At 45.6% G+C, this 144,179-nt stretch overlaps 3 protein-coding genes across 15 annotated transcripts in view; 2 read left to right on the top strand and 1 right to left on the bottom strand.

Annotated features, from left to right (window-relative positions):
• The window catches only part of PLCG2 (phospholipase C gamma 2), a 143,009-nt gene extending 130,060 nt beyond the window's left edge, over positions 1-12,949 (top strand). Inside the window, exons 32-33 of the mRNA XM_045988172.1 lie at positions 11,703-11,887; positions 12,617-12,949. Of these exons, the coding sequence (XP_045844128.1) occupies positions 11,703-11,887; positions 12,617-12,659 (228 nt within the window). The 3' untranslated portion in view covers positions 12,660-12,949. The remainder of the gene's footprint in view (positions 1-11,702; positions 11,888-12,616) is intronic.
• A 28,504-nt stretch (positions 12,950-41,453) lies between these two features.
• On the bottom strand, positions 41,454-68,597 carry SDR42E1 (short chain dehydrogenase/reductase family 42E, member 1). 13 transcript variants are annotated; one of them, XR_006816243.1, is made up of 6 exons: positions 68,261-68,398; positions 64,874-64,990; positions 63,664-63,780; positions 60,288-60,419; positions 56,036-56,238; positions 54,257-55,257 (listed from the first exon to the last, which is right to left on the bottom strand). XR_006816243.1 is itself a non-coding variant. In XM_045988173.1 (5 exons), exons 4-5 carry the CDS (start codon positions 44,786-44,788, stop codon positions 43,019-43,021), a joined length of 1,182 nt encoding a protein of 393 aa, XP_045844129.1. In that variant the 5' UTR covers positions 44,789-44,814; positions 63,664-63,780; positions 64,874-64,990; positions 68,261-68,526; the 3' UTR covers positions 41,454-43,018. The 13 variants fall into 13 exon arrangements, 7 of the variants coding, with proteins under 7 accessions (XP_045844129.1, XP_045844130.1, XP_045844135.1 ...); XM_045988173.1 differs by lacking the exons at positions 54,257-55,257; positions 56,036-56,238; positions 60,288-60,419 and adding exons at positions 41,454-44,132; positions 44,721-44,814 and having other exon boundaries at positions 68,261-68,526; XR_006816244.1 differs by lacking the exons at positions 56,036-56,238; positions 60,288-60,419 and adding an exon at positions 61,507-61,566 and having other exon boundaries at positions 54,269-55,257; positions 68,261-68,597.
• A 200-nt stretch (positions 68,598-68,797) lies between these two features.
• Positions 68,798-142,408, top strand: HSD17B2 (hydroxysteroid 17-beta dehydrogenase 2). The gene is made up of 5 exons (XM_045988181.1): positions 68,798-69,227; positions 112,181-112,393; positions 118,938-119,123; positions 139,387-139,524; positions 141,971-142,408. The coding sequence occupies exons 1-5, from the start codon at positions 68,957-68,959 to the stop codon at positions 142,312-142,314; spliced, it is 1,152 nt and encodes a 383-aa protein (XP_045844137.1). The 5' UTR covers positions 68,798-68,956; the 3' UTR covers positions 142,315-142,408.
• Positions 142,409-144,179: the final 1,771 nt, after the last annotated feature.

Below are 144,179 nucleotides of genomic sequence, written 5' to 3'. Positions count from 1 at the left end.
AAAAAAAAAAGAAATTCCCCATTTTGATGAGCAGGGATCATGAGAGCTGGGGGATGGAGAACAAGGAGAAGGCTGGGGTTTTTTTTGTTTTTTGGGGGGGGGGTTTGGCTAATAATCCTTACAGTACTTCTTCACTTTCAACTTTGTGTATATATAATTAATACAAAACGAAATTAAAATTTTAAAAACCAAAGTAGGAGTAGCTGATGTATTGCTGGGGAGCAAAGGACATATCCAAGGACATTTGCTGTGATGGCGACAAGAGACATGATGGTTCAGTAGCTGGAGGGGGCTGGGGGCTGCAGGAGCGCTTTGGAAGATGCATTTGCTGCTGACGGGAGTCATTCATTAGAGAAGGGAAGGCTGGTGCCGGGAAGAGGGGACCCTGGGGCCAGCCGGAAAGAACGGACACGGCACACAGACCCGAGACGGGCAGATCTCCCATGTACCTTCTCCTCTGCTCCACGTGAAACAAGGAGCAAGGCCATTAGCTGAAACCAGGGGGGTCTGAGCAAGACGTGTGGAACAGTCATCTTAGAGCAGCAAAGAGAATTTCTGAGCTAAATACGGTAGGATGATTGTTTGCCGCGCTTCTGCGACGGAGGCGTTAGTATTTTATTTAGGACTTTTGTACTGACGGTCTGTAGTTTTCCATCCGGTTTTGTTTGACTGACTTCATAACAATTACTGGGAGGCCTTCTTTCTCAGAACCGTGCACATTTTAAATAGAACTGGAATAATTACTAACTACACCTAACAGATGTTAAAGACCTCATTTGTCAAACTTTCTGGACCAGTTGTAAGAGCCTTCTCATTTTCTTCTAGGATAAAATGAGTCTCTTCCAAGTTTTTTTTTTTCTTATGGGATAATTTTCTGTAATAGGAAATATATATGTCTCTAGAACAAAAATTGGAGATACAAGAGCCTTACAACAAGTACAAATACATACTTTTCATGACCATCATGGTTTTTATTTCACAAATTCCTACCATTTCTAGGATTACCCTTACTGACTCAGTCTGCTTCTTTTAGACCTGTTCTTTTTACAGCTCCTTGTGTTTGGCTATTTTTTTTTAAATTTTATTTATTTATTTGACAGAGTTCACAAGTAGGCAGAGAGGCAGGCAGAGAGAGAGGAAGGGAAGCAGGCTCCCTACTGAGCAGAGAGCCCGATGCGGGGCTCAATTCCAGGACTCTGGGATCATGACCTGAGCCCAAGGCAGAGGCTTTAACCCACTGAGCCACCCAGGTGCCCCTTGTGTTTGGATATTTAATTCATTTATTTCCTATCCTTTTTGGATGCTAATGCAATGGGGGCTGAAGGCCATCTACAATTAGATGATTCAGGGCTAGGTAAGCCTTCCTCTCCTGTAGCACACTTCAGAAAACAGGAAAAGGCACAGGGCAGCCATCAGCTGTCCGTGGGAGGCATTGGGGATGCAAGTGGACACAGCCCTGTAGCCAGGACACCTACTATTCCTGGGAACCTAGAGCTCTGATCAATCACCTTAGCCCTTTATTGGCCCTGGGAGTCCCCCACTTAGAACATTCAGAAAGAGACGGGGCCCTCTGGCTGGCTCAAGTCTTGATCTCAGAGTCCTGAGTTTGAGCCCCACGTTGGGTGTAGAGATTACTTAAATAATTTTTAAAAAACCAACAACGAAACTTCAGAAAACCAGATACCAATGTAGAGAGTCAGGGAGGAAAGAAACCCCATTCAAGATGACCTTGCACATGAAAATTTTAAGAAGCTCGAGGAAAACAGAGCTAACAAATATAAAAGCAAGAGGACTCCCCCAGTGAATCTGAAAATGAAGTAATTTAAAAAGAAAAAGAATTTGCTGAGTATCTGCATTTCAAAAAGAACCAGCTTTTTTTTTTTTTTTTTTTTTATTACTAATATGGAGGAATGAGAGGGCCAGTTAGAAATCCTAGGAATATAGTTTGGAAAATCTTCTTTTTTTTTTTTTTTTTTTTAAGCTTCATAAGTGGGAAATTCATTTACAGAATGGATATGGTTAAGGATGTGGATATGGTTAAGGAAAGAATCTGTAAATGTGAAGATTATGTTCGGGAATTTGCTTTCAAACTGCAAGACAAGATACAAATATAAGAAGGGTAAAAAAAAAAAAAAGTATAAAATGCAAAGCTCCAGCACAAAGTGCTGGAAATGTTCACGGCTGGCAGTCTTGTGGCACGGAAGATGCCGCGCTCTCCCCGTCACCAGCGGCGGTGTAAGTACGCGCGCACATAGGACACATCCCAGTGAACGTGCGGAATACCAGAGTAAAGAGAAAGTTATAAAAACGAAAAGGCAGCTTACCTATAAAGGATTCTATGAAGGACTGGCAGACCACAAGCCCTCCCCTCTAGAGACTAAGGGAAGGACTGTCTTCACAACACTTAAGACAGAAAGCCGTACGTCTAGACATTCTGGATCCCAATCATGACCGTTCAACAGGGAGGGCAAAATGCAGGTAGTTTTCAGACCTACAGGGATAGGTAATTTGGTACTAATAAACCTTTGCTAAAAAGAGCTACCGAAGTCCTTACGTAGGCAAGAAGGACTACAATGCAGGAAGCAATGGTGACGAATGAAGTTAGTAAACTCTGTTAGAAAACAAGTAACTGTAGGAGGTGCTGGGGGGGCTCCGTCTGGTTAAGTGTCTGCCTTCAGCTCAGTCATGATCCCAGGGTCCTGGGATCGAGCCCTGTGCTGGGCTCCCTGCTCGGCGGGAGGTTTGCTTCTCCTTCCTCTGCCCCCTCCACCCTGCTCATGTGCGCACTCGCGCGCTCTCTCTCTCAAATAAAATCTTTATTAAAACAAAGAAAAATAACTGGAGGCTTGGAAAAGGCTAAATTTTATGTGAAAACTCAGACTCACAAGAAAACCAGGAAATGACGATCCCAAAGTTCTAAGAGGGAACGAGGGAGTCTCGATCAGGAAGGGTGCGCAGGGCAGACAACCTTCGGTGTCCTCCTCTGGCATCTCCACAGGTGTTTACAGTTATTCATTAAACCGTGTCTGTGTTGCTACATCCCTCTCTGTTTGCTACGGAATACTGAGTGCTGACTTTTACAACGTGCTGTAAATGCTTTGGGGTTCAGAAAAATGAGATCAAGGTCTGGAAGTGCAGGTGTGTTCATAGAGCACACGGATTTTGAGCTTATCCTGAACAGAAGTCATTATGAATGAAACCAACAGAAGTTGTTTTATTCTAGGTAGAGAGAAGGTTAAGAGAGATCTTTTTTTTTTTTTATATTTTATTTATTTGACAGAGAGAAATCACAAGTAGGCAGAGAAGCAGGCAGAGAGAGAGGAGGAAGCAGGCTCCCTGCGGAGCAGAGAGCCCGATGCGGGGCTCGATCCCAGGACCCTGGGATCATGACCTGAGCCGAAGGCAGAGGCTTTAACCCACTGAGCCACCCAGGCGCCCCAAGAGAGATCATTTGTTTGTAGTACAGGATTAAGACTTGAAAAAAAAAAAAAAAAGCAGAAACTGCATTTAAGATTTCATTTGAGAGAGAAAGAGCACAAGCGGGAGGGGCAGAAGGAAAGGGAGAGAGAATCTTTAACAGACTGTGTGCTGAGCACGGAGTCTGACACGGGGCTCAGAATCACCACCCTGAGATCACGACCTGAGCTGAAACCGAGCTGGATGCTTAACAGACTGAGCCACCCAGGAGTCCCTCTGCTTTATTCCTAGGAGGAAGGAAAGCTGGTTTCCTTGAGAAAAGACAAGCAAGTATAGTCACAAGGACTGTCCATCTTCCCTCCTCTCCCCGTGCAAAGACGGTCTTCTCTTTCTCCTCTGCACCTTTGCAAGGGGCCCGAGTAACCTTTGCCATTGCCCTTGTCACACTTCTGTTATCCTGGGGGATGGCCATAACGTTTTGTTAGGTTGTTAAGGTGGGGGGAAAAAAATGCAGGGCAAGGTATGGTCAGAGTCTGCTTTCTTGTAAAAATAAATGAAAGAGAAACCCATTCATGAATAGTGAGGGCCCATTTCTATAGCGCTGGCGTCTCCCTTGAACTCCTCCATCAGTGACAGTGACCAACAGACTGACCTCCGCAGCAGCCATGTTTTCCGTCACAGTCAGGAGAGGGTGGGCTAGGAGGATCCTGAGCTCATCTCCTCCCTCGCACACACTGAGACAACATCTACAGATAATGACACACACTCCGAAAATGACCCTGAAGTCTGGCACAACCCAACTGTCCTCAGCTAAAGACCTAAGAAAAAGCCACAGCAAGAAGGGTCAGAGGGGCAGAGAGAAGGTTGGGCTCCTGCCCCCCAGGGCAAGGACCCACAAGTGGGAGGAACATCACAGGCGCAGAGATGCTCCCTGCAGAGCAAGGGAATCCAGTCCCACATCAGGATCGCCCAGCCCTGGGGACCTGCCCTGGGAAGACGAGCCCCCAGTCTGGCTTTGAAAATCAAAGTGCAGCTGAACTCCATGAGAGCCAGTGGGCCAGAGGAAACCGAGACTCCACGCTCACAGGGCCGTGTATCACTCCGTCCAAGGCCCAGCACAGAGGCAGCAGTCTAAAAGCATCTGGGTGCCACATGAAGGAGTTACCACTTTCGGGCCATGTGCTGGAGGGTCAGGGGGCTGTAGGAGTTTTCTCTAGGAATGGAAGTGCGGACAGGTGCCATTTGTCTTGCCCTCCTTCTGCCTAGCTGGCAGGACGCGGGTGGCAGCCAGTTCTGACACTCTCCATCTACTTTGCTAGCACCATTCACCCTGCGAGGCATTCTCCTGCAGACCCCCCCCCCCCCCAGTAGGTCAAGACCAGAGCCCCTCCAAACTGACTCCTGAGGAGGGAGAGGTAGGCCCAATCACCATAGAGGGCCATACACAACCCACATGAGAGACCCGCCTGGAATTCCTGGTTCTTGTGACCAGGGGCCATTGCACTACTGGGCCCCACAGGACATCCACATAAAGCCACTGCTTTGAAGACCAGGAGCTGCAGCCGACCTACCTAATCCACAGACACAGACAGTCAAACAAAACGAGACAGAGGACTATGTTACAAAGGAAAGAACAGGATAAAACCTTAGAAAAAGAACTAAATGAGATGAAGATTTATAATCTACCTAGTTAAGAGTTTAAAGTAATGGTCATAAAGATGCTCACCAGACTTGGGTGAACTCGGAATTTTAACAGAGACAGAAAATACAAAGAAAAACCAGTCAGCATTGAGTGCAGTAACTTAAAAGGCCACTAGAGGGACTCAAAAGCAGGGTGAAGGCTAGGCTGCAGGGCAGATCAGTCATCTGGAAGACGCAGTGGAAAGTATCCGAGTGGGATAGTGGGATAGTGGGCAGTACCCAAGCTAAACAGCAAAAAGAATAAAAAATAATGACGACAGGTGAAGGGACCTTTGGGAAACATCAAGTATTCTGTACTTTCACATTATAGAGGTCCCAGAAAGAAGAGAGAGGGGCTGAAAACTTCCCTAAGGAAGAGAAGGAAACACGTCCACATCCAGGAAACAGAGTCCCAAATAAGATGAACCCAAGTTCACATCAAGACACATAATAATTAAAATGTCAAAGAGTAAAGATAAAAATAAAATTTTTAAATCAAGAGAAAAGCAAATAGTTACATACGGGGGAAACCCCCATAAAGGCCATCAGCTGATTGTTTTCAGCAGAAATTTTGCAGACCAAAGGGAGTGGTAGGATATATTCGAAGTGCTGAACGGAAAATACAAAACAAAACACAACAAAAACCTTACAACCAATAATACTTCACATGGCAAGATATTTAGAATTGAAGGAGAGTTTCCCAGACAGAAGTTAAAGGAATTTATCTCTGCTAAGCCATCCTCACAAGGAACATTAAAGGCACTTAATTCAGTCAAAAAGAAAGGCCCATAACTAGTAGTAAATTATGCAAGGAAAAAAATTTCACTGGTAAAAGCAAACATAAAGGTAGGAGATCAGTCACTTATTAAGCTAGTACAAAGGTTAAAAGACAAAAGTAGTAAAATCAGTTACATGGACAGAAATTAGTTAAGGGGCACAAAATAAGACATAAAATGTGATGCCCTATACAGAAAATGTGAAGTAAGAGAGTAAAAATGTACTTTTAGGCTGCTCAGACTTTGGTTTGAACTAAAGAGATCATCAGCTTACTACAGGCTGCTGTATACACAGGATATCACATGTGACCCTTGTGGTAATCACAAACCAAGAACCTATAATAGATACACAAACGACTCCAAGCATAACGCTAAGGAAAGTCATCAAATCCTGAAAGAGTAAGAGAAGAAAGGAACACGAACTACAAAAACATTTAGGAAACAATGAACAAAATGGCCATAAGTATATGCCGCCTATCAGTAATTACATTAAATGTCAATGGACTAAATGTTCTATCTCTGATGTTGCCATCTATATGTTGCCTCCAAGAAACTCACTTTGGACCTATAAACGTTGAAAGTAGGGGGATGGAAAAATATTCCATGCAAATGGAAGTGAAAGAAAAAGTTGCAGCAGCAATACTTATATCTTAAAAAAAAAAAGATAAAAAAAAAAGGTGTAACAAGAGACGAAGATGTTATATAACGATAAAGGGCTCAATCCAGCCAGAGGATACAGCTGTTGTAAAATCTATGAACCCAATGTAGAGGCACCTGAATACATAAAGGGAGAGAAATGGACTATAAAATAATAGGAGGGGACTTCAACATGTCACTTAAGTCAATGGAGAGATTATCCAGACATAAAATCAGAAAGGAAACAGTGGTTTTGAGTGACACATCAGACCAGATGTATACAGAACATTCCATCCCAAACCAGCAGAATATACATTCTTTTCAGGGGCACGTGGAACAACCTCCAGGACAGGTCACACTGTAGGCCACAAAACAAGTGTCATTAAATTTAAGAAGACTGAAATCATATTCAACATCTTTCCCAACCACAATGGTCGAAAACTAGAAATCAATTATTTTAAAAAACTGGAGAAAAACAAGGAAACTAATTAACATGATACTAAATAACAGTGGGTCAAGGAGGAAATCAGAAAACACATGAGACAAATGAAAATGGAAATGGAACATTTCAAAATCTTTGGGATGCAGCAAAAGCAGTTTTCAGAGCAAAGTTTATGGAAATACAGACCCACCTCAAGAAACAAACAAAAAACCCTCAAACAATCTCTACTTCTACTTAAAGGAACTAGAGGAAGAACAAAAAACCAAGCACAGAGTTTGTAGAAACAAGGAAGTAATAAAGATCAGGATGGAAATAAATGAATAGAGTCTACAAAAAAAAAAAAAAAAAAAGGTCAGTGGAACTAAGGGCTGTTTCTTTGAAAAGATAAAATTGATAAAACTTTAGCCAGACTCATTGGACCTGAAATCAAAAGGGACTTCAAACAGATGCAGGAAAAGTTACAACTGATACCGCAGAAATATAAAGAATTATAAAAGACTACTACAAAAATTATACAACAGCAAGCTGGGCAACCTAGAAGAAATGGATTAATTCCTAGAAACATACAATATTCCAAGACTGAATAAGAAAAAAATAGACTAATAAGGAAATCAAATCAATGTTCAAAAAACTCACAACAAGCAATAGCTCAGGACCAGATGGCTTCACAGGTGAATTCTACCAGGTATTTATTTTTATTTTTTTGAAGATTTTATTTATTCGAGAGAGAGAGAAAATTAGACGTGGGACTTGATTCCAGGACCCTGGGATCATGAACTGAGCCAAAGGCAGATGCGTCACCAACTGAGCTGCCCAGGCGTCCCTCTACCAAACACTGAAAGAAGAGTTAGTAGCCTATCTTTCTCAAACTATTCCAAAAAACAGAAGAGGAAATAATGATTCAAAATTCATTCTATGAGGCCAGCATTATCCTGATACCAAAACCAGACACACACACCCACAAAGAAAATTATACACCAGTATCCCTGATAAACATAGATGGAAAAATCCTCAGCATAGTAGCAAAGTGAATTCAACAACACAAGCACCATTCACCATCATCAAGGGGGACTTATTTCAGGGCAGCAAGAATGTTCATTTTCCACAAATTGAAGTATATATCACATTAATAAGACAAAGGATAAAAACCATCTCAATAGATGCAGGAAAAACATTTGTCAAAATTCAACATCTGTTTATCATAAAAACTCTCAAAGTGGGTATGGAGGGAACATAACTCAAAGTAATAAAGGCTGTATTTGACAGACCCAGAGCTAACATCATCCTCAATAGTGAAAAACTAAAAGCTTTTCTTCTTTTTTATTTTTATTTTTTTAAAAGATTTTGTTTATTTGCTAGGGAGAGAGAGATCACAAGTAGGCAGAGAGGCGGGCAGAGATGGGGAGGTAGGCTCCCCGTTGAGCAAAAAGCCTGATGCGGGGCTGGATCCCAGGACCCTGAGATCATGACCTGAGCCGAAGGCAGAGGCTTTAACCCACTGAGCCACCCAGGCACCCCTAAAAGCTTTTCTTCTAAGATCAAGAACAAGGTAAGGGTGTCCACTCTTATTCAACGTACTATTGGAAATCCTAGCCACAGCAGTGAGACAGGACAATAAAAAGAAGCCAGGTTGGTAAGGAAGAAGTAAAACTTTGCAGATGACATAATACTATATACAGAAAAATCCTAAGAACTCCACACACAAAAAAGCGCCATTGTAACTAACAAATGAATTAAGTTGCAGGATACAAAGTTAACATACAGAAGTCTGTCCTGTTTCTGTACACCAATAATGAGTTAGTAGAAAGAGAAATAAAGAAAACATCCTGTCCACAATTGCATCATAAAGAATCAAGTACCTAGAAATAAATTTCACCAAGGAGGTGAAAGACCTGTACTCTGAAAACTGTAAGACACTGATGAAAGAAACTGAAGATGACATAACTAGAAGTTATACCATGTGCATGGATTGGCAGGATATCGTTAAAATATCCATATTACCCAAGGCAATCTACAGATTCCCTGCAATCCTTATCAGCATACCAGCAGCATTTTTCACAAAAGTTGAATAATCCTCAAACTTGGATGAAATCACAGAAGAACAGCCAAAGTGGTGTTGAGAGAGAACAAGGCTGGAGGTACCACAGTTCCACATTTAAGGATGCGCTACAGACTACGGTAATCGAAACAGTGCGGTACTGGCACAAAAACACATAGATCGATGGAACAGAATGGAGAATGCAGAAATAACCCCCCACTTATACGGTCAATGAGTCTATGAGAAAGGAGGCAGTGATATATAACGGGGAAAAGGCAGTCTTTTCAATAAATGCTGTTGGGAAAACTGGACGGCTACCTGGAAAAGAATGAAACTGAACTATTTCCTTACACCACACACACACACACAAACCCAAAATGAATTAAAGACCTAAATGTAAGACCTGAAACAACAGAACTTCGAGAAGAAAATACAGGTGGTAAACTCTTTGGACGCTGGCCTTAACAATGCTTCTCTGGATCCGTCTCCTCAGGCAAGGAAAACAAAAGCAAAAATAAACAAATGGGCATACTACATCATACTAAAATGCTTTTCTCACAGCAAAGGAGATCATCAACAACATGAAAAGGCAACCTACTGAATTCATACAACCCAACACCAAAAACAAACAAACCAATCTGATTAAAAAATGGGCAGAGGACCGAACAGACATTTTTCCAAAGAAGACATAGAGATGGCCAACAGACACATGAGAAGACGCCCAAATCACTCATCAGGGAACTACAAATCAAAACCACAATGAGATATCTACCTCACACCTGTCAGAACGACTAGTATGGAAAAGCAGAAATAGCACATGTTGGCGAGGGTGTGGAGAAAAAAGAAACCTCATTCACTGTTGGGAGGAATGTCAATTTGTGAAGCCACTGTGGAAAGAGTTTGGAGGTTTCTAGAAATTTCTTAAACTAGAAATACCATACAATCCAGTAATTCTACTTCTGAGTATTTACCGAAAGAAAATGAAAACACTAATTCAAAAAGATACGTGTACCCCTGTGTTTACTGTAGCACTGTATACAACAGCCAAGATAGGGAAGCAACCTTAGTGTCTAGTGATAGATGAGTGGAAAAAGAAAATGTGCTGCACATACAATGGAATATTACTCAGCCTTTAAAAAGAATGAAAATCTTGCCATTTGCAGCAACATGGATGGACCTAGAGGGTATCATGTTATATGACATGAGTTAGAGAAGGACAAATACTACCGGATTTCACTTAGATGTAGAATCTAAAAACCAAAACAGATTAACAAAACAGAAATAGACTCAAATACAGAAAACTAGTGGTTGCCAAAGAGGGTGAGGGGCGGTGGGAGGATTTGCAAAACAGCTGAAGGGGGTTCAGTTATAAGTCACGGGAATGAAAAGTACAGCAGAGGGAATGCAGTCAATATTGAAATAACTTTGTATGGTGACAGATGGTAACTACACTTACTATGGTAAGCATTTCATGATGTCTGCAATTGCCAAATCCCTATGTTGTACAACTGAAACTAATATTGTAGGTCAGCTATCCTTCAAGTAAGAATTTAAATTTAAAAAAGATCAATAGAGTAAAACATCCTCTTTCTCCCATGCTGAAATACCAATTTTTTTCTTACCATCTTGGAGGGAATATTTTGTGTAAGACAACTGCAGAGTTTATGGGTTGGTCTTGCTTCAGTTTTGGCTGGATCCAGGTGCTCACCCAGTGGCTCTATTTCCCTCTCTTTTAACTTCATTCCCAACTTTCTCTACATGATAGCAAAGGGACCACTAGCAACTAGAAACATTTACTGCTCTTTCAGCTGAACCCCAAGAAAAGAAACTTTTTAAAAATTTGTTTTGCCTAAAAAGAGCACCAACCAAACTCCCATGGAATTGGCCTGGCTTGGGTCACAGGCTCACAGATGATGGGGAGGGGGAGTAACACATCATTACTGGCTAGAACTGAGTTGCATGACACCTGGGGGGGGGGCGTAACCTATGCTAGCTTGGTTTGGAGGGGATGGAGTATCAGCCTTGAGACATAATTCATTCACCACTTAAGACGTGCTGTTCCATGGTTTTTGGTATATTTGGAGTTGTACAACCATCACCGTGACCACTTTAGAACATTTTCATTACCCAAAAAAGAAACTCTTGCTTATTAGCTATGGCCAGCCCCAGCCCGGGCAGCCGCTACTTCTCTGTCTGCATGAATTCACCTGTCATGGACATTTCATAGAGAAGGAATCAACGTGTGTGGTCTTTTGGAACTGGCTTCTTTAACTCAAATAATGTTTTCAGGGTTCACCTGTGTTGCAGTGTGTGAGCTTGCCTTTTAAGGTCCTGCTGGCTCCTGCTTCCCTTTCTGTCCCATTAAGCTGCCCCCCCCTTCCCTGCTGTGTTCTACTTTAAGCACATAACTTCTTAGGCCCTTTACGTTTGGGTGAGGAGCAGAAGGGGACGGAGAATGAAAATGCAGACCTAGTGGGCAATGTGGTTATCTCAGTGTCTCACATTAAAGCTACCCTTCACTGGGGACAAGGGCTTTTTAAACTGCTTGCTTCCAAAGAAATAAATAATTGTGCATTTCATTTTTGGTTAAAATGGGCCCAGCCTTTTTGGGGATAATCCCAGTTGCAAAGCTTCTACCCCCTGCTCCCCTCCCTCCTGCTGTGAAGACGCAGAGCCCCACAGGGTCCCTATGTGGCTGTTGTCCCCCCTCCAGGAAAGTGAAGAGGAACTCTACTCCTCCTGCCGCCAGCTGCGAAGGCGGCAGGAAGAGCTGAACAATCAGCTCTTTCTGTACGACACACACCAGAACTTGCGCAATGCCAACCGGGACGCCCTCGTTAAAGAGTTCAATGTCAACGAGAACCAGCTCCAGCTGTACCAGGAGAAGTGCAACCGGAGGTAGGCTGGTCCCCGCCCCACCCGCAAATGCCACAGGTCTAGCTCCCGCAAGCAGAGGTGTTGGACACTGGGGGCCAGGTTTTGGGGAAGTCCCCGTGTCTAGACATCCCTTGACTGATCCCTCGATGCTGGTCTCTTTGCTCTATAAATAAACCTCCAGCCTATTTATTTCTCAAGTATCTGCACCTTCCCCAAGCCGAACTGTCACCACTAAGAGGACACTTCGATATAATAGTGAAAATAAACCATGACCTCTACCTTCTAAAGAGCCTTGTCCCGTTCCCACCATCCAGTGGTTCTGGATTGGGGCACAACCCACTCCCTGGCCCCCAAGGGAGGCTTCTGGTTGTGCTATGGAAGGAATGGGGTTGGGGCAGGGGATGGGGGCAGCCAGGTCTGCCCAGGGCCCCGCAGTGTGCCAGACAGCCCAGCTCTACAGAACGAGTCTGACCTGTGAGAACAGACTCCAGTGGGGAACAGTGTAGACCCCTTCCCTGCATGCTCATTTTGTCCACACCGTGGCCTGCAGAGTAGCAGGGAGCCCAGTGCAATGGCCCAGTGAGTACATGGAGATTCAGAGACGTTCCCGTCTTGGTGGGGGGGGGGCACCTCTGTGACCGTCAGCCCTCTACCAGCCAGCCCCGGGTCCCAGTGGCTCCAGTTTACACTGTTCGGCACACGGCCCGTGTCTGAGCCTAATGCACGACGGTGAAATGTGTCTGATCGCAGGTTGAGAGAGAAGAGAGTCAGCAACAGCAGGTTTTACTCCTAGGAGCCGGGGTCCTCGAGCAATGGTGTCCCGCGTGCGTGCGCACACGTGGAGGAGAACGTCCCCTCTTCTGGCCCCGGGAACACGCTCACCTCTGACGTCATCCTCCCCTCAAGCCTGGTGCCAAGAGGACATTTCTCAAGGTCCCACTGGCAGGAGTTGGGGTGATTTCCTGCTGGTTTTTCATCTTGGACAGTTTAACTTATATTTTCTATAGAGGACCGTGGAAACGTGCCCCTCGTTTTTGGCCTCTCCTGTTCCAAACCTCCTTGAATAAAAGCAGTGAAAGTCTCGCTCTGTTACCCTCCCGTGCACAACACACCCCCCCCCCCCCCCCCCCCCCCCGGAACAGCAGCCTTTTTCTGCTAAAGACCTGGGGAGTTGACTTCCACGGGGGAGCAGCCTGGTCTGTAAGGACCGGACTCAGGAGCTTCTGAAAAGGATTTTAAGTAAAAGGCAAAGGATTCCACAGTTAAGGTCATCGGCCTCCCCAGGGCCCAAGGGGAGCCTGCCCCTGGCTGCCGTCCCTGCGGGCTGCCCGGCCGGGGTCAGCGGGCCCTGCCCGCAAGGTGCGCGGGGGATGCGGTGGATCGGGAGGAAACCTGCCAGTCCAGGCGGAGACTCGCTCTGTGACTGCCTTTGGCCGGGGGGCTTTTATTTAGAAAGTCCGTCTGAAAGGCCAGAGCGCCCCCCAAAGTCCCCGCCAGCCTCCCACCCCTGGCTCTGCCCACTCAGGAGCTGGCCGCGTGCCCGTGGAGAGGCCCTGCGTGGGCAGCTCTCCGCAGACGAGAGGTCCTCTACTGATTTCAAAAGGTCATCACCGTTCAGCTCCCCAGGTCATCCCATTTTCGGGAGCAGCGAGCTAAGCCTTAAGCCTCAGCAAACTACCAAAAAAAAAAAAAAAAAAAAAAATCCCATCCGCAGCCATGCCCAAAGGGGCAGACCCACCTAGGACAAGAGGACATTCCTCTACAGCTGGACACCGACACAGCTGTGTGACCCGGGCAGCGTGAGGCGTCCTGAAGGCGAGGAGAGCGTGGGGGTGGAGGGTCGGACTCAGCGGAGTCCCGACTTGGTCCGAGGGAACGGACAAGGGACTTGGTTGGGGGCGGGGGCTGGAAACCAGGACTGCGTCAGGATGACAAAGAGCAGGAAGCCCCGTGGATTGACTGCTTGGAACCGGACCCTAGAAACCCCTTCCGCCCTCCCCTGGTTACCCTGCCTTAGCAGCTCTGCATTACTGCTGGGAAGTCAGTTAAAACCAGCCCGGCTGTGTGTGATTAAAAGGCCTTAGGCCCGCATTCTACAGGTTTTAAACACCTCCATACACGAAACACTGAGCCCAAGGGTAGGGGTACCATGTAAAGAAAAAAATTTTCGGGGGTGGGGGGAAGCCTCAGTTACTGCCTCTTGGAACTTATCCACGTGCCCCTGAAAGAAGTGCTTTTGACCTTCCCTGAAGCCAGTACAGGTGACAGCAGGCCCACTGGGTGAGCTGTTTCCTGGTGACGTTACTGCATCTTCCCACCGCGGCTGCTGTTTTGTTTGGCAGTCAGCGACTGAGTGGAGGTTCCCGATGGGGGCAAATGTTCAAAGCAACTTTGCATAGAGGTGAGAAGCAAAGACACCGAGCTGAGTGCTACAGAGAAGGCGTTTGCAGACTCGGCCGCCAGTGGCCCGTTCCCTGCTGGCTGGGCGGCCCCTGGAGCCTAACCATTGCGCCCCAGCCCTACCGCCAGACTTCTTTTCACCTCCCTCATTTCCTCTACACGTAGAGCTCAGGTGCTGCTCTCATTCCTCCCGTTTCCAGCTCAGGGGCGAGTAAAAGACCTAAACCTTTCCCCTTCCCCCACTGGCTCCCCTTTCTGCTTAAAATGGATTTTCTGCTAGTGTAGCAAAGAAATTAAGATGGGGCGACACTGAAGACAAAAACCAAGCATTTTTTTCAGCAGCTACTGAGTCAAATCCACACCCAGCCACACCTACGCAGAGAAAAAGCAGGCACTGGGGGTTACACCATAAATGCGGCTGGGAAGAACTCTCCCTGTCCCGGTCTCCTTCTAGGTGCTACAGGGATTTAAATCCACCATTAGGGAGTATTTGCTTTGGCTCCTCACAGGACTCTAACAGAGAAGGTGGTTACTAGCATTCTCTCAGGAAAGAGGGAAAGGGAAGGACACAGGGGATAGCCCTACTTTTCCCATAGTCTGCCCGGATGCCCCATAACCTAAGCATAAATATTCAGCTGAGATGGTGGGTTAATAATCATGGAATAAGCGCAATGTGGGCCAAGCAAAACCATGACAGGAGCCTCTTGAGAGAGCAGCAGCATAGCAGATCCGAACCATGACTGGGCCCGCGGTACACTGTCTTTGTTAACCCTTTCCCTATAGGTTTTTATCACATGGAAAAATAAAGGCATGGGCCTGCTTAGGTCACCAGAGCTTGGGAAATTTGGGTTGTACAAAGTTAAGCAACTTCTCTGTTGTGAAACGTGGCTATCCTCATGTGCACAGTTCAGAGGGGTCGACCATCCCATTTCCCAAAGTAGATCCCTGAATCCTCTCGCCAAGGGGTGTCTAGCTCATGGGACTGGGGTGCGGTGGAGCCTAAGTGAGGGCGGGAAGAGCCAGCAAGTCTTGATCTCAGGGTCTTGAGTTGGAGGCTCCGTGTTGGGTGAAGAGATGACTGAAAAATTAAAAAGGCGGCCGGGCAGCAGAATCTAATAATTGATATACTTTGGGACTTAGTTAAATAAAATCTGACCTTAAGCCACCAAGGCCAGTGGTCTTCAAATCGGGTCAGCCTTACCCCCCAACCCTCTACCACAGCTTTATAAGGAATACACAGGGCTCCAGTATTTTGAGGGGATCAATTTTAAGATCCTTTTCTTCCTACTTACTCTTTCTTAAGACTCATCAGCCTCAGGAAACGCCTTTTTCACCCCTTACGAAAGAAGATGCTCTTTCCCCCAGAGTCAGTTTGAACTATAGAGCATGACCCAAGGTATAAAATGCAAAATACAAGCACCTGAAATGTGAATGCCTCTTACCAATCAGGTACAAATCCTTCTGCTGTTCCAGTGGCTTCAATTCTTTTGATTTCAATAAAGTTAAAGGAACACCCAAGATTTCTCGGTATTTTAGCATGTAATTCTGAAGACTTGGAAGAATTCAGCTATCACACTGTCACAGAAATGCCTTCTGTTCCTGTCTCCCTGTCTCCTTGAACAAAGACCAGCCACACTTCCATACATAAAATTGCCAAGGGAGAAAAGAAAGGATACTGTGACCACGCTAACCAAGGAAACATTCATTGGCAGAGAGCTGAAATAACCCGGGGCAGAAGTTTTCTTCAGCACATTAAGTGATATATTGTCAATGAAATTTTGCTATGTTTGGTTATTAAAATTTGTACTGTATTAGTTTTATTGATCGAAGAAAGTTTCAAACACCTAGAGCCTTACAACTGATAGGCTGTCCTAGAACTGTGTTACAGATCTGCAAAGAAACGATAGAAAAGCCAAAAATCAACAGGCTAAAATTTTGAAGGGAAGTAGAATAAAAATACACATTCAAGGAGTAAAAGGGAAAAAGGTGGTATTTTCTACCATCAAAAATTGCCTTATTCATGGACTCTGTTAGGAGGGCGATTCTCTCGGCTATCGTACTGAGAACCTCTAGGCTAAACGTAAAGAGAAATGTAACCGTTTTATTTAAAGATGCAGTATCTACAACATATTGGCAACCTGGATCCTTTGCAACGATTTATGATGAAAAATCTTAGAAATCAATTTAGAAATGTTCAGGGGAATACTCAGATGTTCAAAATGCACTGAAGAGGTCTCTGAGCGTTAAATTTTAAGGTGGTTGGTCTGGGTCCACTAAGGGGTGAGCTGCACTTGAAACCAAGAAGGACGGCTAAATCCTTTTAACAAATTTAAAATGGATAAAGTTAATTTTCAGGGCATCAGCCTCAGTCAGTTAAGCGTCCAACTCATGATCTCAGTTCAGGTCTTGAGCTCAGGGTTGTGAATTCAAGCCCAACGTTGGGCATGAAGCGGACTTAAAAAAAAAAGAAAGAAAGAAAGAAATTAACTTTCAACTTGGGTGACTCCTCACTTTTTTGGAGACAACCCTAAAAGGCCATACGCTAGTCAATGGAAAGTTAATAAATAAGTTAAGAAATATGCAGAATGACAAAATTGGCATTTGAAAAACACTCGGTGATTTCTCTCAGGCTCTGTCCTCTCTGAAATATTTTTTCTTGAAGAACCAGGTTCCACAATGACCGTCTTTCAGAAATTTCCTAATTTCTTAACTTCTCAATAGGCCTTAAAAAGCTGCATTTGTAAACTTGTGTTTGTTAAAGCTTAATTTATTTTTTGTATAAACTGTGTGATTGTGTTACATAGAAAATCATGTGAACGAGTCACACAAACATTGGCTACTGTTCATGTGAAAATTAAATGGCTGTATCGCATTTTTTAAAAATAAAGATTTGGTCTAAATCAACACAGCAATCTGCCTAGAATTGTTTGTGTGTGTGTGTGTTTAAATATGAATCACTTTTTTGCTCCCATATAAAACAAGGGGCGCCTGGGTGGCTCAGTGTGTTAAGCCTCTGCCTTTGGCTGGGGTCATGGTCGTAGGATCCTGGGATCAAGTGAGCCCCGTGTCGGGTTCTCTGCTCAGCAGGGAGCCTGCTTCCCCCTCTCTCTCTGCCTCTCTCTGTCAAATAAATAAATCTTTAAAACAAACAGACAGACAAAAAAACCACTGGGGCACCTGGGTGGCTCAGTGTGTTAAAGTCTCGGACTTCGGCTCAGGTCATGATCCCAGGGTCCTGGGATCGAGCCCTGAATCGGGCTCTCTGTTCTATGGAGAGCCTGCCTCTCTGCCTCCTTGTGATCTGTCTGTCAAATAAGTAAATAAAATCTCCAGCCTTGAGATAGATACAGTTACAATTCTTTTCTTAAAATGTGTTTTGGGGGGCACTTGGGTGACTCATTGGTTAAGCGTCTGCCTTCGGCTTGGGTCATGATCCCGGGGTCCTGGGATCGAGCCCCCATTGGTCTCCCTGCTCAGTGGGAGGACTGCTTCCCCCCTCTCGCTGTCTGTCTCTTTCTCTGTCAAATAAATAAATAAAATCTTTTAAAAAACTACATGTAATAAAATGTGGGTTTTTGGGGGGCGCCTGGGTGGCTCAGTCAGGTAAGTGAGCAACTCTTGATTTTTGACCCAGGTCATGATCTCAGGTCATGAGATCAAACACCGTGTCTGGCTCTGTGCTGGGTGTGGAGTCTGCTTAAGATTCTCTCTCTCCCTCTGCTCTGCAACCCCCACTCCACGCCCCAGGCGGGCATACTCTCTAAGAAGATAATAAAATAAAATGTGTTTTTCTATCATATTACCCTTTTCTTCTACGTTACTGACCTATCTTCTGTTTAGGAAAAAGCCACTCAATGTAAAAACCCAAGTTTATAGATACTATTAATATATGACCACTCAGGAGTCTGTGGATCTTTGGAAGAGTATCTCTTGCTAGAGGGCCAATGAGGTAGGTTTTTATAAGCACTTGTATGTCTCAACGAGGTGATAGGGCATGCTAGAATGACCAGTCATTGTATTTTCTTGCCCAGAGTGCCTGTGCACGAGAAACCATGTAGTGTATCCTAGGACTGTCCCACCCCGACCCTCAGCCCCCGACTGGATCAGTCACCACCATCCGAAAACTTCAGAACAGCCTATGACAAACCCCTTGTGTTTAGAAGATGAACAAAGAGCAGCAAAAAGTTAAGGCAAAGAAAGAATTAGAACTGCTAACCTCTCTCTTTTTTTTAAAAAAAAGATTTTATTTATTTATTTCACAGAGAGAGAGAGGTCACAAGTAGGCAGAGAGGCAGGCAGAGAGAGAGGGGGAAGCAGGTTCCCTGCTGAGCAGAGAGCCCGATGTTGGGCTCGATCCCAGGACCCTGAGATCATGACCTGAGCTGAAGGCAGGGGCCTAACCCACTGAGCCACCCAAGCTCTCTTTTTTAATGCATACAGTTAGAACTCTCCTAAAGATATAGAATGAAGACAGGTCCAAAAAATTTACATTAACAAGGGAACAAAGAAAATGTTACAACTGGTTCAAAGAATCATTCAAAGAACAATACATAACACAGGCTATCAGATATCGTCGGATTCTACACTTATTGTAGTCAGGTGACTCTTGTCCATAGACATGCAAATTACGTCCCGTGGAGAGTCGCATGTTCACCGTCTGTGGCTGTCCACCAGTTCCGCCAAGTTTCGTATCTGCTTATTTCAGCCACCCAAGTGCACCGTCTGACCCCCATCTTACACCACACACAAACACCAAGTCCAGTCAAGAGTGCAGATCGAAATGTAAAGATAAAACAGTAACATTAACAGTAACATTACCAACTGTTGGTAAGACGGCAGAACGACTGGCACACTGCCAGTTTTGTAAATTGTTACAAAATTGCATTATAAAGATATTTGACATTCTCTACTGAGTTAAACCATATGGATACCCTACAATTCAGCAAGTCTTCTCCAAAATATATGCATACCAGAAATGCATGCATAAACACCCCAAAGGCATGGACCAGAGTGTCCACAGTACTGTTACTCACAAGAGTCAAAAACAGGAAAGTCCATCTACTGCAGAACTGGCCAACTGAATGTGATTCCACAACGCAGCACAGACAATGATGACAGGTGACTGAGCTATGACAACATGTGACAACATGAATGGATCTCACAACTACAAGCTGAGGGAAAGAAGCTAGAAACTCAAACGTAGCAAAAGAAAGAAATGGAATAATCTAAATCAGTAGAAGGACATACAGGAAAATGCAGGGTGTCCATAAGACGGGACACTACAAGGCGGAGAAACAGAACGTGGCCCAGCACCTGTGGGTAACACAGACACCTTTACACACTCTCGTTTGAGGAACGCAAAATGCAGAGCAGTGCACACCCAGTGATAACACACGCATTTAAAAAACCGCACCCAAACCACGTTCTATGCTGCTTGTAGCGGACCTATGGATGGACAGGTAAGAGTGTAACGATGGACTGAAAGGAGCTTCTAGAAGTCCAAGACGGAGTCAGTGGGGAAGACACAGGGGAGGTGACAGGGTAAGTCAAATCCCGCCATAGATTTTACTTGTCATGGAAACACCAGAAGGGTTCTTCTGTTTGGTACGAACGTACAACTCGGCTTGCTCTACCAGGACCAGGTGCGGGCATAGCCCAGCTGTCGGGTCCGTGGGTGAACACTTACACAGGAGAATAGTAATAGTGAAAAATCAGGGAGGGAGAGAGCCCAGGGAGGGGCATCAGAAGCAGGGAGGGATAGAGACCACGGATGAAGGCTAAAAGAAACAGTACAAAGTTTTAGCAGCTAATATTTCTGGGTAGTGAGAAAACGCCAGTATAGGAGAAAGGAAATTTTCAATTGTTAACGTTTGTGGGCCCTGCTCCTGGGCTCAGGGAAGCTGTATTTTAACATTTACCTGGGTCCAAAGGACTCAGCAAGACCTCAAAGCATGGACTGTATTTCTGCCCCGAACACATGTCGTACGTTGGCTTTGTTAAAAAATAACCAAAAAGGAACATTCCAGATACAAAGAGAACACACGCACACACCCCTCCCTGTTTCCCGACAACATAAGATCGAGTCTCTAACTTTCTGGAGTGTCCTTCCTCATGATGATTCCTCACTCTTTTTTAAAAGATTTCCTTTCTTTATTTGATATATACAGAGAGAGCACAAGTAGGGAGCAGCAGGCAGGGGGAGAGAGAAGCAGGCTCCCCGCTGAGCAGGAGCCTGAGATGGGACTTGATCCTGGGACCCTGGGATCATGACCTCAGCTAAAGGCAGATGCTTAACCGACTGAGACTCCCAGGTGCCCTGTAATTGTTTATGTAAAACAAAACAAGACGCATCTGGGTGGCTCAGTCCTTAAGCATCTGCCTTCAGCTGGGGTCATGATCCCAGGGTCCTGGGATTGAGTCCCATATTGGGCGGGGGGGGAGGTCCCTGCTTAGCAGGGAGTCTGCTTCTCCCTCTGTTGCTCCCCCTGCTTAGGCTCTCAAGCAAACACTCTCTCTCTCTGTGTGTGTATGAAATAAATAAATAAAATATCCAAAAAACAGAACAAAATACATATAATCCTTCACCAAAAGAAAGTTCCTTCCTTGGAGGACTCTCTTCTTTGGGAAGATTCTGTATCCTGGGCAGCTGTCCTAATTTGGTTTCAAATAAAACTCTTCCCTAATGTCTAAACATTTTTTTAAAATATTTTATTTATTTATTTATTTGACAGAGAGAGATCACAAGTAGGCAGAGAGGCAGGCAGAGAGAGAGGGAGAAACAGGCTCCCCACTGAGCAGAGAGCCCAATGTGGGGCTCGATCCCAGGACCCTGAGATCATGACCTGAGCCAAAGGCAGAGGCTTAAACCACTGAGCCACCCAGGCGCCCCCTTAATGTCTAAACATTTTAAAGGAGCACCCGGATGGCTCAGTCAGCTGAGTTTCCCACTCTTGGTCTTGGCTCAGGTTGTGATCTCAGGGTCGGGGGAATCAAGCGCAGAGCCTGCTTGAGATTTTTGCTCTCTCCCTCTCCTCGTCCCCCATCCTACATATGCGCTCTCTCTAAAATAAACAAGTAAATATTAAAAAAATTTTAAAGATTTGCTCCTTTTGCATCAATATATATAATTTTTTTTTCAATTTTACTTCCAAAAAAAAGGGGGGGGGGAATAAAGTTATACAAAAAAAAATGGACCAGGCAAACTCTAATAATAAAAACACAGCCCCAGGCATCACGTTACCCGATTTCAAGCTTTACTACAAAGCTGTGATCACCAAGACAGCGTGGTACTGGCATAAAAACAGACACATAGACCAGTGGAACAGAGTGGAGAGCCCAGATATGGACCCTCAACTCTATGGTGAAATAATCTTCGACAAAACAGGAAAAAATATACAATGGAAAAAAGACAGTCTCTTCAATAAATGGTGCTGGGAAAACTGGACAGCGATATGTAGAAGAATGAAACTCGACCATTCTCTTACACCGTACACAAAGATAAACTCGAAATGGATAAAAGACCTCAACATGAGACAGGAATCTATCAGAATCCTAGAGGAGAACATAGGCAGTAACCTCTTCGATATCAGCCACAGCAACTTCTTTCAAGATATGTCTCCAAAGGCCAAGGAAACAAAAGCAAAAATGAACTTTGGGGACTTCATCAAGATCAAAAGCTTCTGCACAGCAAAGGAAACAGTCCACAAAACAAAAAGGCAACCCACGGAATGGGAGAAGATATTTGCAAATGACAGTATAGACAAAAGGTTGATATGCAGGATCTATAAAGAACTTCTCAAACTCAACACACACAAAACAGATAATCATATCAAAAAAATGGGCAGAAGATATGAACAGACACTTCTCCAATGAAGACATACAAATGGCTATCAGACACATGAAAAAATGTTCATCATCACTAGCCATCAGGGAGATGCAAATTAAAACAACATTGAGATACCGCCTGACACCAGTTAGAATGGCCAAAATTAGCGAGACAGGAAACAACGTGTGTTGGAGAGGATGTGGAGAAAGGGGAACCCTCTTACACTGTTGGTGGGAATGCAAGTTAGTGCAGCCACTCTGGAGAACAGTGTGGAGATTCCTCAAGAAATTAAGAATAGAGCTTCCCTATGACCCTGCAATTGCACTGCTGGGTATTTACCCCAAAGATACAGATGTAGTGAAAAGAAGGGCCATCTGTACCCCAATGTTTATTGCAGCAATGGCCACGGTCGCCAAACTGTGGAAAGAACCAAGATGCCCTTCAACGGATGAATGGATAAGGAAGATGTGGTACATATACACAATGGAGTATTATGCCTCCATCAGAAAGGATGAATACCCAACTTTTGTAGCAACATGGACGGGACTGGAGGAGATTATGCTGAGCGAAATAAGTCAAGCAGAGAGAGTCAAGTATCATATGGTCTCACTTATTTGTGGAGCATAACAAATAACATGGAGGACATGGGGAGATGGAGAGGAGAGGGAGTTGAGGGAAACTGGAAGGGGAGATGAACCATGAGAGACTATGGACTCTGAAAAACAACCAGAGGGTTTTGAAGGGGTGGGGGAGTGGGAGGTTGAGGAACCAGGTGGTGGGTAATAGGGAGGGCACGTACTGCATGGAGCACTGGGTGTGATGCCAAAACAAGGAACACTGTGATGCTGTAAATAAACAAATAAAAAAAATATATTAAAAAAAAACACAGCCCCAGTAGCTTGTTAATATCAGATAAATTACAGTGAAAGGCAGGTACCCCTAACAGTAACATTTTACACTAGTAACAAGAACAATGACCCAAAACACTGCAGTCAGACAGGAATTTTGATGCTTCTCACACCACAGCTCTGAAAAGCAGACAGCAGATTGGGGGAGAGACACAAGTTCACAACTGCAGTTAGGGACGAGTTCTTGCTCTGGAGATTACAGCTCAAAGTGACAAAGTAAGGACAAAGAGAATCTGAGTAATCTGAGGCCGAAGTTTGATCGGGCTCACATGTGCTCCTGCAAACACCACGGAGCTCTTACCCAGAGGGCGCTGCTTTTGCTCAAGCACATTTACAAATATTGACCAAGCCCTGGGGGTGCGGTGAGAGAACCACGGTTGACCCCGGAAAAACCCCAGTTTGAACCACGGGGTTCCCTTGTACTCGGATTTTTTTTTTAAAGGTTCACAAGAAAAGCCACAAAGCATTTATTTACAACCGTCCAGTCCCGTTTTCAACGCATAATGGAAGATATGGGTGCTGCCCTCTGAGGACCCAGGGAGAAGGTGGTCCGTGGGGACAGCCTGGGTCAGGACAGGACTACAGGTGGCCCCATATGGAGCACCCGGGTCTGTGGGCAGGAGATGGAGCTGAAGGGAGGATTTTCATAGAATTTTATAAGCTGATTTCAAAAGTCACATCAGTAATGTATGCAGATACCCTGACAATTTTGAAAAGAAATCAGAAGGGGGACATATGTCCTAGCAAATACAGAAGACCTTATAAATCCATAATAATTGAAACCATGTTATCTCCACAGTGAAAGGTATGAATCAGTCAACTTGAGAGAAGGTTGAGAGAGAAACCTGGATGCAAGGGGAGGGGAAAATGAGAAGAGGGGAGGGAGGGGTAAAGGAAGGAGAGATTAGTGGGATGAGTAATCCGATTATGTTGAGAGGATTGGTCATTTAGAAAACCTCAAGTTACAAATTTACTTCACAGCACTGATAAGACTAAATACCAGATAAAGGTAAGGTAGAAGGGTAAAAACTAAAACTTTAAAAGTATTAAAAGAAATGTTTTCCCCTTTGGGATGGGAAAGATTTTCACAAATATTAAAAGAAATAACAAGCAAAAAGATGGCTCAGCATCTAAATCAAAAGTACTGTTTAACTGAAAAGACAACTGGAACAAGGCTAAAAGGCAAGTGTTCAAGAACCTATCCATGTCTCATCTGGTAAAATGTAAGACCAAGAATACATCCTACAAATCCAAACAAAAATGAGCAAACTGACAGAGAAGTGGGAAAAACTAGGACCCTGTAATTCACCTGGAAAACCCAAACGTCTAATACCTGACAAGATGCTATCTTTGTTAGTAATCACAGAAGGGTAAAATTCAGAAAAATAATTAACCATTTTGTACTCTTCAGATTGGCAGAAATTTATACCTGAGAAAATTTGGACCATGGTATTAGGGAGCAGGGAACTCTGGGCGGGGGAGGGGAGGTAAATTTGCATGGCCACTTCAGAAAACAAGCGAACAAGGTGCCCATCCCACCCCACCCCCCCAACACCACCCACCTTTCAGAGTTAGTCTAGGAATACCTATGGAGTCTCTGTTCTGGTCAGCAGGGACAAGAAGAAACTGCAAAGTAGGCTTCCCTGAAGGCTTTTTAAAAGGAGCAGAAGCTGGCATTCCCCTTGACCTTGCTTATCGTCTCACTCCTTCTTGCCCATGGAGACACCTAGAAATGCAGCCAGTCACCCTCTCAGCAAGGACGTTAGAAAGCAGCCCTAATGGTGTGAAAGTTGGGGCCTGGTCCCTGAGGTCACCATTCTACACCTGCTGACTTCTGGACTCCTTTGCAGCATGAGAACCACCAACCCTTGTTTCTTTAAGCTACTGGGAGGGAAGGTTTTAAATGAGCAGCTGAAGGCACGTCAAGGCACGTCTGGCGTGGTAGCATCTATTAACAGTTGAGTTCCGCTCTGGGGGTCTACTGGTGGGACTCATTTGGAGACGTGTCCCAGAGGATTCACAATGGTGCTGTTTGCTAAGTGGCCAAGCAGAAAATGGAGTCAGCACCATTAAGGCAATGGTTGTATCAACAGGGGCGTGTGTGCGCCACGTGATACCACGCAGCTCTAGAAAAAACTGGGTAGACCTACTTCACTCGACGGTCATCAGGAAGACCCATTCCACACGGTCGTGGTGTCCAGAGGAACCACACACTGATGTCAGTGGTCCTAGCAAACAAGGCGCGCTGACCTGCTGCAGCTTCTCCCTGGGAGCCTGGGTACAGCCCAGAGTGTGCACCCAGCATGGGGCCCAGAAAGGCAATCAGGGCATCAGACCTCCCAGCTCACGGACCTCACCCTAGGAGTCATGCTGATGACTCCGGCAGGGAGATGGGAGAGGTAGACGGAGCACACCCCAGGTCGGGAGCGAAGTTCTCATGAGGACATAGATCAAGAGCTCTTCCCACACCTGGGGAGCTTCCAGCTTCTTGGGCAGACAGGGGTGGGGCCAGGGGCAGTCACTCCACCTGCTCTGAACACTTCTGTTGCAATCGTGCTGGCCTGAGCCAGTCCTGTGGATCGTTTCCCAAATCACAGGAATAACCACCACAATACTGCGAAGGACAATGCATCTTTGGAAGCGACTGCTGACTCTACCACCAGCGCAGTGATGGGCAGTTACAGGGAGAATTACCTGAGCTCAGGGGGTGCGGATGGCTGTTTAGGGTTTGAGAAAATGAAGAGTAAAACATTTAGGACACAGTTTACAAATACTTTTGGAGTCACGATGCTCTGTTTACTGAAATAGCAAGTCCCATTTGAATTCACCGGACTGTTTTCCTTGTTGCTTGAATCCTATAGTATTCTGCGAAATAGTTTATTTTACAGCATTCACAAGGTTGATATTGAAATTCTTTCAAGTGTATCATTGCGCTGCATCGTTTGTACCAATATTGAGTGAAATATTTATTTTTCTACATGCGCAATGGCTGCTGCAGAGGAATCGATTCCAATGTACTACAGTTTGCTGCATGACTTGTACCAAGTTTTACTGAGATTTGCTTTTTGTTGCCTTTGCTGCAGAAAAATTCCTTCAAATATGTTTTACGTCGTGGCTTTCTTTTCTAGTTCTCAGTATTCAATGAAATACAGTGCCAGGGCTGGCTTGTACACTCCCACGTGTCAAATTACCTTCTCTTCCACCAGAAATATGTTTTGCAGCTAGCTAGATCAAAGGATCACGGACAAAGACAGGTACATAAAATTCCCTTCACCTAGGTAATTTCCTACTGGTATTTCAGGAGTGGTAAAATGTTGCTGCATACTCAGAAGTTAGGATTTCCTACTCGATTCTACTGTACATGTGCAAAACGGTATTTTTTCCCTTTAAAACCACTTGCTAATGGCTTCTAATACATATATTATGGAAAAATATTTAATTCTTCATATAATTTCAAGATCATTTATATAGATACTCTACTTATTATAGAAAATGGGGCACATTCGAAAGTCAGGGAGCACTATTAAAAATTAGAATGAGAATACAGGAATAAAATTGGAACAGTCCTTGCCAAACGGTGACATGTAGTCACCATATCATACACCAGCACACCTCCTGTGTCGGCAAATAAGGAATATATACTAATATCAGCAGAGTATCACGATATATTTTAGAAAAAAAAGAGGGGCGCCTGGGTGGCTCAGTGGGTTAAAGCCTCTGCCTTCGGCTCAGGTCGTGATCCCAGGGTCCTGGGCTCAAGCCCCGTATTGGGTTTTCTGCTCAGTGGGGAGAGAACTCTCTCTCTCTGGACCTCTCTCTGCCTGCCTCTCTGCCTACTTGTGATCTCTCTCTGTCAAATAAATAAATAAAATTAAAAAGAAAGAAAGAAAAAAGAGATGGAGAGAGAGCGCGCAAGCACGTGTGTGGTGGAGGGGAGTGCGGTGCACAGGCAGAGGGAAAGGGAAAGAGAATCCGAAGTAGGCTCCGAGCCGAGTGTGGAGCCCAGCTCGACCCCAGGACTCCGATATCATGACCTGAGCTGTAATCAAGAGTCGGACACTTAACCAACTGTACCACCCGGGCACCCCGTGACGCGCTATTTAAGGAGAAACACAAACAGCGGAAAGAAACGTAGGGCAGGCGGCGACAGTGCATAGAAGAACGACTACTGCAGCCCTAGCTCCGATACACATCTGTGCACACGCAGACACACATCTGTGAACACGCAGAGTTTGGAACACGCAGGTGAAAGCATTCTTTGGCTTTTTTTTTTTTTTTTTTACATATTGGTACACTGGTTGCAGTTACTTTAAAACTAAAAAAAAAAGCAAAAAAAAAAAAAAAAAACAAAACAAACCCCACCTAAAAAAGGGTATTCTGAGGGTACAGAATTCACAGCTCAACTGATACTCCATTCCGAGTTGGTTTTCCAGCCTGCCTGGTTTAGAACAAAGACACACCACTGTGACTGTTGACACACAACAGAATGGGGGCACCTGGGTGGCTCAGTGGGTCAAGCCTCTGCCTTCAGCTCAGGTCATGATCTCAGGGTCCTAGGATCGAGTCCTGAGTCAGGCTCTCTGCTAAGCGGGGAGTCTGTTTCCCCATTCTCTCTCTGTGTCAAATAAGTAAATAAATAAATAAAGAGGAACCTTTAAAAAAAAGAAACACAACAGAACGTAAAGCAGCCGGGCACAGCTGACCATTTTTTCCTCTAACACAGGGCGATCTGCTCTCCAACTTCTAAAAAAGCCTCTGGAACTTTAGAGCTCAAGACGTCACTGAGCTGAGGTCTTTATTAAAACCGCAGTAAACACACCGGCACCTATCACAGGACAGGGAGTCAAGGCAACATTTTCATTTCCACCTTCTCCGTGTGAATATCCAGTTCTCACTCATGCTCCAGTCCCCCATGGCTAAGCTAAGTTCAGGGAGTTTGGCTGGATGCCTCAAGCTCAACTAGAGTTCGCCTCTGTTCCCACAGACCGCCAGCTCCCCCTCCAGAACCTTCCGCCTCCCCCAGCACAACAGCAGTTCATTTTAAGAATCTATGTGCCTGGTGCTTTGCAGGCTACAAAGGGGCCTCCATGCCCCCTCACTCACACAGCTCCGCTGTGAGAGGACTAGGAATTGTTTACCTCCACCTTACAGATGAGCGGCAGATGTTTCAAAGTCAAGTGCAAATAAAAGGTGGACCCCACCTAGGGCTGGACAAGCACAAGCACGTGTTCCTTGAGCACGGAGCGTCTGTGATCACCCACCACCTAATTCTTTTCCACTTGAGCCAAAGGTCTAAGGTCTTCCCAGGGCTTGGAGAAATGTCCCCTCGGAAGTGCTTCGAAAAAATTCACCTGTGGGAGAACTGAATCCTTTAAGGATAGCCCACCAAGTTGGACTTCGCATGTTCATTACTTTGGCAGGTTTTTATTAGGCTCATGCTCCATACTCAGAATGGTGTAAGAGACTGTGGGGAAGGCCAAAGTCAATCAGCAGAAGGTAATCCTTGGGCTCTGCTCCCAAGATGGGATTTAGGATGCTACTCAGGGAGAGATTAGCACAGGTGCACTATGCCCAATGCCAGTACGGGATTAGGTGCAAAAACAAATCAACTCTTCTTGCAGGATGTTCTAGGAGTTATTAGGGCTTTCAAGTGCCGCACTGCTTAACTGACCTACACACACACCCCAGCCCAACACACATTTTACCATTTATATGGTAAAATGATTTGCTTGTGGACAGAACTAGGTGTTTGTGTACCATTGTGTCACCATTGTGACCCAATGTACAGGTTAAGTGTTTCTGGCAACCAATAAAATAGTATTTGTATGGCAAAGAGTGGCTGGGTGACCTCTGGCCTTGAATTTATGTCAAGCTAAAAACCCTAAAAACCACTGCAGACATGACCATCAAGAGTTTGGTGTCCAGGGGCACCTGGGTGGCTCAGTGGGTTAAAGCCTCTGCCTTTGGCTCAGTTCATGATCCCAGGATCCTGGGATCGAGCCCCGCATCAGGCTCTCTGCTCGGTGGGGAGCCTGCTTCCCCCCCCCCCGCCCCCCCCCCCGCCTGCCTCTCTGCCTACTTATGATCTCTGTCAAATAAATAAATAAAATCTTAAAAAAAAAAAAAGAGTTTGTTGTCCAGATCCAAGTGGACCCAGTTCAAATCTGAGCTTTGCTGCTCCCTAGATGAATGACCTTGGGTGACCTTGGGTAAGATGCTCCATCTCTCTACACCTCCATTTCCTCACATGTAAACTGGTGATAATAAATGTACCTACTTTTAAAAGTCATTGACAGGGATTCAGACACAAGATGGCAGAGAAGTAGGAGATCCTGTTTCAACCAGTCCCCTCAAGTGAGCTAATTATCAACCAGAACACTCCAACCACCCATGAAATCAGCCTGAGATGTAGGATTATACACTTCTGGATCTCTATGGGGGCAGAAGACACCAGTGGAGAGTGGTGACTTCCTATTGCTCAGAAGCATTCTAGGGTGCACCTTGCCTGGATTGTGGTTGATAAATTCAGCTATCTCTCCCCCTCAACCACCTGTCACCAAAATGACTAGGAGGAGGAACACCAAACAAAGGAAAAATTCAGAGATTGTGCCTTCTCCGTCAGAACTACTGGATCTGGACATAACAGTATGTCGGAAAGGGAATTCAGGGTAACAATTATTCAGGCAATGGCTAGGTTGGAGAAACCCATTAGGGACAATATAGAATCTCTAAGGGCAGAAATGAAAGCTGCCTGGGAAGAAGTTAAAAATGCTATCAATGAGATCCAGTCTAATCTAAATACTCTAATAGCTAGGGCAACAGAGGCAGAAGACAGAATTAGGTCTAGAAGACAAACTGATAGAGAAAAAGAATCAGGAGGAGGCCTGGAAGAAACAGCTTAGAAGCCATGAAAACAGAATTAGGGAAATAAATGACACCATGAAACACTGCAATGTCTGAATTATTGGGATCCCTGAGGGGGTGGAAAAAGACAGAAGAATAGAAGATATAGTTGAGCAAATTCTGGATGAAAATTTTCCCAACCTGGGGAATGGAGCCAGCATTTGTGTCCTAGAGGCTGAAAGATCACCCCCCAAGATCGACAAATCTAGGAAGACCTCAAGACACTTAACTGTGAGACTGATGAATCATAATTCTAGACAAGAGCTCCTGAGGGCAGCTAGGGGGAAGCGATTCCTTACGTACAGAGGAAGGTCCATCAGAATAGCATCAGATCTATCCACAGAAACCTGGCAAGCCAGAAAGGGCAGGCAAGGCATATTCAGGACACTAAATGAGAAGAACATGCAGCCAAGAATACTTCATCCAGCAAGACTGATATTCAAAATGGATGGAGAGATAAAGAGCTTCCAAGATCAGCAAGGGTTAAAAGAGTATGTGACCACCAAGCCGGCACTACAAGAAGTATTAAGGGGGAGTTCTATAAAAGAAGAAAGAACCCAAGAGTGACATAGAACAGAAATTTACAGAGACAATCTATAAAAGCCAGGACTTCAAAGGCAACATGATTTCAATAAAGAAAAATTCTTTCAATAATCACTCTCAACGTGAATGGACAAAATGCTCCCATAAAATGGCACAGGGTTTCAGACTGGATACGACGACAGGACCCGTCCATATGTTGTCTATGAAAGACCCATTGGAACCCAAAGATACATCCAAACTAAAAGTGAAGGGATGGAGAAGCATCTTTCATGCCAATGGGCCTCAAAAGAAAGCTGGGGTAGCGATTGTCATTTCAGATAAACTGGATTTTAAAGTAAAGACTGTAGTCAGAGATACAGAAGGCCACTACATCATTCTTAAAGAGTCTATCCACCAAGAAGATCTAACAATTGTAAATATTTATGCCCCAACACAGGAGCAGCCAACTACATAAGCCAGCTGTTAATCAAGATAAAGAGTCATAGTGATATGAATACATTAATAGTAGGGGATCTTAACACACCACTCTCAGTAATAGATCATCCAAGAAAATCAATAAAGAAACAAGAGTGTTGAATGACACATTGGACCAGATGGACCTCATAGATATATACAGAACATTCCACCCTAAAACAACAGAATACTATTTCTTCCCAAGCACACATGGAACTTTCTCCAGAACAGACCACATACTGGGTCACAAATCGGGGCTGAACTGATACCAAAAGATTGAGATTATTCCCTGCATATTCTCAGACCACAATGCTTTGAAACTGGAGCTCAACCACAAGAAAAGGTTTGGAAGGAATTCAAACACCTGGAAGCTAAAGACCACCTTGCTTAAGAATGTTTGGATCAATCAGGAATCAAAGAAGAACTTAAACAATTCATGGACACCTACGACAATGAAGACACTTTGGTCTAAAACCTATGGGATACAGCAAAGGTGGTCCTAACGGGGAAATACATAGCCATCCAACCCTCACTCAAAAAAAAAAAAAAAAAGAAAAAGAAAAAAGAAAAATCCAGAGTACGCCAGCTCTCTTTACACCTTAGAAGAACTGAAGAATCAACAACAAATTAAGCCAACCCCATAAAGAAGGGAAATAATCAAGATTAGAGCAGAGATCAATGAGACAGAAACTAGAGATACAGTAGAACACAAAAACGAAACTAGAAGCTGGTTTTTTGAAAGAATCAATAAGATCGATAAACCACTGGCCGAACTAATCCAAAAGAAAAGAGAGAGAACCCAAATTAATACAATTATGAATGAAAAGGGAGAGATCACGACTAATACCAAGGAAAGAGAAACAATCATCAGAAATTATTATCAACAGTTATATAACAATAAGTTAAGCAACCTAGATGAAATGGATGCATTCCTGGAAACCTACAAACTTCCAAAACTGAATCAGGAAGAAATTGAAAACCTGAATAGACCAATATATAGTAATAAGATTGAAGCAGTGATCAAAAACCTCCCAAAAAACAAGAACCCAGGAGCTGACAGATACCCTGGAGAATTCTACCAAACATTCAAAGAAGAAATAATACCTATTCTCCTGAAGCTCTTTCAAAAAATAGAAACAGATGGAAAACTTCCAGACTCTTTTATGAAGCCTGCATTACCCCGATCCCCAAATCAGCAAAGACCCCACCAAAAAAGGAGAACTTCAGACCAATTTCCCTGATAAATATGGATGCCAAGATTCTCAACAAAATCCTAGCTAATAGCATCCAACAGTACATTAAAAAGATTACACACCACAACCAGGTGGGATTTATACATGGGATGCAAGGTGGTTCAACATTCGCAAATCAATCAATGTGATAGAACGAACCAAGAAGAGAAAAAAACCATATTGTCCTCTAAATTGATGCAGAAAAAGCATTTGAAAAGATACAGCATCCATTCCTGATCAAAACCCTTCAAAGTATAGGGATAGAGGGAATATTCCTCAACTTCATAAAATCTATCTATGAAAACCCACAGTGAATATCAGCCTCAATGGGGAAAAACTGACAGCCTTCCCGTTGAGATCAGGAACATGATAAGGATCCCCACTTTTGCCACTGTTGTTCAACATAGTACTGGAAGTCCTAGAAACAGCAATCAGACAACAAAAAGAAATAAAAGAAGGTATTCAGATTGGCAAAAAAGTCAAACTCTCTCTCGTCACAGATGACATGATACTTTATATGGAAAACCCAAAAGACTCCACCCCCAAAATACTAGAACTCATACAGCAATTCAGTAATGTGGCAGGATACAAAATCAATGTACAGAAATCAGTTGCTTTCTTATATACTAGCAATGAAAATATAGAAAGGCAAATTAGAGAATTGGTTCCATTTACTATAGCACCAAGAACCATAAGATACCTGGGAATAAACCTAACCAAAGAAGTAAAGGATCTGTACTCGAGGAACTACAGAACACTCATGAAAGAAACTGAAGAAGACACAAAAAGATGGAAGACCATTCCATGCTCTTGGATTGGAAGAATAAACATTGTTAAAATGTCTATACGGCCTAGAGGAATCTATACTTTCAATGCCATTCCGATCAAAATTCCACAGGCATTTTTCAAAGAGCTGGAGCAAACAATCCTAAAATTTGTATGGAATCAGAAGGGACCCCGAATTGCTAAGGAAATGTTGAAAAAGAAAAACAAAACTGGGGGCATCACATTGCCTGATTTCAAGCTTTATTACAAAGTTGTGATCACCAAGACAGCATGGTACTGGCACAAAAACAGACACAGAGACCATGGAACAGAGTAGAGAGCCCAGATATGAACCCTCAACTCTATGGTCAAATAATCTTCCACAAAGCAGGAAAATAAACAGTGGAAAAAAGACAGTCTCTTCAATAAATGGCGCTGGGAAAATTGGACAGCTATGTATAGAAGAATGAAACTCAACCATTCTCTTACACCACTCACAAAGGTAAACTCTAAATGGATGAAAGATCTCAATGTGAGTCAGGAACCTATCAAAATCCTAGAGAAGAACATAGGCAGTAACCTCTTTGACATTGGGCACAGCGACTTCGTTCAAGATATGTCCCCAAAGGCAAAGGAAACAAGAGCAAAAATGAACTTTTGGGACTTCATCAAGATCAAAAGCTTCTGCACAGTAAAGGAAATAGTCAACAAAACAAACAGGCAACCCATGGAATGGGAGAAGATATTCGTAAATGACACCACAGAAAAAGGGCTGATATCCAAGATCTATAAAGAACTCCTCAAACTCAACACACATAAAACAGATAATCACATCAAAAAATGGGCAGAAGACATGAACAGACACTTCTCCAAAGAAGACATACAAATGGCTAACAGACATATGAAAAAATGTTTATCATCATTAGCCATCAAGGAGATTCAGATCAAAACCACATCGAGATACCACCTTACACCAGTCAGAATGGCCAGATCAACAAGACAGTAAAAAACGTGTGTTGGTGAGGATGTGGAGAAAGGGGAACCCTCTCACCCTGTTGGTGGGAATGCAAGTTGGTGCAGCCACTTTGGAAAACTGTGGAGATTCCTTAAGAAATTAAAAATAGAGCTTCCCTATGACCCTGCAATTGCACTACTGGGTATTTACCCCAAAGATACAGACATAGTGAAAAGAAGGGCCATCTGTACCCCAATGTTCATAGCAGCAATTCCACAGTCACCAAACTGTGGAAAGAGCCAAGATGCCCTTCAACTGACGAATGGATAAGGAAGATGTGATCCATATATACGATGCAGTATTACGCCTCCATCAGAAAGGATGAATGCCCAACTTTTTTATCAACATGGATGGGCTGGAGGAGATTATGCTGAATGAAATAAGTCAAGCAGAGAGAGTCAATTATCCTATGGTTTTACTTACTTGTGGAGCTTAAGGAATAACACGGAGGACATTGGGAGATGGAGAGGAAAAGTGAATTGGGGGAAACTGGAGGGGGAGATGAACCATGAGAGACTGTGGACTCTGAGAAACAAACTGAGGGTTTTGGAGGGGAGGGGGTTGGGAGGTAGGGTGAGCCTGGTGGTGGGTATTAAGGAGGGCACGTATTACATGGAACGCTGGGTGTGGTGCATAAGCAATGAATTTTGGAACACCAAAAAATAAAATAAAATAAAATTTTTTTGAAAAGTCATTGAGAGGGGCACCTGGGTGGCTCAGTCAGTTAAGCTTCTGCCTTGGGCTCAGGTCATGATCTCAGGGTCCTGGGATCCAGCCTGCATCAGACTCCCTGCTCACAGCAGCACAGAGTCTCCTTCTCCCTCTGCCCCCACCCCACTCGTGCTCACTCACTCACACTCTATCTCAAATAAAATCTTTAAAATAAAAAGTCACTGAGAGAACTAAATAAGCTTAAGAAATATAGACAGTCTAACACATGGTAAATGGTCAACAAGTAGTAGCAATTAACAATAAATTAAGATTTATTGTCTTTTAAAAAAAGAATTACAATTTATTTGACACAGAGAGAGAACACAAGCAGGAGGAGCAACGGGCAAGGGGAGAGGGAGAAGCAGGCTCCCCGCCGAATAAGAAGCCTGAAGCAGGGCTTGATCTCAAGACCCCAGGATCATGAGCTGAGCTGAAAGCAGATGCTTCACTGAGCCACCCAGGCATCCCAAGAATGGCTGTCTTTGAGTAACTTAGTCGACAAGGGTGGCAGTAATATTCCTCATTATCCCAGTGTTGAACATACCTAGGAGCAAAATCCCAACAGAAGTTACTTGACCACAACTCGGGGCGGGGGAGGGGTGTTCTAATTGCCCCAGCAACAAAGCAAATAATTCCTCCACACAGCTGGGCAGCACTTCAAACCACTATTAGTACCGGGACACTAGCACGTAGAGGATGGTTCGGGGCGCACAATGACTCATTCGCATAACAGAACTTAAAAATAGGTATTGGCAAGAAATATTTCACTCTTAGATCTGTAATAAGGCTCCCTGGAAGACTGGAGGAAAAGACACCTAGAATATCTTCCAGGACTAAAATCCTACATATTAGCGATGAAGAAATTTTTTATTACTTTCATGCTTCAACCAACTCTGTTTAAAATAAACATTGCCAATCACTGCACCTAAACCCCTTGTTGGCTGAAAGACACTTGCCCAAGTCACTTTACTATGTGTAATTTCTTTGTAGTGAGCAAGGTTTTGCGCCAGCCGCAATTACTTGATTCTAGCAACAAAGCGATATTTTCAGGTGCGCCTAAGTTCTAACATACAGAAGGATAACATCTTGTGAATTTGCACAGCTTAGAAATGCCATGGACTGGGTGACTCAATTCCCGGTTAGATTTTCAATGCCAGATGGCGATTCTGTGCTAAAAGATCAGGTAACCAGGCCCAACCACATGGATTGCAGGACGAGCCCTTTGGCCAAAAGCAGTGGGTTCCAGGTGGGCTGGAGTTCACACAGAGATGTGGTCAGGCTTGTTAGGCAACCAAAGACTGCACCTGCACAAAGGAGAAGGTGGGAAGTCACCTGAGTCTAAAGTCCTTTTTGAGTCCCATTCCCTGCCTTTACTCACTCACCAAAGGGATGCTGAGCACGTGATGTCACAACGCACTAGGAGGGAAGAGCAAGGAGGATTCAGGAGCCTCCCCCTTAGCACACGTGGCTAGTGTCTGGCAGCATTTCTCACCTGCTTCTCGGAAGACAAGTAACACCTGGAGTGCACATTCCGAGCCCACACAGACCTTCTGAATCGGGAACTGCCAGGGGAAGAGTCTGGGGTCTGCACACACTTTGTATTGTAGTAAACTATACATAACACAGAGTTCTGCAATTGTTGGTTTCTGATCATTTTTTCCCCTGGTTTAATGGTTAGTTTGGTGAAACAACTAACCCCTAAAGCTTCTCTCTCTGCTACTCTGCATCACATCATTCCTCTGGGTTTTCGTTCTGAAAATAAAAATGGTATGTATTTTAGGTGTAAAACATAAGGATTTAATATACATACACCAAGTGATTACTAGAGTCTAGCTAATGACCTCCTCCCACAGTTATTTTGTGGTGAGAGCACCTGAAATCAATCTGGAGCTCTGATCTACAACTGGCTGCAGTTAACAGTCCTGTACTGAACACTGGCATCTGTATTTTTAACTTGGACCCCAGCGTTATTTTCAGGGAGAGCTGGGAGCTGGACCCCAGCGTTATTTTCAAGGACAGCCCCAGGTTTAAAGGGATGGGTAAGGGGGACAGCAGAGCTGTCATCTCAGATGAGGTCACCTGGCTGACAAATGCATTCATTCAGCCAATCAACAAGCATTTATTGGGCATGATACTTTAAAAGGACATTAGTCTGACTCTGGAAGAGGAATGGAGGGCAGGTTCTCTTCCTGGGGGGCTCAAAGCACGCTGCCCTCAAGCTCCCCCGCCCCCAAGGCAGAAGGCACACAGGTGAGTGGAGAACGGTGCCCTTGGGCACCACAAAGAGCATTCAGCTGTGCCCAGGAGTGGCCTGCTGGAGACTATTAGTCATGGCGAAATTCTCAATTCAATTCATGGCGAAAAACCCAACTCCAAACAAACGAACAAGCAAGCAAACAAAAACCTGAAGCGGAGAAGAAAATGCAGCGAGGCTCACAGGACCAGATGGTCCGGGATGCAGCTGGCCTTGGGTACGGCTGGGTGGCAGAGACTCGGTGAGGTCTTCTAGCGCCTTATCTTCCGCCCTTTCTGGGCTCTGGGGTCCTTAACGCCCAGCCGGAGCCAGGAGCCCAAACAACACTTTCAGCTCCGAGTCTCTCTCTCGGGGTAGAGGAGTCCCTGGGCCCGAATCCCGACCTCAGGACCAAGTCAGCGCAGCCAAGAGAACCTCTCCCAGCAGCTCCAGGAGGAAAGCGGAAGACCCGATGCTGATTGGTCGCGCCTTGACCAATGTCTGTGCTCCCAAGGAAGACCGCCTTCTGATTGGCCAGATCTTGCACGAGGAGCCCGGAAATGGGCGGGGAATGGATGTCCCTCACCGAAAGGGGTGGGCGGGGTGGGGCGTCATTGTCCGAAGCAAGGGATGCTGGGGAACCAGAGGCGGGTTGAGAAGACACGAGCTGCTGGTGCTGGATGCCAAGACCAGCTTGGGTCTGGTCTTGGGACCACTAGCCCCAGGGTGCCCAACTGGGTGACAGCGGGCAGTAGTACTCTGCCGCTAGCTCTTCTACCCTGTCTGTAAGGCGAGAGAATTTGGAAACGAATACGAGGTGCAAGGTGCTCCAACAACTGTCAGTGAAACTGTACGGTGAAACAGTACTGGCTTTCTTATAACCAACAGCTTATGTGACTTAGAAAAATACAGCCATGGGGCGCCTGAGTGGCTTAGGTCATGATCCCAGGGTCCTGGGATGGAAACAGAGCGTGGGGCTTCCTGCTCAGTGAAGAGCCTCTCCCTCTTCCTCTCCCTCTCCCACCACCCCTCCCCGGCTCAGGCTCTCTCCCCCTCTCTGTCAAATAAATAAATCTTTTTAAAAAAAAAATATAAAACGTTTCCCCTTCTCCAAGGCCTATTCTGTAGCCTTGAGAAATACTATAGCCTAGGTCATTTGGTGCCCAGAAACCTGCTGTTTGTGACATGGCACCCTCTGACACCCATGTTTAGAACAGCACTAAGGAAATCAAGCATTTCCAATGCACGCACTGAAAAGGCTCCTCTTCTTTTCTTGCAGATGTAGGCAATTTGGTGTCTACTGCAAGGCTCTCTGTCAACTGGTCTGATCCTCCAACACACTTACCAATGACTGGCCAACTCTTCCTTGGAAGCTGTGGTTGGGGTGGCAGTGCCGGCTGGTTCTTGCCCAGGTGTCTAGAAGTGCCCCTACGTGCACAAGCGTAAACATGGTTTCACAGCTTTTCGTGGGTTTGGGGATTCAATCCAAGGTTGAGGGAAGGCGAGGGCAGCTGGGAACAGTAGAACTAATGGGAATTCCTCAACTGCGGTATCTCCTGACCCGAGAAAGGAAGAGGATTACCCTTCAGAAAATAGACCTGACTTCTTTAAAGTGGTCTGTTTTCAGCTGCGACGTGGAGAGAACTCAAATAATTTTCCACTCTGTTCACATCCTTCACCCTGCCCTGAATTTCTTATACCGCATCGCAGCTCTGCGTCACATGGATCATGGCTTTGCTCATTTACCAGACCCCATTTAGTCTTGATTTCGTTAACACATGACGCTAGTATAGCGGTGGGCCACTTTTCCCAGTCAACACATTACAAACACTAACGTATGCACCAGAAAGGAGTGTTCACCCTCAGAAGGTAAAATAATGCTCCTTAACAAATACTTACTGAACTCCTGTTTTGTGTGGGGCATTTGGACACAGGTGTTTACAGGTCAGACAAATGATTGCACCAACTACTCCAGTTGTGATAAAGGTTGCAAAAGAGAAGCAAGTGGTATGAGATTTGGCAGCAGGAGGACCACACCTACTCTGCTGGGATCCTGGAAGGCCTCTGGAAGGGGAGAGCTGAAGCTGAGATGCGCCATAACATTAGGTGCCAAGTGGGGAGGGGTGTGAGAAGCCGGGAAGCCAGAACCTTCAAGAAGCTGGTGCAGCTGAGGCAGAGAAGGGAGTATGCAGGGAGGTGATTTGGAAGTAGTTAGCAGGGGTCAGATCAGGCAAGGCCTGCCTCGGGTTCACACTAAGGATTTTCAGCCTATACCTGACAAGAGTTTTGAGCAGGGAAGTGACCTATATTTACATATAGGATCACTTTGCTTGGCCCGTGGAGAACGGATTGAAGGAAGGCAGGAGGGAATGTCAGTGGAAGAGAAAGAGGATATTACTGGAGTCAAGGAGAGAGAGGTAACACCTGTTCACTGGACAATGTCGAGGTACGGGCAGAAGTTAAAGCCAGTGGGCTTCAAGGGGGGGTTAGGTGTGTCAAGGGGAGGCAGGGATCAAAGATTATCCAGACTTCTGGCCTAAGAAATTCAATGGATACTGGTGACGTTTACTGAAGAAAGAAACCCTGTAAGAATTGGGAGGACTTGTGTGATATGTTGGTGGAGGATGCGTGTGACATACCCAGGTGGAGAGGGACTTGGATAGATGGGTCTGGAGCTCAGAATGGTCTCGGCTGGAGTTCTGTTTAGTGGTATGTATTTGGATAGAGATGGAAATGAAACCTAGGGACTTGGACAAGATCAGGGGCTCAGAGAAATGACGGTATTAGAAGAGGGTCTAGTACTGAGCACTGAAGAAATCTACCACTTACCACCAGAGTGGAGGAGAGGACAAGGAAACTGGTAAGACATAGGAGTGGGATAGTGGGCTCCAATATGGCCGGCAGGAGTCTTTATGGCCTGGGTAGTCTCCTCCCACATGGAACAGGGCTAACCTGTGTAGCCAATATGGTATTGTGGAAATGACAGTGCACAACCGAGGTTGTGGCTATAAAACCTTTTAAGACTTCAGAGAGATATAAGGTGGTGCCTAAAAATGCTGTTCAAATAATAAAGCTTTTAAGAGTCTTAAGGCTATTGTCACTCAGCAGCCTAAGCAGAAGCCCAAGGTAGAAAAGGACTTATCTCAAAGAAATTTGTGGGTGTGACCTTTGCTAAGGAGTGAGGTGGAGTAAAACTCCAGGAGACACACAGTGTTCAGAATAACTACACTGGCAGCACACTACCAGTTTGGACTGAAAAGAGATACGCTACAAAATGTAAAGAGGTCCTTGGATCTCCCATACTCTACTTGGCGAGAGCAGGCTGAGAAAGCGATGTACGTGTGAATATGGGCTACCTTTTATGGAAAAGGAAAGATGATTCTGAAGATGGAACCAAGAGCCCAGCCTCCAAGATGGCCCTCAACATTCCCCATTTTCTGGTATTCACACCTTTGGGTACGTCCTTCCCACACTGAATAGGATGGCCCTGTGTAAGCAGTATATCGTGAAGTGACAATATGTCACCTTTGAGGACAAATCATGAAAGACATTGTACCTTCCAGCATGCTCTCTTGGATCACCCGCTCTGGGGGAACCCAGGTACCATGTCATGAAGACATTCAAGCAGTCCAATGGAGATGCCTACATGGTGAGGAACTGAGCCTCCTGCCAACAGTCGTGTGGATAAGCCATTGTGTGTGTGTGTGTGTATGGGGGGGTCCTCTGGCTTCAGTCAGCTTCCAGATGACTATTGTGCCACATTATCACGAGATGACCCTCACGAGGGACCCCATGCAAGACCAACCCAGTTGAGCTGCACCCAAATGCCTGACCCATAAAAACTGGGACATAATGCTTGTTGTTTTAGGATATGTCCTGGGGTGATTTGTTAAGATGATATGGCTTAGAGTAATTTGTAGTAGGTCTTGAGGTAATACAATAGATAATTAATATAAGGAAAGAGACCAAGAATGAGTTCACCAACAGTGAATGAGCTGTTTCAAGGAGAGCGTGGACAATGGTGTCAAATGTTGTGGCATAGCCAAATCCCTCATGCCTGGATGCCAACAGACCCCTGAGGGTCTGAATTTCATGAGGCCATGAATATAGCCATCCTGAATTTCATGAGGATCTCTCGATCGTAGAAAACAACAAAACCAATCAAAACCCCACTGTACTCAGTATACTTAGTGTAAGAAAACTAAGAACTACCTATCATTCTTTTACGGGACTTCACTCAAAACATGATTTGAAAGTCTGCAATGCCTCTCAGTGACTGTGGATAAGCTGAACTTACCCACTCTCTCAGTGACCTCGTGTGGACGCACCACACCATTAGTAGGCTCTAAGTCGGCCTGACCTGTAGCACTTTGAACTACTGGGTATGCCGCAGGCACTCACACAAGTTGACACGAGACTAAAGCAAAATCTTAAGACAGGGGTGTCTGGTGGCTCGGTCGGTTAAGCATCCAGCTCTTTTGATTCTGGCTCAGGTCACGATCTCAGAGTCGTGAGATCCAGCCCCATGTCAGGCTCCGCGCTGGGTGTGGAGCCTGCTGGAGATTCTCTCCCTACCCCTACCCCCTCAAAAAATAACTTTAGATAAAGACTCCAAAAACATTTTATCAAAAATGAACACTACCACTACCTCATAGTGATGTTGTAATTTATATCTTAAAAGTATTTTCACATCTTATTTTGTGCTCACCACAAACCCCATGAGCTGGGTGGTGGGTTTGTAAAAAAGGCAAATACAAGTCATTCCTATTTCCCAAGTGAGGAAACTAAGAGGCTTCAGTTACTGGATTAGGGTCAAACCGTATCTTCATTCATGGTGCAGGCCTTCTGGTGTCAAGTTGAGCACTTTCCCCCAAACACCCAGGCAGCATGTATCAGGGAGGATTCCTCACGCTTCCTCTTTCTACAAATAATCCCAACACGACTCTAACGTAACCTTCTGCAACAATCTATTTGTCTTGGGCTTTAATGCTGTCTTTCTGAAGCTGGGACTATGGAACAGGTAAAGATTCTCTGTCTTCTTTTCACTTTGGTTCCTGGGAACCTTGAATGTCTTCCCCAGCAGTCAAGTGTGGTGAGACAGCAACACCGTTGGTCAAAACATTCTTCGCCAGAAGCTGCCTTCCAACAACCCAAGTCCTTCCCAGAAGAGAAACCAGTCTATCGGTTGAGAGTTATGTTTCATTTTTAAATTACAAACGGCATCATTTGCTTGATCATCTTCCTTAATCACATTTGTAGCTGTTTCCTAAATTTCAATGTATGCTTAGAGACCTAAACTTTACGAATACTGAATATATTCAAACATGCTTGCTGTGGACTCAGAGGGCTTACCACAAAGACATTCTGGAAAGGTGAGTGGCACCAGCAGCCTCTGAATAGAATTCCCCTGAGGAAGAAAACCCTCATAAGGAATACGTAGCATCGATATTAATAAAAACACTGGCTCGTGTGTGTTGGGTGGCACTTTACGTGTCCTGTCTTAATTTAATCCTCGTAAGAATCCTACGAGGTCAGACAAAGTTCTGTTTAAAAATCAGACACTGTCACGTGGTCACACGGTTGTAACATCTTTAAACCCTAAAGGGCAAAAAATAATTCCTAAATCCTACGGGAATGACGAGTTAACGCCTCTCAGCAGCTACCATCTCCCCAGAGGGTTGGTCTGCAGGGATCTGACCCAATTTGGTGTTTTTCACACATTTTCAAGCCTGTTAGTGTTTTGCCATTCCCCATCAGTGCACATTTTATTCTATTTTCAGTGGATGCAGAGTGTTAGGGAACAGAAATAAGTGTATTTTTGGCTCAGAGAAACTCAAGACATTTCCAAATTTCCTCAGTCTGCCTCCATGGCTCCAACGCCCCTTCTATCGTACTCATCTAAAAGAGGATACAAGAAACTACATCTCAAACTTGTCTTTGCTTCTGATTTTCTCCCATCAGGATTAGTGTAAGAAGGTAAGACACGAAGACCTGATCCAAGAATCTATTCTGAAGTAGCAATGAGAAGAGCCAAAATTTGCTACCAGAGATCTATTTCTACCCATCTAGATATCTATACAGATACAGTTAGATCTATAGGTATTTTAAACCCGTATTTCTTGAAAACCACCTCAGCCAGTGTGATCAGCTTACTTCTAGTTCCCTCACAGGGACAGAACCACAGAGGTAGGCAGCCATGTGAGAACTGCTAGTGCCAAGAGTAGGACCATCAGCCCGTCCCAGAGGAGACATTCAGAGTCACGATTCCCAGGACTTCTGCCATGACCACGGGCTTTAAACCACTCTACTACTTCCTGGAGGTCAAATGGCTGAGCCTCGTAACCGAGCTCCTTCTTGGCCTTCTCCAGGCTGAAGTAATGTGTGACGCCAGTTTTGTAAACTTCCGTGCGGGTGAGGAATGGCTGGAAGTTGTAGAGTTGACCTAAGATGGTGTGAACCACTTCTGTCAGGAACGCAAAGCAGTAGATGAGGGTCAGCGGCAGGCGGACAGATGGGAATGTGTAGCCTAGGCCCTCAACCAAAGGCCGGAAGAACTCGAAGTTGTTCACGGGCCTGCCATCTGAAATGAAGTAGGGCTGCCCAGAGGCAATGTGGCCCTTGCCAGCTTTCAGAGCCTCTGAGGCCAGAATGTGAGCCTGTACCAAGTTATCCACATGGACAAACTCAACCAGGCTCCCAGGATCCCCATACACAAACCTGAACAGACCCCTCTCGATGTAGCTCACTATCCGGGGAAGGTGCCTCTGTTCTCCAGGCCCATAGATGCCAGCCGGCCGCAGAGCACAGGTTCGTAAGACACCATCGCTTCTGACCAGGCTGGCACCATTGGCCTCCAGCACCTTCTTCTCTGCAATAGATTTGGTCCGAGAGTAGTGATCAGGATGGAGGTGAAGAGGTAGGTAAGGCAGAGACTCATCTCCATTTCTGATAACTTGACCTCCAAAGACGACATTGAAAGTGCTGGTGTAAACGAATCTTGGTACCCCTCTCCTCCTGCAGACCTGGAGGACGTTGTCGGTGCCCCCCACGTTGACTTCTTCAATCAGGCTCCGATTCAGCTGCTCCCGCCCGGACATGCCGTAAGAGGCAACATGGAACACACACGTGACATCCGCATCCTCAAAGGCTTTCTCCACGGCAGAGAGGTGGCGAATGTCACCATGGATAAACTTGATTCCTTCGGGAATGGAATGAACGGGGCTGCTGATGTCAAACAGAATCACATGGAATCCTTTCTGGCTGAGAGCACAGCCCAGGCTGAAATGAGAAGCAGGTCAGATCGAATTGCTGGTAAGCTATGCCTGAGGAAAAGTGTGTAAGATAATTTACTGTATGGCTGATCCACGTCTTCTAGGCTTACCCTGAGTCCCGCACTTTACATGTTCACTGGTGCAACCCTTACTTCTGTAAGTAAATATGCAAAGATTCAAAACTGGGGAGCCACACATCTCCTTGAATTACACTGAGAAGCTTTATCTTCTGATACGGTGGCATCTATGTGTTCCATATTTCTCCCTCTGTTTGAGAAACTACCACCTGTTCGTTGGCATATTTATGAATGATAAAGCTGCAAAAGAATAACTATTATTGTCACATGCGTTTGGTGATGCCCGTTCTCTCCCTAATTTGATACCTTTACAAAGAATTTTTCTTAAAGTAGAATACATCTGCAGTTCTGAATTTCAGCATCCACGCAGTGGGCAACCTAGTTCATTTCCGGTTTAACACTATTCCAACATGTTGCAGCTGACACTATATTAATGTCAGCATTGAAAGCTCTATTTTTTTCCAGCAACTATCAGGGAAATAATTCCATGTGTGGGCATGTGTGATCGAGGCACTGACCGGAAACCAAAATAGCCACCTCCTCCGGTAATGAGGACAGTTTCCTTTGGGGATTTTTGGAAGTCCATGTGTGGCGGTCAAGAGATCGCTGGACCTATAAGAAAGAAGTATGCAACAGTGTTACTGATGCCCTCCGAGCCTACTGCTGCAGCAAAAAAGAGGTGCCAATGATAAGCTCAGAGGCTTACAAAGCCCCAGCAAAAAGCCCTATACGATGGGCTCTCCATGACCCCATTTCTCCAGTCGCCTATTCTTCAAGCTCTAGAATCTGGTGATGGGTTGTTCTATTACATTTCCACATACCATGATTACACCTCTCCAGAGCACAGGGTTGCAAAAAGCCTGACAAGTTCTTCTGGATGAGCGTGCTAAGGACATCAGATGGCCAGGAAAGCTAACCGGTCCATCATGCAGCAATCGGTTGGTGGGAAGCCACCGAGGCTGTTTCCAAACACAGTGCATGTCAGTCAGGGAAACTTCACCCCTGCCTTCTTCCCTTCAATACTTAGAGGTCTGCTTGAACCTTATCTGCTCAATCAGAGACGCTCGAGCTCCCCTCACCATCAATATTGCTTTGTTTCTTCATGGTGCATTTCGCTACCTAACATTATCTGTCAACTCGTTCTTTAACCATTGCTCTCCTTTCAACGGAGCGTTAAATTCTGTGAGAACTGAGACCGTCTACCTTTTCCACTGGCAAGTCTGGACCACCACATAGCACGTGGCAGATGCTCAACCAGTATCCGGTCAAATTACGGACGATGTGGACCACTGTGAAATACACCCAGCTCAGTAAGACAATGGGTTCAAGGGAACGCAGAGCCCCGCAGTGTCTAAGACTCATCATCAGGTTTGTCAACAAACACTGCGATTTTCATTTAACCTATCTTATTTTTTTTTTTAAAGATTTTATTTATTTATTTGACAGACAGAGATCACAAGTAGGCAGAGAGGCAGGAGGAAGCAGGCTCCCCACTGAGCAGAGAGCCTGATGCGGTGCTCGATCCCAGGACCCTGAGATCATGACCTGAACCGAAGGCAGAGGCTTAACCCACTGAACCACCCAGGCGCCCCTCATTTAACTTATCTTCTAACAGATTCTGGGTCATGGGATGAAAACAACAGAGTTAAATGAGACAGAATTCCTGCTCTCTGGAAGTTAGGATGGAGAGAGAGCCTTTTGCAAATATCTAAACTGGGAGGCCAAAAGGAGAAAATATTATTTATATGATGGTGTAAATACGGTGTAAACAATGTCCTGTGGGAGCACCTGGGTGGGTGTTGGGAAAAATCTGGAGGGTTTCTGAGAGAAGACTTCATGGAGGGGTGAATCAGGACAGCAGGAAGATCTCGGTGGGCTGAGACCACCAGGCGGGTTACCACATGCTGAGGGAGCATCGTTCAGGAACGGGACACCACGAGGCAGGCCGGTCGGTGGGTCTGTGGCTGGTATGCAAACTGAAGCCAAAGCAGGGTGCTGGTGAGTCAGGGGGGAAAGATGGCCAGGGCCAGCTTCCAGACACCTCTGAGTTCCTGGGTGGGTCGGGGGTGGGGAGGGGAGTGTAGGTTCTATTCTGTGAACAGCTGAAAGCCTTTGTGTGTTTCCTGAACAGGCCTGTTCCCTTTGGTCCTTGCTAAAGGTCAAGCTTTCCCTGGAGGGAGGGAGAGTCTGGAAACAGCTAAGAATCTCAGGTAAAGGTGATGGGACTGGCCTAGAGGCTCATCCGTGAGGAAGAAACACCAGCGAGCGGAGCTGACGACAGGATGGAGCTGGCAACGGACTTACACCCCAGCGGGCGGCGTCCAGGTCAAGTCTAAAGAGTGCGCAGTCATTCACTGAAACAGCACACACAGGTTTTTCGGAATGTTCCATTTGGTTAACAGATGTTCTGTTTTGATTAACAGGATGCCAGATAACAAAGTTTAAGATATTCTTAATATTGCCACAAGAATTCTGCGAGAAGGGATTCAGAAAATGGACCAGGCCTGAGTGTCCAATTAAGAAAACGGCGACAGAGGGGCGCCTGGGTGGCTCAGTGGGTTAAAGCTTCTGCCTTCGGCTCAGGTCGTGGTCACAGGGTCCTGGGATTGAGCCCTGCATCGGGCTCTCTGCTCGGCAGGGAGCCTGCTTCCTCCTCTGTCTCTGCCTGCCTCTCTGCCTACTTGTGATCTCTGTCTGTCAAATGAATAAATAACATCTAAAAAAAAAAAGAAAGCTGCAACAGAAACCTCTTCCTAATCTCTAATTATTCTTTGGTTTTAAAATTGCACATTCCAGTGCAGTCACAGGACCACAATGTGGTCATTGTGCACATTAGTCACGCTGGGAATGTACCAGTTCAAATTATTAACGCGTCAGAGTACCTGCCAGGCCTACTCACGTTACTCCTCATTACCCTGAACTCATTTCATAATGATCTGAAACAAGAACTTGGATATTGACCTGATCAGGACGGTCAGGCAAGAAAGGTGGCGATGAGTGAGGAAAAAGTAATGATTTAGCAAGACAAACGGCAAGGAAAAGCAGCCTGTCCACCAGGTGGGCAAAACCCAGCTCCTCCCTTCCTGGCTCCCTCTATCAATAAGCACAGAAAAAAATGCAGTAGACACGTTTCTCAGAAAACTGCAAGATACCCCCCAGAACACTAAGCCGGAAGGGAGAAGAGCAGACACAGTTTTTCTTCAACCAGCTGCCTGATCTTTACACACTTTATGACTTCTCTTCTATTAATTAGTTACCATCTGATTCCTGCTGGGGCTGGGCACTCACACCACTGTTGATCGTCGCAATTGCTTTAAGGCTCTTTCAAAACCCAGCTTTGCAACTAACCGCCCTCCCCTGGGTGGAGGGTGGAAGCTCACATCTGACCTGAGCACTCCTTCTAGTGGATATGGGTTAAAGTTAAGTACAGGATCGAGGAAAAGGAATCTTAATTACAAACAGGAAAAAATGAAATTTAAATCCGCCTGACCTCTTGATAATACTAAGATAAAAGTGAGGGTAATAAAGTTGATTCGCACAGGGAAGTTATGAGAAAACTCATAAAAATGACTATGGGTACTTTAGATTTACAAAGACCTAATTAAATGCTAAAGATCAGTAATAAGAACCTTAGATTACCCACACAGTTCCTTTATCCCCGGAGTTCGAGTTGATGAGGCTACTAACCCTCTGGTATTATGATGCAATATACAAATCTCTGTGCCCCTGGAGCCCAGAGCAGAAAAGAGAATGGAAGACTGCTTTCATAAAAATAAAATTTTACTGTGTTTGCTTCAAGGATGATAAAAACAGCTCCAAGTGGTTTAACTCTGTGGTGGTATGTTTTAAATTATTATCCAAGTACTACCTACAGGCAAAACGGAACCGTGCTCTTCCTGTATTGAGATCAGGAAAATACACTGAGGCCAGACGGTTTAGAAATAGTGCTGTTCAAATTCCATGTGGGATCCGAAAATTATTTGTGCTTAATATCAAGCAGTCAAAACAATAGAGATGAAGTCAGTAAAGATAAGGGGAGTAACCCTGACACAGGTAAAAGAGATGGGAGGTGTACAACCTAAAAGGCCAGACACATTCGGGAAGAAAATTGGCAGAGGGCATAGCGCTAAGTGGAAAGTCCATATGCTCCAGGGGGTAGCGTCGTGGTGACCCAGAGTTGGGGGATGGGTAAAATGAGATGTTGGTCAAGGGTACACATTTCCAGTAAGGCCAGACTGAGTTCTGGGGCCCCAATAACATAGCAGTACACCAGACTACAGCCCACATTACCTTATTACGTACTTGAAAGTTGCCAAGACTAGAACCTTGGAGCTCAGTGTGCGCGCTTCCGCGCGCGCACGCGCGCGCACACACACACACACACACACACACACCTAATTATGCGAGGAGCCTGAGATGTTGACAAACCTTCCTGTGATCATCATTTCACAGTATAACAAACCATCACGTTGCACACCGTAAAACTACAGAGTTACGGGGCGCCTGGGTGGCTCAGTGGGTTAAAGCCCCTGCCTTGGGCTCAGGTCATGATCTCAGGGTCCTGGGATCGAGCCTCGCATCGGGCTCTCTGCTCAGCGGGGAGCCTGCTTCTCCCTCTCTCTCTGCCTGCCTCTCTGCCTACTTGTGATCTCCCTCTGTCAAATAAAAAAATAAATAAAATCTTTAAAACAAACAAAAAAACTACAATTATGTCAATTATCTCCATTAACTGGAAGAAAAAAAAAACAAACTTAAAACTCCCCACCCAGACCTGGTTCTCAGGGGCTGGGCTAGACCCAGGGCTTGAAGCCAGATGGGCAGCACTCCCCAGCCTAGGTTTTTTGTTTGTTTGTTTTTTGATATTTACTTGTTTCAGAGAGAGAGAGATGGCGCTGGGGCGGGGCGGGCAGGAGAGGAAGGAGGAGAAACTCAAGCGGACTCTGCACTGAGTTCAGAGCCCACGCAAGGCTCGGTCTCACGACCCCCAGATCAGAGCGCTGAGACCGAGAGTCCAAACGCGCTGCGCCACCCACGTGCGCCCCCGAACCCCCAAGGCTGGGCTCTTACGGAGGCGACGGGCCGCCCCCGGGGCTGGGGCAATGCGGTGATTATCTGCCACCTTCACCGCGTCCGTCACACCGGGTACCTCTGCTGCTACCACGCACCACTCACGTTTTGTTTCAATTTACCTCTTTACCAGACAGACATTCAGTTTAAGCGCGAACCTCACACTCCCACTTGGGGTGGGAAACCAGAACCGTCGGCCCTAAGGGCGGGTGGGATTTCCAGGAACCGTGGGAGGAGAACGAACGAGCGAGTCCAGCCAGACGGGCCTGCTGGGAACTCGGGACCGGGGCTGCTCTGGTATTAAAAACAAACAAACAAACAAGGAATAAACAAAACAACAGAACCCAGCGGCCGGGATCCGAGTCCCGCGCGGCGCTCTCGGAAGCCGCGGCGCCCTGGGAGTCCCACCGAGAGATGGAAGGGGGCCGGGGGCTCCCGCCACCCCAGGGGGCGCCCTTCACCGCGCCTGACCTCCCCCTCCCCGTGCCGGCCACCGCGCGCAGCCGCTCTCGGCGCCCCCCGGGCCCCACCGCCGCCCCCGGCCCACTCACAGCGGCGGACGCCGGCAGCACCTGCGCACCGCGACCGGCCACGAGCCCAGGCCTCGCGAGCCCGGCGCCGCCGCCCCAGCGCCCGGCCCGCGGCGGGGCCACTTCCGGGCCTCTCTAGGAAGGCGGGAGGCCTCGGCATCTCTACGATGTGCAGGTTTCACGTCGGTGCTCACCTGCGCGGGGCCGCCGGGGCTGCTCCCGGAATGTCCCCTGCGTGCCCCGCCCGACTGCAGCTTCAGCGGCACATCTACTCGTACTCTCGCCTCCAGGTTCAGCTTTTAGACGTCTGCCTCCGTCTCTGTGTACCCACAGTGCTGAGCACAGCGCCTGGTGAATGCGGGGAAGGGCGGGGGTGTCTCAACTCGGTCAGTAGGGCTTGGACGGATGATGGCTGATGGGTGGAAGGATGATGATGAGGCTCCCTAAGACTCCTGAGTATTCACTCTGCATGTGTCTTTTTAACCCTCCATCTCAGTTTCCCTATTTATGTGTGTCCATATGTTTTCCGGGTGTCCCCGATTTTCCCTCTTTTTTCCAGTTCCAGTAGGTGTGAAGGGGTGGCAGTGGGACACCAGGTACATCGGCTGCACGCCAGAATCCTGTAAGGCTGTGCTTTTAAAGGATGCTCCACACCGAGGTGGCTGAGGAGTGGGCTTTCTCTCCAGTCCCAGTCATTTCCTTGGGCACAGCTCCTCAAGTGTCTCCTGGGGAAATGGCTTATCGTATGAGCCCTGAAGAATGAGTAGGAGGTGGCCCAAGAAGAGAAGACAGGAACATTTTGGTGGAAGACATAACGGTAAAAGCGTAGAGTCCGGATGGACTGTGCTGCGTCTGAGGAATGGACAGGTGCTGGCTAGGTCTGTGCATGCTACTCAGATACTGGGGCGTCCTTAAGGCTCTGCTGTGGTTTCAGGAAACTGCGGCATCTGAAAAACTCTGTCCTGATACACTTTGTGGGCTTCCTTGTGCCCCTCGAGATCATTTCTCCAGGGGGCCCCGCTTTCAGGCTTGGCGGTTTTCAAACAGTATGTGTTGTGATCAGCTAGATGTCATGACTAATGGCTTACCTAGAGTATAGTAGTGAGCATGAAGTAAAGAATCACTTCCCTTTCTAGTCTTTAGACTTACAGGAAGTACAACAAGGAGGTAAGAAACAGACCTTGCAGTCAGAGTGGTGGGGATTTGAACGCCAGCTCTGCACGGAGGGGTCCTAAACTGACGAGAGGAGGTGAGGTCTGTGTCCCCCACAGACACCTCCTGGGCAATGTTAGCTGCTCTTGGTTCCAGATCACCCTCAAGACAACATGTGCAAAATCTGTGCAGAACGTTCACATCTGCATTATTCACAATAGCTCCAGAAGAGAAACAGTCCAAAGTCCATCAACGGTGAATGGATAGATAAAACATGATACACCTGTGCAAACAGAATACTATTCAGCTATAAAAAGCAACCAAGTACAGACCTTCCTTGACATACAATGGGGTTATGTCCCGAGAAAGCCATTGTAGGTTGAAAATATTATACGTCGAAAATGCATTTACTACACCTAACCTATTGAATATCATCTCTTAGCCTAGCTTGTTTAAATGTGCTCAGAATCCTTCCACTAGACTATAGTTGAGCAAAATCATCTAACGCAAACCCTGTTTGATAATAGAGCATTGAGTATCCTGTGTCATTATCAAATACTGTATTGAACATGAAAAACAGAATGGTCGTAAGTGGCTCACTTGTTTATCCTTGGGATCCTGTGGTGGACGGAGACCTTTGGCTCGCTGCAGCCCAGCATCATGAGAAAGGGCCATCCTAAATATTGCTGACCTGGGGAAAAGATCCACATTCCAAATTCCAGATTCGAAGCACAGTTTCTACGGAAGGCGCATTGCTTCCTCACCATGGTAAAGTTGAAAAATCACAAGTTGAACCATCCTAAGTCCTAGGTCAGGAGCCATCTGTATTGATACATGTTACAACATGGATGAACCTAGGAAAACCGAGCTTGTATTCCTATCAGCCGGTTTCAGAAGCCCGTCACAAAAGACCGCACATTTCATGATTCCATCTATATGAAATGGCCAGAGTAGGCAAATCCGTAGAGACAGAAAACAGATTGGTGGTTGCCAGCAGCTTGGATGTTTAGGATGCCACAGGAATGAGTGCTAATGGGAATAGGGTTTCTCTCTACAGCGATGCAATATGGTGATTGTACAGCTCTGTGAACACTAACATCCACTGGTTTGTAAATCACGATTTCCAGGGGTGGATTTTATGATATGTGAAACATAGAGCCCAATAAAACTGTTATTTTAAAAAGATTATGCCATGAGCCTGAGTGGCTCAGTTGGTTAAGTGCCTGCCTTCAGCTCAGGTCATGATCCCAGAGTCCTGGGATTGAGTCCCTCATTGGGCTCCCTGCTTGGGGGGGTTGGGGGGGGTGCTGCTTCTCTCCTCCTTCTCTCATAAATAAATAAAAGCTTAAAAAAAATAAGACTACACCTACAATAATGTCCGTTTCATTGCAATTGCAATTTTACTCGAATAGGAGAGAACAGGATGGCCAGTCATCCCGGACATGCCCACAGAAGCATGTCATAGATGACCAGATCAATACAGGGGAGAGATGAGGGGGCCCTGCTTTAGAGAAATAAGAATCCTTCTCCTTTCCACCATCCCAATGTGACAGCTTTGCCCACGGCACTCTCCTCCCCTCTTCCTCTTTCTCAGGGCAAGGAGAAAAGAATATAAACCAACAAACAAAAGTGGGGTTGGAATAATAAATGGCTTCCAATTAGCTGCATTGAAAACCGAGAGTCGACTTGTATCAATTTTCATGATCAAATTACTCTCTTCTAACTTGTAGGGCAATTTTATGCCAGGATTATTTTAGTCACTCTAATTACGCAGGCATCAGTATTTAGTGGGTGTCTACCTAACCCACAGCAGACCCAAAGGGGCTCCTCCCTCAGAGAGCACGGCAGGTCAATGTCATATGAATAGGTATGCACGGCACAGAAAGGAAGTTCTTTTGATCTCGCCCTCCTCGCTTGTAAGGAACATTCAGGTGCTGTTTCTTGAGAGAGCAATGTGTATCCTATTCAGCAGCATCAACAAAACTGAAGGCAATCCTCTGAGTGCGACGAGTTCATTCGGCGGCGACACTAAATGCAATCCCTGCGCAGATGTTTCATTAGGCATTCAGTTATGCAAGACAAATTGAAATTCACCATTTGTTTGGATTTTCCTTTTTGCAAGGAACCTTTCCTCACCAGTTGCCTAGTATTTGAATTTCGGTCGCAGACCGTATCAGTCTCCCCCTTTTCCTTTGGAACCCCTTCTCCTTTGACTAAGACCATCCTATTTATAGCAGTCTCCGTCTCTTCTTCCTCCTTCCCCTCCCTCCTCTCCCCCTCCTCTCCATCTTCTTTCTTTGCCTCCTTTGAACTTTCTTCCTAGCTCTTAACTAGTTAAAACCCAAGACTCAACCTCCAGCTTTCTTTCCTTCTCCATCTACATCCTTTGCCTGAAAGGATTAGTTATCTTGGTTTCAACTCTTAACCCTGTGCAAGGGACCCCCAGACGTACATGATCTTGCCCCTGGGAGGTATTTTTGGGGACGTCCACCTATCTGAACCTCATGCCCACAGGTGTACTGCTTGTCTCCAGTGACAGCCGACGTTGGCTGTCTTATCGTGACATCCCCTGCTCTTCCTTCATTCCTGTATCCATTTACCTTCGCCTTGGCAAGTGTCTCAGACCCTTTCTCCCTTTCCATTCCTTCTGCTTCCTTTCTATTTTCTATTTTCCTGATGGCTTCCTGATAAGAGTAGTACCCCAGAGTGTCGGAGAGTTAATCTTGGCCATCTTCAGAGTGTGTCTCTTAGAGACAATCCATCCTGAGGCCAGGCCACAGAGCTCGCTACTCACTGCCTTCTTCTCCTCCCATGGTCTAAAAACGCCGCTCCCTCGAGTCCTGTGGAGTGAGTCAAAGATGGGCCAGAGCCCCGGGTCAGAGAGGGGGACACAAAATGGGGCAAGGCTAGGGCACCTCGTGGACCACAGTACTTGGGAATGTGGAAGGAGAGAGAAATCGGGGAGAGGCTCCTGCCTCTCTGTGGGGTGGCTCTTTGGAGTGGCCGCCGTTCTTCCACTTGGAGACATCTTGTTTAACGAGGTGTCCTCAGAGTTGGGTCAATCAAAACAGTTAATTTCAATACAAATGCCGAATTGTGAATGTCGCATTTTTGCTAAAATACTTTAAACTTATCAAGTGTCTTAAATATATTTTATAGCAACTTTATAACCGATTTACCTCATTCAACTTAGGAAAGGAATTCCTCATGTAACTGGCAAAGCCGTTCCACCTTGCCAAGTCCATCAGCCAAATCAAAGTACGTGAGTTCTTTCTGAGTTATATGCCCTAGTGGTATTTCATGACCAGCTGTTAGGAAAAAAAGTTCCATATTTCATTCCTTAAAAGACTTTATTTATTTATTTGAGGGAAAGAGAACGAGTGCACGAGCATGGCGGAGGGGCGGAGGCAGAGGGAGAAGCAGACTCCTCACTGAGCAGGGAGCCTGACATGGGACTCGATCCCAGGAATCTGAGATCATGACCTGAGCGGAAGGCAGATGCTTAATGGTCTGAGCCACCCAGGCGCCCCTCATATTTCATTTTAAATAAATATATCATCACTCCCGTGACAACTTTGTTACTCTGGATAATAGACCGACTGCACAATTTGTTGTTGTTGCCATGCATTTGTTGCTTAGGTTATCTTCACGGGGAAATGTAGAGCACGTTAAGGGGAAAGGAAGTGGGGACAGGGTGCATCGAGCAGGAGACCTTGGAGGGAAGACGTGTAGGAGGAGGGAAATAGGCCAGTGGACCAGAGAATTCCAGGCAGAAGGAAAAGCTGGAGAAAGGCTCCAAGGCGGGAGTGCGTCTGTGTGTTTGAGGAGCGGCGCGGAGGCCCTTGTGACTGAAACGGAATGAATGAGGAGACAGAAGACAGAGATGTGGCCCGAGAGCTACAGGGGACCACACGTTCAGGCCCGTGAGCCTTGTAAGGGGATTTTGGCTTTTACTCTGGGTGAGATGGGGAAGCCTTTGGTGGGTTTGCCGCAGATGGGCGATGGGACAGGACAGAGGTTATACAATGATTTCTCGGGTGCCGGGTTGAGAGGGGACTCTGAGGAGATCAGGATGAAATCCCAGGGACCTGGCAGGAGGCCGTTGCTGCAGTCCAGACGGGAGGTGATGACAGCTCGGACCGGGTCTGAAGGGAGAACCAGCGAGATTCCTTGATGGACGGAATGTGGGCGGAGTCAAAGAGTCAAGTCGAGGGAAGGCCAACGCTTGCGTGCTGGGCTACCAGATGTGGAAGGTTTTGGAGAAGTGCTTCTGGAGCAGGCCCAGGTGAGCTGTGAGCTGATGACTCTGCAGGGGAGACGGAGGAGAAGGGAAAGACCAGGTCACTGTAAGGGAAGGAGGAAAAGGAGCGGGTTAAAGAGAGAGTGAGAGAAGCTCAAGGAGGCGTCTGTGAGGTCAGCGGAGTCCAATGTGGGGAAGAAGGGAGGACACGAAGGACCTTCCTAGTAGGTAGAGCTCCTGTCGCTGTTCCATGCATGGTGGTGATTGTTTTAGTCTCCAGAACACACCATCACAGACTGAGTGGCTTAAACAACAGAAATGGGCTCCCTCGTAGTTCCGGAGGCCAGAAGTCTGAAATCAAGGTGGGCGCAGGGACATGCCCCTTCTGAAGCCCTTAGAGGGGGAGGCTTCTTTGTCTTTTCCAGCTTCTGGAGGCTCTAGGTGTTCCTTGGCTATGTCCATATATCTCCCATCTCTGCCTCCACGTTCACACGGACTTCACCCCTCCTTTCCCTCAGTCTTTTCCTCTTCCGTCTCTTATAAGGGCACCTGTCTTTGGACTTAGTGTCCGTCCTAATCTGGAACGATCTAATCCAAAGATCCTTAACTTCCTTTCACAACCATGGTGCTGAAGGTGAAGAAGGAAGTCTCTTCCCCTCCCAAAGCCGAAGCCAAAGCAAGACTCTGAAGGCCAAGAAAGCAGTGCTGACAGGAACCCATGGTCACACAGCTCGAATATCCTCACAGAGCACCCCCAGAAGAAACAAGCTTGACCACTATGCCATTATCAAGTTCTCCCTGACTCCCGAGCCAGCCATGAAGAAAACATAAGATAACAGCATACATGTGTTCATTGTGGACATCAAGGCTAACCAGCGCCAGATCAGTCAGGCTGTGGAGAAGCTCTAGGACACTGATGTGGCCAAGGTCAACACCCTGACCAGGCCCGATGCAGAGAAGAAGGCATGTTATGTTCAACTGTCTCTTGACAATGATACTTTGGATGTTGCCAACCAAATTGGGGTCATTGAAACTGAGTCCAGCTGGCTGAATCGAGCATAAACTTTTTCACCATAAAGAAATAAAAATTTGTTTTTTTTTTATAAAAAAGATCCAAACACGCCCCCCCCCCCCCCCAAATAATGTCACAATCATGGGTTCATGGAGTTAGGACATGGACGTCTCTTTTTGGAGCCACTATTCACCCTACTACACTGACGTGCATGATTCTTCCATCCCTCCCTCTCTGTCAGGCCCAAGTCCCACGTCTTTAAAACTAGGAGGATCTTGGCTACCGTTGACTTCAGTACCATACATTTTGCTTTGCCAACAGAAAAGAGAAGTGGAGTTTCGCACTGAGCTCAGAATGGTAGAGAGAAGCAGTGACTGACAAGAGGCAGAAGGAACTATGAGAAGGTAGGTCCCTAGAATCTGGAAGGAATCTAGGCAAGGCTCTTGAAGGAAGCTACACAAGGTTCTGATGACCCAGGCCACAGTCTGGGGCATGCGAGCCAGTCTTATCTGAATCCCGAGGAGGAGCTTCCCGCTGATATCTGTCTTATAAGGACATAAAATATGATCATACTATATATCCTGCTTTGTAACCTGCTCTCCTTGATCAAAAAATATTGCAAACGTTTTCTCAAGTCATTAAATATTCTTCAACAACATGATTTTTAATGGCCGTATAGCAGTCCGTCAGATAAAAGTACTGTAATTGATATAACAAATCCTTTACGGTTAGCCATTTCGGACACTTCTCTATTCCACACATGATAAATAACACCGATGTGAACAACTTCTTCTTTAAATCATAGTGCACATCTTTGATTATTTTTGAATGGGCTCATCTTAAATAACCATGAACAATTTTGCGATAGCAATTTCTGTTCATTGTTTTCTTTATGAACTCCAACTTTCCCTTCAGGCAAAAGAAAAAAAAATGGAGAAGTTCCTGGAACATCTGGCTTATGGTGTAATTTCCTCTTGGTATTCAGCTGTGCTCCCAAATTTTGAAATGTTGTCTTTCTAATAGACTCATCCTAGATCTAATCTCCCTTCTGGAGATGCAGATGTGAGTGTGTTTCCTTCTGTGAACCTTCAGCCTGGGAGCCACAACGACAGGAGAGAAGCCACGCCAAACTGTGTGTTAGTTGCCTTCAGCCCCTCCTTCTCCATTTGCAAGTCCCAAGGAAAAGGGACAGAAACTGAGAGAAAGGAGTTCTTGTTGAAACCACGAAGATTCTTGTGATAATGGCTGCCATTGAAAACTCTGATATGCCAAGCCTTTTACATAGATTATCTTTATAACCAGTATGAGGTACGAATTATTATCCCACTATTGGTGAGAGACTGTGGCTCAGAGCAGAGAGGGCGGTTCATACAGCCAAGTAAATAGCAGAGCTGGATTTCTACTTCGCTAACTCAAAACCACCATTTTATTAGTGCGGCTCCCATGTTTTTGAATTCTGAACACTGGTAAGATTTCAGACCAAAATCTGGAGAGACATGTAGGCTTGTCAGCTTTTAATTTTGCCAAGTAAGGGCATCAGAACAGAAACAAAAACTAAACTGGTATCCTATCACCACGATTTCATTCACCAAAATATGTTTTAATGGCAAAAAGAGAGGAAGGTTGTAGTCTCTGAGGATAATCCTTGAAATTGAACGAATGCAGTATTTTGAAGACTCAGCAGACGTGCTTACTGATGACCATCATCTGACCATGGGCAGTGGGCAGAGGTTACTATCTCTAGAGCACATTTAAGAATTGCTTCCGGGAGGCGCCTGGGTGGCTCAGTGGGTTAAAGCCTCTGCCTTCGGCTCAGGTCATGATCCCAGGGTCCTGGGGTGGAGCCCTGCTTTGGGCTCTCTGCTCAGGGAGAGACTGCTTCCCCCCCCCCCCGCCCCCAACTCTCTCTGCCTGCCTCTCTGCCTACTTGTGATCTCTGTCTGTCAAATAAATAATAAAATTTAAAAAAAAAAGAAGAAGAAGAAAGAATTGCTTCCGGAAGTTGTATTACCGCCATTGCCCGGGCTTGGCTGATCCGTGTGGAAGGAGATACACGGCCTTCCTCCTGCAGAAGGAAGAAGCTGGCAAACCACTCAGCCCAGTGTGAGTGGGTCACTCATGCCATCATCCTCCCTGATTCAGAGTAAAATTTTCATACTCTGGCCCTTCCCAAGAGGGAGGAAAGGAAGTGAAGACAGGGAAGGTAGACTAATTTCAAGGCATGTAAGGGAGAACAAGAAAGGAGAGAGATTTGGAGGCACGGGCAGAAATATTTTCCCACATGTTGATTCCTTCATGTATTTGTGGAAAATAGAGCTGTGTAGGTGGAGAGCCCTTGTCCGTAAATTACGAGGGTAAGTCAAAATACAACTCAGGGATCCTTTAAACTGGCTCTTTACTATTGTTATTGTTTTTGTTTGTTTGTACTTTTAAAAATATTTATTTGTTCATTTTTTTGTTTATTTTTATGTTCGATTAGCCAACATATAGTACGTCATTAGGCTTTGAACACCCAGTGCTCATCACCTCACCTGTCCTCCTTAACACCCATCACCCAGTTACCCCATCCCTCCACCCCCGGGTCCCTAATGTTATTGTTTTGATACACAATGTCAAAATAGAACTCAGGGATCTTTCAGGCTGGCTGCTTGCTAATGTTATTGCTTTGCTACACAATGAATGCGAGGCAAGGACAATGGGTTAATGAGCTTAAGGTAATGAGTTTGACTTTTCCATTCTTGATGCTGTTTTGTTCTTTGCTGTGGTTAGTTCTGAGATGAGAAAGAAATAAGCCCAAGGACCAGAGCCCAGATAAAAAAAGATCAGGATCGAGCATGCCACCTCCTGGTCACAAAATCTAGAACTTATTCCCTAAATCTCATGAGTATGAAGTTCTACTGTTTTCCTAAGAGCAGGGCCCTATGGCTTTCTCACTTTGGTTCCCAAATGGCCATCCATTGGCTGCTGACTGTTAGTGACCAAAATTTACCATCTGGGGGTGCTCTCTGAAAAAAATGAGGACAAACATAGAAAATTTCTCACAAAGTTAGATTTTTTCAGTATGAGACCACACTTCATTCTGAGACTGTGCCTTTTTTTTTTTTTTTTTTGGTGTTAAAATACCTTTTCTTCTGTAGACTATTGACACTTGGTTTTTAATGCATTCTCACTTGGCAAAGTTAAATAGTACCAGAACCACATCAAAGATTTGTAAGACGATTACACAGTATAGAAACTAAAAAAAAAAAAAAAAAAAAAAAAAGGAAAACATTTCTAAACTTAAAGGTAGGACGACTTTCTCTATAATGCTAAAATCCAGATTTGGATTTCATCAACAAACACCTTTCATGTCATGAGTATATTCATAGATTAATTACTCTGAGAAGCGCTTCTGAAGTCTGAGGCTGAAAGCTTCCAATTTTTGTCTTTTTCAAAAAGAGAAAGAAAATATCTTCTGAAAACCATGGAGCAAGGACGCCTGGGTGGCTCAGTGGGTTAAGCCTCGGCCTTCGGCTCAGGTCATGATCTCAGGGTCCTGGGATCGAACCCTGCATCGGGGTCTTTGCTCAGCGAAGTTCCTGCTTCCCTCCCCCGGACCCCTGCCTGCTTCTCTGCCTACTTGTGATCTCTCTCTGTCCAATAAATAAATAAAATCTTTAAAAAATAAAAGTTAAAAAAAAAAAAGAAAGAAAACCATAGAGCAGAGGGGAATCTGATTCTCTTCGTGGACCTTAGAAAAAGAGTGGTTTGGGTGATCTTAGAAGAGGAACGGACTGTTACTAGGACCTAACATGGCTGACCAATACATAAATTAGAATGATTAGGGTGACTCTACCAATTAGTGGAATGAGTAAACACACAGATTTTGGATTTCAGCAAGGGATTTGACAAAGTCACTTTTGATATCATTGGCAACGTAAAGAAATGTCAGGTGGCTAATATCAATCTGAAAGACTTCCAAAGGTATGTCTTTCATAGCTATATCGTAATTGTATATTTACTGGTCTGTGTCCCTAATTAGAATTTGGACTTCTCTGTGAGGGCAGGAACCAAGTCATTTTACTCACTGTTGTATTCTCAGTACCTAGAACAGCACCTGGCACACAGTAGGAGCTCCGTAAATACGTAGTGAACGAATAGAAATCTTATGAAGTGTCTTGCTTCAACACTTAATAAGTTTATGGCACATTCACTTAGACTTTCCCATGTTGTGTCACTAGGGGGAAGGGATAGTGGACCCAATTTAATAACATGAAATTTAACAGGATTTTCGTTTTGATATGAATAAAAAAATCTTATAAGGAGAGGGAGATCTGAGCCTTACCAGAGGGTATAAAAAAGACTTAGGAACTTTGCTTCTGGTAATGGCAAAGAAGATAATTAGGATCAACTCTCTGGCTGAGAGTTTATCCAAGAGAGCCAGATAAAATATAAAACATATCTCCTCAAAGACATGAAAATGCTGAAAGAAAACAACTGCCAACTTGAAATTCTATGCCCTTGAAGTGAAACTATCCTTCAAAAATGATAATGAAGACATTTTCAGAAAAAACAAAAAAAAAACCAAAAAAAACCAAACCCCCCCCCAAAACAGATTTTATCACTAGCACCCACACTAAAGAAATACTAAAAAAAGGTGCCGCTGGGTGGGCCACTTAGTTAAGCGTCTGACCCTTGGTTTTGGCTCAGGTCATGATCTCAGGGTTGTGAGATCAAGCCCCACATCGGGTTCCAAGCTCAGTGATGAGTCTGCTAAAGCTTCTCGCTCCTGCCGCGCCTCCCCGTGCTCTCTCTCCCTCTCAAATAAATAAATAACTCTTTAAAAGAGAAAAAAGAAATACTTAAGAAGAATGATCTCAAGGGCAAGCATGGAGATAATGGGAAGGAACGAGAAGCCACAAAAGGGTAACTACTTTGTTGGAAAATCTAAATGAATGTTGACTGTATAAAACAAACATCATAATATCCTGGGGAATTTGACATATATAGATACTAAAAATTTATGAGGACTATAGCCTGCAACTCAGGACAGTGGGGAGTGGTGTGTGAGCGTTCAAAGGTCCTGGCATGACCCCCCAAGGGAGCAAAAATACCAAGTCATGGCAGACTTTGGTAAGTCATTTAAGTAACCGTTAAAAGAATCACAAAGAGCGCGCGTGCTTATCAAGGTAATGAGGGGGGGAGAGTGGAAGAATAACAAAGAATAATTAATTAAAAGGAAGTCAAGAAAGTAGAAGAAAAGTAATGAAGAATAGAAAAGACTAATAGCAGGGAACCCATAAAATGAAATAATGTAAACATACCCATACTTAGTGAAACGTAAATGCACGAAGTTGTTTCCTTTCAAGACAAAGACTGTTACACTGGAAAAGAAAACAAGTGCCCTAGTGTCTGGTGCTCCGAAGAGACGTGTCTGAAATGTAAGAATACAGCGTAATTGAAGCTAGAGGGATGCAAAAGACCTAACTGATGTGCATGGATTCCTGGAACCAAACACAGTCTGTCTGAGCACATGTGAACCTTTACAGAGGTCAACTACGCGACGGGCCGCAGAGCAAGGCTCAAGATATTTCAAAGGACTGAAATCACACATAACATGCTTTCAACATGAGTAAAGTTAAGTTAGAAAGTACAATAAGATATCACTAAAATTTCCCATGCGAAATTATAATGTGCATTTTTAAAAAGATTTTATGTATTTATTTCAGAGAGAGAGAAAGAGCGAGAGAGAGCGAGAGAGCACACAAGCATGAGTAGGGAGAGGGAAGAGGCAGAAGCAGACCCCCATGGAGCAGGGAGCCCACCTCGGGGCTCGATCCCAGGACCCTGGGATCATGACCTGAGCTGAAGGCAGACGCTTAACCAACTGAGCCACCCAGGCACCCCTGAAATTATAAAATACACTTCTAAATAACCCATGTAACGAAGAACAAATCTAGTAGAAATTATAAAACATTTTTCATTGAACAATAATGAAAATAGTACATACCAAACATGGGGAATGCAGCTCAGACATACTCAAAAATACTGTACAACCTTAAAATGCATGTAGTTAAAAAAAGGGGGGGTTAAAAACTCATCTGTCTAAAGAAGTTAGAAAAAACTTGATAAAGCGCTTCACAAAGAGAATACCATATGGTCAACTGACGTATGAAAAGGTATTCAAAATTAGGAGTCATCAGAGAAAAGAACTCAATTAGATCCAACTGCAGACCTATCTGAATAGTTCGAATTAAGAAGTCTGACAATACCAAACTTGAGGAAGGATGTGGAGCCCATAGAACTCTCATAGTCTACTTGGAAATGGTACAATCGTTTTTTGGGGGGGGTGGGGAATGGCATAGAAGCTGGATTCATGCACATATCATGGGTTCCATAGTTCTACTCCCCTGAATGTACCCAAGGGCAATGGCTACACGTGTGCTACAAGAGATGTTTATAAGAATATTTATAGCAGGGGCGCCTGGGTGGCTCAGTGGGTTAAAGCCTCTGCCTTCAGCTCAGGTCATGATCTCAGGGTCCTGGGATTCAGCCCCACCTCAGGCTATCTGCTCAGCGGGGAGCCTGCTTCCTCCTCTCTCTGCCTGCCTCTCTGCCTACTTGTGATCTCTCTCTCGGTGTCAAATAAATTAAAAAAATCTTTAAAAAAATGAATATTTATAGCAGGGGCGCCGGGATGGCTCAGTTGGCTAGGCGTCTGACTCTGGATTTCGGCTCAGGTCATGATCTTGGGATCTTGAGGTTGAGTCCCGCCTCCTGCTCTGTGCTAAGCCTGGAGCCTACTTGAGATTCTCTCTTCCCCTCCCTCTGCCCCTCACCCAGCTTGCATGCACACACACACTCTCTAATAAATAAATATAATCTTTAAAAAAAGAATATTTATAGTAGTGCCAGTCACGATAGCCAGCAAAATGAAAAACTAATTTTTCCACGAATACAATGGAGAAACAAACAGAGGGATATTTATGCAACAAAATGCCGAGGTTGGCAAAATGCTTATGTAAAAAACAAGAGAGTAAATATTTTCGGCTTTGCCGGTCTTATGCTCAGTTTTTCAACTAACCAACTTTGCCATTGTGACAGGAAAGCAGGCACAGAAATGAGTAAGTAAATGAGCATGACTGCAGCCCAATAAAACTTCATTTACCAAAACACGTGAACAGACCAGGTTTGTCCCATCGGCTGCAGTTTGCTGACCCGTGCTTCCCACAGTGAAGATGAGTTATGCAAACAACAGGGATGAATCTGTACAGTGTCGAAGGACCAGCTGACATTAATATTATATAATTCTATTTATATAAGGTATAACAAAACAGGCAAAGCAAATTATTCTGTTAAAAGTCAGGATAGTGGTTATTCTTGAGGAAGAGAGAAAGGATAGTAGTTGGGAAAAAAAAAAAAAAGGTCAGGTTGCTAAGGATCCTGAAAACCTTATAGAGTACATAAAATATGAAACTTACTTGAAATGAATGATAATTGTCGAGTTTCAACATCTTCACCCCACACAGGTCAATGAAAGAACAAAGACTTGATCCAGCCCCAATTTCCAGTTGTCTTCTGGCTTTTTTCCTCTCCCACTGTATGAGATAGAAAATGAGATATAGAATATTTACACAATCACAAATCAACACTTGAGACGTTAGTTATCACCCAAAAGTATGAAAACCACAACAAATCTTGTGTTATCAGTGAGACTGCCCTGAGCTCTGTGAGATGATCTATTATTACCTGTCCCAGCCAGTCCACACCTTGAAGTTTGGGTTACCGTGACCATGACGTCAACCCTGGTCTATCCCTGCTTGGTGAATCACATGATCACCATGCTACCCTCTTCAGTTACTGCAAGAGCATCATTTTTAAGTGTTCGAACTCTGTTTTGTTTTGTTTTTAAGATTTTATCTATTGGGGCGCCTGGGTGGCTCAGTGGGTTAAAGCCTCTGCCTTCGGCTCAGGTCATGATCTCAGGGTCCTGGGATCGAGCCCTGCATCTGGCTCTCCGCTCAGCAGGGAGCCTGCTTCCTCCCTTTCTCTCTCTGCCTGCCTCTCTGCCTACTTGTGATCTCTGTCTGTCAAATAAATAAATAACTTGAGAGAGAGAAAACACAGAGGGAGAAACAGACTCCCTGGTGAGCAGAGAGCCGGATGTTGGTCCATGCCAAGACCTTGAGAGCAGGTATTTAACCTGAGGAGCCATCCACGTGCCCAAGTGATTGAACTCTCAGTCATGTGGCTTCTTCAGGCACTTGGCACCCGAAAATCCACATTATGACGTCTACAAGGGGCAGTTAAGACAATTGAGGACTGTCAACCTGGGGAAAAAAGAAAGCAATCTTCAAATATCTGAAGGAAATCAGGACTAGATGTGGTCTAGAGGAGAACTTCCTAATGGAGTCCTCAACTGCGAAGTCAGCCTCCAGAGGCTTTACTGTGCCTGTGACTAGATAACCACTTGGTAGAGATGTTACAGAGAGAATCTAATGGGAAAGTACTTCCCATTCTCTTCTAAACTCAAGGGCCCCCTGTTCTAAGAATGGTTCATTCCAGGATTCTCAGAAATGTTGTTTGTTTTGACACAGGTTGGGAAATCCTCTCTTATGGGTAAAGATATCTTATCTTCAGAGGTACCCTCTGGAAGGCACATCTGCCAGCAAAAGGAAGGAGCACATTGACCCGTTGTCATCATTAGTGAGAATAACTTGGTCCAATTGATTCCTTTCCCCAGGAAAGCAAAGAAGCAGCTTGCAAAAAATGGGACACTTCCATGCATGGTTGGCCTCAAGGATAGCCCTAAAACAAAATGATGGGGACAAAGAGGAGGTACAAATTAGCTCACCCAGATAGAGGAGGTCCTCATTCAGAGACAGAGCGACCCTCAGATCGACTAGGACCCTAACGTCCTCATTCAGGAGTCAGAAGGGGTTGGGCATGTTCTCGCTGGAGAATTCTGCAACTCCATCTGTATTCCCGTTGGTATAAAGCCTTCCTTTCCCCACCACCCACCCCACTGGTCACTGTACTTGTGACAGCTACTCCCCAAGGTCAGGAACTGGGTTCATGTTATTCACTGCTGAATTCCCTCATGGCTGGTGCAGAATCCGCCACCTAGAAGGCCCTCTGGAAAGATTTGCTCTTTCCTTTACTCATTCAAAACTGTTAATTATGTACATGCAAAGTGACGGGTACCAGGCTAGGCATTTGGTGCACAGTGAATAAAAAACAAGAAACAGATATGGTTCTCGCCCTCATGAAATTCATGGTCAAGTATGAGAGACAGAACAGAACAGTCTTTTTTTTTTTTTTTTAAAGATTTTATTTACTTATTTGAGAGCAAGTACGGGCAAGAGAGCACAAGCAGGGGAAGCGGCAGGCAGAGGGAGAAGCAGGCGCCCCGCTGAGCAAGGAGCCTGACGTGGGACTTGGTCCCGGGACCCTGGGATCATGACTTGAGCCAAAGGCAGATGCTCAATCAACTGAGCCACCCAGGCGCCCCAAGACAGAACAGCCTAAAAAAGAAACCGTGTTCAGAGTTATGAATGGAGCTAACTGCAGGGAAGAGAGAATATGGTGGTGACGGGAGAGATTCAGGCTGGGCGGCGAGAAGTGAGATGGAAGCAGGTGTCTCGACGGTGGCAAGGGGAAGACCTATGCGGTGCACTGAATGGAGAAATGCATGTGTGAGGATGGGACAGGCAAGAACCTCTCCCCCAGCCCAGGAGAAAAGGGCTAAGAGGCAGCATGTGCTCCCAACAGTCCTCCCATCAGGGCCAGGCACCTGGGCAGGTGAGTGGCTCCGTCGGTTGAGTGTCTCTGTTGGCTCGGGTCATGATCTCAGGGTTGTGAGATCGAGCCCCACGTTGGGGTCCGTTCTCAGCGCAGAGTCTGCTTGGGATTCTCTCCCTCTCCCTCTGCTGCTCCCCCCACTGGGGTCCTCTCTCATTCTCTCAAATAAATAAATAAACCTAAAAAAAAGGAAAAAGTAAAAAATAAAAAACCAAAAGACTAAAAAACCCAAGGGGGCTGGGTTCCCTTTCTTTAGAAGAGGATATGGAGCCTCAGGAAGGGCCAGTAAGTGGCAGAGTCAGGATTCGAACTCGGTTGCACAGGGCTTTACAGCTCACCACCCTAATATTGTGCACCCTCTGCCCTGGCAGAGGGCACGGAGCATCCTTACCTAGACGTCCGTGTCCTGGCAGCTTTTGCCCTCTCCTCGGGAGCCCCAGGACCAAGCAGCTGGGAAGCCCAGTGGGCTGTCACCAGGGGCAGATCTGCTTCATTTTCGGTGGCTGTGCCCACATGAGGAAACCCACAAGGGTGTTTGGCCCCAACCCTAGTGTGGGAGCCACTGAGGAAATGCCTAGGCCCCCAGCGAAGAGCCAGGACTAGTTCCGCACCCTCCCCCAGAAAGCTATCCTATACTGGAGCTCCTGGGTGGTGAGGCCATGAGGCCCTGGAGAGGTCCCTGCTCTGGGGATGGGTGTGCACACGGCCCACAGGAGGGAATGGGGTGTGTGGAAGGAGGGAGATCGCCGGGAATTTCAAATCCTCACCCCGACGCTCCCTGGCCTGGCGCCAGCAACATCTCCCCACCTCAGGTGTCTCTGTGGCTGGGAAGGCAGATGGGAGGTGCCATTGCCCTGCACAAGACCCCTGGAAGACCTTGTCATCACCCCACTCAGTTCCGTGGGACAGTGAGGTCCACGAGTCGTGGCCTCCCACCTGGTCTTCCCTGGGCATTGGGCTCCCTGCTCAGCGGGGGCTCTGCCTGGGGATTCTCTCTTGCTCTCCCTCTGCCCCTCCCCCCGCTCCCTTTATCAATCAATCCATCAATCAATCAATCAGTCGGTCCTTCCAGTATGCCAGACAGGGGGAGCTAAGTGCTCTCCCGGGCATTTTTTATTCTTTTACAGCAGACTGGGGGTCTAGGGAGGTAGACCCTCCTGACTGCCTAGTTTAGTAAGTGGCAGGGCTCAGGCCGGATCTGAGTCCAGGAAATCGGACCCTCCAACTGAGATCCTCTCTCCAGAGAGGCCAACCCCAGCCTTTATCAGAATCCTGGTGCCTCCCAGCCAGGTGCCTAGCACCTGGAAGATATTCCCTAAGCCCAGTGGGGGTGGGGGGTGCCCTCTGGGGCTGTCGGTGCTGTCCCTGGTGGTTAGTACTTTCCTAAGTACTTTCCCCAGCCGAGGTTTTCCTCTCTGTAAGCGAGCACAGGGCTCCAGCATGAAGTGGTTCTGAGGTTGCAACAAAGCAACAGGGAAGGGCTAGTTCCTAACATGCTGAGGGCGTTTTATTTATTTTTTTTTTAAGATTTTATTTATTTATTTGACAGAGAGAGATCACAAGTAGACAGAGAGGCAGGCAGAGAGAGAGAGAGGGAAGCAGGCTCCCCGCTGAGCGGAGAGCCCCATGCGGGACTCGATCCCAGGACCCTGAGATCATGACCTGAGCTGAAGGCAGCGGCTTAACCCACTGAGCCACCCAGGTGCCCCTGCGTTTTATTTTTTTGCCTAAATCAGGCAGTAGGGTGGCTCAGAGCCACGGAAACAAGGCTGCTTGCCTCCGCTGCTGTGGGATCTTGAGAAAGTCTCTGTTTTGTTTTGTTTTTTAAAGATGTTATTTATTTATTTGAGAGAGAGAAGGAGAGCACAAGCAGGGAAGGGCAGGAGGGAGAAAGAGACCCCCCGACGAGCAGGGAGCCCTATGTGAGGCTCAGTCCCAAGACCCCAGGATCATGATCGGAGCCGAAAGTGGACACCCAACCGACTGAGACACCCAGGCGCCCCTTGAGCAAGTCTCTTGACCTCTCTGTGCCTCTGTGTCCTCCCTTGTAAAATCACTACAAAGATAGAACCGCCCTCATAAAGATACCGTATTCAAAGTGACTGGGGATATTGACTGCTGAGTCCCCACCGCTGGAGGAAAGCATGGCAGAGATGACGGTTTGAAAAAAGAGAATGAATGAATAAGTAGCAGAACGTGGCTCCTGGCACAAATAAGTACAGTGCATATTGACCATTATAATGGCATTATAGTTGTTCTTATCTCTGCCTGGCATACCTCCTTGCTGGCAAGACCGGCATGCTTGTCATCTGCCAAGAATCTCTTCCCCTGTATTGGATCTTCCCTCTCCATCCAGCGCTTCAACCCCACGCATGTGGGAGACGCCGTGCAGACACGAACAGAGTCGGAGTGGTCTTCCCCTTCCAGATCTTCCAGACCTCACCGGTTGCCTGCATTTACGTGGGGGGCACACAGACACCCCCCCTCGATCCCCGTGCCTCCCCTCCCCAGACCCCACTCCCAGTCCGGAAAAGAACTTGACAGTAACACCCGGGCCCCTAAAGCAGAAGACGTTTCCTGTGAGCTAAAGGTTTTTTAATGACTGTTTGAATTGAATTCTGTCAATTATTACCCAAATAGTTATCTCGCCAGGGGTCATGAAAAAATAACTTGTGTGCTTTGCCGTGGGTGAGTCCGTGTGTGTGTCATGAGTGCAGGTGGCGTTGGGGGAGCTATTGAATAGGAAGTGCTCTGATATTTATAGGAAACTGCTCTCCGGTTTCAATGACCCACCAAAAAAAAACGTGCCGGCATGAGTGTGCTTAATCCCTGCTCATCCGAAGTGTGCCAGAGCGGCTTTCTCCCCCTCCCTTCTCGCCTCCTCTGTTCATATAACCCAGGCTGCCTCCAGCCAGCCTTTGCCCACTTGTCTCGCTGGTCCTGAGCACGCAAGGGTGCAGCGCGTCCCTGAGAATGAGCACCTTCTTCTCGGAGACCGTGTGGCTCTGCCTGGCTGTCACTGTCGTGCTGGGAGGCATAGCTCTTTGCAATGTCGGGAAGAGCCCGGGGCAGGCTGGCCGAAAGGTGGTCTGGCTGGCAGGCCTCTGGGGAGGGGCTTACCTGCTGCTCAGCCTGTCCCTGTCCTGGAGCCTGGTCCTCTGCCTCCTGTCCTGTTTCCTCCTGTACACTTACCTGTCTGGTCAGGAGCTGCTACCTGTGGATCAAAAGGCAGTGCTGATCACAGGTAAGTGGACGGCTCTGCTGTTCTCACTCAGGGCGGAATCTGGCGCTGGCTTTGCTGCAGCGGGACTCTTTCAAATTAGGTTTCACGATAAAATACTTGGCATGGAGTAAATGAAAGCGCATCCCCAAGCGTCTTTCGTGGCAGGGTTTTGGTTGGCTTTTTTTCACGAGGTGAACTGGAAGGGGCTGGGGGAAGACGGACGGACAAGGTCAAGGGCACCTAAGCCGCGATTTTGTTCGTTTTCCAGGATGAAGCAACAGCAGCAAACCTCCCGGCCTTTCGTGTGTTTTCTTGCACCCAGGAAAGCTGCATCGGTTTACTTTAGGCTTAAACGGAATTTTGCTCTGAGATTAATGTTTGGCTGTGTTGTGGGGCTGGGCTCTTATTCTTTAGATGTGCAAGAAAGCTTGCAAAGTCAGCCTCTCCTTAGACTCCGCTGTGTTTTTGAAATATCCAAGGGACTCCTACCTAGGTTGGAAATTTTGCAGTTCGCTGCTGTCAAGAAACTGTGCCTTTTGTCTTCAAATCTGTCATCAGACCGCTAATGTTTCTTAATTGAATCAGGTTGGCAGTGTGTCTGGAAGGCAGTTGCCTGTTAGCTCAGCGACCGATTTTTTTCCTTCTTTGTGTTTCTTTTTCCACTGCAAGTGTGAGGCCAAATTAAATTCCTCTGTGTTGTAAAACTGGTTTGTTTGGTTGTGAAGTTCGAGCTTGGACCGGGCTGTAATCAGGATTACCCACCTTTATCCTAACACAGAACGGCGTGCCACGGTGGGGCATCAGCTGCCAAAGCATTTGCCCCAAGGTCATCGCCCCACGCGCTGCCCCTGCTGGGATGAAGGCAAACTCGGTGTGTGGATGGCGGCAAAACCAGGCTCTTCTCGATTCACTGAGAAATGGACTGTCGAGTGACCTGTCCATTTTACCTTTGACGTTAACCCAATAATAAAACTCTCTCTTTTTTTTTTTTTTTAAAGATTTATTTATTTGACAGATAGAGATCACAAGTAGGCAGAGAGAGAGGAGGAGGAAGCAGGCTCCCAGCTAAGCAGAGAGCCCGATGCGGGGCTCGATCCCAGGACCCTGGGATCATGACCTGAGCTGAAGGCAGAGGCTTTAACCTGCTGAGCCACCCAGGCGCCCCATAAAACTCTCTCTTAAATAAAACACAGGTGAGAGATTTGGAATGTTATGGAAAACAAACTTCTCTAATGGGTGTGTGTGTGTTGGGGGAGGGGGTGGGCAACAACCCAAACAGTTCAAAGGTAGAAAATACAGTTGATCAGTGGGATGTTAACCTGAAGGGTATCTAGTATCGTCTGGAATCATGCAGCTAGAAGACGGGGTGGGCTTTTTCCACTTTCTCACTAGAGTTCTTTTTTTCTTTTTAAAGATCTTATTTATTTATTTGACAGACAGAGATCACAGGTAGGCAGAGAGGCAGGCAGAGAGAGAGGAGGAAGCAGGCTCCCCGCTGAGCAGAGAGCCCGATGCGGGGCTCGATCCCAGGACCCTGGGATCACGACCTGAGCCGAAGGCAGAGGCTTTAACCCACTGAGCCACCCAGGCGCCCCTTCACTAGAATTCTTATGGAGGGCTGAGTGAAAAGCTATAATAGCAGTGTAAAATGCTCTGTTCTGTGTGCAGTATCAGGTACCCGTGGTCTTCAGAAGAATTACAGATTTTTATTTATTGTACTTTCTACTTGCCAGAAAGAAGATGGAACAATTAAGTATGTTTAAAAAAAAAAATAAATCTGTGCTTGATGCTAACAGGACACGATCTCTCGGAGGTCCAGCTAGTCCCGGGAAATCAATTTCAGGGAGCAGTACTTCTCAGCCTAATAAGTAAAAATAGCAAACTTAGGAGTAAACTCTGACAGACTTCAAGGTGACTGAGAAAACGGGAATTCGTGCTTGTTTATTTTTCTTGTCAATGTACTTTATCCTCTGTGTTTGAAGATGTAGGCATGCAGAAACGCACAAAATACACTCCCAAGTCAGTTAGCCGACATCAGCTATTGAAATGTCCTGACTTGTGTTTCGTTGCGTGTAAAATGACTGATTCAATTAGGAACTCAAACCCAGTGACTAATCCCTCCATGAAATGTTTAGCAATTAAACAGCTTAGAATTAAGAAAGGAGCTGCATCCATTGAAGGGTGACGGCGATGTTCCCTTTACATTTCTTTAGTCATTTTCATGAGGAATGCAACATTCTAGAGATTCTAGAGGTTTCCAGACCTTCGAACTAAATGGAGAAATTTCAAATGAATTCATCTAGTTAGACCAGAATTCATTACAAATAAGGCAGCATGACTCGAAATAGTAATCTTTGTTTTGGGTCAACTTATGTTCTAAATGGGTACGCATTTTGGTGTGGTTGAACACCTGTGATGGTGTGTATCAAAAGACATAGGTTTTATTCCTTTTTCAGAGAAGTCAAGATCTGGAAACTTCTCTGAAAGAAATAATCTGGAATATGGGAAAAGGGTAGATGCAAAACAGCATGATACATTCACAACGTTGTTCGGCACCATCATTTACCATCGTGAACTATCATAAGCAACAAAAATGGTGATAAATTGCCGTCTATCCTCTGGGTGTAACAACGGACAGGCCTTAAAGAGGACAACCATAGGACTATCTCACAAAATGGAAAACTGGGCTGACGGACGACCTAGGGGCTCCATGTGTTTGAATAAGACTGTTCCCATGTTAGAGAGTTAGGAAAACACAGAAGGACATCGTGAACGGTTGGGTTTGAGCCCTTGTATTTGTTTTCCCCGTAGAATTCCTCCAGAGTGCAGTTCTGTCCTTATATAATGAAAATATTTTAAGAAGAGATCATGTTAAAAGGATGGAGTCCTTTTCAGTGCCTACTTCATTGCAGACCCAAGTGTAAGAGAATTACAAAGACAAGTTGGAAAACAGTAACTTTTTTCTTTGGGTCCCTTATGTCATTTTGCTAAGATATTCAAAGGTCTTTTGTCTCAGAGACCTGTAATTATGGTGAGAAAAAAATAGGCAAAGCATAGAGCTTCTGAAACATCATGTATGTCTTCAAGGCGACCGTGGCCCTTCAGTTTTTTAAATGGCAGTGAACTTCGTGCAGAGCAGGCCTATATGCTTGCAACAGCATCTCAGGCACAATATAATGGGAAAAAAATGTTGAAGTCTGGGTTTGAACCCTGCATTTAGCTTGACTTAGGCTGCATCTTCCAGGAGCAGGGCTTGAGATGAGCATGTGTTTGTAAAGGATTTATTAGGAAGGTTTCCAAGCAACGTTGGTCTGGGGATAGAGAAAATGGACAGGGACAGAGTAGGAAGCCAAGCCAGGGTTCACCCTCCAGGGGACCTGGCTGAGGATCATATTGGCTTAATCGCCTGGGTGGCTCTGGAGGCAGTTAAGGTCACGCATGAACAGACGAGAGCTGTCCGCATTGGGGGCCGGGGAGCTGTAGTCCCAATGTTCTCACACCTGTCAGTCATTAGTTAAGGGCTGTCAGAGGTGGCGAGGTGGGGAGGCTTAAACTCCTGGCACTTGTGGTTTTCCATGTTCACTGGCAAAGTGAGCTCCTGTGTCCTGGGCAGTCCTGGGACAAAGTCGCAGCTGCTGGCTGCTGAGAGTGGAGAACTCCATGGATTAGAGCACACAGAGTGGCCAAAGGATCTGGGGCAGGGCGACATTACCTGTTACATATTCTTAGCAGCTGTGTGACCATTGGTACCCAGCTTTGGGCTTTTGAATTTCTGTTTTCTCCTCCATAGACTAGAAATGACAGTGTGCACACTCTCTGTCTTGTAGATGACTTTCGGTGGATGAGACAGAGGGAGAAGGAAGGAGGGATGGAGGAGAAGAGAGAGGGGGGAGGAGGAGGTGATTTTTGTGCATCAGGGAGGGAGGGGAAAGGTTGAAGGGCAGGGTTGGGTAGAACAAAGAAAAAAGAAGTCTGAAAAAGAAATGGAGAGAAGAAACACCCATTTATTCATGCAACAACTATTTATTGAGTGCTGGGGATGTGTGGATCCCCACACATGTGGGGTGTGTGGAGTGTGGGGATGTGTGGTGTGCTACCTAGAAGCAGTGGGGGAAGAAAATTAAAGCCCATGCGATTTCTACACTGTCAAGTCAGGGGATCAAAGTTCCCAGTTCCCCTTGATCTTTGACCACTGGGTTTCTTCCTCCTCTGAGATGGTGCATTTCCCTTCTTAGCCTACCCTTTGAAATAGGTCGAAAACACAAAGGTAACCGACTTCCTGCCCATTTATCCTGGATCCTCCATCCTTCCCAGCCATCTCCATTCAGCATCTGCTGGGTGCAGGGCCCACACGTGAGGGCTTTACAGTCTGCTGGGAGAGGTGTAAGCATGGCTGTGCGGTGGGGTGCAGAGGGGCCTCCAGAAGGATTCCCAAGTGCCTGGAGCCCAGGGGTGGGCGAGGCTCCTGTGTTGGAGGCTGGGGAAAGCTTGACCCAAAGGGGACCTCATTAGGTATTAAAAAGCAGCTTTCTACAGGGAAAATAGAAAGGTCTTCCAGGCTCATTGGTCAAAGCAGCTACGACACAATACAACTAATACTCATTAAAACTTGTTGAGTCGGGTCATTTTTAATTGGAATTTTCAAAACTGTACAATGAGGGATGGATGAAGGGCCGGAAGAAGGACCTGTGTTGTGCAGAAGTCCTTATCTTAGGCTCCAAACAAAAGTCCTAGGTGAATGGTTATCCCTTCTGGGACTTATTAAATAGTCCAATTGTGGTTCTTTTTTTTTCCCCCCAGTCGTGGTTCTAAAACTCAATACTGTTGACATCCTCTTGGGCTCCTTTCGATCTAACATTAGGTTAGTAAGATGGCTAAATATTGACAGTGGGGCATGGGACTAAGAAATAACATTTCCGTGCTCAGAGTTTTACATTTTATATTCGATTCTCACAACCCTAATCACTTACATCTTGTGAGCCAGGGCACTATGTGTCCAAAGTTACTGAGCTACTAAGATCAGACCCACCTGCCACCCACCCAAAGCCATGGTCTGAACCACTGTCCTTATCCATGTTACCAACTGTTCATGGTGTCTAGGATATAAAATGTGTTTGTTCGATCAGCAAGTAAGTGTTAAAAGATCTATTCTGCGTACAAGATTCTGCTTGATGTCAAACCTGGCAATTGATTGGATGCAAGAGATCCAGATGACAAGATAAAATGAAGGGACCACGGAGGGATGGGGCTGTTTGAAAAGGGTGATGATTTCAGAAATGCCACAATGGTGAATCTGACTTCAGGTTTGATTTTGAGGGCAGGGAGGGGGCAATGCAGGTGGAAAGTCACTGGCAGTTGGAAATACAAAACGAGGCCTTGGTTAGGTTTAGAGAAGGAGCCTGGAGAAACATGGGCCACTTAGTAATGGTTGAAGCCATGAGGCAAGAGCTCTTTGAAGTCTATAGTAAGAAATCAACATGGTCTGCCATGAGCCTGTAATCCAGTGAGCCTATGGAATTTTTTTATATGATCACATATCCTGCTTTATCATTCACTTTAAGCTTTTTTTAAAAGATTATTTATTTATTTATTGGACAGAGAGAGAGAGAGAGACAGAGATCATAAGTAGGCAGAGCAGCAGGCAGAGAGAGGGGGGAATCAGGCTCCCCGCCGAGCAGAGAGCCCGACGAGGGGCTCGATCCAGGACCCTGAGATCATGACCTGAGCCGAAGGCAGAGGCTTAACCCACTGAGCCACCCAGACGCCCCAGTCATTCACTTTAAGCTTTACCTTAGCCCTCTACAAAGAAGCATAAAAAGGTATTGCTAACCAAGGTAATGTTGTAAAAGTTGGAATGTGATTTTATTGGGCATTCTGGATGGATTGTTCCGACCAGGGGAATGAAAGTTCCTCCCCCACCCCCATGTATTGTAAGCTTTTTGAAGGCACAGGTGAGGTCTTTTTCATGACCCTTTCTTTCTTCTCAGTCTCTGCATCCAGGAGAACTAATGCAATGTTAATGAGTGAATCAGTTGTAAGTGAATAAACCAAGCTGGTATAATGTCCTTCCCTCTCTGTGGTCATTGGCTGGATACAATGGCTCTGCCCCAATCTGCCCATGAGCTTCGATCCTTAACTCTGCTCATTCTTTCTGCTGGGATCACCTGTGTAGAAAGGACACCGTGACGTGGCAGAGCTCTAAAGGCCCCATTGTTCTACAGTAACTTAACTATTGGCTTGTTCTGGACAGAGCTTTGTGATGACTTTGTTCTAAGCATGCTCCTGCTTACCCAGGATATGGTGCACACAGAACATCCTCTGGCCCCGACCAGGCTATAGAAACTGCTTTCCTAAGTGCCGCAGGTGTCCCACTCGCTGGAACTTGACTTCCACACCAGTATTGCTGACCGTATTTTCCTTCTTGACATGGCCTCCTTTGTCTTCCAGAATGCTGCATTTCCACGTGCCTCCCCCACTCCTCTATCCCTTGACTCTTCTAAGTTCTTCTTCCTGCCTCTCCCATAAGATGGCCCCTATGGTTCTCTCTGTCCATCTTAACCCACTACACTCTCTACCATGGAGCTCCCACCTGCTCCTGTGCTCTCAACAGTCTCTTTGTGAGGCCTGGTGACTCAGTGGTGTGTGTACCTGACACTTTTGACCTCCTGACTCACGTTTGGAGGATGTTAAGCTAAAACTTTAGATCCAGCATGTTCTAAAGCAAACTTATCATATGCTCCCCTAATCCTTTTCCTTTTCTTAATTTTCTGGTTCTCATCTTTCTCCCAATTCTGTCTGTTCTGCCTCTTTCCCATCCCTGTTTTCCCATCTTCATGTCGCCATTTCCTATAGGTTCTTTTTGTCCCTTACTGATGATTTCTTCATGAGCTCATCTTCCTTGGTCTAGCCCCCATGTGTCAGCAATCCCTACACCCCACCCCCCCCATTCTCTGCATTTCCCTTTAGAATCTACTTACACGTTATATTCTCTTGCAGTTGTCATGTGTGACTCTCCCTGCCACCTGTATTCGGGTGATGATCAATCTCTGTGTCCTGCTCAGACTTGTCTCCTGCACTCTGCAACACATGCCCCACTCTTTCCCATCTCTCCTGAAATGTACAAGAGTCCACCTGTCCCTGACTGCACTCATTAACTGTCCCTGAAATCCTGCCATTAGCTCAACATCCCCTACTCTGTTGAATTGACATCACCATCCACCTATCTACCAATGTCAGAGAATTCACAGCCACCTTCGAATCTTTCCATCAATCCACCCAAATCAGAAACCGGAGAGTTCTCCTTGACACTTTCCTCTCTTTCTACCTCATCCAACTAGGCTTTATTCATAACTCGGTCATCTTTCTCTGCCTTTTGAATCCCCGCCACCCGCTCTTTTTCTTTCCATTGAGACTCTCTGTGTTCAAAGCTTCTCAAGTGGACTCTTGTGATAGTGTCTTGGTCATTGTCACTGCCCCTCATTCTCCATCCTCATCCTGTAGCCAGAATAACACTTCTTTAAAATGTGAAACTAGTCAGTCCACACGTCCCTGTTAAAATCCTTCTATTTCTCTATAAAAGTCCGGATGTTTTGTGTGCAAATGTCCTTGATGGTAGAGGTCATATCATACACTACCTCTCTACTCTCCAAATTTCCAGGATAGTTCTGGATATCTCTTAACCTTCCAAAAGGTTGTAAGCTATCCAAGCCACTGTACTTAAAAAAAAAAAATTACTACCTTTAAGACACAGGTCAAGAGTTGCCAGGGAGGTAAAACCTGAATTTTTCCAGGTGCAAAAAAGTTCTTACCTCAAAAAATGACAAGATTATCTTTGTCTATATCCTCAAGGCCATAACTGCCTTGTCAATTTATGTCAGCATCCCAACCTTAATTACCCTGCAGGTGGTGGAATTCCTTACTGATGCTCCTAAAGATGAATCCTTTCTAGGTGCTAGTGCTTTGCCCCATCCCCCACCTTCTTGACTTCGGTCTTCGATGCTAGACTGAGTCCAGAATTAGATTACATCTTAAGGTGTCAGTATGTATGTGTGTGGGACATCGGTGTGGGGAAAGGTTCTGAGGCAAGGCCATTGGCATTGGGTTATTGGGTAGAAGGTTCAGATAGTTCTGTCGTACTGAACCAAATAGATATAAGCAGATGATCTGGAATGAGGGAAGTCAGTAAATCAGGTCCCAAAGAGGACAAGATGGGGGCCAAGTCAGCAGAGAGCTGTGATGGAGTGGAGTGGGGGAACCTGCCCAGCTTAGATGATCCAGTGACCCCTGGGACTTCTATCCCACCTGTCATCACAAAGTGCTGTCTCCTTTTAAACACAGGATTCACTACAGGTAAAACTCTGGCACTGCCTGACTCCTCCACATCATGAGATCCTTCCTCTGTGCCCAGAAATACCAACTCCCATTAATTTCATGCCATAAACAGACACTGGAAAGAAATGTGTCCACTGAGAAACAATTCTAAAATTCAAGAACAGGAGCCATTAGGAACCTTGTGTTGAATGCCCTTTGTGTGCAGAGGAGTCAGGGTCCTGGGCCAGGGGCATTTTAATTCAATGCAGTGCGTAACATGGTCTTAGACTGAATAGAACCCAAATTCTGCTTTTATAAGTCAAAGCCTCTGACAGGTCAATGAAACAATGGAAAGGGACCAGGTTTCATTGAATCCTATTTTCTAAAGACTTGTGTTTACTGAAGTCCTGAGGCCTACAGAGTCAAACCAAATCCAGGCATCATGAAGAAGGTGATTAGAGGGGCAGCTGGGTGGCTCAGTCGGTTAAGCATCTGACTCTTGATTTTAGCGCAGGTCATGATCTCAGGGACATGAGAGCGAGCCCCACGTTGGACTTCAAATTGGCTGTGGAGCCTCCTTAATATTCTCTCTCTCCATCTCATTCTGCCCCTCCCCATCTGTCCCTCTCTTTAAAAAAAAAAAAGAATGCAATTAGAAACAAAACCAAAACAACATTCTTTTCTTAAAACAGAGCCATAACATATGTGCACCTAATTGAAGGTCTGGTCACTGTCATTTGGGGTGGGAAGAAGGGTACAAGGGTTAAGACCATACACTTAGGACAGTGATCAATCTGGCTACCAACTCCTGCCCTGCCATACTGGCTTTCTGACATAGGACAAATGGGTTAACCTCTCTGAACTTCCATCCCTTATCTGTAAAATGGAGCTAATCATAAGACGGATCTCCCCGGGGATTACTACCAGCATGGAACGAAATAACACACATAAAGGACCATCTGTACGTGGTAATTCTCATCCTGAGCCAAACAGGGCTGTCTGAGGGCGTTGATCAGATAGTCAGAGGACAAGGTTGCTGAAAGAGCCCCTAACTCTGGAAAGAGAAGAAAGAGTAAGCATGATTGCAATAGGCTCTGTGATATGAGACAGAGGAAATCACTCCCTCAGAATCCTCCCTTCCCACACCCACACATTTTCTCACTTAGAGTTGAGAGAAATTTTAGAGTAAGCCACAGGAAGTATGTGTTCACACACAGATAGTAAACCAATAAGTCATCTTAAGGGAACGTCATTTAGGGCAAAAGTGTAGGGGTTGGGGTTTCACTGCATCCTATTGCCTAGGCAGGGTTTGGGCACAAGCCAGGGGTCTCTCCTGGCCCACTCCCCTTATTACAGGTCAGTTGTGATACTGGGTTGGGAAGTGGTGAGGGGGATAATATACCACTCTGCCATTGTGGGGTGTACACAACCAATCATCTCCCAGTGCTCTTTTCAGGATCATCCCCTTCATCCAGTGGGGTTGTTTGAATAGCCTTGATGATGGAAAGCTCACTACTTCTTCCTCAGGAAAATCATTCCACTCTTACACAATACTAATAGTTGTAAATATCTTCCTTCTAATGAGCCAAAATATGCCTCCTTGGAACATTCATCAATGCTCTGAGTTCTACCCTTGGAAGTCACACAATCTAACTAAAGCACTCTTTTGCATGAGAGCCCTTGAAAGAGGGAAAGACTCTATCATGGCCAAATCTGCTTTGAACTAAATCTTCTCATTCCTTTCACCATTCCCTCCATGGCTGGGTTTCCAGAACTTCCATTATTCTACTCGGTCTTTTTTGGATCATGTTAGTTGCTTGTCCTTCCTTTGAGATGTTGACTCAGACTTAACACCGTGTGCATCTTGGGATGAGCTATAGGCAAAAAAGACTGGAGCCAATGGGGTGAAATGAAATCGGAATAAAAGTAAGTTTCATCAGATGTTGTTGCTTTGTTTGGTGGAGTTAATCCATAACACCCTTTTCCCCCCCGCAGAGTTCTGAACTGATTGAGATAGGGAAGCAAGGCAGGTGGAGACAGAGTCCTCAGCTTTATTCCCCAAAGAAGCCTTGTAGAAAGAGTCTTGGATGTGTGGCGCTCATGGTGCATCCCCTCAAGACAGGGCTGAAAAGTCTCAAGCCTCACCCATAGAGAAGATCTTGGGTTCTTCCATCCCAGCCCAAGAGCACAGGCATTTTGCCAGCTGGGAGATCCCAAGGAAGAGCAGAAAGCTTCTATGTGAAACTCTGGCCTCTTGGGTCCTCTGATTCACTTCTCAGCCCTGAGGGCTCCAAGATGGTGAGTTTGTGAATTGCTCTGAATTGTCTTTTGGCTCTTCTTCTAGAGAGACAAGAGAGCTTTACAGCGACTGAAACATTCTTGTCCTGTTCCTTCAAACTCAGCAGACCCCTTGCCCCACCTCTTCAGGGGAGGAGAGAGCAGGAGACAGAGAGCTGCCAGGAGAGTCACACTAACAGATATTCCTCCATATTGAAGGAAACACAGGAAGCAGGAAAGAAGTGGTCCCTCTTCTATTAGGCTCTGAAAACCAGCTCTCTGGATGGAGGATGCCGTCTTAAAACTGCAGCTTGTATGACAGAGGTCCAGGGAGATGTGACTGCCTGCAAACTTAAATGGGGTCAGCAGTGAGCTGTTGGCCCACAACCTCTTCTCCCCAAGCCCTCCACACCCCCCCCCCAAGAGAAACACATACACAGGGGCACCTGGGTGGCTCAGTTGGTTAGACGGCTGACTCTTGGTTTCACTACAGGTAGTGATTGCCTGGGTGGTGAGATGGAGCCCTGTGTCAGGCACGGTGCTCCGCAGGGGGTCTGCTTCAGATTCTTTCCCTCTGCCCCTCCCCCACTTGTTCTCTCTCTCCCTTTTTCTCACATAAATAAATAAACCTTCAAAAAAAAAAAAAAGAGAACCACATACACAAAGCTTCACTCTTAACACGCACAGTATCTAAATGAAAGTGTTGTATCACTCGCTGGCTCTGGGTCCTTGAACACCTTGCTTCACTCTCTGGGGTTAACTGTCCTCATATGTAAAGCAGGAGTCATGACTGGTACATGTTCTATGGATTATGATATATGTATGCTGCATGGCACATAGTAGATGCTTCATGAAATACAATGATTTTTCCCTTTTCCTCATCTTATCCTGTCTAATAGTCTTGGCAAAGGAGACACAAACAAAAGAGGAGTTTGGTAGTTTTGCCTTCTGTACTAATCATGAATGCCAGCTCCCTGGCCTCATTCAGTGGTGTCCTGCCCCTTTTGTCCATTTGTATTATGACCTTTCATTGACTACCTCATCCTCTTTTGTGGTTAACTGGCTTCTGCAGGCCAGTCTAATCTGGGATTTTTTTTTTTTTTTTAAAGATTTCCTTTATTTATTTGAGAGAGAGAGCACAAGCAGGGGGAGGGACAGAGGCAGAGGGCAAAGCATTCTCTCTGCTGAGCAGCGAACCCAACTCAGGGCTCAATCCCAGGACCCCAGGATCTTGACCTGAGCCGAAGGCAGATGCTGAACCGACTGAGCCACCCAGGAACCCTTAATCTGAGTTTTTTTTTGCCTACAGATGCTTTTCTTACAGGTGAGTGTAGGGCTTCTCCTGTATTGAGACCCTTTGTTTTGTGCTATGTGTCCCTGAGGCTCTTGCCTTGCTCAACTTTGGCCTCATCTGAGTATTCCTTGTGTAACCACTCTGGTCTCTTGAATTTTCTCCCTTGATTCCTCTCAGTCTTGACCCTTTTCTCTGAGTTGTCTTTTCAGTTTTTCTACTGGAGAGAGAGTCTTTTGAGGACACTGAATTATAAGGATCTTGCTTTGGGCACATGTTTAGCAGCCGCCTTTCCTTCCGAGTCTACATCTGTGTCCAGGTCATGGGGGCGGGGGGTGGCAGTGCTGAGGGCTGAGGTTGTGTAACGATCTGACCTGTGGTGGGAGACAGAGCTGTTTGTTTTCACAGTTCACGGTTTATTTCTTTATTTATTTTTCACACATCGTGTTAAAATTTAATTTAAAAGCTAATGTTTTATATATCCCTTGAAGAAAAAATGACAATTCAAAAGTCATGGAATTAAGTAATGAATGAGTCTTTAATATTATAAATCTATTTAAAACTGTAATGAGAGTAGTGGTGCTGTTTGACCCTTATAGAAATGTTACAGAATTCAAATCACCACTTGGATCCTCAATGATTCAAGTGTCTTGTCTTACACAAGTGTCTTGTCTTACACAATAAGGGCTTGGTCAGTTTCAAGACAAAACTGCTCCAGATATGCTGACCTCAAGTCATTCAATAACACGGTCCATCGGCTCACACAGTGGAGAGCTGGGTGCTGTGGTGACTCCAGGGTGCTTGTTCAGCAATTTGGCTGTGTTTATGGAACTGTCCCAGCCCCATTCCAGACCCAGTCTGTTCTTGACAATCCGAAAATTGTTGTTACTTGAATCTGTTCCTTCAAAGCCATAGCCAACCACCAGAACATCAGGATCCGGGTCTTTCTTTGCTGCTGCAGTCTGGATCACAATAAATGCCTTATTTATAGAACTGGAATGACTGGGGGCCTGTAGCAATAGCAACAGAGATGGGCCCTACAGTTGCCCTTCTCACAGGGGCTGACACAGCATATGTCTTACTAACCACTTGTTGATTGTCTACTGCGTGCATTTGAGATACAAGAGAAAGTAAAGATAAATGAAGTCTCTGCCCTCATGAAACTTCACTCTACTGGAGTAAGACACACAACAAACACGGCGGTAAATAGGGGAGATACTGTCAGCCCTAAAAGACTTTGAAGGCATGGGTAATGGTTTTACTGTACTACGAAGAGCTACCTTTTATTGGAGGCTTCTATATGTCAGGCCCTGTGATTAGTATTTCCATGCCTAATTTCATTTAATTCTCACAGACACCTTCTCAGATCATTTAAATATGAAAAGCTTTAAATATACAAAAAGTAGAATGAATAGTGACAACATGCCCAATATACATATTCTAGAACAACCATGATCAAGGGATCGATGAGATAATTTCTATCACTCATCCCATTCAGAGCTGAAGAAATTGAGGCTTTCAAGAGATAACTAAGATCATATAACATAATAACGTAAGTAAGCAGCCATGCTAGAATTCAAGGAACCCACATACAATGCAGACAGGGAAATGGCAGGTGGGCCTCCTGAGGGAAAGGGGCAATGGCTGCCAAATATTTCTGCTAAGCTGCCCCAGGCATCTTTGGCTTCCATATTCAGACCCAGGGTCCCGTGGTAAAGCTGGCTTTCAGCAATAAAAGGAGAACTCTGTCACCCAGCAGTGCTTGCCTTGGTAGCTCCAGAGAACCCTGAGGACTGAACGACCAGGGACTTCCCTGCACCCACAAGCAGGGCTATTATTTTTCCAATGAGAAGCCACGGGTGCCCTGTGCAAGACGCCTTCTCATTTCTCATGGAGTCAGTCCCTGTTTTCCAAATATTCCCAGCTGTGCCCAGTTCCTGTCACTTGGCTACCTTCAGGTTGTTGCTCCAAACCTACCTTTTGTATTGTTGAGTTTTATGATGTTTTTGGTAGTGTGGAAGGGGGATTAGAATCCATTCCTTCATGATTTCATGAATAATCACTGAGTGCTCTGTGCCAGGTACTAGGAATACTGTGACAAATGGCATGCATTCATTACATTGAATAAACTTGTAGTGTAGTGGGGGAGATAAAAAGAAACCAGGACATTACAAGGCAGTGCATCATGTGAGTGTTCAGAGAAGTGGGCAGAGTGAGAGGAGAGAAGACCACCCAGGAGGCTGGGGAAGAGGCCATGGGTTTGGAGAACAGGCAGTGAATTAAAGGGACTTCATGGTAAAAGAATCAGAGGACTTGCTAGCTCATCGGATTTAGGGAGAGTAGAAGTGAACAGATCCACCACACGATGGACTTTCCCTCCTGTAATATTCATCAGAGCCCTTTGTAGTTCCTTTTGCCCCATCTGTCTTGCTGGATGGATTGTGGACTCCGTGAGGACAGCAATGTGTAAAGTATGGTGCCTACAATAGGCTCAAGGAATGAATTCATGAACAAACGAATGTAGAGAATAATTCTGAGGGCCTGAGAATGATTCTTACAACCAAGAAACAGCAGATTTTGAGAGACTGAGGGGGAAGACTCTGACTTTGGAGAAAAGAGAAAACCTTTTGTTGGAGACAGGTTAAATTTGAGATGCCATAGTTGTATCCAGCTGGAGGTGTCCAGATGGATTTGGGAAAGAGAGGCTAAATGCAAGAATGAGTCCAAGGCTGGAGATAAAGTGGCTTAATCTTCCACATAGATGGGGTGAATGAAGCTCTGGAAGCTAACATGACATGTGAGAGAAAAATATAGATAGAGCTAAGGAGTGGAGGAACTGGACCATGGAGTCCACCCAAGTCTACAGGCTCAGAGGTAGAAGGTAGACCTGCAATAGTGTAGGATCCCAAGGAAGAGAAGATTCCAAAGAAAAGAGTGATAAACAACATTCAATATGGAGGAGAGATTGAATGGGATGACAGGATATCTCTGACTTCAGGGCCCTGGGAATTACTGATGGGAGAATTACCGATGGCTTCAGTAGAGGGTGTGAGAAGGAGGTCCAGTGCAAAGATGGTGAGGAGATGGTGTTCGTGGGCAACTCTGGAGTCTTAACAACACTGGTGGGAAACGCAAGAAGCAGGATGGGAGAGTACTTTAGGGCGTAGTAAGATCAAAAGAAAAAAATGTGAGAGATGGAGAAATTTTGGGGATGTGACTTTGGAGGGCCCAAAGGAAGGACTCAAGGAAGAAGGCAATGGCAGTGCCAAAGGGATTGTGGTAATTGATGAAGCAGGAGGCTGTTGTTGAAGGGATAAAGAAAAAATAGAAGCCATGAGTGTCTCAGCTTTCATTCTAGTTAGTTCACAAGACGAATATGCAAAACAATTGGTTAAAAGGCAATTTACTTACACAGCGAATCTTAAGTAGTTTGTGGTGCCCATTACAGTTATAGGGTAGTGATGAGAATAAAGCGAAATAAGGCATGCCAAATGCTTAATATGGCACCTGGCTGCATAGGACATAATCGGTGACTGCTACTTAGTAGACTGGAGGAGACAAAAGACAATAAGCAATCAGAGAAAGCATCATGGTGGAAATAATATCATCCATTTCCTGGGCTGGAACAGGTAGTCTCCATGTTGAGCTCTTACCTCTATCAAGTTAAATGAGATCTCTCCTGTTGATGCCCCTTTCATCACCTTTACCAACCTTTATGAGCATTTGCTTATTATCTTCTTCCTCCTAGGGACTTGCCTTTGGCTTTGCTTTAGCTTGCTTGTCCCAGATTGCCCTTCTCTGCTATTCCTTGCTATTCTTGAATAAATCCATTTTTGCTGGTTTAAAAAAAAATTCTCCTTTCTCCTAAAACAGTTCTTGACTGAGAGGAATGTTGCTTCTCCGGGGACATATGGGCGTTGTCTGAAGATATTTTCGGGAGGCATGGGAACGTGCTGTTGGGATCTGGCTGGTGGAAGCCAGCAATGCTGTTACCTACAGCATGCCGTGCACAGGTCAGCCTACCACAAAGAACTATTTGATCTCAGGTGTCAATGCTGCTGAGCTGAAACCCCGTGGAGGGTGAACTCCCTAGATCAGGGGCCATTTCATTCTCATTGATCATGGGATCCCCAAGTGCCAGGTACAGAGCAAGTTCCATGACGGGCACCCAGTAACACTAAAAGGAAATGGAGACTGGACTGGAGTTTGCAAAAAAGACCAGGTCTGAATGTATTTCCTGCTTTGAGTACACAGCGGCGGAGGGTGCCCGGGACTTACTTGGGAAGAAAGTTCACAACAGAGACTGCATATATTCTATCCTCAAAGGGATGGAAAAGGTGAACAGCCCTGGGGCTGCGCCAGGAGACTGACATCGCTATAAACAAGAGAGTCACAGAACAAAGGGTCTGGAACACAGGTAACAGAAGAATACCCAAGACTATGAACAGTGCGTTGTTTTGACAGATAGAATTCAGCCAACCACTGAAGCAGCAGAGATAGAATTTTAAATAGACGCAAAATAGAGAGTGTTTCCTGGGTGATGCACAAAGGTGAGGCCTCTCAGCCCACGGTGGGCTGCTGTGCACAGAGAGAATATTTCCATCTTGGGAGTCTGCTGGATGTCAAACATCACTGTGCATTAGAAGCACCTTTAAAGCATACTGATGTTCGAGCACCAGGTCCTGGAGCCCAGGTTTACCTGATCTAAGGTGTGTGTTTGAGCCCTGGTGGTTTATAAGGCACCCCTACCCCCGGTGAAGCGAACGTGGAAGCCCCACGTTGGGAATGAAGCACAGCTCAAAGCGTTCTATGAGCAATTCCTCTCTCTATCACCTGTGTACCCAATTCCACTGAGTGTCTCTTGGAATTTATGTGTCTCATACTGAGATCTTGATCGGGGACCCCCTCCTACTTCATGTAGGTGAGCCACTCTACCGGCACCCTGCAGAGAGCAGAATCTCCGAGAGTCACTATTAATCCCTGTTTCTCCTCTCCATATCTAGTTCATTCCCGGCACTGTAACTGGCACTTTGAGGACGCATCTTGATAAACCCACTGCTCTCCTTTTCAAGGCCTCTGTGCTAGTCAGATCTGCTGTCATTTCTTCCTGGGCTGCCCTGGCTTTTGGGAGCCCACTCATGCCTCTCTGACCCCTTCTCTACAGACTAGACAGAGCACCCCTCTCTGATTTAAGAGCCTTTCGACTGTACAGAGTAAAAACCCAAACTTCTGCCCAAGATCCGAGGCCTCTCTCATCCCACTCCCCTCTCCTGTACTCACTAACTTGAAACACCAAGCTTTTCCTGGGAATTAATAGCCTTTGCTGTTCCTTTCCTTTGGAATGCTCGGGTGGAGATGCCCTTTACAGGGCTGGTTTCTTCGTTTTCATGTTAAATCAGGGCTTTTCAGTCTCGGCACCCCTGACACTTTAGGCCAGAAAATCCCCTGGGGCTATCCTGTGCATGGTAGAATGTTTAGAAACATCAGGGCCTCTACTTACTCCATGCTGGTAGCATCTCACTAGCCAAACGAAATGTCTCCAGACATTGCCAAATGTCCCATGCGGGCAAAATTGCTGACCAGTTGAAACACTGCTGGTTGAAATACTGCCTTCTGGAGGAGGTGTGCCCTGGTGTCCAGGCTTTAAGTCTCCAGCTGGAATTCTCAATCTCCATGTTTTACTTGTGACTTTCATAGCACTCTTCTCACCGTGAAGTGAAATATACATTTATTTCTCTAGGAAGTGTCTGTGTCTGCACCCTCCCCACTAGACTATCTTGACTATTTAACCCAGTTACGAACTACCAGCATCGAACACCGGTGCATACAGTACATATCAATAAACAGTCACTGAACAGACGCATGCACGAATGAGCACGCTGCTACTGCTGGGCATGCAAGTGCCTTGCCCCCAGGGTAGAGGATGACCTGGCATGGCAGAAAGACCATGGACTTTGGAGCCACTGAATTCTGACTTCCTGGTTGTGTGATCTGGGACAGCTTACTTAACCTCTCAGAGCTTCAGTATAGTCATCTGCGAGATGGGGGTGTTATCCTCGAGCATCTGATCAGCTGTGTAGTCCTTCCTGCTCTCGCTCAGATCCTAGGTGATTCGGATGCTTTTTCACATGCCCTTGGCTGCCGGGGCAGGTCTCCATCAGAGCTCACCATCACCGAAGATGGGAATCAACACCGTTCCTGCAGTGCCCAAGCATACTGTAGGTGCTCAGCCAACGAACTCTGCAGAGCATAACCAGGAGTCAAGTGGTATCTGTGCTTTAATCACAGCACCATGGCCAGGCTGCAGAGATGGTTCTTACATGGTTCATCCCTGGGGCAAATGCCCAATCCCAAGTCCCTCCTTGGTGGATCATGGTGCTGAGGAGGCCACGACCCTCTTTGCTGTGAGTCTATGTTCGGGTGGGCATTCTGGCTTCCTGCAGAAACTAGAAAGCTAGGCCAGGGTCTTCTTACCTCTCTATTTCCTCCTTCTTCTCTAGGCTTTGGTCAGAAAAGCTCAGCTTCATACCTTCAAAATGGTTCTAGCAAAGAGCTCTCGTTGCAGGGTTGCCAATGACAATGACGACTCTCCCAGAGCAGAGCTGACCGTGAGTTCCAGCTTGCTCACGGCACTGGCTCTCTCAGGCGGCATCCCTTTGAGATGTCCTAGCTGCTCAGAAAACCTCTAGAGGAGGTTAGCCCGGGGGGTGTGCATTTCCCTTGAGACTGGCTCATTCCACTTCCACTAGGTAATGCCGGGATCTGAATCTAGGTCTTGTCCATCTCCCTATTTTCTTGCTCCAAATCCGCATTCTGGGGGAAAAGCATCCTTTCCCCCAGCCTGGGCAGGGTTGTCCAGTGTGGTAGAGACAAGACCATATGTGGTAGAGAAGGGATAGCCCCTAAGGCTGCTCAGCAAAGGCCCACAAAAAACAGAACAGTTGTTTCACATTGTTTTAGAGTTCTGAAGCTAGAACTCCAAAATCAAGGTGTCAGGCAGGGCTTCTTTCTATCTGAAACCTCTAGACGAGGCTACTTCCTTGCTTCTTCCAACTTCCAGTGATCCCTGGGTTGTGGCCACATTACTCCAATATCTGCCTCCATCTTCGTATGGCCTTCTTCCCCTGGTGACCGCATCCAAATGTCCCTCTTCTTACAGGAACACCAGCCACACAGGATTAAGGACCCACCTGGCTTCACTATGACCTCATCTTAGTGGAGTCCATCTGTATCCTATTCCCAAATAGGGTCACATTCTGAGGTAGTAGAGATTAAGATGTCAATGTATCTTTTGGGAACGGGGAAGGGGGGGGGGAAATTAACTTATAACATTCTCCCAAACCAGAAACCAGTGCAAGTTTCCATTACCAGAAGAGGGGATGGGAGATGAGCAGATGTGCTGGTTTTGGGTGAATCCATACTGTACCCTCCCTTCCCCATTCATCTTCCCCTCTTGGCTCTCAGCTCTGGAGCTCAACTTCAGCCAATGAAGAGCATGGGACAGAAGTTGTAGGAAGGGAGAAATGTGAAATCCAAATATTTCCCCCGGCACCCTCCCTGCAGGGTCACTGTGGACTGCTCAAATCCCTTGCCTGAAGGTCACTCTTTACCCTTTCTAAATTCCAACAACTCCCTTTCCAGTAATCCCTCCCTTGCTCTGTCAGGCCTCAGAAATGTATCCTGACGTCTTCATGTGCCCTGGGGTACTCAAACCCTCCTACACCCTTGACTGAATTTTCTTGCAATCACCCACTATGCTGTGTCCTTGCTCTAGGGATCCTGGCTGATGCATCAGGAAAAGCAACAGGTGTCTACTACACTTCAAAGAAATGTTCATTCTCCTGTTATTTCCTCTTTAAATACACATTTTACTAAATGACAGACGTTGGCCATGACTTCCAGTTCTCTGTGTTACTTCCGTGCTACATTATCAGCATTCCTTGATTAAATGTTCTTTCTAAGAACTCATTTTCCTAATAGCAGAGGTACAGAAACCAGCAGAATTAGGGAGTTATGTACCTGGACTGTAGAGAAAAGAAGGCAAACCAAAAAATATCAACAGCAGGGGAGATTTGGAAGAGACACACAGTCCAAGGTGAATATGAACACACCCTTTCTGTGCAGTCTACAGAGGAGGTAAGAGGTCATTGAAATCATTACCATTTTTCCATTCTGCTGAGTTCAAACAAACAAACACAATGACAGAGATTGCCGACTTGGACAAATACCAGTATAAGCAGTAAGAAATTTAACAGGGTTGGGAAAAGTTCAAAGTGCCGGCCATAAACTCCGAGTTTCTGTAGACCCTTAAAGGCCCATCTTGGTCATCATGTGAACCCTAGTACCAAGCCCAACGTGGGGCACAGAGAAGCTCAGTGACTTAACGAGCAAGACGCTTGGGTTGGAGCTGGCTTCTGAAGATGTTCTGAATCAACTCTGAGACTGTGCACAGAGAACTCTTGACCATGTGTGCTATTGCCCCTGGGGAGGAAGCTGACCTCAGGTTGCTGCTAGATATGGAAAGTCCCCAAAGGGCAGAGTATCCCTTTTGCATTACACAAGGGAGGTTCTAACCTAGAACATATAATCATAGAGAGAAGTTTGCATTTTGATTTACTTAGACAGTTGCTCCTAATAATCAAAGTGACTCAGATATCAGGGAAAGTCCCTCTGTCCCATTAGTCTCTGTATGTTGTCTGCTTGAGTCCCTGTCATATACCCTGTGAGAGGTCCTCTGGTGCCCACACAACATGCTTGCAAATTCCCAAGCTCATTTTCCTCTGAGTCACTTCTGACTCTGATGTGAAGGTGATTTCTGGTTCTTTCCCTGCTTTCAGCCCAAATATGTAAGAGTCCTTTTTTCTTAATTACCCTAATACATACCTACACACACACACACACACACACACACACACACACACACACCACCTGAAAGTAGAATCTTCCTGAAAATTCAAGGGTCTTCTGTGACAGCAGATGCTGTAGATATTCGACTGTCCTATTCTTTTTTATATTTTCCTTTTTATTGAGCTATAATTCACATACCATGGAATTCTCCCTTTAGAACTGAGCACTGTAAAGTGTACAGTTCAGTAGTTTTTAGTATATTTATAAGGTTATGAACCATCACCACTGTCTAATTCCAAATTTTCCTCACCCCCGAAAGAAACTTGTAACCATGAACAGACTACCCATTCTTAAAAAGTCAGTAATTCTGCCAACTTGACTTCCCAACCTCCCCTGCCATATTGGTCACCTTTCCCACCCTACCTTGCCTCTTCGGGGAAATCACTCTTTCCTATCACAATGGTGTCTTTAGCAGGAAGTGAATAGTATATGGCAATGCTCTCCAAAAGGAACACAATGCAAGCCACATAATGTAAATTTAACTTAAATTTTAAATTTATGGAATTTAAAATTTTCTAGTAGTCACATTTTAAAAAGTAAAGAAGAAATGGGTAATATTAATTTTAATAGTCTATATTCTATAACACAATATATCCAAAATATTATTTCAACACATAATCAGTATAAAAGTTCTCAATGAGGTATTTTTCATGGTACTGAATTTTTGATGATTTGTTTGTAGGCCCCTTCCTTATGGAAGTCGCTCCCCATGATTTACCGCCTCCCCAACACTTCACAACACTTGTTTTCCTTTCCACAGTTCCTTGTGGCTCTTACCACAGTTCATGATTTTCTTCTTTACATCGTGCTTGTACTACTGTCTATATCCCACATTGGATTGTAAATTTGGTGAGGACGATGTTATAGACTGAATTGTGTTCCCCCAAATTCATCTCTTGAAGCCCTAACCCCCAGTGAGATGGCATTTGCAGGTGGGGCCTTTAAGGTAATTCGGTCTCACACCTGTGAGAGCCCTTGGCTTAAAGGCCCCACCTGAACTAGCTCTGAGCTCCTGCTCTGATTTACCTTCTACTTTTCTCTTTTGACTTACACTGCTCTGGCCAACGGCTTCCTTGTTCCTCATCCAACACTATGTTGGAGAGCCTTTTTCCTTGTCCTTTCCCTGTGCCTGGAGCAGCCTTCCCTGGGATATCTGTTTAACTATTCCCTGCTCAGGCTCCTTTCCCTGACTTCCATAAAGAACGTGACATTTTCCTCCCCAGTTCCCATGCTGCTTCCTGGCACTCATCACCACTCGACACCCTATGCATCTGCTTGTACGTTGAAAGCATCGCATCTTCCTCTACAACGTCAGCTCTGCGGGAACAGGGACTCGGCTGGTTGTATGCATGGCTGTCCCCGCCGTGATCTGAAAGAGTGTGTGACGCGTAGGAGGCGCTCAATGAATATACTGAAAGAACGTGACAAGTTCGAAAGAATGAATTGATGCCTGGACGAGTGACCATTAGAAGCGTAGGAAGGAACGCACAGGATGGAAAAGGCAGGATATCGCTGAGATGGGGAAGAAACCAGATGAACTAGAATTGAAGCAGGTCTGGAAGTTGGGCTTGGTTGGGTGTGAGCAAATCCAACTGTTGAAATCCAGGTGGGGAATTTCCTCTATTACCTATCACCCAAGTAGGAGCCAGAGTGGTTTCCTGAAGAGGGTGGTAGGGATGGAGTAGAGATTGGATGCCCGAGTCCGACTGGAAAACAATGCAATGAAAACCTGGATCCAACTAGAAAGTCACATAACGATTTGTGCGGAGGCGAGGGGGCGAAGGGGACACCTGGGTTTTCCCTCTTGTGCCGTCTCTGCTTGGTTAGGAGTGTTGGGACGAGTAGGTTCTGGGGGGAGAGATTGCTTCGACTTAACAATGCCCATGGTGGCATCGTGGTGGCAGAGGCGTCAAGGGGTCGCCACCCCTGCTGGATCCAGGAGCCATGTCCATGGGTCCATGGCGGTGATTGTTATTGAGACAGAAAACAGAGAACTCTAAATCAGGGAGGTTTCGGGTTTCTGCACAGCACTTTAGTCAAACTTGGCAGGAAGTGTCTTGCACCATCACATGAGAGAAGCTGCTGGATGAGATTTGCGCTCTATGTTGGCAAGAAGGTCATCCTGTCACTCAGGAAACACCTTTCGTGTGAACAAGACCCAGGGAGACATTATTAAGGCAGCTCTTTGCAGATGAAACTGTAGATAATGACAGGGAGGAGGAACTAAGCCACCTCAGGATAAAGGGGCAATTTAACTACATCTCTAGGTAGTTTCCCCTTCTTTGTGTTATGTTGCTCTTAAGTAAATTTACTTTTTAATGTGACAGTGTGGAATTTTTTTTATGTAGTTGCTTAACGTGTTTTTACAAGTATACCTTTGCTTGTAACCCATCTTGTGAAATGTATGGCTGGAACCTTAAGAAAAAAATTCCATTAATAAAACACACAAAAACAGGAGAACGAGCAGAAGAAGCCAGTCTCTAAAATGACTAATGCACGATTCCCTTTATAGAAGGCAAAAATCAGGCACAACTGATCTGTCCTGTTAGAAGTCAGAATAGTGGCAACCTTGGCCATGGGAGATGACCGGAAGGAGGCACAGGGAGGTTTTCCGTGAGCTGGTAATGATCTGGGTCCTGACCAGGGTGCTGGTTGCATGACTGGATTCACTCCGCAAAAATTCATCAAGGTGTACACTATAAAAGTCAAAAAGTAGCTATGACATTTTCCCTCTAATGTACACAGAGCATTGATAGTCTCAAAACTGTTATTGCCTTAAATAACTCCATCAAGTAACATACACACTAGTTACTGATTTATAAACGTGGACTATAGTCAGATAAAACATGATAAATAGGGAAACCAAAACGAAAAAAAAACCAAAAACACATGCTGTAGAATCTTAAGATTCTCACTGTACCTCTACTCTTGTTAGCTGAGTGATGGTGGAAACAATACATTTTTTGAAGCTTGGTTTCCTTACCGTTAAAATAGGAATAAAAATATATACTTTGACAGGAGCCAACCGAAAGAACTCCAGATGGCCAAAGCTGGAACAATATGAGCAATAAAATGGGGTGCCTGGGTGGCTCAGTGGGTTAAGCATCTGCCCTCGGCTCAGGTCATGATCCCGGGGTCCTGGGATGGAGCCCTGTGTTGGGCTCTCTGCTCAGCGGGAAGTTTGGTTCTCTCTCTCCCTCTGCCCCTCCCCTGTGCTCGTGCATGCTCTCTCTCTCTCTCCCTCTCTCTCATACTCACGCTCTTTCTTGCAAATAAATAAAATCTTTAAAAAATTTATGAGCAATAAAATAGTATTGGATTATCACCCCAAATATAAAATGAATATTCATGAGTCCATAATGAAAATAATGGAATAAATGAATAAATGAGAAAAGACAAATCTCCATGTGGAAAAGTTCCTAATAATTCCAAATACTTCATTCTAAAAGAAGGGACAATAGCTCCTCACTCCTTCAGTGAGAGCTATGCACAGAGACTTCCTTCCCAACAGCGCAGTACAGAACGGGGAAAGAGAGCAACTTTATAGCAGAGAAACCTGCCAACAACGTTGCTTTACCCAGGAGATCAAGGGTAACATGAACAGTCATAAATCATGCTGCGAGTACCTACTCTTCCTGTGATATGATGAATGACGCTTTATCTCTGTGAGCTCCTTGCCCAAACCCATAACCACAATCTAATCAGAAGAAAAACATCAGACAAATTCCAGGAGAGGAGTGTCTTACAATACACCTGACCAGTACTCTTTAAAACCATCAAAGATACCCAAAACATAAAAAGGCTGAGAAATCACCAGGGCCAAGAGGAACCCAAGGAGACCTGACACGATATTGGAATGTCCTGGAACAGAAAAAGGACGTTAAGTAAAAAGTTAGGAAATCTGAATAAATATGGGATGTCGGGGCGCCTGGGTGGCTCAGTGGATTAAGCCGCTGCCTTCGGCTCAGGTCATGATCTCAGGGTCCTGGGATCGAGCCCCGCATCGGGCTCTCTGCTCCGCGGGGAGCCTGCTTCCTCCTCTCTCTCTGCCTGCCTCTCTGCCTACTTGTGATCTCTCTGTCAAATGAATAAATAAAATCTTAAAAAAAAAAAAAAATATGGGATGTCGTTCATGGGAACGTATCCATCTCGGTTCACAGCCTGTAGACCATGTCACATACTGATCTTCCCAATTTTTCTGTAAATCTAAAACTGTTCTAAAAAATTAAAATCTATTTTATTTATTTATTTTAAAGATTTTATTTAAGTACTCTCTACCCCTAACATGGAGCTCAAACCTACAGCCCTGAGATCAAGAGTCACACATTCCCCTGACTGATCCAGTGAGGCCCTTCAAAAATTAAAATCTATTTTTTTAAAGGAGCCACTTTACCTTGAGATCTGAGGCATGAAATGAAATAACAGTTTTTGTTTGTATGTTTGTTTGTTTGTTTTAGTAGGCTCTGCGCGCAGCTTGGAGCCAAGGGCAGGGGTTGAACTTATGACCCTGAGATAAGACCTGAGCTGATGACAAGACTTGGAGCTTAACTGTCGGAGCCACCCAGGCACCCTGATAATATAGGCTCTCAAACCTTTGAGACCTGGTTCCCTTAGACGTGCAAAATTCATTAGGGCCTATCTACTCTGCCCATTGCCACACCAGCTTTTTGTTGGTTCCTATATGCCCTAGGGGCAAAGCAGATTTTCAACCAGATCTCAGTAGAATGCTGAATTAGAGTCATTTGTGTACTCTAATTTCATTTTTTAATATAAAATTTGAAAAACCTGGGGCGCCTGGGTGGCTCACTGGGTTAAAGCCTCTGCCGTTGGCTCAGGTCATGATCCCAGGGTCCTGGGATCGAGCCCTGCGTGGGGCTCTCTGCTCGGCGGGGAGCCTGCTTCCTCCTCTCTCTCTGCCTGCCTCTCTGCCTACTTGTGATCTCTCTCAAATAAATAAAACCTTAAAAAAATAAAATTTGAGAAACCTTTAGTAAGCTAGGTGTATGTCAAAAAACGAATGGATAAATGGTCACTAAAAACGGATCTGAGCTGGGGAAGGAGGTGTCTTTCTGAGGCCCATCAGTGCATCGCTGGTTATATGGGGAGCATTTGTTTTAAAGAAAGTCCTTGAATACCTATTACACGTTGACCATTGTGATAGCATAGGGACATAAGAACAAACAGTTCCTGTGCATAAATCGTCACTTTATATTCTCCTAAGGGAATTTAAAAAAAAAAAAAGACTTATTTATTTATGTTGGAGGGGGGGAGGGGCAGAAGGAGAGGGAGAGAGAATCTCAAGCAGACCCCCTCCCTCCCCCGCTGAGCGCAGGGCTCCATCTCCAAACGCTCAGGTTATCACCTGAGCCAAAATCAGGAGTCAGACGCTTCACTGACTGTGCCGCCCTGGTGCCCGTCTACAAAGGGAATTTTCTAAAAAGCAAGTCAGTCAACAAATACGATCGCTTTTGAATGGAAGGAAACAGTGAAAAGGCTGCGATAAAGAATAACGTGAGATTATTCTGTGAGATTTGGGGTGGGGCATGGTACTGGGTGGGGCCCCCCGGGGAAACAGACGCTGGGGCAGAGTTGAGCATTCAAGGTGTTTCCCAAGGAGTGTCCTGGGGTGGAGGAAGCAGGATGGTCAATTCCTTGGGATTTCTCCATTCAGGTTGGGTTAAAGGAGCCAGGCCTTGGCTTTAGGCTCTTACACTGATCAGTTATGGGGTGTGGACCGCATTGGGGAGGGTGGCTCTTGCTAGCTGAGACAATCCCTGGCGGGGAGCTGACTTCTGAAGGAGGTCTGCTGATGGCAGTCCCAGCACCTGGCGTGAGTCCTTCTTGAAGGGCATCCGGGTGGTACATCTCAGGACCACCCACCACATCCATCTACTTTATTTTTTAAAGATTTTTATTGCTTTATTTGAGAGAGGAAGGGGGGATGGACAGAGAGGGAGACAGAGAGCAGCAGAACCCCGTGGTGAGCGTGGAGCCAAACATGGGGCTCGATCTTGTGACCCTGAGACCAGGACCTGAGCTGAAACCGAGAGTCAGCTGCTTAACCACCTGAGCCCCCCAGGTGCCCCGGGGACGTCCACTTTAAACACAATAGTCAGGAAGGTCTCTCTGAGGTGGGGGCATGAAGCTAAGGCCTGAAGGGTGAGAATGAGCCCAGAACGCCAAAACACAAAAACAAAAACAAAAGAGAGAGAGAGAGCGAGAGAGCGTGTGGGCTAAAGAAGGATTGTATGTGTGAAGGTCCTGAGGTAGGAAAGAATTTAGTATGGTTACTTCTGACCTGAGCCGCTAAGAAAAATAAGTTGATATTCTTTTTCCTCCCTGAGGTACCTCTTTTCTAGGTTCCTGATAACTAATTCTGGGTTTTTCTCAAGCTGCTGTGTGCTTCCAGTAGTGTGCTGGCGAGGCAATTGTTAAATATTGAGAAATTTGGGGAGCTGATTGTTAAATCATTGGCAGCTTAAGTGTCTTAGCTCAGGTTGCTGTAATAAAATACCATACATAAACAAGAGAAATGTATTTCTCACAGTCCCGGTGCCAGCATGGTCAGGTTCAGGGAAGGGCGCTTTCCAGGGTGCAGGCTGCTGACACTCTTCGTATCCTGCCCCCCATCTCACCCCGGCTCCAAGGGAGCAGGCTTGCTCTCTGGCTTCTCCTGGCAAGAGCACTAATCCCATTCGCAGGCTCCAACCTGCTGACCTCATCACCTCTCAGAGGCCCCAACTCCCAACACCATCACACTGGGACTAGGGTTTTAAACTATGAATTTGGGGGATTGCTACTGCTTCAAAGCCTTTTGAGGGGACAGAACTAAAGACTATGTGATGTTAAGAAAGGGCAACATCAATCATGAATTTGTCCTGAGACTTCCAATTCAAATTTTAAGATTTTATTTATTTATTTGAGAGAGAGCAAGCAAGAGCATGAGAGAGCTGAGCAGGGGTGGGGGGGGGAGGGACAGAAGGAGAGGGAAGCAGCCTCTGCGCCGATCAGGGAGCCCAATATGGGGCTTGATCCCAGAACCCTGGGATCATGACCTGAGCTGAAGGTGGACGCTTAACCGACTGAGCCACCCAGGTGCCCCTCAATTCAAATTTAAGATGACAAGACTTTTACTGAACTCCTTCAATGCCAAACATCTTGGTTCCTAATAATTAACATAATACTTCATTTGCTTTCTTCTTGGTATACATATGACAGTTCAAAACAATAAGAAATCACAATAATAGTAATAAGGCTAATGAACGCAATTTAAAATTTGTGTCAGTCTTCACAATTTTAGCTAGCAAATGCAAAAGAAATGACAGACGTGGAAAAATCATTGTGGGTTTTTTTTTTTTTTAATCTTGAATGAAATGTGAACGGAGGCAACAGTCATTAATGTAGGCGCAGCCTTGTGTGAAAGGTCTATGGGGAACTTTGAATTCTACGGTTGGGTTGACAGTGCCTGAATTTGCTGATCAATCATCATTATGAAAAGCGGGACTTGACTCATCCTTGCACCTGCTGGTGAGGGAACAGGAAACACCCCAACGTCGCCTATAAGGCAGTCCTAGGCGGGGAGGGGATATGAACCCAAATCGAACTAAGCCTCTAGCTCCAACGTTACCAGAAACAGAGGACAGAGGAGCAAATTATCTGCCAGCACAAGGAAGCAATTCGCCAAATTTAGGATGTGGGCTATTCTGAAGGACAAACACCATGGGCTCTTCAACAAAGAAATAGCATGGGAAGAGGGAATAGAATTTTGTAGAACAGATGAGACTTAGGAGATATGAAAACCAAGTGTGATGTGTGGAACTTGTTCATCCCTTGAACAAAACCAACTTGAAAACAATTTTTTTGAAAAAAAAAATTGAAACAGGGAAATTTGAATGAGCCCTGGGTATTAGATAACATTGGGGAAGAATTGCTCACTTTGGGAGGCTGATAATGACCATATGGTTGGGTTTGAAAAGTCTGTGTCTGATCTTCGTGTATACTGACATATTCACAGGTTTGTGGATAACATACTAAGGGGGGTCGGGAATTTGCTTTAAAATGCAGGAAAGAGAGAAAAAGTGTGTGGGAAGGAAATAGATAAAATAAAGTATTGATAATTCTTGTTGATGGAAGGCAGGTACATAATCCATTATACAATTCTCTATATTTTTGGTAGGGAATAGTTTAAAAAAATTGGTAGTAAATGGTAAAAACATGAACATTCCAGGCAGAAAGCCCCATGTCATCAAAGATGTGGATAAGGAAGGACAAAGAACATTTCAAGTGTGGTTCTCTGGGATATTTGACATGCACATGGAAGGATGGGGGAGATAAACTTGGGGATGTAGATTAGAATCAGACCATGCAGTCTTTGAGGCCGGACTGAAGAACTTGAATTTTATCCTACAATCAGTTGAAACGTCTGGGGCTGTGAAGCAGAGAAAAGGCAAGCTCACAGACAGAAGCGGGCACTGTGGGCCAGACAGATGGCAGGCAGGGGCTAGCAGACTGCGGAGGAGGAATAATGAGTCCAGGAAACTCATACACAGCAAGGTGACAGTGCCTGATGCCTCCACTGAATCAGATGGGCCTTTAGTCATTCGGCAAATATTTACTGAGCAGCTATGGTGCGTCCAGCACGGTTTTAGGCACAGGGCATAGAACAGTGAGCTAGACATCTCAGGACAGTCCCTGCCTGCTGGACGTGAGCTCGCTCCTTCTCTTTCCTGCCTGTATTCTTCTCCGATGGAATGTTTACTAAAGAAGGGACTTGGAGCTCCCTTTAAATAGAAGCTACGGCCCATAGTTCCTAGAACTTTCTATATAGAACATTTATCACTCTGTATTTGTAATGATTTACCGAACGTCTGTCTTCCTCCTAGTCAGTGTATCTCAGCCTCGGCAGCACTGCTATGTGGGGCAGGATGGCTCTTTGTGGTGGGGACTGCCCTGTGCATTACAGTAGGTCAAGCAACATCCTTAGCATCTACCCACTGGATGCCAATAACACCCTCAGAGTTGCAACAAACAAAAATGCCTCCCAATATTGCCTAATATCCAGGGGACTCAAGTCACCACCGGTTGAGATCTCTGCCTCAGATCAGCGTTTCTCAACCCTGACTGCACAGTGGAATCATCTGGAGAGCTTTAGAAACAATTGCCAGTACTTCGCCCCATCCCAGACTAAACAAACAAGACTGTGTGTGTGTACATGGGGCCTGGACACTGATCTTTTTTTTAGTGTTCCAGGGATTCTAGTGGGACTCAGGATTGAGAAGCTCTGTCTCCCAGGCAGTAAGCTCCATGAAGGTGGGGTGGTGGTCTCTAGGACCTAACACAGTGATCACTGAATGAATGATGCATGTACACATTAATAAATGTGTAGAGAGACAGGAAGACATGTCCGAACTTAAAAGTGGCATTTGGGGAAAGTCAGCCTACCACCTTTCTTATGATCATGGGTACCATCTGCTGGATAGTTTTCTTCCTATTTTCTTTCTTCATGAGGAAGTGGGCACGAAGTAGGGATTTTTTTTTTTAAATTCTAGTAGTCATTTTATTTTATTTTATTTTATTTTATTTATTTGACAGAGAGAGAGGTCACAAGTAGGCAGAGAGGCAGGCAGAGAGAGAGGGAGAAACAGGCTCCCCACTGAGCAGAGAGCCCAATGCGGGGCTTGATCCCAGGACCCTGAGATCATGACCTGAGCCAAAGGCAGAGGCTTAAACCACTGAGCCACCCAGGCGCCCCACGAAGTAGGGATTTAAAAAAAAAAAAAAGTACTCTCCAAACCTCTGCAAAGACACCCTTAGAGGAAATGAGACTGAGAAGTCTTGGCTGCGTCCCCTAGTACTATCTACAGGGAGTTTCCCACCCTCGTCCAGATACTTAAGCTACCTCTTTCTAATGGCTTCTGGTGTTGGCCAAAGATTTCAGAAATTCTAATCACATCATCCCCATCAGCATCAATTTCCAGGATGTCAGTATTGAGAGTCATGTCCACTGTTTCTTAACTGGTATAATCTCAACAGATGTAATATGAAATTTGGGACAACTATGATGTTATCCTCTGCCACATCTGAGAAAGTATATTCCCAACTTGGTAGCGATCTGATGGTAGGCTCAGCTGAGCTGACCTGGCTTTTTTTTTTTTTTTTTTTTTTTGTCATGAGAGGCACAAAGGGAGATATGGAGACAGTTGTCAAAATCTTAGGATGGAAGGCAAGGGTACCGAATGGTGGTGAGCATCGGAAGAGAAGGCATTGGTGTTGGGTAACTGCAAGAAGGGGGAAGCCAGTTAGAAGAGTTCAAATAAGGAATTCCAGAAGGTGAAGCAGTTGGTGATGGACTGGGGTGGAGCACGTGAAGTCCAGGAGAGTGATCAGGACTGGACTGTAGCCCGAGAATATAACCTCCTGTTCAAACCCAGCAGAGTTATTTGGATTGGTTTCTTATTTGCAACCATGCTAGGAGCTGTTCCTCCATGCATCACTGAGAACAAATCATTGCATTTTCCCTTCCTGGAAGAGCAGCTGTCAGTAGTTTGTGCCGCTGCACAGGTGATGAAGGGAGCTGGCATCAATGTGGGGATCCTTCTCAGGCAGACAGCTCTCATCACCGGTGTCCCCACTTTGTGCATCTCCCTCCCCGCCAACCCTGCCCAACGTGTTCAAGGAGACAACAACTCATAGTAGTAAAAGAACATGGCTTTAGAAAGAACAAATCTGGGTTCGAAAGACAAATCTGGGAGCACCTGGATGGCTCAGTTGGTCGGGCATCTGCCTTTGGCTCAGGTCATGATCCTAGAGTCCCGGGATCGAGTCCCATGTTGGACTCCCTGCTCAGTGGGAAGTCTACTTCTCCCTCTCCTCCTCCCTCTCTCACTCTTGCGCGCGCGCGCTCTTTCTCTCTCTCAAATAAATACATAAAATCCAGAAAGAAAGAAAGAAAGAAAGACAGACAGACAGACAATTTTGGCATAACCCATCTGTAACCTTTTGGCATCTCAGCTGCCTACCTTAAGATAGGAATAATAATAGTGTTCATTCATGGAGGACATGGGGAGATGGAGAGGAGAGGGAGTTGAGGGAAACTGGAAGGGGAGATGAACCATGAGAGACTATGGACTCTGAAAGACAACCAGAGGGTTTTGAAGGGGCGGGGGTGGGAGGTTGGGGGAACCAGGTGGTGGGTAATAGGGAGGGCACGTATTGCATGGAGCACTGGGTGTGGTGCAAAAACAATGAATACTGTTTGCTGAAAAAATAAAAAAATAAATAAAAATAATAGTGTTCATTCATAAAGGTTATATTCCAGGAAAAATGCATTTACTTGCAGTAAAAAAATGGACTTTTCCCAGAGCCTCACCGCCCAACAGTTACTACCCTTTGAGAACAAAGGAGGTGGGTGTTGGCCGTACAGTTGTCAAGTATTTGCTCTTCTCGGATTTGGAGCTGAGGCTTCAATGGCCCTCAGGGAAGTCTTCAGAGCACTCAAGTCTTATTTTATTTATCTACCATTTTATCATACCCTGATCGATTTTATAGGGAGCAGGTAGTGTCAACTTGAGAGTGGCAATCTGTTGGATTGCTTAAGTCTTCAGGGAGAGGAAAGTCCTTTCCTCCTTAGTTTTCTGCAGGTTTTAAGAGAAATAGCTCTTGACCCAGGTGATCTTTGTAGGTGGGACAGAGTACATCAGGGGTGTTGGGCTCAAAAGCCTGCAGGGGTGGGGTCGATCTCATCAGTGAGGAATGCTGGCAGTGACCCAGTGCCCACCATGGAGCCCTGCTCTGAGCGTATGGCCCATGGAAGGCAGCAGCCATCGGGATCCTCAGCTTGAACTCATGGGCTCCTTGTTGGAATGCGGGCCTGGAGTTGGCCCACCTCCTGGTGAACCATGAGAAACCACCGACCTGGATTCCCAGGTGAAATCACCTGATTCTAGGTGTGAGTTTAGATTTCTACAAAATACCCTGTGCAAACAAAACCACAGATTCAGACCATGGCTTCTTACCCATACCTAGCAGATTTTCCGTTTGTGTTTGTGCATTCCGCTACTAGAAGTCACATTTCACTCTGAGAAAACATCCCCGGTGTTTATATCCTGAACCCTGACATGGTTCCAAACTCATTCTGCCATGTCCCAGCTGAACGACTTAACCCTTTTGTGTCTCAGTTTCTTGCTCTGTTACTGGTGACGGTGAAAGGACTTCCCTTTCAGAGTGGTTGGGAGGATTTAATGAGTTGTATGTGGAAGGCTGGCTGGAACTCGGTAAACAGGGAAGGCCCCAGCCTTGTCTTTGGGTTTCCAGAGTACACAAGGGTTATCCTATCTCAACAGAGAGCAGCTCCCCAGACTATATTTTCTCAAGGTCCTCTAAGACCTGCACAGGCCCACACCCTTAATACACTAGGACTAAGACATTTTTAACACTGTAAATCACAGGAGATATCCAGGTCCCAGCCATGCTACTGATAACAGCCACTGACAACGTGCTGGGTCTTGTGTAAGACATCCTCTGTGTGTGACCTCACAACATCAGCCTGGGGGATGCTTACTCTCACAACCCCACTTCCCATATGGGGAAGTGGAGGCTCTACAGAACTCCATGGAACATTCCCCAAAGCTCAAACCTGGAAGAGGCAGGTTGAGGCAGCCTGGGTCTTACCCAAGATGTTTAGTCGATTCTCAGTAGACACACATTCCCCATCTATCAATTTGTGCATGTAAAGGCCTGAAAATCCAGAAGGATGAGTTTTATTAAAAAAAAAAATCTAGATAATAATTACTTGGAACAGGCATGGCTAAGCACATCACAAATATTAACTGATATAGGTACCATCATGAAGTCCATTTTATAGATGAGGAAACTGAGACACAGAGAGGCTAAATAAAGTGTCCAGGGTTGCACAGGTAGGGATGGTGGGACCCAGGCTCTCCCCCAAGGCTCTACGCTATGCTTCCTTACAGGGAAGGACAAAGCAGGTGGCCTCCTATGAACTTTGGCTTTATTGAGTCAACATCAAATACAAATAAGTACAGATTTAGTAAGGAGAGACTTTATTTGAAAGGGTCATTGTGGGGGAGGGAATTGTCGCAGTATGGGAAACACTTTGACCATAGGTCTGCACGTATCTCATGGGTTAGGCGAAAAAAGAATGTCGCTTTCATAGGAGGAAGTAAATGTGTCCCCACAGAACCAGGTGAGGGGAACTGGGTTGGACAGGAGTGCCTTGACAAGACAACAGAAGAGAGAATGCTGCCCCCTGAGACCGGCTTGTTCTCAGGACGGGCTGTCTGCTGGCCCAGGCTGAGGGCTGGACAGGTGCTGGGAAAGCAGAGAATCTGTACCAAAGTTTAGTTTAGCTAGTGTTTTGTTCCAGTGAATCTTTGGCAACAGGCAGTTCGGTTAGTCACTTATAAAGCAATGAATGGAAGTTTGGAAGGCTTGGGCCTGGCCTTATCATTCGTAAACAAGCGCGTATCTGTGAGTCTTACCTAAGTCACAGGGGAAAGGTGACCTCTTTGCATGGGACATTTCTGTCTGCTGTGTTCCAGGACCCCAGGGCTGGCAGAGATCAGCATGTCGTTACACCGTTTGCATCTAGTACAGACACACCTCCTCTTAGTGAGCTTTGCTTTAGCCTGTTTTGCAGATAATGGGATTTTTACAAACTGAAAGTTTGTGGCATTTCTGCATGGAGCAAGTCTCTTGGCGCCTTTTTTCCAACAGCATCCGCTCTCGTCATGTCTGTGTGTCCCATTTTGGTAATTCTCACGATATTTCCAACTTTTTCATTACGATTTTATTTGTTATGGTGATCTGTGATCGGTGATCTTTGATGTTACTGTTGTAACTGGTTTGGGGTGCCACGAAGTGTGCTCATATAAGATGACGAACTTCATTGATAAAGGGTGTTTGTGTCCTGATTGCTCCATTAAATGTCTGCTCCCAGATCTCTCCCCCTGTCCTCAGGCCTCCCTGTTCCCTGAAACTCAACAGCACTGAAATTAGACCAATTGGTAATCCTACAATGACCTCTCAGTATTCAGGTGAAAGGAATAGTCCCCCATCTCTCACTGTCAGTCAAAAGCTAGAAATGATTAAGCTCGATGAAAAAGGCACATTGAAAGCTGAGATAAGCTGGAGCCGGACCTCTTGCACCAGTCTGCCAACTTATGAAAGCAAAGGGAAAGTTCTTGAAGGAAATTAAAAGTGCTTCTCCGGCAAACACACCAATATTAAGAAAGGGCAACAGCCTTCTTGCTGATAGGGAGAGAGTTCCAGGGATCTGGACAGAACATCAAACCAGCCACAATGTTCCCTTAAGCCAAAGCCTACTCCAGAGCGAAGGCCTAACTCTCCTCAATTCTCTGAAGGCTGAGAGGGGTGAGGAAGCCACAGAGGAAGAGTCTGGAGCTTGCAGGGGTTTGTTGAGGAGGTTTAAGGGAAGAAGCCTCTTTAGAACCTGAAAGCGCATGGTCAAGCAAGCAGCAAGGGCTGAAGCAGAAGCCACAGTTGTTGTACCCGAGTTTTTGCATCCGAGAGACCACCAAGGAGCCAACACCGATGCAATCACATGACTGTTTATTCGACGAGCTTAAACTTGGGCCCAAGTATACCCGACACAGCGACACAGCGGAGTAGGGACTTGGACACCGAGCTTAGTTAAGGTAGGGGTATTTATGCGTTCCTGTTACTAAAGCAGGGTGGGGCTTCCTGTTACTAAAGCTGGGTGGGGGGTCTCTGGAACCAAAGTAAAGTAGGGGAAAGTTAAGCCCTTGGGCATAGGGGTCTGAGATGGCTGCTGGAGCCAAGATGGCTGTACTTATGCTAAGGCTAAACCTGAGGTGGGACGGCCTTAGTTTTTCTTGGCCTCCACAGCAGTAAGTTCTTCAGAGAGGGAGCTGAGACAAGGAAGGCGGCCATACAGAATAATAGATTGTCGCTTAACAACAGGCTGTCATAGCTAGAGAGGAGAAATCAATGCCTGGCTTCAAAGCTGCCATGAACAGGCTCTCTCTTCCTTCCTTCCTTTCTTTCTCTTTTCTTTTTTTTTTTTTTTAAGATTTTATTTATTTATTTGACAGAGAGAGAGAGATCACAAGTAGGCAGAGAGGCAGGTGGAGGGAGAGGGAGAAGCAGGCTCCCTGCCAAGCAAGGAGCCTGATGCAGGGCTAGACCCCAGGACCCTGGGATCATGACCCGAGCCAAAGGCAGTGGCTTAACTGACTGAGCCACCCAGGAGCCCCAGGCTGACTCTCTTATCAGGGGCTGATGCCGCTGGTGATCTGAAGATAAAGCCAGGGCTCATTTACCATTCAGAAAATCCTTGAGCCCTTCAGAATGCTACACCTGCCCTGCCTGTGATCTATAAATGGGACAACAAAGCGTGGATGATAACGCATCTGCTTACAACACAGTTTACTGAATACTTTGAGCCCAGTGTTGAGACTTCTGCTCAGGAAAAAAAAAAAATTCCTTTCAAAATATGACTGCTCATTAGCAGTGCACCCAGTCACCCAAGAGCTCTGATGGAGGTGGACAAGGACATTAATATTGTTTTCATGCCCGCTAACACAACATCCATCCTGCAGCCTGCTCAGCAGAGAGTCTTCTTCTCCCTCTATCTTTGCCCCTGCTTGTGATCTCTCTCTAATAAATAAATAATAAAATCTTTAAAAAAATACATTTTGTAAGGCTAAGATGCCTTTAGTGATTCCTCTGATGGATCTGGGCAAAGTCAATTGAAAACCTTCCAGAAAGGTTTTCACCATTCTATTCAATGATATTCTTAGGATTTTTCCTCTTTTGTAGAACCCTCCTTAATATTTCCTGCAGTGTTGGCTTGGTGGTCGCATACTCTTTTAAGCCTTGCGGCCTTGGAAACTCTTTATCTCTCCATCCATTTTGAATGAGGATTCACCATTCTAGATGCCATTCAGAACCTTCATGATTCACGGGAAGAGGTCAACATTATCAGCATTAATGGGAGTTTAGAAAAAGTTGATTCCAACCCTTAGGCATGACTTGGAGCGGTTCAAGACTTCAGGGGAGAAAGGCACTGCAGATGTGGTGGAAAGAGCAGAAGAACAAGAATCAGAAGTGGAGCCTGAAGATGGGACTGCATCGCTGTAATCTCGCGACAAAACTCTCAGTGGGTGAGGAGTTGTTACTTATCGATGAGCAGAGAAACTGGTTTGTTGTGAAAGTGGCTTCTAGTCTGGGTGAAGATATTCTGAAGATTGTTGAAATGCCAACAGAGGATTCAGAATAGTACATAAGCTGAGTTGATACATCAGCAGGGTTGGAGAAGATTGACTCCAATTTTGAAAGAAGTTCTACTGTGGGTAAAATGCTATTAGATACCAACACGTGAAACAGAGAAACTGTTCTCAAAAGGAAGAGTCAATCGATGTAGAAAGCTTTACTGTTAATCTTATTTTAAGAAATTGCAACAGCAACCACCTGCTTGGTCAGCAGCCATCAGCTTCCAGGCAAGACCCTCCGCCGGCAAAAAGATTATGACTTGCTGAAAGCCCAGATGATGGTTATCATTCTTTATCAATAAAGTCTTTTTTAAATGACTTAATTTATTTTAAGCAGGCTCCACACCTAGTGTGGGGATTGAACTCACAACCCTGAGGTCAAGAGTCGCATGCTCTACTGATTGAACCAGCCCGGCGACCCCATTAAGTTATTTTTGAATTAAGGCATGTACATTGGGTTTCTTTTCAGACATTATACTTCTGTACATTTAATAGACTACAGAATAGTATAAACATAACTTTTATATGCACTGGGAAACCAAAACATTCATTTGACTTTTTTTTTTTAAGATTTTATTTATTTATTTGAAAGACAGAAATTACAAGTAGGCGGAGAGGCAGGCAGAGAGAGAGAGGAGGAAGCAGGCTCCCTACTGAGCAGAGAGCCCGATGCGGGGCTCTATCCCAGGACCCTGGGATCATGACCTGAGCCAAAGGCAGAGGCTTTAACCCACTGAGCCACCCAGGTGCCCCTCATTTGACTTCTTTATTGTGGTTTGCCTTATTGTGTTGGCCTGGAACAGAACCAACAACACATCTGTGATTTGCCCGTATCTACCATATGCCAGGTTCTTCTAGGACCTTTCTCCAGAGAGAGTTAGGTCCTGGATTCACGAAGCTGGTCAAAGGCACTACCTTTAAAAATATCTTCCAGACTGTTCTCTGCTCAGAGAACATGGGGTAGGGATCATTGTGTCTTCTTCTCTCACTTAGCAGGAAGTTTTCAAGATTCACCCTTGGTATAGTGTGTATCACAGCTTTACTCCCTTCTATGTCTGGATAATATTTTACTGTTTGGATAGACCATATTTTGTTTATCCAACTATCAATTGATAGACATTTGGGTGGCTGACATTGTCTCACCTTCCTCTGTACATCCCTGGCTGAGTTTATTTGCTGCATGGAACCGAGGGCCACGGCATTCACCTCTGCCTTGCAGAATGATTCTCTGTGCAGAGAGGGAATGTGCTGGCACCTGAGAGGACACAAACCTCTCTGGGGAATAGGGAGCTTTAATTCAGCTTTAATCCCAATATATCCAGCTGTGCCAACAGGAAGCAGAAGCCCAGGGTGTGGTGCTTTACAGGTGGGAGGGGTCCTCCTTGAACACTTGGCCTCACCCAGCACAACATGCGTAACCCAGCTCCAGATCTGCTCTTTGATCGGGTTCTAAGTCAGTTATTTTTAAGGTTAATCGCACCCTTCCTTGCTGGGCCAGAAGAGGACCATTCTGGAGTTGGCTTTCCCATACCTCCCCTCTCTAGCTAAACAGATAAAGGAGAAGGTGGCTGGTCCAGGATGATGAAGAAGCATGGACTTGGTTTTAGGCTCTGGCAAAGAGTCCATGTCCGTTCCTACTGTCTCTGTGACAGTGGTCTACCATATGTACAATGGGAAAGGTAATCTTGACTGTTGACGTTTGGAGAATAATTCTGGAAGACATTACTGGTCACCTGTGCCATATGAGGCTTCCAGAAAAGGGTTGCACACACGGTGCCCACTATCTCACGAACTTGTATTGTCCAGGATCTGGCCTCCCGGCTGTAGACTCAGAAGTTGGATTTGTCCTCCTGTAAGTCTATTTCTACAGGGCAAAGCCACATTCACTGGGCTCACAAACCTGTCATACACATATGTTATTATGTATTAGAAGAACCGTAATTCTAACGTGTTCATTTACACCAAGGCAGAGATTGTCACGTGGCCCAGATATATGTGTGTGTGTGTGTGCGTGCATGCGTGCGTGCCCCAAATGCTACTGTCTCTTCCTCTGGCCAGGCCCAGGTGGTGAAACATGTATACACAGAGGCCTTTTCCTGAGCATAAATGCACATGGGTATATAAGGAGGAAGGAAATGGAGCAAAAGTTAAATGCAATCAGCACTATTTACAATAGCCAATACATGGAAGCAACCCAAGTGTCCACTGATAGATTAATGGATAAAGAAGATGTGGTATATACACACCCCCCCCCAGGTACAGGCTGGAATATTATGCAGCCATAAAAAAGAGAGAGAGCTTGCCATTTGCAACAATGTGGATGGACCTAAAGGGTATTAGGCTAAGTGAAATAAATCAGAGAAAGAAAAATACCATGTGATCTTACTTCTATGTGGAATCTAGAAAACAAAACAAGTGAATAAATTAAAAACCAGAAACAGATCTCTAAATACAGAGAACAGAGTGGGAGCCTCCAGAGGGGAGGGGGTTGGGGAATGGGCAAAATGGGGGAAGGGGAGTGGGAGGGGGTGGGAGGTACAGGCTTCCTGTTATACAATGAATAAGTCATGGGGATGAGAGGGCCAGCAGAGGGAATAGAGTCAGTGGTATTTTAATAGCACTGTGTGGGGACAGATGCTGGCTACACTTGCGGTGAACACAGCAGAATGGATAGAGATGTGGAATCACTATGTCATACACCTGAAACTAAGGACGAGTACCACTATAATTCTTAAAAAGCTAAATGCAATCAATTATGACAACTAGATGCCTTCATGTCATAGTGGGGTGCCCAAGGAGCAGGAGCACCCACACTTCTTGCTAAGGCTGACACTCTCTCCTGGGCAGTGTTTGCACACATGAGCCACCATGGCTTCTCTGTTGTACCGTTTTCCACCCGTATGGGGCTGGCCCATCTCCATTCTAATGGGAATGACCTTTAAAAGAGAATTTAGGGGTGCTTTTGGCTCAGTTGGTTAAGTGGCCCACTCCTGATTTCAGCTCAGGTCATGATCTCAGCGTTCTGGGATCAAACCCCACGTGGGGCTCCCCACTCAATAGGGAGTCTGCTTCAGGATTCTCTCTCTCCCTCTGCCCTTCCCCCTCACTTGAGTGTGCACACACTCTCTCTCTCTCAAATAAATAAATCTTTAAAACAACAAAAGAAGAGAAATTATACAATAAAGATAAGTGCTTTCTTATAGCAAAATGGAAGATATTTAAATCAGACCCCTCCACCGTGCCTCTACTGCTAAGGGTGTCCACTGTAGCATTTGGTGTCTTTCCTTCCAAATTCCTTCTTGTATATTTCCATGCACAGACAGGTACAGAATTAGCTCCCTCCCTTTTTGGAGGGCATAGGTTGGATTCTATGTAATGAGTGCTATACCATAACTTATTTTGCTTAACAAAATATCATGGAGCAATATCTAGGCTAGTTTATGTAGTTCTACCCCAACTTTTTTGAAGTGCTATGTTATATCCCATTTTAGGGACCACAATTTATGTCATCTTTTTCCTATTCATGAACATTTAGGTCAGTCCCTTCTTTTGCTATTATACCCAGTGCTGTAAAGAAAACACCATGTATGTGTCTCTGAATATATGTGTTTATTCTCTGGGACAGATCATGAAACTCTTTCGGGCAAAAGATTTACACATTGAAAATGGTCATAGATTTTAGTCCTTAACATTTATCAGCAGTGTGTATGACTGCCTATTTCTCTATCCTTTAGTCTTCTTATTTATTTATTTACTATTTGAGTATAGGTCACACAATGTTACCTTGGTTTCCGGTGCACAATTTAGTGATTTGACAAGTTCATGCATTAAATTATGTTCACCACAAATGTAGCTCCCATTTGTCCTGTTACAAATATCACTGATGGCATTCTTTATGCTGTGGTTTATTTCCATGATGCATTCATTTCCTAACTAGAAGTCTGTCTTGGCCATTTTGTTCAACCACCCCCCACCCCCCACCAACAACCCTAAGTTTGTTCTCTATATTTAAAGGTCTGATTCTGTTTTTTGTTGTTGTTTTTTTTTCAGTTTGTTTGTTTGTTTTTTGTTTAGAGCTCACTTATGAGTAGTATCATTTGGTATTGGTCTTTCTTAGTCTGACTTATTTCACTTTGCAAAAAACCCTCCAGGTCCATCCACATGGTTTCAAATGGCAGGATCTCATTCTTTTTTATGGTTGTGTCGTATTATTCTGTGTGTGTAACATATTTTCCTTATCTGTTCATCTACTGGTGGACATTCAGGTTGCTTCTATTTCTTGGCCATTATAAACAATGCTGCAATAAATATAGGAATGCGTGTATCTTTTCAAATTAGTGTTTTCGTGTTCTTTGGATAAGTACCCAAGAGCGGAGTTATTGCATCATATGGCATTTTTATCTTTAATCCCTTGAGGAACCTATTGTTTCCACAGTGGCTGCACCAATTGGCATTCCCATCAACAGGGTGTGAGTGTTCCTTTTTCTCCACTTCCACATCAACCCTTGTTATTTCTTGTCATTTTGATTTTAGCCATTTTAACTGGTGGAAGGTGGTATCTCACTGTGGTTTTGACTTGCATTTCCCTGGTGATGAGTGATGTTGAACATCTTCTCGTGTCTGTTGGCCATCTGTATGTCTTCTTTGTGAAAATGTCTGTTCAGTGCCTCTTTCCGTTTTTAAATCAGATTGTTTGATTTTTTGGTGTTGAGTCTGTCCTTTTGTCTAAGAAGGTCATTGTCTTCTTAGGGACAGTAACGTTTCCGTACTGAGCCTTGAGTTGACTGTCCATGTGCTCCCTGATTTCTTATATATTCCAATTCTTAGGTAGATGCCAGACTATAGCCCCTGACTTCTGATAAGAGAGACCCCTCAAGGTTTACAGGAAAAACGACACAACATAGTCAATGTGAAGATAATTTCTTATCTTTAGAGCTTTGGGGACATATTAACTGTTACATGTTTATTCTTCCAACGCTCAGTGGGTGGCTTTTAGGTCTATGTTGCCTTCATTCAGAATTTCCGATATCTACTTTTTAAAATTTTAAAAATTTTATTATTATTATTAATATTTATTTATTATTTATATTTATCATTATTATTTTATTTATTTATTTTTATTTATTTTTTTACTTTATTTTACACCTGTGGGCATAAAATAATTTTTCCAGGGTCTAAATGTCCTGCAGCCTGGGTTGGGAAACTCCCATCTCAAATTCTGAGACGTATTTTACATATTAAGCCATCCATTTATTTATGCAAAGCAATACATTCAGGGCTTTTTATTTGGTTTCTGTTGCAAGCTTCTTTCTAAGGCTGGGATTTCTATTCAGTGCTTTGGGAGAGGGTCACCATGAGGGAAAAAGTTCTGAGGAGCTGATAAGGGCAGGTGGCTATGAGCCATCATCTTTCACAATGCAGAAGGAATTGGCAAGCCTCTTGTTTTTGACTTGTGTCCACTCTGAAGCAGGACATTTTGTTAGGTTTCTAAAACCCCAAACCAACTCTGAAGTATTGATTTGTAATGAATGATTCACTGAAGATTTTATGGAGTGATGGAAGTTACATCAAATAGGACACAACAGAGATTAATAGAGAAACCTCCAGTAAATGTCACAGTTCTTCCTCCTCCTTGGTTCTTTGACCAACAACCACTCCTAGACCATCCCTCCACCAGCAATTCCCCTTCCACGTATTCCCCACTCCAGATTCTACCTCACTTTTCTTCTTTTTATACAGAGAAATGTGTCTGTTTGGCTTCTCTGCCCATTTTCCCACATAGGAGATAAGGAAACTTCCTCAAGTCCCACTCTCTCCAGAAAACATGGAGAATCATACATAGTACGCGGTGTAGTATTAAGTCATTTCTCCTGCCACTTGGCCTTGAACCCACTCTGTATTGCCTTAACCCCTTGCAGGTGGCGATTCTGGATTTGGCCATGCTCTGTCCAAATACCTGGATGAACTTGGCTTCACAGTATTTGTGGGAGTTCTGGATGAAAAGGGATCAGGAGCAGAGGACTTGCGAAGAATCTGCTCCAAGCGCCTCTCTGTGCTCCAGATGGACATCACCGACCCACGGCAAATAAAAGATGCCCACAGCAAAGTGGTGGAAAAGGTGCAGAACAGAGGTACTGCCTTTATCTGTCCATGCCCTCAACTGCCCCCCACCCTCCTCACAAATGACTAACACTGTTTCTAGCCTCTCCTTACCACTGCCCTCCAGTCCATTCTGGCTGCCCACCACATGTTGAGAACATCTGTACTGGGCACCTGTCACAGGCCAGGGCCTCTTACAGATATGAAGATCTGTAAGTTAGCAATGGCCCATCCTCCCAGAACTTGAAGAATCCTTGAACCCATTCATCCAACATCTGCTTGGTCACTCTCCCATTACTTACCCTCATGCCCACACCTCCCATTGCTTTTCTCCCACTAATATTAACAAGGAACAGGGGCGCCTGGGTGGCTCAGTGGGTTAAGCCTCTGCCTTCAGCTTAGGTCATGGTCTCAGGGCCCTGGGTTTGAGCCCTGCATCAGGCTCTCTGCTCAGCGGGGAGCCTGCTTCCCCCCCCCTCCACCTACTTCTCCGTCTCCTTGTGATCTCTCTCTCTCTACCAAATAAATGAATAAAGTCTTTAAAAAAAAAAAAACAAGGAACAGACTTAAGAAAAAAAAAGTTCAACAATCACTGTCTTCCTTTAGCCACGGACCTTTCCTTCCCCTTCCTTTGTGGTCAAGCTCGTTGGAACCCCATCACCCTGTTTTTACTTCTTCATCTTCAATCCCGCGTTGGCTAACTGGTCTGGCCGAGCTAACGAGTATCTTCCTGAACACCGAGTTCTTTATCTCTCAGCGGCATTTAAGTGTGTTCATTACCTTCCCTTGTCTTACCTTTGGGGTCTCCAGCACCCACCCCGCCTCTGATCATTTTTCTGAACAGAAAATTGTCCATTCGGAAGGTTAATGATCTCTGATCATTTTCCTCCTTCTCCTGCATGAACCCTTTCCTCCATTCCTCCCATAAATGTGAATGTTTCCAAGGGCTCTGTCCCCGAACTACCCACCCCACCACCCCACCGGACCCACCCCACCAGAGAGCTGGTGTCTCTCTGCGCTGGGACTGTCAACCCAGCTGCAAATTACAGTCAACCAGGGAATGTCTGAAAGCGCCCATGCCTGGGCCCAAGATGGCGCATGTAACTTGGAGGACCCAGCTGAAAACTATGTGGGGCCTGTCGTTTAAAAAAAAATGATGACGACTTTAAGGTGACGCTAGCAGAGAATTAGAACAAACCCGAGGCCTTTCAGAAGCCCGGGGCCCTGTGTGGCTACACAGCGGACACACCCATGGTGTCTACCCAGCCTGGTGCCCTCTCCCAACCAATTAAATCAGTGTCTACCTGCAAGGGCTCCGCTGACCCTGCGATCAGGCGGCTGCTATTGTTGCTTTCCTTTTGCTAGGAACGTCAGCTGTAAAGAGAATCCTACTGGGGGGCCAGGTCTCAGTAGATTCGAAAGCTCCCCAGGTGGTGCTAATGTTCTGCTAGAATGGAGACACCGTGAGACGTATGCCAGTCTCTTCCAAACCATACCAACTGAGGCCTCTTCTCAACATCTGGACTTAAAACGTGTATAAAATTGTCTGCCGGGCATCCCGCCTCACTTGTCAAAGCCTGACCTCGTGACCTTTTCCCTTACTGCCGGTCTGCAAATGAGCTTTAACGCTGGTACACCCCACAGCTCAGATGCTGGGAACGCCATCTGGTCCATCATTTATGCTAGCAGCCAGGGGGCCACTGAGACCTGCAGCTTACCCTCAGTTCCTGAATCCTATGGGTCCCAAGTCCTTCAGTTCTGTCTCCTAGATCTTTATCATCCCAGTCCCTTGCTGTCATCACCAGGCTGCCGTGACCTAGCACAGGCCCTCACTTTCCACCTGGGGCCCCTCAATAGCTTTCCTTTCCCATTAACTTTCCGAATGGACAGTAATCTTTACAATGTCACCCACCTCCTAAAAACCCTTGGGCATACGGACCCTCTATGTCTTGGGTTCCTCCTATGAGCCAGGCCTGTGGTAGTTGTTTTGCTTTGTCTCGCTGAACGGTTCAGTGGTTCTCTGTCTGGTACCAAATAAAATCTGAACATATTCACAAGGATTTGAAGGCTTTCAGGATAATGGCTCTGGCCAAACCCTTAATTTGCAATACCTGATGGTCCCCTCAGTAAATTCTCATGGGTTTCCAGAATAGAATGTGCTAACTGTACCATAACTTTGCAGATTCACATCCTCTTCCCCAAATTTCCCTCTTGCCTCTACTCCCTCTTTCTAAGACTCTCGACTTTGTCTAGCTGCAGACTCTACTCCTACGAGAGACCTGGCGCAAACATAACATCTCTTCCATGACCTTCCTGGTCACCCAGGTTACATCATTCACCTCCTGTTCTGGACACTCACTTGTTATGTCCCGCACACACCTGTACTGCTGCATTATTATAACCATCTGGCCCTCTCCCATGCCTCACCACTTGTTTCCTTGAGAACGAGATCCATGTTCCCATTAGGATTCTCCCAGGTGCCAGCAGCATAACCCAATTCGAAATTACTAATGTATAAAGGGATGAATATGCTTAACTGAAAAGACCTGTGGCTTCAGGCATGTCTGGATCCTTAAACAATGTCATCTGTCATCCTCTCTGCTTCTTGGCTCTGCTTTCTCCCTCGTTGGCTTGATGCTTATCCCTCTTACGAATGTGACTTCATGGTGTCTAGCTCAGAAGATATTTGATACAAACCTCTCTAGTGAGGCCCAGAGGGGCAGTATTGACCATATTCCATATTGCATGATAAAGCAATGGGTTCTAGATATGGAAATACCATGCCAGCATCTAGGGATGAAGGGGTGTGGTGAGTACACTTTCCAGTGAGTGAGTCCATGCTGTTTTGTGGTCAGAATTCTGGACAGCAATCCTCTTCTTCTTTTTTTTTTTAAAGATTTTACTTATTTATTTGAGAGAGAGAACATGAGAGAGGAGAAGTCAGAGGGAGAAGCAGACTCCCTGTTGAGCAGGGAGCCGGATGTGGGACTCGATCCCGGGACTCCGGGATCATGACCTGAGCTGATGGCAGTTGCCTAACCAACTGAGCCACCCAGGCACCCCGAGAGCATGTCCTCTTCCAAGACAAAATTGCCAATACACCTTCTACCTGTTTTCCTTGAGGTTGTCTCAACCTCAACCTCTCAAGTCTAAGAGAAAAGGAAGCTGTTAAACAGGGGAGTTTAAAAATCACCAAGAAGGAGATTTCCTGAAGTACACTTTAGGACCTGTAGATGAATGACAAAACCTCACTGTAAGAGGGTTAGCCCTGCCCTGTGTCTCTAAGCCCTACACATTATCACATGAGTATTTACATATTTTTAATAACTCATTAATATTATTTTTAAACTTAATAAGCTCCAACAGGTATAATGAGCTTATTGGCCAGCTTAAAATTCTGTGGGCAGGGGTTGGCAAACTATGAACCTGTTTTATTATTATTATTATTATTTTAACATTTTATTTGGAAAGAACTGTCGAGTCACAGGAAGTTGCAAATAAATGTACAGAGAGTTCCTGTGCCTGCTTTGCCAAGTCTCCCTCAATGTTAACTTCTTGCCTAACTACGGTACGATATCAAAACCAGGAAACTGGCATTGGTATAATCCATGGGGCTTATTTGGAATTTGCAGCTATATATACAAACGTGTGTGTGTGTGTGTGTGTGTGTGTGTGTAGCTTTGTGCAAAAACACCAAAATCAAAACACAGAACTGTTCCATCGTCACCAAGCTCTCTCATGTTACATTTTTATTTTTGCTTATTATTAATATTATTTGAGAGAGAGCTAGCATGCCAGCAGGCGGTGGGGACTAGGGAGGAGGGCCAAAGGGAGAGAGAGAGAGAAAGAGATTGTTCTAAGCAGGCTCCACGCCCTGGGAAGCCTAAGGCGGGGCTCGATCTCAAGACCCTGAGATCTCCACCCCAAAGCTGAAATCAAGAGTCTGATGCCCAACCCACTGAGCCACCCAGGCGCCTTGGTTTTTACATTTTTAAATGCTTAAAGCAGCCAGAAGAAGAATATTATTTTGGCAAGTGCAAATTAGATGGAATTCAAACGTCAATGTCCATAAATCAAGTTTTACTGGAGTCCCGCTCCCATTTTCCTTCATGGACCCGTGACAGCTGGCGGCAGAGTTGAAGCAGGAGTGCTTGCAACTAAAATATTCACTCTCTGGGCTTTCCTAGAACAAGTTTCTCAGCCCCATTCTAGCGCAGCCTCAGGCTGCTGCCTGCATGTTGCCTGTCAGAGGTGTGCATCAGGCCATGGGAATTAAAACCATCCCTCGGAGGCGCTAACCCAGGCCTCCCCTGCACCCGTCACCATCCTCCTGTTAGCTGTTGAGCTCTTCCAACGAGCTCGCCACTCTCTCACTCAGTGCTCCCAGGCATGACCGCATGGCAGTGTTTGAACTGCGGCTCAGGTGCGTGAGAAGTGCAGTTTTATTTTCCACAACTCAGCTCTGTTTCTATTTTGAGCCATCTTTCTGCCCCATGACGAACATCTTTCTGTTTGAGCCTCACCTCATTTCCCCAGGGTGGCCCCTAAGGTCCTGGGGACGGGACATTTCATCTCCGATCATCAGTACTTCTGGCTGGTGCCTGCAGGGATGCCCAGTGCTCTGTCCAGTCCTTGTGCAGTCTGGCTGCCACCTACCTCCTTGAGGCCATCAGGGGCTGGACCTCCTGCCGTTTGTGTGTCTGTTAGCACCGAGGCTCTTCTGGCTTTGGTCCATACCGCAGGATCTCACACTGGAGCAGACAGGTTCTATCACAGACACTGAGCTCCAACAGCAATTTCTGATCACCAGCTTCTGATCTGACAGGTCTAAAGTGGGGTTCTAGAATGTGCCTTTTCTCTTTTTTTCGATTTTGAGAAAGAGACAGAAAGAGAGAGAGAATCTTCTTCTTCTTCTTCTTTTTTTTTAAGATTATTTATTTATTTATTTATTTGACAGATCACAAGTAGGCAGAGCAGCAGGCAGAGAGAGAGGAGGAAGCAGGCTCCCCGCTGAGCAGAGAGTCCGATGTGGGGCTCGATCCCAGGACCCTGGGATTATGACCTGAGCCGAAGGCAGAGGCTTTAACCCACTGAGCCACCCAGGTGCCTTAAGCAGGCTCCGCGAATCTTAAGCAGGCTCCACGACCAGGACAGTGCCCAAATCGGGGTTCCATCTCACAACCCTGAGCTCACGACCTGAGCGGAAACCAAGAGTCGGATGTTTCACTGACTGAGCTGCCCAGGTGCCCCTGGAATTTGCATTTCTAAGTTCCCACTGATGCTGCTGGTTCTGAACCATATCTTGAGAATCATTATCCTAAACCATGTGGAGGCTCAGGGATCTCAGAGAATCTGCTTCAGATCTGCCCAACTAAACATACCCCAGATTCTGTCACCTCTGTTGGGTAAAGAGGACCCAGGTCCCTCCCCTCTGCTACAGATCCTGCCCCCTGAAAAAGATCTGGAGTTCTTGAATGATCTCTTTCCCTGCCTGTTTAGGGCCATGGTTCCCAATCTTGCTTGTACATTGGAACCAACAGGGGAATTGTTTTGTTTTTAAAGACTTATTTATTTGACAGAGAGAGACAGCGAGGGTGGGAACACAAGCAGGGGAAGCTAGGGAGGGAGAAGGAGCCTCCCCGTCTGTTGTGGGACTCAACCCAGGACGCTGAATCATGACCTGAGCCGAAGGCACACACTTAATGACTGAGCCACCCAGGCATCCCACACTCGAGGGATTTTTAAATTCCATGCCAAGGTCCCTTCTCTCCCCTACTCCAGCATTTCTGGTCTAATTGGTTGGGATGTGGCTGGGCATTGGGGGGTTGGGGTGAGGCATTAAAAAACCCCCCAGGTGATTCTAACATGCAGTCAAGGTTGGAAACCACTTCTTGTGGACCGAGGCTCTCCAGGTTTGGTCCAGAACTGCAGCAACAATGTCACCTGGGAACCTGGTAGAAATGTAGATTCCCAGGCTCCATCCCAGCCACCCTAAATGATTGTCTCTGGAGGTGGGGCCCAGCCATCCATTTGAACAAGACCTCCTGGTGATTCTGATCCAATCAGCAGGATTAGGCTGGTTGGGGAAAGGATTAGGGCTCAGGGACTCTGCCATCTCCTTAGTTCTTGGCGCCTCTCTAGTTTTCCTGGATTAGGGGATCTTTTCTAGCCTAGGGATAAGGCTCGTATATCATCCTGCATGGCCTCAAGATACCAGACCGCCTCTGCATGGTCCTTTGAGGGAGAAACAGGACACAGACTCTTATTACTCTCCCCCTTGCTGGGTCCTCTGGCCCCAGATACCGCAAATATCTAGCTGTATCTAGGAAAGTGCTTTAAGGAAAAGAAAATACCTCCCCAAACCCATCACTTAATATTTCAAATTTACTCTCCACCCATTGCCTCAGAGTAAGTCATTTTAGGTATCCAAGGAGATTAAGTTCCAAGAGTTCCAGTGGTCTGCCATGGAGATCCTAAGTCTCAAAGGGGCCCTTGAGACTCCCAAGGGTCAAGTGTTAAAAGTCCTCCTGTTCTTCGGCATCACTGGACATCAAAGTCATTCCTTTCTGTCCTCAGGACTGTGGGCTCTGGTCAACAATGCTGGTATCCTCGGCTTGCCAGCCGACGGCGAGCTCATTCCCATGACCGGGTACAAAAAATGCATGGCGGTGAACTTCTTCGGGGCTGTGGAGGTCACGAAGGCATTTTTGCCTCTCCTAAGGAAATCCAAGGGCAGGCTGGTGAACATCAGTAGCATGGCAGGTGAGTTGGCCTTTTCCCACAGGGTTGTGCCATGCCTGTTCTGCAAGACGAGGCTCGTCGCGTTCTTTGTGGGCCGAACAAGAAAGCAGGACATGCTCCTGCAGGGCTGGGTCAAGCTTAGTCAAATTGCCTGTTACCGTTGATCTTAACACAATAAAACCTTGCCTTTCAGATCCTTTCATGTGTAGACTATTACCTCTTAACTCATCTATTCATTGCTGGGGATTTAGGGTTTTACATATCTTCATAGCACATAAGCTTCCTAGATTTGGACAGGAAATCCCTCCTAGAGTTCCTGGTGATCTGTTTTCAACCCTCTCTGAACTGGGCACACTCTGTGAGATGAGTAGGCAGATGTCCACACTGTTGGCACCACCAGAGCTCCGTGTCTTGGCTGGTTGCCCACTGGAGCTTTCCCTAAGATCCTTCCCATTATTTTGCAATCTCCAGGCAGTTGGGTCATGTGTGATACTAGATGACTCATCTTTTTCCATTTCAAAGAACAGAGAGTCAACACCTTGAGTCCAGGGTTTAACAATCTGCCTCCCATAAACAACGCCCAGGTAGGCCGTATCACATCCTTTTTTCCAGGACAGGTTTTATTTTCCAGCTGGGGTTCGTTCCTCAGATCCCGACTCAGGTTTGGAAATGTCCATGGAGTTGTGTTTCAGGACGCTGCAAGGACGCTGCATGGGTGAAAGGGAAACCAAACGGGGTGGAGCGTGGACTCCAGGATCCTGCCTTTGAATAGAGAAACCCTGGTCTCCTCTGTTTCATCAGTTGGTTCCGAAGAGTATTTTCTTTCTTTCTTTCTCTTTCTTTCTTTCTTTCTTTTTTGCTTTCTTTCTTTCTTTCTTTTTCTTTTTTTGATTCTATTTATTTATTTGACAGAGAGACGTCACAAGCAGGAAGAGAGGCAGGCAGAGAGAGAGGAAGGAAAGCAGACTCCCCGCTGAGCAGAGAGCCCGACGCAGGGCTCCATCCCAGGACTCTGGGATCATGACCCGAGCTGAAGGCAGAGGCTTTAACCCACTGAGCCACCCAGGCGCCCCTTTTCTTTCTTTTTTTAAATGAGGCATCTGATAGTTGTTTTATTTTGTTTCATTGTTTTTTGAGGGGATATTCTTTGTGTTAAGGGCAATTATCATTATCTGCCATGTTCCCTTTCCTGGCTTTCACTCAGGAGCTTCCTTGAACTTAGCTGCTTTGTGAGTGTGTGTCGCTAAGTTGTTGGTTGGCCTGAAGAGGAAGGAAGCAGGGAAGGAAAAGAGGGAGGGAGGAAGAGAAGGAGAAAGGGGATAGAGAAGTTTAAGGTGGTTAAGAGCAATGAGTATTGTGTTTTAACTTGTATGAGGACCCTGAGGTATTTCCAATTTCTTGCCACCTGTGCAAGCAAACAAATTCTGGAAAAACACATTTGCAAAAATTCACCCTGATCTTTCTTCTGAACTCCACGTTCAGATTTTCACCTCTGTGAATACCTCACCTTTCTCAGTGCCCTGGCACAGACTGGCACTTCTGAAAAAGTCTCCCATGTTCCTTACCTCACTCATTCAACAAATATTTACTGAAATAACTGATCATTGCCTTCTTCTTGACAAGGACAAGAAAGTTTTTATCTCTCTTTTTAAAAAGATTTTATTTATTTATTCGACAGAGAGAGAGGCAGCACAAACAGGGAAGCTACACGGGGGGTAGGGAGAGGTAGACTTCTTGCTGAGCAGGGAGCCTGATGGGGCGCTTGATCCCAGGACCCCAGGATCATGACCTGAGCCAAAGGCAGAGGATTAACTGACTGAGCCACCCAGGAGGCCCGATTTTTCTGTTTTCTCTCTTTGTTCTCAACTTGGAGCAGCTCATTCAGAAGATTTTACTTGAGTTATCACCTAATATGCACACGATCTGCTATGGGCCTGGTGTCTGGCATACACGAAGCTCAACAGAGAAATGAAGAAATGCAAGTGTCAGAATTAATGAAACATGGATAAAGGAATGAAGGAGTGAAAAATTTACAGTGCAGAGGATGCCCGTTCATACATCTTCAACTTGGCTTCTAAAGCTCTTTCCTTTTTTCTTCTTTTTTTTTTTTCTTTTTAAGATTTTATCTATGTATTCAGAGAGGGAGAGAGTTTGCCTGCTTGTGTGAGTGGGGGAGGGGCAGAGGAAAAGGAGAAAGAGAATCCCAAGGAGACTCCCTGCTGAGCATGAAGTCCACTGCAGGGCTCCATCCCAGGATCCAAGATCATGATCGGAGCCAGAATCAAGAGTTGGATGTTCAGCCGACTGAGCCACCCAGGCGCCCCTCTAAAACTTTTTGAGCCAAGACTCAGTACGCTTCTCACGTATCTCTACTGGAGGGAAACAGGAGTGTTAAAATAAATCACACACCTTCCCTCTTATTCTCACCATGGATGTGCAAATTCTTTACATCCAGCCTTACTATTTCCATTCCACCATCTCACCGTCACCAGCCAGTCGACATGTCTGAAACCGGAGTTGTTATCCGTACGTCAAAGCTGGCTCCCCCTTCTTTCTGCTCTCCTCCTTGGCTGTCGAATTACCGAGCTTTGAGCCTTCTTAGAGTTGTTTCTCCCTCTGCCTTTCCCTCCTTTCTCCCACCCAGTCAGTCACCAAGGTGTATGAAGTCTTCCTTCATCATACCCAGTTTTAAATGCGTATGACCCGAAGAAACTCCTGAAGTATGTTCATTTGTAGGACTCGGAAGCCACCTAAGGTATGTTATAAAGCAGTTAAAGCAGCAGCAAGAAGTCAGGACAGATGGGAAGCAGGTGCACTTGACGGAGCAGGTGTTTGTACAGAGATAGGAGCAAAACTCTTCAACGGTGCTTACAGTTTGCTTCAGTGATGAGGAGCAGAGAAGCTCAGCAGAAAACAAAATAAGGGAATCCTTAGCACTTGGCTGACAAGAATTTTGCGGAACAATGGAAAGGATCTTGAGCAGGGCAAGAGGAGACGGAGTGTAAGAGGATCAGCAAAGGTCAAAGCAAGTATGAACGACAGTGTATGAGCAACCGATCCGGAGAAATTAGCATCCAATGTAATGCCACCTTGATGGATCTCTTGGCAAATTTGATACAATGGCGATTTTGGGAAACGTGCTTGTCTGGGAATTCATCCCTGGTGTTTTTCTCATTTTGAAGTAGGAGTCATGGAGAAAGAGAGATAGGCAATCAGTCACTACTAAGTTTTCTCTAAAGGAGCTCATGGTAGCCCTGACCCACCAGGTTGTCTTGAGCCTGGTACCCCTACCACCCTCCACAGGATAAGAATTTCAGTGGGGTAGATCAGTTTGCATCAGCCAGGAGGAGCTGAGCTGGAATTGGCCATTCTGTTCCAGTTATCCATTGCTGCATAACAAATAATCCCAAATAAAGTGTCTCAGGCTGGTGGGAGTCGGTAGGTAACCAGTTTGCTAGACAGTATAGTGGTTCCTCAGATCCATACACATCCTAATTCCTGGAACCTGGAATATGTGACCTTACCTGGCAAGGTCCTTACCTGGACCTTGCCAGTATGATTGAGTTAAGGAGCTAGAAATGGAAAGATTATCCTGCAGTATCTAGATGGTTCTAATAGAAGAGTCCTTACAAAACGGAGGCAAGAGGGTCAGAGTCAATGAGAGATTGGAAGACCGGGGAACAGACCCAGACCCAAGGAATGCAGGCAACATACAGAAGCAGAAAAAGTCAGGGGAACTGATTTTCGCTTGGAGACCCCAAAAGGAACGCAGTCCTAATGTGACCTTGATTTTAGCCCAGTGAAACCTCTGACCTTCAGAACCATAAGATAATACATTTTTATTGTTTAAGTTTGTGGTGATTTGCCATCACAGCAGTAGGAAAGTAATCTTCTGGCCCATCCCAGTTTCTTTAAAGGTAGATGGAGGTACATCTACCCCTCTTCCCTGCCTTCCCCACAGTAGTGGGGGTGGGGAGATGGTGGTGGAGGGGGAAACTGTAGGGATGACCTTCCTTTCTAATACCCAGCATGGGCTATCTGTGTCAAAACTCACTGAGCCCCCAGCCTTCCAAACACGCCTGGAGGATCTTTTTGGCAGTTTGAACTCCCAGACAGACATCCGTCCTAGTAAGGCTGGGAAAATTATTTTTTAATAAATAAATAAATAAATAAATAAATAAACGAAATTAATATATCCTATATCACAGAGAACATATATAATAATATAAAATAAAAATAAATAAATAAATAAAAATTTTAAAATAAATTTAAAAATTAATTTTAAAAAAATGTCAACTTTATTTTGCCAGTGTGTTCAATTCCAATATGACAGTAGAAATGCCTGAAGAACTGGCAAACTGTGATTCAGCTTTGGCACCAATACACCAACTTCTGCTGCAGCGATAAGCACACGCTTTACAATCCTAATCTGGGTCTTTCTCTATCCAACTTTGATGAAATCTGATATATAGCTTACCATACGCACCTAATTTCCTATTGCAAACATTTTACTTTCTTGAAACCTCAACACACTCATGCAACCCAGGGCCTCATGGACAGTTTCTTCTCCTCGCCCTTGTTAGTGTGTGGAATCCACATTTAGCACTTTCTTGCATTCTCCCAAAAGCAAAGCCATCGTCAGATGGGCTTAGATCTTCAGCGTAGATTTTATTAAAGACTTTGGGCACCTGGCAGAAAGGCTAAAGTCAACATGAGAAACAACAGGTGTTGGCGAGGATGTGGAGAAAGGGGAACCCTCCTGCACTTTGGTGGGAATGTAAGCTGGTACAGCCATTGTGGAAACAGTATAGAAGTTCCTTCAAAAGTTAAAAACAGGGGATGCCTGGGTGGCTCAGTCCATTAAGGGTCTGCCTTCAGCTCAGGTCATGATCCCAGGGTCCTGGGATCGAGTCCCTCCCCAGGCGCCTTGCTCAGCCAGGAGCCCGCTTCTCCCTCTGCTGCTCTGCCTGCCACTTTCCCTGCTTCTGCGTGCCACTTTCTCTCTGACAAATAAATAAATAAAATATTTTTTTAAAAAGTTAAAAACAGAACTACCCTATAATCCGAAGTGGCACTACTAAGTATTTACCCAAAGGATACAAAAATAAAGATTGGAAGGGATGTATGCACCCCGATGTTTATGGCAGAATTGCCAACAGTAGCCAAACTATGGAAAGAGCCCAAGTGTCCATTAACTGATGAATGGATGAAGAAGGAGACGTGGTATATGTAGACAATGGACTATTACTTAGCCATCAAAATATGAAATCTTGCCATTTGCCATGATACAGATAGAGCTAGAGCGTATTATGCTAACTGAAATGAGTAAGTCAGAGGAAGACAAATACCATATGTTTCAGTCATATGTGGAATTTAAGAAACAGATGAATATATGGGACGGAGGGTGGAAAAAGGGAGACAAGACAAACCACGAGAGACTCTTAAAAATAGAGAACAAACTGAGGGTTGATGGAAGGAGGTGGGCGTGGGGGGGTGGGCTGGATGGGTGTTGGGTATTAAGGAGGGCACTTACCCTGATGAGTTCTGGGTTTTGTATGGAAGTGATGAATCACTGAATTCTACTACTCCTGAAACCCAGACTGCACGGCATGGTAGCTAACTAAAATTTAAATTAGAAAAAGATTTTTTGCAAAGATCGAAGAAAGGGCTATGTCCTATACCACAAACTCATCTTATATTTATTTATTTATTTATTTATTTGTGCAAAAAGTCGATTTTTTTTTTGATTTTTTTTTAATTTTTTTTTTTAAAGATTTTATTTATTTATGACAGAGAGAGATCACAAGTAGGCAGAGAGGCAGGCAGAGAGAGCGAGAGGGAAGCAGGCTCCCTGCCGAGCAGAGAGCCCGATGCGGGACTCGATCCCAGGACCCTGAGATCATGACCTAAGCCGAAGGCAGCGGCCTAAACCACTGAGCCACCCAGGCGCCCCAAAAAGTCGATTTTATTCAGAACTGTGGGCAGAAAGAGCTACTGCCCCACAAAACTCGTTTTATTTTATTTTTAAAAAGATTTTATTTATTTATTCGACAGATAGAGATCACAAGTAGGCCGAGAGGCAGGCAGAGAGAGAGGAGGAAGCAGGCTCCCTGCGGAGCAGAGAGCCTGATGCGGAGCTTGATCCCAGGACCCTGAGATCACGACCTGAGCCAAAGGCAGCAGCTTTAACCCACTGAGCCACCCAAGTGCCCCACAAAACTCATTTTAATGCAAACCCTTTTAGATGCTTCTTTTCTCCTCCCCAAGATCTTCAGCTGCTAACCCCCCTCCTTTGGTTGTGTTTCCCCTTCCTCCTGCTGCTCCACGATCTTTCCTCCTTCATCTTTTTAAGGCTCATCTGTCTTGTAAGAATATATCACAACTCCATTCCTTTCTAGAGCTGCGCAGTTTCCCACCGCATGGACAGGCCACATTTTGCTTACTCATTCATCAGTGGACGGATGTGGGGTTGTTTCTACTTCTTTGCTGTTGTGAGTAATGTGGCAATGAACATTCACACGCCAGTGTTCGTCAGCACACGGAAAATTCTAGCTAAGAGTTAGCCATTACTATCACTTTCTGGGACCTTGGGTGTCAGGTGAAGCTCTTTGCACTTAGTTTTTTTTTAATCTTCTCAGAGAGAGTTAATGAGGATAAAGACTGAACCTACTCACAGGACCGTCATGACCATTGGAACCGATGTTAAAATACTCAGAACCCAGTCTCTGGCCTGTAGGGGATATCTAATAAATATTAATAATAGTTAGGAAGCATTCCTTAGGCTTCAGGCATTTGTTGGGTATTACCAGATAGATGATCCCCAAAACCCTGCATAGTATGGCTACCCTCATTTTGCAGCTGTGAAAACCGAAGCACAGAAGTTATGTGAGTGGCCCTGTAGCCAGAGCTGGAATTTGAACTTTGGCCTCATGTTCTGACTCATTAAGCCTCAGCCTCCTCTGTGGATTCCGCAGGGGCAGGTGTTACCACCATGTCAACCACAAGGCCAAGAGCCTCAGTGGATCTTCTCCCAAAGGTATGACCTCCACCATCGTCCTCCTCCTCCTATCCCTGCTGCGGGAGGCTCGCTCCAGCCTCTCTCTCATTCCCAGGAGGGAGTAAGGTCACAGAGCCTCCCCCCTAAATCTGGTCCTGCGGATGGCAAGTTCCAGGATTGGGACTGGGAAGAAAGACATCTCCTTTAAATTCTTTTCTAGGAGACACCCAGAAGGGCCAACCCCATTATAAATACACCCTTCCCTCCCGCATCTCCCATCCCTGAAGGAAGGAACAAGAAACAGGCAGAGTGAGAGAGACAACACGCAGCTATGCAGGTAGAATCGGATTTCGAAGAGGAGAGGAAGCCAGCCATGGGCATGGAGACAGACCGGCCAGGTTTTGAAACTGTCTTTACCACCGGCAGTGCAGTGACCCAGACCAAGGTCCTGAGCCCCTCGGTGGACGTGTCCTCAAAGGACGATGGGCAGAAGAAAAGCTGATTCTTAGGGCTGTGGTGACACCACGTGCAATGACACAGACATGACAGGAGCCCCACACCTGGCAGGTGGCAGGCTTGAGGGGCTTTTCTGGGGAGACGCTGGCCGTTTGTGTGCCTGTGGCTTTCTAGCCTGCCACATCCTGGCGCCGCTCCTGACGGCGACACTGAGTTACCTTCCGTCCTGCTGTTCCCTGGCCCCCGCGCGTCCCTGGGCAGACAACGCCCACTGGTCCCCTCAGTCCACACCTGCTCTGGGAGAACGTTAACCCCGTCACTGTGCGGAACATCCCTCTCACAGAAACGGAATAGCTCTTTAACCCAAATTCCTGCCAGGCAGCTGGATAAATATTTAAGCAAGTCTGGGAGGAATTGGGAGGTGGCTCTGATTGATTGTACAAAGGGCAGTGGAAAAATCTCTGTTTGAGCGGTCTAAAAGCCTTTTCTGGCCGGTTTTCCTCTTCAGCTGCGGAGTAAACAGTTGCAAGCTGTGCTTGGACAAGAAGGGCTGAAAACAAACAGGAGAAAACAACTCTGGCCTCAGGGGTTGTGGGTGGCGGTTTGAATCCTGTTCTTCTGTTAGTAGCTGGGTGGCCGCAAGCAGGTCACCCTACAAGAGTCCATTTTATCATCTGTCCGTGACGGGCTGATGTGGCCTTTGAGTCTAGGGCCACAGTTTCTCAGCCCCGGTAGTTTGGTATTTGGGGAGAGGCGAAGTCTTTCCATGCGGTGTTGCCTGATACACTCAGGAGGCTGAGCAGTGACTGTTCTCCACCCAGTGGACGCAAGAAGGCCCATCCCTGGTGATGACGAATCGTCAGATGTTGCCCATGTCTCCTTGAGGGAGGGTGTGTGTGTGTGTGTGTGTGTGTGCGCGCGCGCATGTGTGCACGCAAAATTGCCCTTAGTTGAGAACCGCTGGTCTTGGCTGGAGACTTATTTCACTAATTTCTTTTAAAGATTTTATTTACTTATTTGCCAGAGAAAGAGAGCACAAGTAGGCAGAGAGGCAGGCAGAGGGAGAGGGAGAAGCAGGCTCCCCGCTCAGCAAGGAGCCCGATGTGGAGCTCCATCCCAGGATGATCGTGACCTGAACTGAAGGCAGATGCGTAAAAACTGAGCCACCCATGCACCCCTTTGCAGGAGACATAAAGGCATTTTGGGTTCCGAGTGCTGAGAAGAACAGCCACTGGTGCATAGGAAGTACCCTAGTAATGAGACATCTCTACCGAGACACAGAAATAGCTGCCCACTCCCCCCATCAAGTTACTGAAAAGGCATTAAAATTACTTTACACCACAAGTGAGTGGCCTGAGAGATTCTTACAAGTCTATAAATTACAGCGATCCCACAGAATTCACAGTTCCAGCCTTCAGCGAGGTCCTACTTAGTCCCGGGAAGTTGACTGTGGCATCAATCCTGAACTTCGTGCCTTAAGGAAATCATCTGGCAAATCATTTAGCTGGCCGTTCCGTGCCTCACTGATGAGACAGGAGGCCAAAGCTGCTAATTGCTTCCCTAAAACTCTCACGGAATCCCCAGGGCTAGCGTAGGGCAAGGCAAGGAGTTGGAACCAGACTGAGTGAACGTCTCTGTGCTGAGCTGTCTTAGATGCTCGCTCATGGCTAAAGTCATTGAACTGTAATGGGGGTGGGATGCAGATATTAGTTCCTTCTCTAGATCAAGCGCACTAGCCTGGGGTCGCCCAACCCATGAGCGATAGAGTCAGTGGTGGTAACTGGGTTTGCCTGTTTTACTCCAGGTTCTGTGTTCCTCTCACTTTTCCAGACTGTCCAACAAGAATATACTAGATAAACGGGGCATTAAAAACAGACCCCAACTCCCGCAAATTGAAATGATGTTTAGGGAGTGTGAACAACTTAGGGATGTTTCCTTTACCGGTGCTTCTCAAACACCAAGGTGTATGGGATCACCTGGGGATCTTATTAAAATGCAGAATTCGGGGGCGCCTGGGTGGCTCAGTGGGTTAAAGCCTCCACCTTCGGCTCAGGTCATGATCTCGGGGTCCTGGGATCGAGTCCCACGTCGGGCTCTCTGCTCAGCAGGGAGCCTGCTTCCCTTCCTCTCTCTCTGCCTGCCTCTCTGCCTACTTGTGATCTCTCTCTGTCAAATAAATAAATAAAATCTTTAAAAAAAATGCAGAATTCAACTGAGGAGACTTAATTGGTGTAAGATTTTGCATTTCTACATCTAGTTTCTGAGGCGATGCTACTGGTCCCTGGACAACTTTTTCAAATTTCAGATGCATTAGAATCACCAGGAGGGCTTCTTAAAAACAACTGAAGGCAATCAAAACAACGAGATAGCATTTTATATCCACTGGGACAGCTACAAAAAACAAAACGGAACAAAACCCAGGAAAGAACACTTGTGGCAAGGGTGTGCAGACGCTGGAACACTCATGAGTTGCTGGTGGGAGCATAAAATGACCAAGCCTCAACGGAAACACTTGGCAGTTCCTTAACAAGTTAAACACGGAATTACCATATGACCCAGCAACCCGACTCCTACATACACTCAAGAGAACAGAAAACAGGTGTTCAAACAAAAACCTGTACACGGATGTTTATAGTGTTCCTTATTCATAACAGAGGTGGAAACAACCCAAATGTTCATCAACTAATGAAATGATAAGCAAATGTCATACATCCATACAGTGGGATATTACAAATTCATAAAAATGAATGAAGCCCTGACACATGGTAGAGAAATGAATGAACCTTGAAAAGATTATGGTAAGTGACAGAAACCAGACACCAAAAGCCACATATTGGATGATCATATTTATATGAGGTGTCCAAAAGAGGCCAGTCCAGAGCGATGGAGAGAAAATTAGTATTTATCGGGGGCAGGAGGAGAGGGAATAAGAAGGGGCTGCTTAGTGGCTATGATTTTCTTCCTTTCTTTTCTTCCTCTCCAACCCCCTCTTCCATCCCTCCCTCCCTCCCTTCCTTCCTGCTTCTCAAGATTATTTATTTGAGAGAGAGCAAACCTATGGTTGAGTATGGCAGGGAGGGGCAGGGGGAGAAGGAGAGAGAAAAAGTAAGCAGATTCAGTGCTAAGTGTAGAGCCTGATGCGGGGCTGAACTGGGGGCTTGACTCAAGTTTGTCCCAGGCTCGTGCTTACGACCCTGAGATCAGGACCCTGAGATCAGGACCCTGAGCTCACGACCTGAGCTGAAACCAAGAGCCAGATGCTTAACCGTCTGTGTCCCTAATGCTTATAGGGTTTTCTTTTGTGGCAATGAGAATGAGCTAGATACAAGTGATGGTTGCATGGTGTTGTGAATATATATATATATATATGTATATATATATATATATTTAAGATTTTTACTTATTTATTGGACAGAGACAGAGATCACAAGTAGGCAGAGCAGCAGGCAGAGAGAGAGGGGGAAACAGGCTCCCCGCCGTGCAGAGAGCCCGAGGCGGAGCTCAATCCCAGGACCCTGAGATCATGACCTGAGCCAAAGGCCGAGGCTTAACCCACTGAGCCACCCAGGCGCCCCACATGGTATTGTGAATATACTGAATGCCACTGAATTGTATACCTTAAAAAGGTTATATGGTGGATTTTATGACATCTGTATTTTAGCACGATAAGAAAAAAACCTGTGCCCACTCCCAGATTTCTGATTCAGTAGCTCTGGGAGTGGGACCAGAGGATTTGTGCTTCTAACGGCTTCTGGGCTGCTCCTGGCTTCCAACTTTGAGTAACAGGGTCCCAAACTTTGACTTTGATATTCAAATGGTTTGTCACATCCCCAGGGACTATTGGATTACAAGGAACAACCAAATACTAGCAGTCTCAAGTTTCTGCCTACCATGCCTACAAACCTGCCTCTCTTGGGGCCATGGGCTTGGTCTGTATTTTCAGCTTGGAAAAGCTCAATAAGGGAATGGACCTTGTTACTGGAGTTGACTCTAGATGACCTTGAAGGAGGGAGAAACGGGCTGGGAGCCCTCATTTACATTTTCCTAAAATGAGATCATCCGAATTCTGGTTTAGGAAGTTCTTAGAGAATGAGACAGCTGCTGTGGGCATGGGACTTTGGGACCCCTTGTTATTAAAGAACAAAAATTCAACCCAGAAAATTTTGCAGACCTTATTGGGTTTATTAACTGATCTATGAGTCAGGCAGCACCCCATCCAGCAAGTAAAGGGAAGCTCTGAGGAAGGTTTTTATAGGAAGGAGGGTGGGGCATGGAGATTGTTAGCAAAAGAAAGGATTGTTTCAGATAAATTCACTTTCCCAGAGAGGGAAGAGCAGAGGGTCTTATCAAGACTTCATCTTCCAGGGCGCCTGGGTGGCTCAGTGGGTTAAGCCTCTGCCTTCGGCTCGGATCATGATCTCAGGGTCCTGAGATCCAGCCCTGCTTCTGGCTCCCTGCTTAGCGGGGAGCCTGCTTCCCCCTCTCCCTCTGTCTGCCTCTCTGCCTACTTGTGATCTCTGTGAAATAAATAAATGAAATTAAAAACAACATTTCTTTAAAAAAAAAAAAAAGACTTCATTTTCCTTCTGGGGTGGTGGTGGGGGAAATGGAGACAGATTACCTCATTGTTGTTGACTAGAAAACTCCTGACCGACCCAGTTAAGACTACATTTCTGGAGAAGGTTCAAATTGTAATTAGGCTAGGTATTAAGCCTTCATTGGCTGATGTGCCCTAGCATAAGTGACTCCATTTTGGGCCTATGGTTTTTCTGCCACCTTATCAATGTGTCTAATACCCAATTGCCACTGTGAAGTCCTATATTCAACTCAGTTCTGACACTATCTACCTGGAGATAACATCAGGTCCTACAGGTTCAGGGCTCAGTCCTATAAGACATTTCCCAACCCCCACGTCAGATACCAGTCTTTCACCAGTGCTTCTGGACCCACCAGCTGTAGAATGAAGGTTCCAGTGACCTTCTCCTTGGGTTCAATTAATTTGTGACCGCGGCTCATAGAACTCGGGAAACCTGCTCACTTCCTAGATTACCAGTTTATTACCAAGAATATTAAAGGATACAGATCACCAGCCAGATGAAGAGATACATAGGACAAGATATAGGGAAAGGCCAGGGAACTTCCATGCTCTCTGAATCTACATGTTCACCAGCCTGAAAGCTCTCCAAACCTCTTCCTTTCAGGTGTTTATGGAGGCTTCATTACATAGGCACTAGTAATTAAATCTTTTGGCCATTGGTGATTGATGTCAATCCCCAGTCCCTCTCCCCTCCCAGGAGCTGGGGGTTTGGGAAGGACTGAAAGTTCTCTGTGGTCATGGTTAGGAAATTCCAAGGGTTTAAGAGCTCTGTGCTAGAAATGGGGGGAAGACCAAATATATAGCTTATTTGCAATCAAAGTATGGCACAGCCTCAGGCTGGAAGGTTGCAATATTTCCGGCCCCTGCTGTCTTGCTAGGGCATTCACTTGCAAACCCTTTGACCCCCATAATTCCTATGTACCCATATACCGTCTCCATGTAGATATTGATCAGATAGTGCTGAGGAGTTTTTGAGGTCCTGTGTTATCTTAGGGGACATCAGGCCATTTGGCTGGTAGAACCTTAGGATATGTGACTAACATACTGCGTACGCCACGCCCAGGGAGTCAGGAAAAGCCCATGTCTGAGCACACTCAGGAGAGAGAGAGGGTCTACATTACATCAACGGTATCAACACCATGAATCCAGGTTTATTCACTTACCAGGGAACAAAGTCACTGGATATTTCCCGAGACGAACAAGCTAGATGGGGGAATGTGGAACCTTCTGGAAGAGGGGTGGCTCCCCTAAGTAAGCATAGAAAGTCTGTAGATAGGAAGGGTGGAAATGATGCAATTTGGAGTAGCGTTGGGGTCTGGAGTGGACAGCCAAGAAAGAATTTTTGAGACGTCTTCAGGGCAAAAAGGTGTTTTTTTAGTAAAACAGGGGGACTGGACCCCAGAGCAGAAAGAACTACCATCTCAGGATTGTGAGGACAACTGATTATATACTTTGGGGTTGGGGGAAGTAAAGACAAAGGGAAGTTCCAGAAGGATTTTCATATGCTGAAGAAGACTCCCAGCGTTCTGGAACCTTGCCAGTGCCAAGTTAAAGTTGTTTTTTCCCTCTAGCAAGGCTTAACATTAAGACAGTCAGGCGCTTCCTGGAAGAAACTTAAACTCCTCCTGCCTCAAGCATTTGTGAATTCACTGCAATTTATAAGGATGTTTAATTTTATCTACATTTCCTCTGCTTTTCTTTCTCACATCAGAAAGCGTCCATAGGTCTGTCCGTGGTTGGTTAAAATAACTCCCATTCTTGACTGGGTAAGTAAATCACCCCAAGTATTTATTTAGACTTGGCTACTTTGTGTCTGTTGTGGGGGAACCTAACATTCAATTTCGATATGTCCTAAGCAAGTACTGTGCTAAGGGCAAAGTTTTGTTTTTACATTAGCTGCATCTGTGATGGGGGTATGCACAGGATGGAGTGAGAAATGTTATAGTGTTGGAATATAGGTGAGGTTGGGCGGGGTGAAGTCCTGAGTGGATGGCCAAGAAAGAATTCTGGAGACGAGTCTTTGTGCAAAAAGGTGGTTTTATTAAAGCATGGGGACAGGACCTATGGGCAGATGTTGTGAGGGGTGGCTGATTCTATGCTTGGGAGTTGGGGGAGGTAAGGAAAAGGGAGGTGTCATAAGGATTTTCCTATGCTAAAGAGGACCTCCAAGATACTAGAGGTCTTGCCATTGTCAATTTCAGGTTGTTTTTCCTTCTAGCAAGGCGTTAACAATAGGAGAGTCGGGACCTTCCTGGAGGAATGTCCCATATATCCCAGCCAGGAGTGGGGGTGGTGTTGGGTTGTGGGGTGTCAGCTCGTGTTTTGTCCTCAGTCTGCCTTCTGCTCCCTCATCAAGAAAGAAGGACACTGTCACTGTAAATGTGGCTGAAGCCTTGGCAGAAGTTTCGAAAGCTCTAGCTTGTCCAGGAGGATTTCTCATCCTTTAAGATTTCAAATAAGCCAGGCCTTACTTTTTGACCTCCAGTGCCAAACTTCAAACACTTAAATTTTCAGTTTGTTTGTTTTTTGACCAAAAAAAATTTTTTTTGGTAAACATTTTTACCCAAATTTTAGGAGACTTCATGGACCTTTGTTCAGCCAAAGACCTACATGGGAGCTGAGCAATTCTCCCTTGTTAAGCCCGTCTTAAAAGGGAGTATATATATATTTTAACTTCATTTGGAAATAATTAGAGATTCACAGGAAGTTGTAAGGATAGGTACAAGGAAGTCCTGTGTACCCTTCACCCCCCCTCCCCTAATAACAGCTTGCATAATCATAGAATGTCAAAACCATGCAATGTGGCGCAGCCGTTCTGGAAAACAATACAGAGTTTCCTCAAGAAGTTAAACATAGAACTATCCTATGGCCCAGCAATTGCACTACTAGATAGTTATCCAAAGGATGCAAACATGGTGATTCAAAGGGGTACCTGCACCCCAGTGTTTGTAGCAGTAACGTCTGCAAGAGCCCAAGCAGAGAAATATCCCAGATTTCCATCCACAGAGGAGTGGATAAAGAACATGTGGGGGTGTGTGTGTGTGTGTGTGTGTGTGTGTGTGTGTGTGTGTAATATTACTCAGTCATCAAAAAAGAATGAAATCTTGCCATTTGCAATGGCATGGATAGAATTAGAGGGTATTAAGTCAATCAGAAAGACAAAGACCATATGATTTCCCTCGTGTGGAATTTAAGAAACAAAACAGATGAACATAAGGGAAGGAAAGGAAAAAAAAAATGAGACAAAAGCAGAGAAGGAGACAAACCGTAAGACTCTTAACTCTAGGAAACGAACAGGGTTGTGGGAGGAGAGGTGGCTGGGGGGATGTGGTAATGGGGTAATGGGCAGTGAAGAGTCCCACCACGTGATGGAACGAGCACTGGCTGTTGTCTACAACCGATGCATCACTAAATTCTACCTCTGAAACTAATAATACAGTCTATATTAATTAAATTAACTTTAAATTTAAAGAGCCATGTTACAGACATTGCTGCTGTGCACCGAATTTCTCAGATTTTACCGGTTATATCTGCGGTCACTTATGTGTGTGGTTCCTGTAACTACTAACACAGTCAGGACCCAGAACGGTCCCATCAGAGGGATCCTCCAAGATACCCCTTTCTAGCCACAGCCACTCCCTCACCCCATTCCCAGCCCCAACAACCACGGCTCTGTTCCCTGTCTCTATAATGTTATCTCAAGAATGTTCTATAAATGAAACCAGACAGGATGCAACCTTTTGAGACTGATTTTCACTCAACTAATTTGAAAGGAGTATATTTTGATCCAGGCTTATACAGCTCAAAAAAACTCCCCTTCTTCCAGCTTAACATTAGGAAGTTTCTTTCATTCCAGTTCCCAAAACACAACACATCTTCGCCCCCTCCCCCCATATCTGTGAGATTTAAATCAAGGGTAAACACTGCCAGCTCTCTATCCAACCTCTGGGATCACATGCGCCTTCTACAGCCAAAAAAATGATGAGGTTTTTTCCAGATCTCAAGCTGGTATTTGCATTTACATGTCCAGAGGATAGAAATACACGGAAACTTTTCAGAAATGTTCTCTATAAGTGTTTAACAACCCTGTCTGCACATCAGATTCACCTGGGGGAGCTTTTTAAAAAATTCCCGTGTCTATGATGAACCACAGACCAATTAAGTCACGTGGGAATGTGGGGGAGGAATAGATTTTTTTTTTAAAGCTCCCCAGGCAGTTCTGACTAGCTACTAAGTATGAAAATTATTGTTCTAAAACAATTGGCTGCAATAGATGGTCGCAAAATTTGGGGTCACAGGAGTAAATCAGGTTTACCCCGGGGGAATGTGGGAATGCCACAAAAGCCCAGGCTCATTCCTCCTTGAAGGACCCTGACCTCTGGGTGCTTCATTAGCTCCCCAGGTGATTCTGATACTCACCCAAGTTGAGAACCACTGACACCCAACCCTCCGAACACTGCCCTCACTAAACACTAAACCACCTACAGAGTTTTATTTAAATACTGATGTTCGGGTCCCACTGCCAGAATTGTTTTTATTTCATTGCTCTAGGGTAGGGCCTGGGTATTAGTTGTGTGTGTGTGTTTGTGTGTGTGTGTTTTCATGTCCCCAAAGTGATTCTACTGTACCTACAGAGTTACATATCTCGGGTCTGGAATTAAAAAACAAAATTTAAAAATAAGCACGAGAGACTTTCGTCTCTCTGAGCATTCTGGTTTTATTTAATGTGAGCTAGTGGAAGAGTATGTAAATTTCCAAGACTTAGCCTTCTTGGAATGGAATTTAAATTTAAGTTTTGTGCCTTGCACAAAACCTCTCAGATTTCACCGGTTGTATCTGCGGTCACTTATGTGTACGGTTCCTGTAACTACTAACACAGTCAGGACACAGAACTTCTTGGAATTACATCAGTACTCTGGATGGTCATTAAAGCTATAGCCCAAACATTTACCCAGGGTTGTGCGTTCCTTACCAGTTCTCCCACGTCCCCATAGATAAGCCCTCTATTTTGGAAGCTATTTTGGAAGCCAAGTTCTCCCCTAGAAATAGAAAGAAACTTACCAAGTTCTTGGCAACCTCGTCCCTTGCTGCCTTCTGGCAATAGAATTATAACCTGAATGGAGCAAAAGCGGAATTTACAAATCTAACAGGACAGGCAATGAGGGGGTACAGAAGGTCAGGAAGGGAGCATGCTCTGAGACCCTGTGAGGCTCATGGTCAGCGAGACATGGACGTCTGCACTTCCTTCATCTCATTCCCCCAGGAATCTTAGACATCACTAGGAAACGTTAACAGCAAGGTTGAATCTATGAGGTTGAACCTTACAGAACGGCCATTCTGTAGGTCGGAAATGGTCTAATAATGGCAGTTGCACAGGGTTCAAGGTCATACAAAAGACAAATGTGTCTTAACTGTTTGGCCCAAAGCATGCTTTCTGTTTAGATTGATAATTTGGAATATGATCAATTCTTACCACCTGCCGTATCATCCATAACGCTGTAGGTCACTGTGCAAGCGCATGTTCAGAAATATGTGACCCAAGCCCTAATGTAATAGCTCAAGGCTTAGTATTCCAAAGAATCGCTTGGATTGGTTTAAATTGCAAATTCTAGGGTGGGTCCTAGAAATCCATCAGGTACCATTGGGAGAGTCTGAAACAGGTGCACTCTGTTCTCTAAGAAACACCAAACCTATGGAGCCGTTTGGGCTACTGAGAAAGGCTATCTGAAAACCGTAAGTAGTCCTAACGTGAGAAAGCTCTTACGGGGGATGACTGTGCCAGGCACTCTTCTGGGACTTGAACCCAGGCAGCGTTGGCTCCGAAATGAGCTCTTCACCACGGCCTTCTGCTAACCGACATGGCAGCCAGCCAGGCACCCTCATCTGTAAAATCGTGGAGAAATGAGAATGGCGGGGTTCTGCAAACTAGGCTGAAAATTAGAACAAGCTGCTTTAACTTCTTGGGTCTTTCTCAGCAGTAAAAGTGAAAAGTTGGGTTTGGAACTCTCAACATTTTGTGAAACTAAAACTTTAAAGAGAATCAGCTGGGGTGCTTGGGTGGCTCAGTCAATTAAGGGTCAAGCTCTTGATCTCAGGAGTGTGAGTTCAAGCCCTGAGTTGGGCGCCATGCTGGGTCCGGAGCCTACTTAAAAAAGAATCAGCTGGTTATCGGTAGCAATACAGGAAAGAGGGTTTAATGGTTGGTTTGTTGGTTTGTTTGTTTGGGGTTCTCCCCTACTCCCCCCAATTTAATGTTTTATGCCAGAGAGTATATTGAAATTTCATCAGTGAAGCCTGATGACTCTTCTTTTAAGTGACTGGGTCAAACCTCAAGCTAACTGAAACAGAAGACAGAAAAGGAATTTATTAGATCACCAACTGACTGGAACTAAGTCTTCTTTTTTTTTTTTTTTAGAGATTTTATTTATTTGACAGGGACACAGTGGGAGAGGGACACAGTGGGAGAGGGACACAGCGGGAGAGGGAGAGGAGAACCAGGCTCCCCACCAAGCAGGGAGCCCCAGGTGGGGCTTAATCCCAGGATCCCAGTATCATGACCTGAGCTGAAGGCAGACGCTTAAGGACTGAGCCACCCAGGCGCCCCAACTGGAACTAAGTCTTAAGATGGGATCATCATAGCTCTCCCCCCCCTCCACTCCTGTTTCCCTTCGCAAACCCCCACTTACAATTTCTGCTCTGCCTTTCTTGCTCCTCCGCTTTCCTCTGCTTCCCTTCTCCAATGTGGTAGCAGAAATGACCCCCAGGAGTTCCGGTTTTCCACCATTATCATACTTACATAGCCAGGAATAAACCAGAAAGTCCTCTCCCCTCCGCCATCATCAGGACTCTGGCTCAACTGAGGTCACGCACTCAGCCCCAACCTGATCTGCTGCTCCAGGAAATGGAGCACAGTGATGGGCCAGTCTGCCCCTTTCTTTTTTTTTTTTTTTTTTTTAATTTTTTTTTTTCTTTTTTTTACAGATTGAGAGAGAGAGAGAGAGAGAGAGATTACAAGTAGGCAGAGCAGCAGCCAGAGAGGGGAGGAAGCAGGTTCCCTGCCAAGCAGAGAGCCCGATACGGGGCTCGATCCCAGGACCCTGAGATCATGACCTGAGCTGAAGGCAGAGGCTTAACCCACTGAGCCACCCAGGCGCCCCCAGTCTGCCCCTTTCAATGAGAAAGACAGAACGATGAATCGAAAATCTTACAAAAACAGGGAGGTAAGGATGAGCATTTCCCCAAACAAAATTATATAAGCCCAACCAACATTTTTATAATCATTTAAAAATAAGGGTGATAACTGAATTATTCTAGGTCTCTCTTCTTCAATGCCTATGCTCTACCCATGCTCCTCCAACAAGTTTCACTGGGATAGAGTTGACACGTAACATTGTATTAGTTTCCTTCATCTTCTCCAGGCTTCTAAGCTAAGTGTGGTCCAGATAGTGTGATAAAGTGTGATAAAGAGCTCCCCCACTCCCAGCTCCAGCTAGCCCTCCTAGAATAAGCTCTTTCCTACTCCCTCATACAGAGATGCCCCCACGGTTCCCTATGGTGTCTTACTCCTTGTTTTGACAAGTATTCGAGCCAATCTGTTCAACTACGGATGCTGGAATTGGTGGACTGGTGCCCTTCCCCCAGATATGTCCACCCAGAACCTTAGAATAGTGGTTGGCCAAACCGGAAGATCAGAGGCTGGGGCAGACACCTGACTCACATTTAGCTTAGACGGACTTTGGTTTGTCATTGGACCAGCTGTGATGGAGCTGCCATGGAAGGCAGAAGCAAGAGACGCCAGACCATGGTTGTGACCCATGGCACATAGGCACTGACCTGGGTGCAGAGGGCCCTTGCCTGCCCTTTTCCTGCCTTAGTCACCACTGATACCAGTTCCTGGCATGCAGTAGGCCCTGTTTAAACACTTAGTGGATTGGGGCGCCTGGGTGGCTCTGTGGGTTAAGGGTCGGCCTTCGGCTCAGATCATGATCCCAGGGTCCTGCGATCTAGCCTCTTATCAGGCTCCTTGGTTGGCAGGGAGCCTGCTTTTCCCTCTCCCTCAGCCTGCTATCCCCCCTTCTTGTCCCTCATACTCTCTGTCAAATAAATAAATAAAATCTAAAGACAAAACAAACAAAAACAAAACAACAACAACAAAAAAAACCCAAAACCCACTCAGTGGATGAACGAATGAAAACATCAGACCTGATTTTCTTTTTCTCTCATTATTCCCATAGGAGGGGTCCCAATGGAAAAGCTGGCAGCCTATAGCGCATCCAAGGCGGCTCTGACCATGTTCTCGGCAGTCATGAGACAAGAGCTTTCCAAATGGGGAGTTAAAGTCTCTGTCATCCAGCCTGGAGGCTTCAGAACCAGTAGGTGTCTAAGCCCAAGAGCCCCTCAGGGGTGCTGAGGGTCCTTTGGATGTGGTTTTGGAATATAGATGAAATTTGGTGGGGTGGGGTCTGGAGCCGATGGCCGAGAAAGAATTCTTGAGCTGTCTCTGGGGCAAAAACAGTGTTTTTATTAAAGCACAAGGACAGGGCCCGTGGGCAGAAAGAGCTGCTGCACCGGGTTTGTGAGGGGTGACGGACAGTACACTCGGGAGTTGGGGGAAGTAGGGAAAAGGGAGGTCTCATAAGGATTTTCCTATGCTAAAGAGGACCTCCAAGATACCGGAGGTGTTGCCATTGTCAATTTCAGGTTGTTTTTCCTTCTCGGAAGGGTCGGGACCTTCCTGGAGGAGTGTCGCACACATCCCAGCCAGGAGTTCGGCGGGGGGGGGGGGGGGGGGGGGGGGGTGTCGGAAGAAAACTGAGGCTCACAGAGGTGGTATGAGTCAGAGATGAGATTTAGATCCAGGCCACTCTAAGAATTTCATTGTGTGTGGTCCCAAAGTAGCTGGGGGTAGGTTTGTGGGTGTCAAAAGTGGTAGATGAAGGTTGACAAAAGTCTGGTGGCTTGGTCACCAAGAAAGAGAGCTTAGGGGACTCTGCACAGGGCACCTGCAGAAGTGGTCAGAAAGTCCATGAGGTGTTTAGAGAGGGAGGAAATGGAGAGGAAAGGAATCCCTCAGCCTGGGAAAGCAGAGACTGGGGGAGAGTTAGCTGGAGGAATGACAGTTCACACAACATGTTGTTCCAGACCCAGAAGTCTTTAGAGTAATTGTCAGGGTAACTGTTTCTTTAATGGGGTCTTCTGTCTTCACGGAAAGAACTGAGAAATAGAAATCTGCTTGCATTTTTGTTGAATATAATTGAATGTCGCCGGTTTACATTTTACAACCAAGCTCCCCCACAGACCTGATATCCTTGAGTCCCCCAAGCTAGTAAACCAAAGCTCATCCCACAGCAGTCCCAGAGCAATCGCACACTTTGCTGGAGGGAGCATGGGGTACTGCCAACTTTCTGTAACGGAACCTGGCAGTAGGTGTTGAAATCCAAAATGCACGTTCCTTTTGACTAGCTAATCACGTTGGGGCTGTCGCACACCTAACAACAGTGAAATACAAAAGGATATATGGTGCAAGGGTATTTACGGCAGCATCCCCGAAATGTTGAAAATTAGGAAGGACTGCAAAATCCTGTGAAAGAGAATTGGTTGCCTAAAAGCTGTTCAATGGGAACTTCTGCTGCTCTGGTTTAAATCTGTAGCCACTGACTATCAGAGGCAGGTCTGTGATTTATTACTAAGCAAACAATCAAATCTTTGGAAAACATGTGTAGTATGATCCTTTCTGGTTTCTGTTTGTTCCTGGCAATATAAAATTAAACCAAAGCTTTCTATGTGTGTATATGTTTGTATGAACAAGGAGGGAATATAGAAAGACCCACAAAACTGTGAATTACCTGAAAGGAGATTAATTTTAAAAACATATACGTGCCCTTATTTACTTTATTTGTTTATAGGCATTGCTACTATATTTTAAGGCAAATATATATATGATTAAATTATACATGATAAGCAACCATTGCTTCTACATTAAATGCTTAAATATTTAATCACATATGACTTACATGTTAAAATTTCAATGTATATTTAAAGGCGTACTTATTATATATTGTTTAAAATTATCTTTATTAGATAGCTAAGATGATAGTCAACATTGTATGTTTAATTTTATACACGGAAGTAGGTGCCAGTTCTAGATTAAAAATTATATATAGATGGATACATGGATACACCTATGTGTGCCTGTATGGTTTATATAAATATATTTATATATAAATATATAAACTGTATGGTTTATATCTTATATTGTATATGTTACATTTTATATTGTATGTGATAATCATGAACACGGACGTCATAGATGTTTGTGGCAGCACTATTTGTAAGGATCCCAAATTGGAAACAACCCAAAGACCCATCACAGTCTAGCGGACAGATAATTTATGGCACATTGGCACAATGGAAACTGTAATGAAGGGAATGACCACACAGTACATAGAGGACGCTCACAGCGTACTGTATGATTCCATTTACACACTGTCCAAATACAGGCAAAACTGCTCTATTCTGTTAACTGGGACAGTGGCTCCTGGGAAGGGGTCTGCGAGACACGGTTGGTTTGCCTTCTCGTTCTGCTGCTGGTTGCCTGGGCTATTCAGTTTGTGGAAACCCAGTCATGTGTGAACGCTTCTGTATGCATGTCAAAAAAATATATTAAATACCATTTAAAGCACATTAAAAAAAAAGTGCTTGGGAACTCCCATCTTTCCCAACAGAAGCCAATTCACAAGGGCCTGCTTCCCTGGTGGGGTCAGACATGCCCGATCTGGCCTCCCCAGTATCTGAGCCCCCCTTCTTCTCACATCACAGATATCGCAGGCACCAGTGAAGTGTGGAGCAAGCATGAGAAGGACATCCTGGACCACCTTACCTCCGATGTGCAGGAGGACTATGGCCAGGACTATATCCTTCAGCAACGCAACTATCTTAAGCTCATCAACACGAAGGCCAATGCAGATATGTCCCCCGTGCTCCTGGACGTCCGACATGCTGTGTCTGCTAAGAGCCCCTTTGCCTTTTATGCGCCGGGGGCAATGGCTTATTCCTTGCTCTGCTTGGTTTCCTTTAGTCCTACTGGCGTATTTGATTATTTTAGCAAAAAACTGTGTAACATTGGAGGGGGCATGCCCAGAGCGCTAAGAAGGCCTAACTGAAGAATAAGGCACATGGGCAAATATGTGGGAAGTGTTGGTCTTGGAACAAAAGGGCGACTTGAACTTCCCATTAAAGTTGTGGTTTCCTACCTTGCATTCCCTGTGAATTCTGTTGGTTGAATAGTACTTAGTGGTGAGGAGGCTGGTGGCTGGAAATGACCATCATGAAGGGTGGTACCCTGCTCTGCACGGATACATTTCAGATATCCTCTCATCCAGTGCTCCTTAGAGAACCAAGGTAGGTATCTCCACCCCTACTTAACAGATAAAGGAATTAAAGATCAGAGAAGGTAAGTTGCTAGTTCATTGTTGCTAGCAAAAGGTGGTTAGAATGGAAACCCAGATTGTACTCTGCTGCCTGCCAGAAGAAGAGGAAGAGAAAGAGATGATGGGAAAAATGAGGTAGGGAAGGAGAAAAAGGAGGAGGAACTAGGACCACAGTCAAATGGTTTTTCCCACTGGGAACTGATAGCTTGCTGAACCTACTGTGTATACAAGGTAGTGGTTCCTATATATGTTATCAGTGCTCCGTGCACTTCCTCTCCCTTCCTCTACTTGGAGCCCTGGAGATGGTAGGATGGGGTGTCCCACCTCAAGCAGGGCCCCGCAGGCCTTTTGGCAGACCCAGGGCATGTGAGTGGCTGGTTTGGTGTCCACAGTAACCATCGCTATCACCTGCGTCTGAACATCCCAGGATGGAAAAGCCAGTATCATTACCTGGAGAAGCCAGCTGAAGGGATCGAGGCCAGGTACCAAGAGAGATGGGGTCAAGTTCACCTGTGGGAGGCAAAAGGAGAGGAGCTTGTGAACAGGGCACATAAAAGGAACTAGAAAAAAACAGCAGCTTTACATGAGGGAAGATGAGGTCCAGACACTGCAAACCTCTCTGTCCCATTTCCTTTCTAGGATGTGTAGTTTCTTTTTCTATTTTCCAACCTTCTGGAGATTGTAGAAGAAAAATAAACTGATGATGTTCTGTGGTCCCCCCCCCCACCAAGTAATAAATAATAAGGTAGTGAGATAAATAGCTGTGAAATTATTAATATGATAAAGTTTTAATGGCTAGTCATGCCAAATGCTGGTAGTTCTCGAGTTCTCCATCATTGCTTTATGGCAGAAGAGAAAGAAAAGAAAAATAAATTCACCACTGATTTCCAAAATAGGTACTTTTTGGAGATAAGAGTTGTCCAGGTCAAAGTTTTCATTTGCATACTTCAGATCTTGAGAGAGCAAAGGATTTGTGTAACCAGAATTTGAAGAAGGACTGAGGATTATGTGTTTTGCTGTAAATCAGTGGTTCTCAAAGTGATCCCTACACCACAGCATCAGCATCACCTGATTAGAAATGCAGATTCTCAGGAGCCAACGCAATTGTACTTTAGGCTCCTATGGCTCCTGTAACAAATTATGAAAAACTTAGGAATTTAAAAAAATGCATTTATTATTTCACAATTCTGGAAGTCAGAATTCTGAAATGGGTTCAAATCAAGTTGGTGGTGGGACTGCGTTCCTTCTAGAGGCCCTAGGGGAGAATTCATCTGTTGCTTTTTCCTGCTTCCAGAGGCCTCCTGTATTCCTCTCCTTGTGGCTCCAACCTCTGCTTCTGTGACCTCCTCTCCTCTGACTCTGCCTCCATGTTTTATAAGGACCCTTGTGATGGCATGGACCTATACACAATCCGGAGTAATCTCCTTTATCTCAAGATCTTTAACTTAATTGCATCTGTAAAGTCCCTTTTGCCATATGAGGTCACATAGTCACAGGTTCTGGGGATTCATGTACCATGATCATTACTAGGGACCTGTATTCTACTGATCGCATCCCCTGAATCAGAAATTCTGGGCGTAGGCCCAGCAACTTGTATT

Source organism: Meles meles, chromosome 19, assembly GCF_922984935.1.
Source record: "Meles meles chromosome 19, mMelMel3.1 paternal haplotype, whole genome shotgun sequence".
NCBI lineage: Eukaryota > Metazoa > Chordata > Mammalia > Carnivora > Mustelidae > Meles > Meles meles.
The sequence above is the reverse complement of the archived record's forward strand: the minus strand, read 5'-3'. Positions and strand labels throughout refer to the sequence as shown.

Bases quoted from the DNA above. Each gene is read 5' to 3' on its own strand.
- SDR42E1 (XM_045988173.1), bottom strand. From the start codon at position 44,788: ATGGACTTCCAAAAATCCCCAAAGGAAACTGTCCTCATTACCGGAGGA. The intron at 44,133-44,720 runs GTCAGTGCCTCG...TTCTCATTTCAG, and splicing joins GGTGGCTATTTTGGTTTCCG to CCTGGGCTGTGCTCTCAGCC.
- HSD17B2 (XM_045988181.1), top strand. From the start codon at position 68,957: ATGAGCACCTTCTTCTCGGAGACCGTGTGGCTCTGCCTGGCTGTCACT. The intron at 112,394-118,937 runs GTACTGCCTTTA...TTCTGTCCTCAG, and splicing joins GGAAAAGGTGCAGAACAGAG to GACTGTGGGCTCTGGTCAAC. The intron at 119,124-139,386 runs GTGAGTTGGCCT...TTATTCCCATAG, and splicing joins GAACATCAGTAGCATGGCAG to GAGGGGTCCCAATGGAAAAG.